Source organism: Solanum lycopersicum, chromosome 8 (genome assembly GCF_036512215.1).
Source record: "Solanum lycopersicum chromosome 8, SLM_r2.1".
NCBI classification, from domain to species: domain Eukaryota; kingdom Viridiplantae; phylum Streptophyta; class Magnoliopsida; order Solanales; family Solanaceae; genus Solanum; species Solanum lycopersicum.
The window spans coordinates 24,144,543-24,264,014 of record NC_090807.1 but is presented as its reverse complement, the minus strand read 5'-3'; the positions used below and the strand labels follow the sequence as shown (position 1 = coordinate 24,264,014).

General features: G+C 34.6%; 5 protein-coding genes and 1 long non-coding RNA gene across 10 annotated transcripts; 4 read left to right on the top strand and 2 right to left on the bottom strand.

The window, feature by feature from the left end:
- Positions 1-18,281: 18,281 nt before the first annotated feature.
- Positions 18,282-21,745, bottom strand: LOC138337686 (uncharacterized). Its single transcript, XR_011211084.1, has 3 exons — positions 21,476-21,745; positions 18,642-18,750; positions 18,282-18,546 (listed from the first exon to the last, which is right to left on the bottom strand). It is a non-coding gene; the product is annotated as an uncharacterized lncRNA (long non-coding RNA).
- Positions 21,746-46,551: 24,806 nt separating this feature from the next.
- Positions 46,552-47,918, top strand: LOC138337867 (uncharacterized). The gene is made up of 3 exons (XM_069288303.1): positions 46,552-47,126; positions 47,214-47,764; positions 47,881-47,918. The coding sequence occupies exons 1-3, from the start codon at positions 46,552-46,554 to the stop codon at positions 47,916-47,918; spliced, it is 1,164 nt and encodes a 387-aa protein (XP_069144404.1).
- Positions 47,919-47,984: 66 nt separating this feature from the next.
- LOC101244760 (uncharacterized) lies at positions 47,985-49,055 on the top strand. Its single transcript, XM_004253405.2, has 2 exons — positions 47,985-48,488; positions 48,612-49,055. The coding sequence occupies exons 1-2, from the start codon at positions 47,985-47,987 to the stop codon at positions 49,053-49,055; spliced, it is 948 nt and encodes a 315-aa protein (XP_004253453.2).
- A 730-nt stretch (positions 49,056-49,785) lies between these two features.
- On the bottom strand, positions 49,786-56,890 carry LOC104648772 (ubiquitin-like-specific protease ESD4). 5 transcript variants are annotated; one of them, XM_069287966.1, is made up of 10 exons: positions 55,576-56,890; positions 53,288-55,499; positions 52,963-53,199; positions 52,706-52,783; positions 52,467-52,514; positions 52,337-52,396; positions 52,178-52,258; positions 51,695-52,092; positions 51,447-51,588; positions 50,841-50,956 (listed from the first exon to the last, which is right to left on the bottom strand). In XM_069287966.1, the coding sequence occupies exons 2-9, from the start codon at positions 53,450-53,452 to the stop codon at positions 51,558-51,560; spliced, it is 1,098 nt and encodes a 365-aa protein (XP_069144067.1). In that variant the 5' UTR covers positions 53,453-55,499; positions 55,576-56,890; the 3' UTR covers positions 50,841-50,956; positions 51,447-51,557. The 5 variants fall into 5 exon arrangements, with proteins under 5 accessions (XP_069144070.1, XP_069144067.1, XP_069144068.1 ...); XM_069287967.1 differs by having other exon boundaries at positions 52,178-52,396; positions 52,963-53,040; positions 53,128-53,199; XM_069287965.1 differs by having other exon boundaries at positions 52,178-52,396; positions 53,288-53,756; positions 53,854-55,499.
- Positions 56,891-87,309: 30,419 nt separating this feature from the next.
- LOC138337866 (uncharacterized) lies at positions 87,310-89,056 on the top strand. The gene is made up of 2 exons (XM_069288302.1): positions 87,310-87,519; positions 88,616-89,056. Exons 1-2 carry the CDS (start codon positions 87,310-87,312, stop codon positions 89,054-89,056), a joined length of 651 nt encoding a protein of 216 aa, XP_069144403.1.
- A 27,857-nt stretch (positions 89,057-116,913) lies between these two features.
- LOC104648773 (uncharacterized) lies at positions 116,914-117,447 on the top strand. The gene has a single exon (XM_010326637.1). It carries the CDS (start codon positions 116,914-116,916, stop codon positions 117,445-117,447), a length of 534 nt encoding a protein of 177 aa, XP_010324939.1.
- Positions 117,448-119,472: the final 2,025 nt, after the last annotated feature.

The window sequence follows — 119,472 nt, the reverse complement described above, 5'->3', positions numbered from 1 at the left end:
TCGGAACGTGACACTCTCCCCTAATACTACGTGTCGGTTCGTGACACCCGATCCCCCTAATTCTACGTGTCGGTTCGTGACACCCGATCCCCCTAATACTACGTGTCGGTTCGTGACACCCGATCCCCTAACCTCATTCTTTTAGTTCATCAAGCCTTCTTTTATACCAAGGCATCATCATTAACAAGAGGTTTTCAAGATCTAGGATTCAATAGCTTCATCATACTTATTTCATCACCCTTATATCATCACATCATACAAACACACAATTCAGCATATAGAAGGGTTTACAATACAACCCAATACATATCATTCTCTATTAAGAGTTTACTATGAAATAACATAAAAATCATAACCTACCTCCACCGAAGAATTGAAGTCAAGCAATCTACTTTCCCAAAGCTGCGTTCTTTCTCTCTCTCAATCGATCGTTTCTCCCTCTCTCTCTGTTCTTTTTCTTTTTCTTATTCAAACCCTCTTTCTTTTACCCTAATTAGCATATAATTAAGTATAAAAGATGACAAAAGTAACCCACTAATTAATTTAAGGTTATCTCCTTTAACCCTCAAGAAATTGGATTATTGATATTCAACCACTAACATTATAATTATAAGTAGGAATAGTCCAAAATGCCCCTTAAAATATTAAATAGAAATCCGACCCAGTCAGGGTTACGCAGACTGTGACGGCCCGTCGTGCCTGCGACGGTCCGTCCTGCTGCTTCCATCACAAGGTTCAGAGACTCGATTTATTAAAGAGGCTGTGACGGCCCGTCATGCCTGTGACGGTCCGTCCTGCCACTTCGTCACCAAGTTCAGAGAGTCGATTTCAGTACCCAAATTTCAGAATTCTAAGTGTTTTGGAACAAGACCCCCTCGACGGTCCGTCATGCCCATGACGGTCCGTCGTGGGTTCCGTCGATCAAGACAGTTTTTCCAGAAATAAAATCTGCTGCTCAAAACGACTAAACAGGTCGTTACAGGACTAATCTCAAAGGAGTAATAATAAATGAATTATTTAATCAATTAAATAAATAATTTCAATAATTCCGGAAGGTGAAAGAAAAACAAATAGTTTTGAAACAAAATAAGAAATTAATACTCAAAACGTTTTAAACCAAAATAATTTGTTTCAAAGATAAATTTTCGTGATAATTACCTATTGGATTTCATCCTCTGCCATACGAAATCAAAAATTGAAACGTTTTAATTTTCGGCCATTGAAAGAACTATTAGAGAAGATAGAGAGTTTGATTGTGGTTAGTATACTGGTATTGTGTTTACTGTGATTATGAAATGTTGGAAAACATATATGCACAACAAAAGCATATCAAGATCTATAGTGCTTACATGAATAATACATAACTAATATCCTTTATGCTAGAATACATATAATATGCTAGAACAATTAAATGTACTGAAATTTAATTTAAGAATTATCTATTGAAGCATGGGATAATACCTTCAAACGAATCTCCAAGATATAAAAATCTTCATGCGAATCTACAAGGTAGCTATGCTTTTATACAGTGATACCAAATCACATTCGAACTCTCTTAATACTTGGATGGACATGTATCCAATAGAAAACTAATCATCTTTTTCTAAGTTAGGAGAATCCCTACTTATAGAGATTTCTTCCTAATCCAAAAAGGACTAGAAAAAACTATATTATTCTTCATTTTCCATAGAAATAGAATTTTGAGTTATAGTTAAATAACGACACTATAGGGACAACAAAATTAATTAGCGAGGCTTCCTATCATGGAAATAATTCCAATTGATTAATTCGAATTATTCTTACCATAATAAATTACAAATCTTTCCACTAGAAATTAATAATTTCAATCATCTATTTCGTAATTCCCCACTAAACACTTATGTAATTCCCCATGTTAAGATTTCAAATACTAATCAATAAATTAAATTACTGACAGATTTAACTTAATGATTAATTTTCTTTATAGCACTACTTAACTTATTGCATGTGTCGGATTTCATAAATCCACTTTCAAGATTTGACACGATGAAAACATATAAGTTTCTCAAAAAGGCATACCAATCAATCTCTATAACGAGACATGAATTCTATCCACTAACTTATTATTTTACCAATATATATTATTATCATCCAACATTCCAGACATATTGACCCATCTCAGAATCTCACTTTTTAATATATCAAAATAATAATTAATATATACAAATAATAATAGTTATATCAGGATTAGGAATATAAGTACATTTGATAGTTTAGAGAATATGTTCTTATCAGTCAGTCTAAAAGAACCATATCTACTCGGTCCTGTTCAATACATACAAAATGTACTAGCACAAGAAGTTGAAAATGTACCATTCCCATAATCAGGATAAATTATATATAATCTTGTGCTACAATCACACCCGATGACATGTCCAACTTCCATCCTAGATTGTGAACCAAAAACTTATACTTATAAGAATCAATGATTTAGTCATCTGCGTTTAAACTAAAACTCTACACACTAAATCATCTATTATATAAGTAAATAGACAACATAAATATAATATATGATCCATTGGAATTGAGCATATGTTTTTTCTCTAATAAATATTATTTCTTAACATATGGTTAATAGTATACATCTCAACAATCTCCCACTTAGACTTTTAACCATCACGATTGTTATAATGTACTTTATCTAAATGCATGGTTAATTGTATATACCCTAACAATCTCCCACTTAGATATTTAATCTTGAAAATTGTTAGAATAATATGTCTAAACACATGATTAATAGTATATACCCTAACATCTTGCACTTAGACTCTTAACTATGCATTTACAACTTTCACAGATATTCCTTTACTTCTTATCGAAAAAATTTACCAAGCTATTTTCTCATGCAATTTTGTCTAGTAGTGCTTCGTCATAACAAATTAGTTTTGTGCTATATCTTGAGAGACCTTATCATAAAACCCTCCAAGAGTGCACTTCTTTTCAGGAGCTCTATCATAGAAGTACTCTCAAGCATACAAAACAAATCAATCTTCGTTATGATTCTCCCACTACAACTAAGTACTACTATTATAATCACACTTTCATGTTCTTCAAATTTTAATTTTTCTTCAAAATCTTTTGATATTGAAATATTAACAACTTTCATAAAGTGTTCTTTTTAATTTGCTCAACATCACTCCCACTACTTGAGATAGTAATTTTCTTATGTCTAGTAACATTTCTCTCAATACTTAAATGCAATAGAATGTCAATTCTTACATAACCATTAGATGCTCTTGAGCGTATGAATTTACAATTGACGTATTTGTTATTTCTTTGTTCAATTTCCGTAAAATTAATTTACTTCTACGAACATAATTTACTAAACTTAACCTTTTCTAGAAATTAGAAAATTATGTTAACAAGTGACTTATTTTCTCTAGGACACTATAATAAACCTTCTTTCATTCTTTAGTATATCCAATTAACACACATATTCCGTTCTTAATTCCAATTTCCTATAATAGACCTTCTTACATTCCTCAGGATATTCAATTAGCACGCACATTTCATTCTTAATTTCAATTTCTAATTCTCTCACTCAACACATTTGCTGGACAATTCAATATCTGAACATGTCACATATTAGACTTACGTCAAATCGAACTAGTCTATAATTTTTCAATGTACTTATTTGAAAGAAATTATATTCAGAAATGTGATATGTATTTATTAGAACCTATTCCAAAAGAATCAAAATAATTGCAAATAAGTCAATAATTAATCTTTTCATCTTCTTAAGTGTCTACTTTTCTCTTCTACACCAATCTATTATAGAGTGTCTAGTGTAGACAATTGAAAAATAACTATTCTATAAGATAAGTGACTTATGAGCTCCGCAGAGAGGTTTACGTTATTAAATCAGATTTTAGTGACTTAATATATTTTTCATGATGATACTTTAATGTGTCTTAAATATTTTGATCAGTTTATCATGATATTGAAACTACCAAAACATCAATATATATATATATATATATATATATATATATATATATATATATATATATATCATGAGCAACCATTTGTTAAAATCTTAGAATACTCAAAGTCGCCTCTTGCCCAAATGTCCATTTACCTCACAAATCAAGATAGAATAATTCTAACTTATGACTACCACTTTTTCCTTTTTAAGAGGAAAAGTCTCTTAGTTATTTTTTCTTCTAAACAGAACTCACATGTTGGTAGTGATTTCACTTTCAATGAACTGTTATGTCCATTCCTCTCGAAGTTCTATTCAAAATAAATAACATAGACGCTAGTGTACAATAAGTTTCATTTGATTTATGTGATACTTTCTCTTATGAGACAAAATAATATAATTCACTTCATGAGAGATAGTACTAATAAAAGAATCATGCATCAATATATCACAACAAATAAAATTTTATTAAACACAATGATAGAAGAGTTACAAATAAATATATTAAATACTCATCTCTTATCTAGTTAGAAACTGAAAATATTTTATTTTAAAGGGAGAAGGGTCAAATATGCCCCTAAACTATTTGAAAAGGTTTAGATATACCCTCCATTTAAAGATTGGTTCATTTATACCCTCGCCATCCAACTTTTGGTCTACATATGCCCTTTTGAGCGTTAGTTGGCCAACTCGGAATATCCAACTCATTTTATTTTTATTCAAAAATGCCAAATGGATTTTCCACGTCATTTTTATTATTATCACTTGACATTTATATTCAAGGGAAAAGGGTCAAATATGCCCCTAAACTATTCAAAAGGTCTAGATATACCGCCGTTTAAAGTTTGGTTAATTTATACCCTCGCGTCCAAACTTTTGGTCTACATATGCCCTTATGGATGTTAGTTGGTCAATTCGAGATATCCAACTCATTTTACTTTTCTTTAAATGTCAAATGGATTTTCCACATCATTTTTATATATTATTACTTGACATTTATATTAAAAGAGAAAGGGGCCTTTTATGCCCCTAACTATCCGACCTAATTTTAAAACACATATATGACCCGTAACAATAACAATCTAACAAGTAACAATAAACTTCATGAGCTCATAATAAACAACAAATGAGAAACAAACAATGTATTTTAAACTTCTTGTCTTCTTCCATGAGATTACTTTCAATTCAAATGTCAACAATAACAAACAACAATAATGAGTTTCTTGACTTTCTTCCATGAGACCACTTTCAACTTTCAAGTGTCACGTGCCAACAAAATTATTTCTTCATTTCTTGACTCTTAGACCTTTTAAAGTTTTAAGATAAAATCAAATGTTAGAACACTACTTGTAAGATTAAAACATAATATGATTAAATAAATGATGTATTAAACTCACCGCTTGCAAGTCAATCATAGATCAACAATGGAAAAGTTTCTTCCACTATTTGCCATCTCTATAAATAAGAAAAAGAAACATGTCATACAAGATACAACACAATAATTTTTTTATTTTTTCCAAAAATAAATGAAAAATAAAAAGTCTTACCAAGTTCAATTTTTTCAAGAAACTCCAAACTTTCTTCAACACAAATAGGCTTGGTTTCTTGTCTAAGCCAATCTTGGACACAAATAAGACATTGCACACATTTGGGAGTCAATGAACTTATAAAGGGATCTAGAATACAACCACCGGTGGTAAATGCAAATTCCGATGCCACACTCGACATAGGAATAATCAATACATCTCGAGCCAACTGTGGAAGTATAGGAAATCTAGGAGAATTAAATTTCCACCAACTCAAAATATCAAAATCTCCAGATTCAGGCTCTTGGTTTTCAAGAAGATATTTATCCAACTCAGATTTAACATCTAAACTTCCAGAATCTTGCTTTTGTTTCTTCATGTGCAACTTAGTTCTCAAAGAATTTTTGGACACATTTTGAGAAGTACCACAAGCAGAAGAATCAGATGAGTCAGATGAAGATGGTTGACTTTTTGAACCTTTTCCATACTTACATATATCGCAAACAAATCCCTCAAGTAAGCCTCTACTTTCATATTCACTACATTTTCCGTTTGTTCCCCAGGTAATTCTGCAAGAGCAAAACTAACATACACAAATTTATTGCGAGGATCCAAAACAGAAGCAATAAAAATCATTTTGTTCATTTTTTCAGGAGTACCCCAATATTTTTTGAATTTTTCTTTCATTCCTAAAGCCATTTTACTCAAATCAAAGTCATGAATTGCCATACATAATTTCAAATAAGCATCAAGTTCACATATATCTTCAAAATGAACATTACAAGTAACATACCGTGAACCTGAAACTTTCAAAATGAGCTCATAAAATTTTTCAAGAAACTTTGTGACATTCCTCACATTAGCCCAATCTTCATACTATATTGAACCTGTGATATTTCCATATTCACAAACATAAGTAGCAAGAAAAGAATTTAAATTACCATCACAAAAATCAAACCTGTCAAAAGCCTTCTCTAACTTTTCTGTTGTGTCTAACATCAAATAGGTGAAATTCCACCTAGTAGGCACATCTAAAGACAACATCTTATCACATTCAATCTTTTGCATTTCAACACATTTCGAGAAGTTTCTTGTCCTAATGAAGATCATCTAACATATTTCACCATTTGTCTCACCCTTTTGATAGATCAATTTCTTTCAAACCATCTTGCACAATTAGATTAAGTATATGAGCCATACATCTCACATGGAGATTCTTACCTTTCATCATATTAGTTCCTTACATATATACTTTTTTGGACAACTCTAAAACTGCCATATCATTTGAAGAGGCATTATCAACCGTAACAGTCCGTAGGTGGGAGCGTAGTGCAGCTGTTGAAGGAAGATGGGGAAGTCTGACCAAGTGTGGGGTTATGAAAAGCGTGACGCACCGTCGTGTCCATGACGGTACGTCCTGCAGTTTCGTCATAAGTTCAGAGAAGTAGTCCAGTACCCATATTCCAAGAGTTCAAGTGTTTTGGAACGGAGACCCTCGACGAACCGTTGAGATTGTGATGATCCGTCATACCTGCCGTCGAGGGTAATGAAGAGAGAAGTAGAAGAAATTTCATCAAGTATGGGACGACGGAGTCCATGACGGTCCTTCGTGACCACCACGATCCGTCGCGATGTCCATCGGTCCAACCGCGTTTTGACAGATTTCTGGCAAATAGAGTCCTTGTTTAATTAGGTTTTTATTTTCTATAAATAGTTCGAAAAATCTCATTTTTGAGGTTAGACTCTGGATTATTTGGTTAGCCCCTTGATTATTGTTAGATTCTTGATTATTTTGAGATTCTTTGAATTGATTGTTGGTGATTTTTGCAGATTAATCAAGTGAACTTTCAGATTTTACTCTTTCTCATCGAAGTAAGTGCATGAATTCTTATATCACATATTTGAATATTGTAATTATGACTATGGGTAACTAAACTCCATAACTAGGGTTGTGGGAACCATAGGCTAATAATAAGGTAAAAGCTAACTAAAATAACAATTCTAGAATAGTGTCTTGCATGTATTGATAATTCTATCGTTTAGAAGTCTTTTTAACGGATGGACAACGTTAGAACTTGCCTTAATGCTACTTGCCGGACCAAGGAGGTAGATAATAGGAAAAGAATTATCAACATAGATTTAGCGTATACTATCTAATAGGCTAGTATTGATTGATACGAGGTAATAACTTAGTCAAATATCGAATATGATGCTTAATATGAGGTAAAGATAAGGGTTAGTATAGCAATACACTAGCCGGACCAAGGTGCGGAGTGAAATTTTCTAGATGCCAGACCAAGTATTTAGAAATAAATAACTTATCACTTTGCATGCAAGATAGTAGGAAAGAATTGTTATAGTTAGACTTATCAAGCTATGAACCTGTGGGGAACACGTAAACCCTAGTTACTTTGATTAATTGATTAAATTCTAACATTCAAAGCTGTTAGTTGTCTCCTTTTATTTCGCTAGTTATTTTCATTTGTTTAGGAATAGAAACCGCCATTTTTATCATTTATGCTTTCCAAGGAAGTAATTGACTGAACAATAGTAATAATAGATTGAAGTTAAGTCAAAACTATTTTCCTCGTGGGAACGATCCCAACCTCACTAGTTGGGTTAATTACTTAGACACGACCGCTTTACTTCTTATTTGAGAAGTAAGTTTGAGCGTATCAAATTTTGGCGCCGCTGCCGCGGAAAGTAGCTTTTAGATTAACTTAAACTTATTACTATAGTTTAATTGATATTTTGTTGATTTTACTTTGTTTTATTGTTTTTGATTCGTGCAGAACCACCCTCCTTGTATGCCAAATACACGGAGAGGAAGAGAACCCCTGTTTCCCTACGATCATGAATTAGAGCGTACACTACGCAACATGAATAGAAACTTGGGAATTAATGATGATGATCCAAACCAGAACATCCCAGCTACGGTTGATGTTCATGGTCAGTTGTTACCCGATGCTCCGGGTGAACACCAATAAAGGGGACAAAATTCCGTTCCACGGCCCCAAGCATACTACAGAGTCTATGATAACATAGCAGACTTCGATGGGCCACTTGTCTTGCCCCCTCTACCACTAGGACACACCTTTATGGTAACTAGTATCTTGATGCAAATGCTCACTGCTAGAGGTTTGTTTTCAGGGCTACCTTCTGAGGATCCACATGCCCATATAGCTAAGGTAAGGCAGTGTGTAAAAGCTGTGTAGGGAGGCCTGACTTAGAATTGGATGTAATAGGGCTTAGAGTGTTTCCTCTCTCACTGACGGGAGAGGCTGCTATATGGTTCACTAAGCTCCCGTACAACTCAATTTTCACTTGGAACCAACTAAGGGATGTTTCCTTAGCACGCTACTATCCGGTCTCCAAGAAACTAAACCACAAAGACAGAGTGAACAACTTTGTGGCAATACCAGGAGAGTCAATTAGTAGTTCTTGGGATAAATTCACTTCGTTCTTGAGAAGTGTCCCAAATCACCGTATAGATAATGAGTCACTGAAGGAATACTTCTATCAAGGACAGGATGATAATAATAAAGCAGTGTTGGACACTATAGCAGGTGGATCTTATGGGGAGTGTCCTTATGCTGAGATTGCTGAAAAATTAGAGAAAATATCCCGGAATAATAAAGCTTGGAGTACTAGGAAGTCAGATACCGAAAGAAATACCTTCGCAGTGCAGTCCACTCACAACCCAGCTACAGATGAGATTCATGAAGAAATGGATCAGATGGGAACTGAGCTTGGGTTGGTACTAAAACATATCACTGGGGTGCATAAAAGATAAATGCAGTTAACTACTTGCCTAAAGCACCACCTCCTAATGATGAATGCTATTATTCAGAGGACTCCTATGCAGTAAATAAGCAGACAGGGGGTTTCCAACCGAGCGCCCAAGGCTCAAATAAGGATAATTTGCGCCAAGGTCAAGGGAACCAAGGTCGGATCTATGGTAACTATAACCGTGAGGGTCATTATGTCCGAGATGGAAATTACAACCGCGATAACAACTTCCACAGGGGTAACTACGGTAACAGAAATGATAGGAATGGGCCCTATGTCCCTCCTCAAAATTGTGAAGTTACTCCTAGGGATGGGGAGATAGTATGACGTGAGTTGAGGATATGTTGCACAAAATGATGAGGAGGTTCGATGGTAGTGATGAGCACATTAAAGAGTTAAGGTGTGATTTAGCAGGTATTGGGCAAAAATTCGATACACATGTAATATCGATTAAGCAGATCGAGTTGCAAATGGCCCAATTATCTACGACAGTGAACACACGGCAACCGGGCACTCTTCCTAGCAACACTGTCCAAAATAAAAAAAATGATGCGCACTGTATGGCAATCACTACTCGAGGTGGTAAGCAAACCATTGACCCACCTATGCCGTCTAATGAGAAAAAGGTGAGAAAGGATGATGATAAGGTGGTAAAGGGTAGTGGTGAAGCAGAAGAGAGCACTGGAAAAGATGCAGACGTCCCTATGAAGGTAATTCCCATGCCTAGACCACGATCACCTTCCCTCAGAGATTTGTGAAAAAGACCAAGGATGGTAAATATCGGCGTTTTATAACAATGCTGAAGCAGCTTTCTATCAATGTCCCTTTGGTAGAAGCTCTAGAACAAATGCCCGGTTATGCCAAGTTTATGAAAGATCTGGTTACAAAGAAAAGATCGGTCACTTTCGAGGATGATGATAGACTGCAGCATTGTAGTGTTATTGCTACAAGATCTCTCGTACAAAAGAAAGAAGATCTGGGTGCGTTCACTATTCCTTGTACACTCGGGTCATTACATTTTGAGAAACCATTATGTGATCTGGGGGAAAGCATAAATCTCAAGCCCCTCTTGATTTACGAGAAGTTAGGTTTGGGTGACCCAAAACCCACTGCGATGCGGCTACTGATGGCTGATCAAACAGTGAAAAGGCCTATAGGGATACTCCATGATGTACTAGTAAAAGTGGAGTCATTCATATTTCCGGCAGATTTTGTTATTCTTGATTGTGAAGTCGATTTTGAAGTGCCTATTATTCTTGGGAGGCCATTCCTTGCTACATGTAGAGCCTTAGTTGATATGGAAAAGGGGCAGATGAAATTTCAGTTGAACAATGAAGAAGCTACCTTCAACATTTTTAGGACCATGAGGCAGAGTGGTGAGCTCCAATCGGTATCAGCCATATCCTATAAACAAAAGATGAAGAAGGAGAATGAAAAAAAAGTGCACAACAAGAGTTTATGGTTGGGGATTTGGTGCTTTTAGACAGTTCTGGGTTGCCTTGTCTTCCGGGAAAGCTCAAGTCCAAATGGACTGGCCCTTACTTGATTACCCAAGTATTCCCTCATGGAGCAGTTGAGTTAAAAACCAAGGAGGGAGTGCGGTTTAAGGTGATTTGAGAACAAATAAAACTCTATTTTGGGCATACTGCATCGGTGAATGAAGTGATAGAGGCATACCATCTTGATGAAGGCTGAGTAATCAAGTGTCCTCAATCGTGCTGTGACGTTAAATCAAGCGCTTGTTGGGAGGCAACCCAATACTTATAGTTTTTATTTCAAGTAATGGTAGCATTTTCTACTAATGGGTTTTAAATTTGCAGGCACATCACCAGGAAATTCTGCAGAAAATTACTCTGCAGCAATCACTGACGTATACAGCGATAGACCGTTTCAACTGTCACGGACCGTCGCATGAATCCTTCGTACGAGGTACGTCTTTCTGTTATTTTCAAACTAGGGCACACGTGATGGAACCAACGACAGATCGTCACATATGAGACGGACCGTCGTCGTGGAATCGTCGCGTCATTAATGAGGCATACTCGACCCCACTCGGCTGGGGTTTTTTAAAAAACTCAACATTTAAAACCCCCAACCCTTCATTTCACCTCCTTCACTCGTCCTCCTATTTCCTTCCCTTTTCAACTTCCAAAATCATCTCCCTCTTCAACCGATCATTTTCCCCAAATTCTCCAAAATCCTAAAAGTCCTCATCTACTAGTCGGAGCTGCTGCTGTGGGTGTCTTCTTGATCACCTCTTGTTCTTCTCAAATTCTCAGGTATGTGTCTCTAATTTCAACTCATTTATATTGCATTTTTGTTTATCAATTAGTATTAGCTGATTTCTTCTTGATATGTTCATTTTTTAAAATAAAATTCTATCTGACCTACGTTAAAAAAATCCTCGAAATTGCCGTGTTAAAACCCTAGAAATAGGTTCTTTAGCATTGCTAGTTTTTAGGTATTTGGGTTAGACCAATGTAGGTCAAAACACTACCAATTCGATTTGGGTCATAGGGGATGAATGGGGCATCTCCAGTTCTGTCAGTGAGTTACAGAACGAGACTCCGATGACGGACCGTCGTATCCACGACGGACCGTCACTGTGTCCGTTCCAACCGCCCTAACACCCCACTGTCCAATTTTTGTCCAAGTGTCCACCAACGGCCCATGTGACGGACCGTCGCGGGCACAACTGTTCTGGTTGTCAGAGACCCTATTCCTAAGGGTCTCTCACTTTTTCTGAGTGTCCTCCAACGGACACATGCGACAGACCATCATCCCTATGACGGTCCATCCTGTACAATCGTTCTTGTTGTCAGAGACCCTTTTCTTAAGGGTCTCTCTCTCTTTTTCTAAGTGTCCTCAAACGGACACATGCTATAGACCGCCATCCCTACGACGGTCTGTTCTGCACAACCGTTCTGTTTGTCAGAGACCCTTTTCCTAAGGGTCTCTCTCTATTTTTCTAAGTGTCATCAAACGGACAACTACGACGGATCATCGTACTCTCGACTGTTCGTCCTGCATGACCGTCATGACAGTCAGAAACCCCTCTCCTAGGGGTCTCCATATTTATTTTAAGTTTCCTCTAACGGACACTTACGACGGACCGTCGTACCAGTGACGGTCCATCCTGCATATACCGTCATACTTGTCAGAGACTAACCTTCAAGGTTCTCCATATAAACATAGTCTAAGTAATACACGACGGACCCCATGACGGTCCGTCGTACTCACGACGAGTCGTCACCTGGTCCGTTGTGTTTCATTGTTACTATAGCAATTTTATTTTGTTTTAATATTTTTTGTGGTTTTGCTTGTCTTGTTTGCTCCTTCTAGTACTAATATTGTTCCTTTACAGGTACTATCTATTATGGAACCAAAACAAGATCGAGTCTACCCACGCGGGCGATCGAAGTCTGTCGCCTTGTCTGCCCGCCTGGTCATTGGCTTTAATGATGAGCGTGACCCCGAGTACGTTCCCCCATGCTCTTGCACCCCATCTCTTGCTGCACGTGCTGCCAGAGCCACACCCAAAAAGGTGGCATCCGGTGTAGTCACTGCCTCCCAGTCTGATGAGGAGCGCACACTGATCGGCACACCTTCTGGGTCAGCCACTAATGAAGAAGGAGCGTCTTGCTCCTTAGGAGTTTCGTGGTCGGAGTAAGCCTACGGATCTGCTGAGGTTCCCGCACCCACCACCGTTGCAGCGTCAGCCTCGTCTGATGAGGCTGAAAGTTCGGAATCCACACCCGGTTCACCAGCTCGTGCTCTCACCCCGGTTACTGACCACCCCAACCTGTGGTGTGTCGACGGGCAGTTTCAAGTATATTCCGATGCAAAGTTCCGGAATGACAAAAAAATTATGACTCGGGCACTTACATTGGAGTGGCGAGTCCTTACGGGAAGTCTCCCGACGATGCCTGAGATCCACAATCTCTTCACCAAACATCGACTGGAGTGGACAGCACGTCCGTTGGGACGTTATAGTGAAGAGCTGGTCCGAGAGTTCTATGCATCCTATGTAGCGACGCTCCGATCGCATATTGATAGGCGAGTTACCCCCGCCAAACAAGCCCCACTGGAGTAGGTCCGAGTACGTGGAGTTCCGATTGATATCTCCCTGCCTGCTATCCGCCGGTTTCTATACGGCGAGAATGTTGATGCTAATCGGACCCCTCTCACTGCCGAGTTTGACTACCGATGGAAGATTGTGAAAGATGGCCAATTTCTTCGTGAGCCATCTCTGGGAGAGACCACCAAGAGGTGGATGGCCCTGCACTTGTCCGTTTATGGAGGGGGTGCCGACTGGTGACTGAGCTGAAGGGGGCCATCAAGAAGGACAACCTTACGTTCACGGTGAAGTTTTTGTGGTTGATTGTCCGCCATTGCCTTTCCCCCACAACCGCTGGTAATATCGTCACATGGGATCGAGCAGTACTGATGGCGGCGATGATAGCCGGGTTCGAGGTGGATTTTGCATTTCTTCTACAGGCAGTCATGCACGAGAGGGCTTTTAAGGTCACAACTACTTACCCTTTCCCATGCATGATATTTTCTCTATGCAGATCCGCACGTGTGCCTATATGGCACGTTGATCAACTAAAGACCCCTTTAGGCACTGTTGGTATCGGCCTCATTAGAGATGAGGCCAATGAGTTGGATCCACGCAGAGTGCCCCGTCCAGAGCTGCCTCCACTTGGTGACAATCTAGCTGATACGGTAGCACAGGCCCGCACAGCTACGCATGCGGCTTCCACTGACACTACCCCAGTCGAGTCTATCCCGGGTAGTAGCACCGCCCCGAGCTCCTCTCGCCTAGCCCCTTTACCAGCTCTGGTCCCGCTTGGTAGGGTTCATAAATTAGAGGCACAAATGGCTACACTTCTGCATCAAATCTAGCCTTGGATGCAGAGGTCTATTACCGAGGCAGAAGAGTGCTTGGAACGGAGAATGGTCCAGCACACAGAGCGGAAGATCGCTGAGATTCATCAGCGCCTTGGACACCTTTGAGTTGCGATTGTTAGCCCGTCCAGCCCCTCTGGTGGATGTGTTGACCCTTCAGGCTACGATCGACCGTCTTCATGCAGATATTGATATGATCTTAGAGGCTAGGGTGCCTGAGTCTGAGGCCCCTTCTGTAGATCCTGCTGAAGACACAGTGATGGCGGCCCTATTCACCACTTCAGAGATTCCACCACCTCCCCCTCGAGAGAATGTCAAGAGGCGTAGGGGTCGAGAGGAGGATGAGGCGCGAGCAAGTAATAAGGAGCGCCGAGAGATAGAGGCTGCGAGGATAGCCTCGCTTGCTGAGGAGGAGGCGCGTCAGATGAGAGCAGAAGAGTTAGCTGCTAGGGCGTCTAGCCCCAAAACTATGGAGATAGAGGGAGGCACTGCTGATAGTGTTGTTGATGTCGAGGACACCACTGAGAGTGTCTAGATTACAGAGGTAGTGGATTCCGGGGAACCGGACCCACCAGCTTGCTGATCGTCGGTGCCTTGCGCCCCAGGTTTGCTTCACCTACCACTCTAGTATTTAAATTTTTTTTATGCATTGGGGACAATTGCATGTATTTTTGTTGGGGGTGGGGTAAATGGAAAGTGAGTGCTAGGGTGAAGTCTGAGTAGCACAATTCACTATCCTCTTTTGGGGTTTTCTTGCCTGTGTTCTTTTTCCCAGAAAGACTGATTACTTTTTCCGTTGAACCGACATGTCTATATCTTGTGTACATAGTTTAAATCTGGAGCATGATGGCTAAAATGATATCATGATAAAATGGAAAATGATACATGACTAGGCATAATAATTGATAAATGTGTGGCTCTAAGCATGACATAGAGGTACACCACTGCATGACTTTAAGTCTAAAATTCGAACTAGGTGTCTGATAATCTGGTAGAGTGATGAGATGTCAAGTGAGTGTGAGGAATATTTGAATATTCCACTATTTGTACTGATATAGAACTTGCCTGGTTAGTCATGCTAAAAGTAAGCTGTAATAGACAATTAGGAAATGATCATAGGCCCTTATTAAATATATACCCATTTTAGCCTAAATAAAAGAAAACCAAATGAAATTTATCCTTCTTTGATCCAAATGATTTGAGCATAAATTAGACCTTTCTTTTTCACCCCAACTGATCTTTTCTGGGACTAATCTGTTGGCCCTGGTCCCTCCTTGGACATGTGCACCTCAGCTTATGCCAAAAGCATAAGTTGAGGGTGGATAATGCAGTAAATAACCTTTTTATGGCCCTGACCCAACTTTGGGTATTGTGTACTTTGACTCATGGCAAAGCCATGAGTTGAGGGTGGCTATTATGAGGAATGCTCTGGAAAGTGGGTTGAAAGAATAAAGAGAGAGAAAGAACAAAAGTAAAGTGACTCAAGAATTAGTTGAAAGAAAAGTAAATAAATAAATAAATAAATAAATAATTACAAGAAATACAAGCAAGAAAAGAAGAGAGCCACTTACACAAACAAAGAAAAAAAGGAAAATAGCAAGGTGAAAGAATGTGGGAAACTGCGCAAAATAAAATGATAGAAAATGGTATGTTTAGCCGATATGTCAAGGAGGGCAAAAAGTCACTAAAGTATACCTAAATATACCCTACCTGACCCTGAGCCTATGTTACAAGCTAAGAAAGTTCGATCGTGATCCTAAAGGTTGTATAACAAACTTAAAGAAGTGAAAATAAGGGCAAGATTATGGCAATAGGTATGAATGAGTGTGAATTTGTTTTGAGAGTGAGTGTTAAAAAGTAATCCTTATACTCAAACTAAAATCATTGTGTGAAAAATGAGGATTTTGTTTTGAAGTGAGGACACTAGTTGCATTACTGGAAATATTAGCACCTCGGTGATAGATCGAAGAGGATAGGTGTTAGTGCATGGTGAGTCTGTGTCATGGTCTGATTCCACATAATTCAAACCTAATAGTGATGTCATGCATAAATATGATGAGATTAATCGGGATTGATAGCCAAATGATTGCAAAGGATAAAACATGGATACTATTGTACAAAGATTGTGTATTGAGTCATAGTGCGTCGCTTGAGGACAAACAACGAATTTAAGTTGAGGGTGTCGATATACCGTGGTTTCACGGTATTATTAATACTTTTTCCTTAAGTTTAGTGTGTCCAAAAGCCTTTTTGTACTAATTTTTATATAAGTTTCTCCTTATTTGCAGGAAATCTGTCTAAAGATGAATGCGGAGGTTTTTGAGCGAAGAAATGCAGAAGAGACCACCTACGGAGCTTGTGACGGTCCATAGGTGGCAGCGTAGTGCAGCTGCTAAAGGAAGATGGGGAAGTCTGACCAAGTGTGGGCTTACGAAAAGCGTGACGGACCGTTGTGTCCATGACGGTCCGTCCTGCAGGTTCATCATGAAGTTCAGAGAAGTAGTCCCAATACCCATATTCAAGGAGTTCAAGTGTTTTGGAACGGAGACCCTCGACGGACCGTTGAGCTTGTGACGATCCTCATACCCGCCGTCGAGGGTAATGAAGAGAGCAGTAGAAGAAATTTCATCAAGTATGGTACGACGGAGTCCATGACGGTCCGTCGTGACCACGACGATCCGTCGCGATGTCCGTCAATCCAGCCGCGTTTTGACAGATTTCCAGCAAATAGAGTCCTTGTTTAATTAGGTTTTTATTTTCTATAAATAGTTCGAAAAACCTCATTTTGAGGTTAGACTGTGGATTATTTGGCTAGGCCCTTGATTATTGTTAGATTCTTGATTATTTTGAGATTCTTTGAATTGATTGTTGGTGATTTTTGCAGATTAACTTTCACTTTTTGTCATCGAAGTAAGTGCATGAATTCTTATATCACATATTTGAATATTGTAATTATTACTATGAGTAACTAAACTCTATAACTAGGCTGTGAGAACCATAGGCTAATAATGAGGTAAAACCTAACTAAAATAACAATTCTAGAATAGTGTCTTGCATGTATTGATAATTCTTTCATTCAGAAGTCTTTTTAACGGATGACAAACATTAGAACTTGCCTTAATGCTACTTGCTGGACCAAGGAGGTAGATAATAGGAAAAGAATTATCAACATAGATTTAGCGTATACTATCTAATAGGCTAGTATTGATTGGTACGAGGTAATAACTGAGTCAAATATCGAATACGATGCTTAATATGAGGTACAGATAAGGGTTAGTATAGCAACATACGTAGTCGGACCAAGGTGCGGAGTGAAATTTTCTAGATGCCGGACCAAGGATTTAGAAATAAATAATTATCACTTTGCATGCAAGATACTAGGAAAGAATTGTTATAGTTAGACTTATCAAGTTATGAACCTGTGGGGAACACGTAAACCCTAGTTACTTTGATTAATTGATTAAACTCCAACATTCGAAGCTGTTAGTTGTCCCCTTTTATTTCGCTAGTTGTTTTCATTTGTTTAGGAATAGAAACCCCCCTTTTTTTTTATCATTTATGCTTTCCAAGGAAGTAATTGACTGAACAATAGTAATAATAGATTGAAGTTAAGTCTAAACTAGTTTCCTCGTGGGAACGATCCCTAACTCACTAGTTGGGTTATTTACTTGACACGACCGCTTTACTTCTTATTTGAGAAGTAAGTTTGAGTGTATCACAGTCAAACTCATATAATTGAATCTTTGCACCGAAGTCCATGTGTCTGTTGTGAGACAAATTCTTGATTGTATTTCTCTTAAAGATTGTTTCAAATTTATTCTAAATTCAGCATAAAGTTCATAGCAATCCCTTGTTATGGTTCTAGGAGAAGGAATATGAAACAAAGGTTGGACTTTACTCATAAACTTCTTAAAGCCTTCTTTTTTAACAAAACTAAAAGGTAGTTCATCCAAAATTATCATCTCAACTAAAGCTCTCTTACATACCTCTTGCTCAAATTTCCAAGTCTATAAATTGTTACTTTGAATATTTAATAATTTTTGAATACCAGGTGCAACAATCGGAGGTTTATACACTTTACACCGATAAGTCAAATGTTGTTTTGATCCACTTGTTCCATTTCTTGTTGTATTTACAGCATAGTATTATTTACAATGTAAGCACTTTGCTATAACTAATAAACCATTTTCAAAAACCTTTTCAAAGTGTTGTCAAACAGGAGATCTAGGATCCATTTTTTTTTGTTATTTCTATGCCAATTGACGGATCATTGTTATTACTCGGTGTATTATCCGTAGAACCAGCCATACTTATTTGACTTTGATCATCTACACCCATATTTAATTGATTTTGTTCATCCACCTATATAAAAAAATCACAATAAATTCACACTAACTAGTAACAAAAATAAAAATTAGAAAGAAAAAAATGAAAGAAGTAAGAAGTCAAAAACAAACCTCACGGCTGCGGGCGGCTGCTACTGCGGGTGGCGGTTGCTGCTGCTTAAAAGGAATAGGAAGAGATGCAAGAGGAAGAGGAAGATCCGCAAGAGGAGAAGAGGAAGAGCTGCAATAGGAAATATGAATATTGAATTAGGAATAGTGACATTACAAAGGGTTTCAGATTCTTTTTTCTTTTTTTAAAAGATTATTTAACATTAATAATTATTAGTTAATATAATATAAATTTAATATAAGTTTTTGGTTTAAACCAAAATATCGAAAACTACAATAATACTTATCGAAAACCAAATTAAAATACAAAAAAATATAAAAAAATAAATTGAATACCTAACCAAAAACCGTAATATTGAAATCTAAATATAAAAAAATTTGGTTCGGTTTGGTATTTCGATTTTTCGGTGTTTATGCCCACCCTTAACTCATGCAACATAAATATATGGTGTGAGATATTCACTTCAACAAATTTAGAACAAGCCAACTCAGATGGAGAGTATACGCTAATTTAAGTCAAGTAAATATCATTATCCCTCAATCCATTAATCTAATTAAATATTACTCAGTTTAGTAGAATCAATACAGATAATCAAAACTAGAGATTAAACTTTAATGACTTGTATTAATTTCATCAGTTATGGAGGAAGGTCTAAGCCAACACATTAACTTAATACTTCATTAAAATTTAGTCATCAAGACCATAAAGAACAAACTCTATCACCACTATATCATAGTCGAGTAATTTTTCGATAAAATTAATTTTTTAAGATACAAAAATTATGTAATAACATTAGCTGGAGGATCTCAAATTTACCAAATCACTGCATAACAATGAGTATCTTAAATTTGATCGTTTTCGATGAACTTATCGAATTCCTGATCAATCGGAGTTCAAAAATAATATCTATCTCCAAAATTATGAGCAATTTCAGATTTCAAACAATTTGATAAAAAATGAAAAAATCTACATCCTTATTATATATCAATTTAGGTTAACTCATCACGTGTAATCATGTACCAAATAAAACAAAATAAAATCGATATAAAGGATGTGTTCATACGAAATAACTTTTTAATTCCAAATAAGAACTTTTAAATCATTGTAACGACCTCAAAAAAATTATAACCACATGGCAACGACTGTTTCTTGCTAGGACCTTATCATTAAACTTACCAACTTTCAGGTTTATTTCCAAATCTATGACCAAATTCAAATTCAAGTGATTTAAACATCTTTATGAATTAAAATAATATGACCTACATTCTTATCACATATACCTTCATGTCAAATAACCATGTGCAGTCATGTTCCAAATTTAACATAAACATAACTAACATAAAGAATGATTTCATCATATTCAAATCAAATTTTAATTTGAAAAACAATATGAAACCCATCTAAACAATTTTCAATGAAACTATCAAATTTCAAGTCAATGAGAGATCTTAAAAAAAATTATCTCCTAAACTATATGACCTAATTTGAAAAATAATTTTTTTTAGGTATAGTTAAAGATTAAAATAACTAAATTCAATTTTCATTAACTTTTAATAATTATCTCATGAGCACGAGACATATTATGTGTCCTTTTTTTTTTAAAGACACAATACCTCCTTGTGTCAAAATTGTCCTTTTACTACATATGAGAATTCAGGATATCAATTTTTTTTTCAAACAGAGAAGAACTTTAATGTCTATTCTCATGAATTAATTAAGTGTTACCTGTATCTAAAAGTAAATTTATTTTTGGGTAAAAACATCTTTTCTAGTATACATTTACACATGACATTTTACACATGATACGTAGAGGATATTCAAACGATTTAAATAAATAGGCAAATTTCATAAATCTTATTTATTAATCATAATTCTCAATTCATATACTGACATAAGTTCATTTATATAATACTTTAAGACTTTTAATGATTCCAAATAAATAATCCACTTTAAAATTTAATATTTACTCATCATAATTTAGTAATTATACAATTTTATATATAGTGAGTAACGAAATAATGATGCTCATATAATTAAACCATAAACAAACAATTATTTCATTAGATTTGTTGTTCTTAAAACAAATGATAATAAAGTCAATTTTGTAGCCTAAGAGAATAAATCAGTGGACTAATCGGTCCATAATAACTAGGCAACAAAATTCCCATTCAATTGTCACAAATCATAGCCAATCACCAACCCACTTGAAAACAATTGCATGTTTGATAATTAATCTCCTTTTCTTTATGCAAGTAAGACAAGTGACCTACTAAACTTCCTCTTGAAATTAAATCAAATAGATCAAGCAATTAGCGATTTTGCAGAACCTTACGGTTCGATCGATTTTTCAAATAAAAGAAAAATTCAAAAGGGGCACCTTTTTAATTAATTCAATTAAGATCAAAACCATTCAATTGACCAAAACAAAAAAAATGACCTTAAATTAATTCACACAAGTTTAATAATAAACTATTCAAGGTCATTGTGTTTAAATGCCCAATTCAAACGAATTGAAGTTATCAAAACACAAATCTAAGACCCTTCGGTGGCAAATAGAATTACCACCCCAATAGAGGACATGAATCTCTTGATACTTTATAAACGAACAAAATATGAAGTCATATCCATAATCGACCATATGTATAACTAAATTAGATTATCTATTTAGATGAAACCGTGGCTCTTGATGTTAGTTGTTGGAAACTATATATGCATAGCGGAAGCATATCAAGATCTATACTGCTTATATGAATAATAGATAATCAATTTTCTTTATGCTAAAAAACATATAATATGTTAGAACACATAACATAATGAAATTTAATTTAAAAATTACCTCTTGAAGCGTGACCGATACCTTCAAGCAAATCTCCAAGATAGAGAAACCTTCAAGCGAATCTACAAGGTAGCTATGATCTTCTACAGTGATCCCAAATCACATCCGAACCCTCTCAAAGCTTGGGTAGGCAAGTATTGGATAGAAAACTAATCATCTTTTTTCTAGGTTTGCAGAATCCCTATTTATAGAGAATTTTTCATTTTCCAAAAAGGACTAGAAAACCTTGTTTTTCTAGAAGACTAGAAAAAACTATATTATTCTTTCTTTTCCTATAGAAATAGGACTCTAAGTTGTAGTTAAATATGGACATTATAGGGACCACATAATTATTACCGAGACTTTCGGTCATGGAAATAACTCAAATTAATTAATTTGAATTATCTAACCACAGTAAATTACAAATCATTCCACTAGAAATTCGTAATTGCACTCCTCTATTTCGTAATTCCTCATTAAACACTTATGTAATTCCCCATGTTAAGATTTCAAATACTAATCAATAATTTAAATTAATGATGAATTTAGGTTAATAATTAATTTTCATTAGAGCACTACTAACTTATTTCATGTGTTGTATTTCATATATTCACTTTCAAGATTTGACACGATGAAAACTTATAAGTTTCTCAAAAAGGCATATCAATCAATCTCTATAACGAGACATGGATTCCATCAACTAACTTAATATTTCACCAATATATTATCTAACTTACCAGACATATTAATAAATCAAAACGATAATTAATATATACAGATCATAATAGTTATATCAGGATCAAGAATATAAGTACATTTAATAGTTTAGATAATATATTTTTATCAGTCAGTCTAAAACAATTATTTTTACTCAGTCCCGTTCAATACATACAAAATGTACTAGCACAAGAAGTTGGAACTATACCATTCCCATAATCAGGATAAATTAGAAATAATCTTGTGCTACAATCGTACCTGATGTCATGTTCAATTTTCATCCTAGATTGTGAACCAAAACTTTATACTTATAAGAACTGATGATATAATCCTCTGTGTATAAGCTAAAACTCAACACACTAAAGCATCTACTATTTAAGTCAATAGACACCATAAACGAATATATGATCTATTAAAATTGAGAAAAATATTTATTTTCTAGTAAATATTATTTCTTAACATATGGTTAATAGTATACATCGCAACAATCTCCCACTTAGACTTTTAACCATCACAATTGTTATAATGTACCATATGTAAACGCATAGTTAATTGTATATACCCTAACAATCTCCCACTTTGATATTTAATCTTAAGAATTATTATAATAATATGTCTAAACACATGATTAATAGTATATACCCTAACAATCTCGCATTTAGACTCTTAACTATGCATTTATAACTTTCACGTGCATTCCTTTATTTCTTATCGATAGAAAATTTACCAATCTATATTCTCTTGAAATTTTGTCTAGTACTGCTTCATCATAACAACTCAATTTTGTGCTAGATCTTGAGAGACTTTATGATCAAGCCCTCCAAGATTGTACTTCTTTTCAGGAGCTTTATCATAAAACTTCTCTCAAGCATACAAAACAAATCAATCTTCGTTATGATTCTCCCACTACGACTAAGTACTACTATTATTATAATTAGACTTTCATGTTCTTGTGTTTTAATATTTTCTTCAACATCTTTCGATATTGAAATATTAAAAACTTTCATGAAGTGTTCTTTTGATTTGCTTAACATCACTTCCACTACTTGAGATAGTAGTTTTCTTATGTCCAGTAACCTTTCTCCCACTACATAAGTGCAATGGAACGCTAATTTTAACATACGCATTAGATGTTCTTGAGTGTATGAATTTACAATTAACTTATTTGTTATTTCTTTGTTAACAAATTTACTTCTAGGAACATCGGTTACTAAAATTATCCTTTTCTATAAATCAAAAAATTATGTTAACAAGTGCCTTATTTTCTTTAAGACACTATACTAAACCATCTTTCATTCCTTAGTATATCCAATTAACACACATATTCTGTTCTTAATTCCTATTTTCTTATTCTCCCACTCAACACATTTGCTGGACAATTCTATATCTGAACATGTCACAGATTAGACTTACTGCAAATTCAACTAGTTCTATAGTTGTTCAACGTACTTATTTGAAAGAAATTGAATTCAGAATATTTTATGCATTTATTAGAATCTATCCAAAAGAAGCAAAATAACTGATAATAAGTTAATAATTAATCTTATCATCTTCATAAGTATCTACTTATTTTCTCTTCTACACCAATCTAATATAGAGTGTCTAGTGTAGACAATAGAAACACAACTGTTGTATAAGATAAGTGACTTATGAGCTCTGCAGGGAGGTTTATGTCACTACAATCAGATTGTGGTGAGTTTATATATTTTTCATGATGATACTTTCATATGTCTTAATTATTTTGATCAGTTTATTGAGATATTCAAACTACCAAAACATCAAAAAGAAATATATATATTCATATCATGAGCAACCATTTGTTAAAATCTTAGAAAACTAGAAGTCACATCTTGCTCGAATGTCTATTTACCTAACAAATCAAGATAGAATAATTTTAACTTATCACTACCACCTTTTCCTTTTTAAGAGGAAAAATCTCTTAGTTAATTTTTTTTCTAAACAGAATTCACATGTTGGTAGTGAATTCACTTTCAATGAAATGTTATTTCCATTCATTAACCAGCCTCGAAGTTCTATTCAAAATAAATAACTTAGACGCTAGTGTATAATAAGTTTCATTTAATTTGTAAGATACTTTTTCTTATGAGACAAATTAATATAATTCACTTCATGAGAAATAATACTAATAAAAGAACCATGTATCAATATTTCAAAAGAAATAAAATATTTATCAGACACAATGATAGGAGAGTTACAAATAAATATATTAAATACTCATCTCTTATCTAGTTAGAAACTGAAAATAAATTCTTTTAAATAAGGTACATGTACAATACATTCTTTGAATTAATATCTTATCTCGTCCAAAAGAAAGTCTTAAGTGGTACTACATGGGTGCATAAATTCTATTGAAAATATGAGAGATAATATATTAAATAGATAATAATATTTTGAATAATCTCGAATAATGAAATTCACGCCTCATTTATACATACGTATTCATGCATATCGAATAGCCAATCGTTGGGATTGGAGAACTACTCATGCAATACACATGTACAATGACCGAATATTCACTCCATAAACTTGTACAACCCTAACTTAGTTGGAGAATCTACGGTTAGTTTTAAGTCAAGTGAAAATCCTTTAGCTACGTTGATCCAATCTTATGTTACTCTATTTAGGAGAGTTAATATAGATTATCAAAACTAGAAGATTAAATACATAGTGACTTGTATCAATTTCATCTGTTAGTGAGAAAGGTCTAAGATGGAACATAAAACTAATTCTTCACTACAATTTAGTCAATTACGGCCAAAAAATCATTTAACGATCAAAAAATAATAATAATTTCTTACTAGGTCATTCTTATGAATCTAAAAAATTTCATATCACTCAGAGTTTTTTTTTTCAAATTTCAAAACTATGATCAATTCGGTTGAAAAAGTTGGTTGGCTAAAATAGAATTTAAAGTTTACCCGCTCAGTAAATCTTGTCATATATCATCATTTTGTGAAAACGATACACGAATCAAGAATAAAGAATAAAATTTTAAAGTTCAAAACGAAAATCGTATTTTTGTATACATTGAATATGAAAATTCAAATCACGCCTTATAGATATTAATGCATCTTGAACAACAAATTTTGATGAAAAAATGATTACTCATGCAACGTATATATATTGTGTAAGATATTCACTTCAACAAATTTAGAACAAAAGTCAACCCAGATGGCAAATATATGTTAATTTAAGTCAAGTGAATATCATTATCCCAAACCCATTGATCCAATTAAATATTACTCAATTTAGTAGAGTCAATATAGATAATCAAAACTATAGAGTAAACTTTAAAAACATGTATTAATTTCATCAGTTATGGAGGAAGGTCTAAGCCAACAAATAAATTTAATAGTCAATAAAATTTAGTCATCAAGACCATAAAGAAAAAACTCTATCACCACTATATCATAGTCGAGTAATTTTTTGATAAAATTAATTTTTCAGATACAATGAGTATCTTAACCACTTGGCAACAACTGTTTCTTACTAGGCCCTTATCAATAAACATACCAAATTTCAGGTTCATTGGAGTCTATAAAAATATTTATTTTCAAATCTATGAACAAATTTAAATTCAAGTGATTTAAACATCTTCAGGAATTAAAATAATATGATGTACATTCTTATCACATATCAATTCATGTCAAATAACCATGTGCAGTCATGTTACAAATTTAACATAAACATAACTAACATAAAGAATGATCTCATCATATTCAAATCAAAGTTAAATCCGAAAAACAATTTAAATCCAACCTAACATTTTTCAATGAAACCATCAAAAAAGTCAATGAGAGATCATAATAAAAACATATGACCTCCTAAACTATAACCTAATTTGAAAAGTAACTTTTTAGGTATAGTAAAGATTAAAATAACTAGATTCAATTTTCATTAACTTTTAATAATTATCTTATGAGCACGAGACATATTACATGTCCTTTCTTTTACTAAGACACACCTCCTTGTTTCAAAAATGTCCTTTCAATTAATACATATGATAATTCAAGATATTAAATTTTCTTTTTCAGACGGAGAAGACCTTTGATATCTATTCTCATGAATTAATTAAGTGTTACTAGTATTTAAAATTAAATTTATTTTCAGGTAAACACATCTTTTATAGTATTCTTTTATGCATGACAATTTACACATGATACATAGAGGATATTCTCATTCGAATAAATAGACCACTTTCATAAATCCTATTTATTAATCATAATTCTCAATTTATATACTGACATAATTTTATTTATATAATACTTTAAGACTTTTAATATTTTCGAATAAATAATCCACTTTAACAGTTAATATTTACTAATCATAAGTTCTTAATTATACAATATTATATAGCGTGAGAAACGAAATAATGATGCTCATATAATCAAACCATAAAGAAACAATTATTGCTATAGATTAGTTTATACACCTGTTGGGGATTCTATTATAGCGGAAAGAGTCTATCATGATTGTCTAGTTTCCATTAATCACAAGAACACCATGGATAATCTAGTGGAGTTAGACATAGTAGATTTTTATGTTATTCTAGGTATGGACTGGCTTGATGCCTGTTATGTGCTAATAGATTGTCGAACTCGAGTTATTAAGTTTGACATTCCTAACGAGCCAGTCATAGAGTGGACTAGTAGCTCAGCAATGCCTAAGGGTCATTTCATTTCATATCTAATGGAGAGAAAGTTAGTCTCAAAGGCGTGTATCTATCACTTAGTCTGAGTTAATGAATCAAGTGCCGATGTACCTTCCCTTCATCCAGTTCCAATAGTAAAAGAGTTTCCTGAATTTTCTCCTAATTATCTATCCGGAGTCCCTCCTTAAAGAGAGACAGACTTCGACATATATATCATCCCAGATACTCATTCTATATCTATTCCACCATACGGAATGACATCAGAAGAGTTGAAAGAGTTAAAAGAATAATTGAAAGATTTGTTGGATAAGGTCTTTATTCGACCAAGTGTCTTACCTTGAGGCGCTTTGTTCTTATTTGTGAGAAATAAAGATGGTTCCCTTAGAATGTGTATAGATTACCGCCAACTGAATAAGCTGACCCTCAAGAATAAGCATCCTCTTACGAGAATAGATGATATTTTCAACCATCTTCAGGGTGCTTCTTGCTTCTCAATAATCGACTCAGATCAGGATACCATCAGTTGAAAGTTTGGGAATATGATATTCCATATATAGCTTTTAAAACTAGATTTGGACATTATGAGTTTTTGTTATGTCCTTTGGTTTGACAAATGCACCTGCATCATTCATGGATCTTAAGAACAGAGTCTTCAAACCTTATTTATATCTGTTTGTCATTGTCTTTATTCAAAGAGTGAAGAAGATCATGCTAGTCACCTCAGGATAGTCCCTTAGACTTCGAGAAATTAATAGCTATGTGCCAAGTTCTCAAAGTGTGAGTATTGACTTAAGTCTATAACATTCTTGGGCCACATATTTTTCGGTGATGGGATTAGAGTTGACACTCAGAAGATACACGCAGTTCAGAGTTGGCCTAGACCTACATCTCTAACAGATATAAGGATTTTCTTGGGTTTGGGTGGCTATTATAGGATATTTGTAGAAGGATTTTTATGTATCTCATCTCCTTTGACCAAGTTAACTCAGAAGACAATCATGTTTCAAGGGTCGGAAGCTGTGATAAAAGCTTTTAGGAGTGTAAAAGATATTGACTGCCGCTCATGTGTTGACCTTACCCGAAGGTACTCAAGGTTTTCTGGTGTACAATGATGCATTGTGATTTGTTTGGGCTGCGTGTTGGTGCAGTATGGAAAAGGTTATAACTTATGCCTCTAGACAGTTGAAGATTCATGAGAAGAATTATCCAACTCATGACTTAGAATTGGCTGTTGTAGTGTTTGCTTTGTAGATATGGCACCGCTACTTGTATGGTGTTCATGTTGGCATATTCACTAACAACAATAGCCTCCAATGTGTGATCACTAAGAAAGAACTCAGTCTCATACAAAGAAGGTGGTCGGAATTACTCAAGGATTACGACATAAATATTCTTGACCACCCAGGTAATGCTAATGTAGTTGTTGATGCTTTAATCAGGTTATCCATGGTTCCTATGTTGAAGAAGAAAAGAGGGAGTTAGCTAAAGATGTGCACAGACTTGCACGTTTGGGAGTCAAACTTATGGATTCCACAGAAGGAGGTATAGTGGTTACCAATGGGGTTGAGTCATCATAGTGTCAGAGGTGAAGGAAAAGCAAGACCAAGATCCCATTTTGGTTGACTTGAAGGTAAGTAAAAAGTATTAACGTTTGAACAAGGGGGAGATGATGTGCTAAAATATCAAGGTAGGTTATGTGTACCTAGGGTGGATGAACTCTAATATAGGATCATGGAGGAAGCTCATACCTCCAAAAATTTCATTCATCCGGGTTCCACAAATATGTAACGCAATTTGAGAGAGGTGTATTGGTGGGAAGGTATGAAGAAGGGCATTGCTGAGTTTGTTGCCAAATGCCCAAATTTCCAACAAGTGAAAGTAGAGCACCAAAGACCGAGAGGTTTGGCTCAGAATATAGAAATTACGAAATGGACATGGTAGATTATTAATATGGACTTTATCACAGGCTTGCCAAGATTTCGCAGGCAACATGATTCTATTTGGGTGATTGTCGACAGAATGACAATGTCATCCCGTTTCTTGTCGGTAAAGACTACCTATTCGACCGAGGATTACACTAATTTGTACCATCAAGAAGTGGTAAGACTTCATGGAGTTCCGGTCTCCATTATTTTTGACAAAGGTGCACAATTTATGAAATCTTTCCAGAAAGGTTTGAGTTCAAAGATTAACATAAGCACTACTTTTTATCCTCAGTTAGATGGACAAACAGAGCGTACTATCCATACTTTGGAAGATATGTTGATAGCTTATGTGATCGACTTTAAAGGGGGCTAAGACGATCACATACCTCTCATTGAGTTCGCTTACAACTATAATTACCAGTCAAGCATCCAAATGACTCCATATGAAGTTCTATACGGGAGAAGATGCAAATCTCTTATTGGGTAGTTTGGGGTTGGTGAATCAGGGTTGAAAGGGCCAGATATAGTTTACCAAGCCATTGATAAGGTGAAAGTGATTCAACAGAGATTGAAAACGACACATTGTTTCCAAAAGTTCTACACAGGAGAAGGCCAATAGAGTTTGAGATGGATGATTAAGTATATTTGAAAGTTTCACCCATGAAGGGTGTTATGAGGTTTAGTAAAAAGGGAAAACTTAGTCCCCGGTATATTGGACCTTATAGAATTTCCAATAGAGTGGACAATGTGGCTTATGAGTTGGATCTACCCCACGAATTAGTGGCAGTTCATCCACTATTCCATAGTTCTATGTTGAAGAAGTGCTTGGGTGATCCTTCATTGACTGTACCAACTAAGAATGTTGAAATTCAGGATAGGTATCCTATGAAGAGATTCCAGTTTAGATTTTGGATCGTCAAATTTGCAAGATAAGGACAAAGGAAGTTGCATCATTAAGGTCCTTTGGAGGAACCAATTCGTCGAAGAAGCGACTTAAGAAGTTGAGGAGGATATGAAGAAGATATATCCGCATCTCTTTGAAACTGAAGAGAATGCAGATCAATGTATTAAATTCTCTTCTTAGTGCTTTATAACACTATGTGTAAGCATATTGTTACTTGCTTTTGTTGTTGAGTGCTAAAATGATATTACTACCCTTAGCTTAGTGTAATAGTTCTCATTCAAGGACAAATGTTTTCAAGGGGGAGATATTGTAACATCTCATCACTTGAAATAACTAAGAACAAGCTAAGAAACTAAGAATAATTATTTTTGGAAATTAATAAAGAAAATTTGGAAAATTTCCTAATTTTAAAAAATGAATTTTTTTCATTTCAAACGGCCTTAACTCAGAGTTCAGGAGTCTTTAGGATGAGTTCTTTATATTGTTGGAAAACCATTAGGAAGATCTTTCCAACGGCTCTGATTTTGTGCATTTTTATGTCGAATGAGAGAGATATGCTTTTTGGAAGTTGGCATGTTGGACTGAGGAAAGTCCACCGGATTTTAGTAGGGGTAAAATAGTCGTTTCACCCTACTGTTTTCTAATTCGTTTTAAGAGTTTATTAGGGGTAAAACCAAGTCAAAGTTCAGTTTTGGAAAAGTTGAGAACGCTTAGGGCTTAAGGAGAATAAAGAAGAGAAGAGGAAGATCATGAATTCTTCAAGAATGCTATGGTTTCGCTTGTGGAATTGGTCGGGGGTGGTCCCAATCGAGGTATGTGAGATCTTTCTGTGTTGGGTTCGTTCAGCCACACACCAACATGTTTAATTCATCAAGTTTTGTATTGATTGAATGATGAATCTTAAAGTTCTTGATGACCGATTGTTGAATCCTTGTTCATAGAGTTGTATTGTACCTTTAGGGGTCGTTTGGTAGGGAGTATTAGGAGAAATAATCCAAGTATTATGTGTGGTATTATTTAATGATATGTTTGGTAGGAATTTTTGGTAAATCCATGAATTAGTTATATACCCTACATGGTATTAAAGGGTGTACAACTAATATCTTCCATTTGGTGGTATTAACTCTAATACCATGGGACTAATCTAGGTAAATACAAAAATACCCCCTCAAATCCTCTTAATCATTTTGTTATTTTTTTGATTTTATATTTTATATTTATACTAATAACTTTATTTAACAAAATTAGCTTACAAATTTTATTATTTATATATAATTTGTTGATTCTAAAATATGAGTTATTTATTCTATTAATTATTAATATAAAATATTATAATCCGACTAATATGCTAATGTTGATATATGAATTTAAGAACAATTTATAAATAAAATATTGTCTCTTAATAAGTCCATTAAAATTACACAGGTAGTCTAAAACAAGTGTGTGTGTGTGTGTGTGTACACACACACACACACACACACATCTCGTCTCGAGTATAAAAATAGTTTAAATTTTTTTACTATGTTTATTTTTTATGTTTATGAGTCTTTTAAAATTTATTTATACAAAACAAAGTTCTATAAAATTTCTCTATAAATCATTATAGTTGTGTGACCTTTTGAGATATTAACTACAATTTATTAAGATGAGAATTATTTATTCTCAAATAATTTAAGTGAAAAAATAGTGAACATGACAATAAAATTTCTATTCTCCTAGCAAGTTAAAAATGTAATAAAAATAATATTCTTCGTTAATTATCTACCTTGACTCAATTACATTAAAATAGAAAATCTCATAATAACTCTAGGGTATAGTTGGAACGAATTTTTTTTGTAAACTTTTAAACCACACACAAAATTAGGTAAGAAACAATGAACCAAACACTTGATAAAAATAGTTCCTGCATTACTAATCCCTGCATTACCAATCCCTGCATTACTAATCCATTCATTACTAATCCCTGCATTATTGATCTTTGTACCAAATGATCCCTTAGTGGTTGTGATTCATGTTTCTGGATGTTTTACGAGTCTAAACTATTGGGTATTAAGGATATTAGTGATCCTAAGTGTTTGGAGAAAGATCCATGGATGTTTGGGAGGTTTAGAGTTGAAAATTGGAGAAGAAAAGTCGGAGATCCCGTTTGACAAACCCTGGGCGCCGCACCAGCCAGAGTGCCTGAGGAGAGTGTCTGTCCATCAGGATCTTGCGCCCCGCGCCTCTGAGAGCGTCATGGTCACAAGGAGTTTCCATTTCTCCCCCATCTTTTTCGTACTAGTTCTTAAGTGATGTTCCTATTATTTCCAGTTGATTCCAACACTCTAAAGTTCATCTAAAAACCATGAAATCATCCACAAATATAAGATCATGATCCTTGAATTCATAATCTAATTCAAGGGAAGTTAAGATCAAAGTCAAAGAAGTTGAGATTCAAGTCTAAAAGTTAAGATGCAAGTCAAAGTTAGTTCCTAAAGCATTCAAGAGTCTTAGAGAGCATTTTAACTTTGTTTAAAGGTTCAAAGCAATGAGTTGATCAAAGATTAAGGAGTTCAGTTAAATTCTCAAAATCTATAAGGGAACTAAGTATCCCTAAGAGTTAAGTTTAAAATTAAGCAAAGAGTAACCAGTTGAATTCACTTCCAAAGAGTTATAAGGGAAATAAGTGTTGAATCCATCCTATTTTTTTTGTCAACTTTAGCTATTCAATTGCTACAAGCAATTGTTAAAAAGGAATAGTAATTGGAGTTAAAAATAAAAGATTTGGTGGTTGACAAATTGATAAGATTTGCAACCATTTTTGACTTTGCTATATTTACCTATGTAATTAGTGACATAAACATGGTTTTATCCTTCCATATATAGAGCATTCTTGCTCATTTGTAGAACACACCAAAGCTAGAAGAAAAACCACTTTGAGAGCAAACTGAGGTATTTCATAGACTATACAAGAAAAATAGTTTGTGAAGATAAATAGAGTGTGAGCGATACTTCAGTAAGGTGAAAAGCAAAAGAGTGTTGTTCCTTTTGAGTATGTTAGTATGTTTGAGTATTGTATTCGTGACTACACTGTGTAGAATTCTTTACTATAGTGATATTAGTGGCTCCTCTTGGCCCGTGATTTTTTCTCTTATTGAGAAGGGTTTCTACGTAAATTTCTTGGTGTTGTTATTTTCCCAATTTATTTCCATTACTTTAATGATATATATTGTTGTGTTTATCTGCATTTTTCCCAACAAACTGTTATCAGAGCCAAGGTTTTATCAAAGTATGCTCTGTGGTTGCAGCACAGTCTGAACTTCCACATAAGAAAAAAATTATTTCGATTTGCGATAGCAATTTTTTTAGGGAAAAACAATGGAAGCAAACAAAAGTAGAATGATTACTTTGAATGGTGTTAATTATTCTATTTGGAAGGGGAAAATGGAAGATCTACTTTATGTTAAGAATTTTTACAAACCAGTATTTACCACTATAAAGGCTGATAATAAAACAGATGAAGAGTGAAATCTGTTGCACAGATAGGTTTGTGGATTCATTAGGCAATGGGTTAACGATAATATGTTGAACCATATTTCTAGGGAGACACATGCTCGAACCCTATGGGAGCATCTTGAAAGTTTATATGCTCGAAAGAATGACAACAACAAAATGTTCTTAATAAAGCAGATGTTGAGTTTAAAGTATCATGATGATTCTCCGATGACAGACCATCTGAATAATTTTCAGGGAATCATGAATGAGTTATCTGCTATGGGCATCAAATTTGATGAAGAAATGCAAGGCTTGCTTCTACTTGGTTCACTACCATAATTTTGGGAAACAGTTAGAACTTCATTGTCAAATTCTTCTTTGAATGGTATGATCTCTATGAATTACGCCAAGAGTAGTGTCTTGAACGAAGAGATGAGAAAAATAACTCAAGGTTCTTCTTCGTCGGATGTCATGATAAATTGCTCCAAGGGGAGAAACAAAAGTCATGGTTCTCCGTATAGAAAACAAAATAGGAGCAAATCCAGAGTCAGACTTAAAGATATTGAGTGCTATAATTATAGCATGAAAGGGAACACAAAGAAACTCTGTATAAAGTTGAAGAGGGAAAATAAAAACAAAGAGGAACCTAAAGAAGATGACAATGAAAATTTCCTAGCCACCGTTACCACCGAAGATCTTGTTATTGTCCTTGATGCGGATATGATAAATATTGCTTGTGACGAGTCAAGATGGGTTGTGGACAGTAGTGCCGCATCTCATGGAAACTAGTGTTAGAAATAAATTAGTTTTGAACAATGTGAAACATGCTCTTGATGTTCGTCTGCACCTAATTTTTGTTGCTGTTTTAGATGACGAAGGATATGTTAGTACTAACGGTGATGGAAAATGGAAGCTCATTAAGGGTTCCTTAGTTGTGGCTCGTGGTAACAAATGTCTTAATCTATACTGGACTACGATATCTGCTTGTGTTGATATGGTGAATGCGGTTGAGAGCGATAACTCCTCAACGTTATGGCACAAGAGACTTAGCCACATCAGCGAGAAATGACTTAATGTTCTAGCCAAGAAGAAATTTTTGTCAAATTTCAAAAGTGCTAAATTAGAAAAGTGTGAGTACTGCTTGGCTGGTAAAAAAATAGAGTTTCCTTTAAGTCCTATCCTCCTTTGAGAAAGACAGAGTTGCTTAAGTTGGTGAACTTTGATTTATGTGGTACAATGAAGACAAATACATTGGGTGGTGCACTCTACTTTGTCACTTTGATTGATGATTGCTCGAGAAAACTGTCGGTCAATGTCTTGAAGACTAAAGACCAAGTTTTAGGTGTCTTCAAGCAGTTTCAGGCTTCAGTTGAAAAAGAAACTGCAAAAAAATTGAAATGTATTCATATTGATAATGGTGGTGAATATTGTGGATAATTTGAAGAATATTGCAAACATCAAGGTATTAGACACCAAAATACTCCTCCCAAGACTCCTCAGCTTAATGGTTTGGCTGAGAGGATGAATAGGATCTTGATGGAAAGGGATTGATGTTTGCTTTGTGAAGCAAAGTTGCCGAATTTATTTTGGGGTGAGGCTTTATTGACTGTTGCACATGTTGTTAATCTATATCATGTTGTTGCTTTGCAAAGTGATGTATCAAATAGTGTTTGGTACGAAAATGATGTTTTCTATGACCATTTGAGAGTATTTGATTGCAAAGCTTTTGTACATGTGCAAAAAGATGAGAGGTCAAAGTTAGATGCCAAGACAAGGCAGTGCATCTTCATTGGATATGACCTTGATGAATTTTGTTACAAGTTATATGATCCAATTGAAAAGAAACTTGTGAGAAGCCGTGATATTATTTTTATGGAGAAATAAACTATTGAAGATATTGACAAAGCGGACAAGCTTGAATCTTTAAGTTTTGATGGTATAGTTCCTCATGATGAAAATTTCCCACACAAGTTTGCATGATGTTGTTGGTCTTGATAATCATGTATCGAGTCAGCATATTGATGTTGATAATAAAAATGATATTGTTATTGATAATCATGTTGCTTATGAAGTTGTGGATGAATTAAATATTCCACCTCGGAGGTCCACAAGACAGCGATTTCTATTCACCCAATGAGTATGTTTTGCTCACTGATGGGGGAGAACCTAAATGTTATGAGGAGGCAATGGAAGATGAACACAAGGATAAATGGATTGAAGTCATGCAAGATGAGATGAAGTCTCTGCATGAGTGCCACACTTATGAGTTGGTAAAATTGCCTAAGGGCATGAAAGATTTGAAGAACAAGTTGGTGTTCAAAGTTAAAGTTGAAGAACACAACTTGAAGCCTAGATACAAAGCTAGATTGGTTGTTAAGGGATTTGGTAAAAAAAAGGGTATTGACTTTGACAAAATATTTTCTCCTATTGTAAAAATGTCCTCGATTCGCACAGTTTTAGATTTGGCTACTAGTCTTAATTTAGAGATTGAGCAGATGGATGCGAAGACGACTTTCCTTTACGGTGACCTAGATGAAGAGATTTACATGGAACAACCTGAGGGCTTCAAAATAGAAGTTAAAGAAAATTTTGTGTGCAAACTCAAAAAGAGTCTTTATGCCTAAAACAAGCTCACAGACAGTGGTACAAGAAGTTTGAATCTGTTATGTAGGATCAAGGCTATAAGAAGACTTCTTCAGATCATTGCGTATTTGTACAAAAATTTTCGGACAATGATTTTATCACCCAATTGTTGTATGTGGATGATATGTTGATTGTGGGTACGAATACTTCTAAGATTGACGAGCTGGAGAAAGAGTTGTGTAAGTCTTTTTCTATGAAAGACTTGGATCATGTCAAGCAAATTTTGGGCATGAGAATTACTCGTCTTAGAGATAAAAGGAAGATTTATTTGTCCCAGAAGAAGTACATTGAACGCATACTGGAGTGCTTCAATATGAAGAATGCTAAGCCTATTAGTATACCTCTTGCTGGTCATATGAAGTGGAGCAAGAAGATGTGTCCTACAGCTAGGGAGGAAAAAAGAGAACATGGCTATAGTTTCATATTCCTCCGTCGTTGAAAGTCTTATGCATGCAATGATGTGCACTAGACCTGATATTGCTCACGCAGTTGGTGTTTTCAACATATTTCTTGAAAATTTGGAAAAAGAGCATTGGGAAGCTGTGAAGTGAATACTCAAGTATCTTAGAGGAAGCTTAGATGAATGTTTGTTTTTTGGAGCATAAAATCTAATCTTGAAAGACTATACAGATTCTAATATGGCAGGTGACCTTGATAAGAGAAAATCCACTACTGGATATTTGTTTATTTTTTTAAGGGGAGCTATATCATGGCAGTCAAAGTTGCAGAAGTGTGTTGCACTATCTACAACTGAAGCTGAGTATATTGCAGCTACTGAAGCCGGCAAGGAGATGATATGGCTAAAGCGATTTCTTCAAGAGCTTGGTATGAATCGGATGGAGTATATTGTCTATTGTGACAATTAGAGTACAATAGACTTAAGCAAGAACTCCATGAAGATACCTTCTTCCAGTAAATGGGACTTGAGGGGGAGATTTGTTGAATCCATCCTATTTTTTGGTCAACTTTAGTTATTTAGTTGCTACAAGCAATTGTTAAAAAGGAATAGTAATTGGAGTTGAACATAAAAGATTTGGTGGTTAGCAAATTGGTAAAATTTGCAACCATTTTTGACTTTCCTATATATACCCATGTCATTAGTAACATAAGTATGATTTTATAAAAAAAACATTCTTGCTCATTTGTAGAACACACCAACGCTAGAAGAAAAACTACTTTGAGAGCAAAGTGAGGTATTCCATAGACTATACAAGAAAAATAGTCTGTGAAGAGAAATAGAGTGTGAGCGATATTTTTGTAAGGTGGAAACCAAAAGAGTGTTGTTCCTTTTGAGTGTGTAGTAGTCACTTTGAGTATTGTATTCGTGACTACACTGTGTAGAATTCCTTACTATAGTGATATCTGTTGCTCCTGTTGGCCCGTGATTTTTTCCCTTATTGAGAAGGGTTTCCAAATAAATTTCTTGGTGTCGTTATTTTATCATTTTATTTCCATTACTTTTACGATATATATTGTTGTGTTTATCCCCATTTTCCCCAACACTAAGTAGTCCCTAAGAGTTTAAACAAAATGTTTTCTAACTTTTGAGAAAGAAAAGGAAATATATTAATCTTCGATTGGCCTCCAAACTAAAGATATAAGCATACTTATTCCAAGGGTGAAAATCATGGCATAGTAACAACCCACATACAAGAGACATATAGAAATAGACATCGACACTCACTGCCTAACATACCCAAATGAACCCAACCAATATCACTTGGATATTAACACTATAATGGGTTTTAAGAAAAACAATAGCTAACCAATTTTGGAAGGAAAAAACGAAAGAGAAAATGAGTTTCAAGCTTAGAATCCAAGAAAACAATGATGTTGTGAATGAGCATGAACTAGACATGAAAATATAACAAATTTATTTAAAATTACTGCTTATTAGAATCTGCTGGGTGCAAGATGTATTTGAACAACACATAATGAGAAACACGTAAAAGGAATTTTCTCCTAACCTGGGTGTGAATGAATTTTTAAACATGCTTTAATTTAAAGAATACAAGTCCAAAAATTCAACTTATATCCATACGAAGTTAAACATATACGCTAGTTCACAATTCCTTAGGCATCTTAGATTATAAAACATCACACTTACTCAAATGTCAAGACTAGCAAAACACAACTTATGCTATTTAAGGTATGAAGTATGACAACCACAAGTAATAACAATATAAAAGGATGTCAAGATACAAATTTCAACTTATGTAAAAATCAATTTTCAACAAATATCTATTGGATCAGTTATATGACAATGGAGAAGAAAATAAAATAAAAAAATGGATCAGTAGCTATATATCCAAATGATAGAGGGATCCTATTCAATGTAATAGTTTGGGGAGGCAGTGAATCCATTTTTAAGATACTGAACATGCTATTTAAAAATTTTCTTAACGAATTCAGCGACCAACTAAGGTGAGAAACAAATACCACCCTAATATTCGTATACGAACTCACTTCGTTAACAAATCCAAACATAAAAAGAGGCTAAGAGCAGTGTGTGCCGATCCGCATGATGTCTGTAATAATCCGTTAGGCCATTTTGAAAACTATTCCTCATTATTTTTTGGGAACATGTCATTTGCATTGTTCCGAGACATGGTTGTCACAAGTGTTATGTGAATTGAGAAGAAAAAGAAATTAAAGAGGATGTTCTATTTTGAGGGACGTATTGCGTACCACAATAAATGCTATATTTCGAGCGACGTGTCGTGCGCGGTGACATATACTATATATCAGGGGTAGTGTCTCATGCTGTGATGGATGCATGAACATATATGTTTCTCATGGATCCCGGACTGAGGAACGGGTGTGTATCACTATACTTGAAATTGCATTTTATTGCATTGCACATCTTTATCACTGGTGAACTTTGTCTTGTGTGTTGCTGATCTTGTGAGTACCTTTATGTAAAACTTATTTTTGATGAATATTCAGTCTATTATTGAGAACATGAAATCGTTAGATTATCGTTATTGAGCTCCGTGCTTCGTAAACTGCAAACTGTTACGTTGGGCTATTTTTATGCAAGGTGTAGCTGTGGAGGTCATCTGCAAACTGTTACGTTGGGCTATTTTTATGCAAGGTGTAGCTGTGAAGGTCATGTGTGGGGTGTAAGGATTACTCGTACTCTATTCCCTTAACCTTTGTTTGGAAGTTTACTGGCTGAGCACCGTGTGATTTGGTACTCACCCCTTGCTTCTAAAATTTTATAGGTTATGAGCCTTGATCTTCATGATATTTTATGTTCTTTTATTTTTGGATACTTCATGTGAAGACTTGTGAGGTAATTGTTTGTCATCTTTATGGGTTTTCTTACTCCTATTTATGATCTTGTTCTATTCTAGAGAAAACATTATTTGACACTTATGTTATCTTTCAATTCTTGTGTAATTCATTGGAGGCTTGTACAAGTGATAACAAAATTTTGGGGTATTTTTAAGTTGGTGGAACACTCCGTGACTCCACGCGATTGAAGTGTGTGAGAGATACTTAGATGTCACGTAAGCCAAAAAGGTGCACAAAATTACAAAAAAAATAGTTCGGAGAGATGGGATAATAGTATCTTAGTTTAGTTAAGGTTTGTCTCTTTGGTCATAGTCTAGAGGAATATTTGTTCATTTCCCCCCTATTTTTTGAAAAAGAAAAACACCACTAATACCAGCCAAACGAGTGAGACCTAAATGCTGAAGAAAACGGAAACAAAGAGTACTAGTTCGACCACATACTGTCAAGCTTCGAGAGGAAAGATTAACACACACAAAAAAAGAACAAACTCAACCAAAGGAATCAAAGAAACAACATCCCTACGTACACAACGACTAAAACTTAAGTCAACATTAAGACTGGATTATGGAAAACGATTAAGGACAAACATATATCATATTAAACAAATCAACTATCCAATGACATCTAACAACAAAAAACCACAAAACAAGAATTATACGACATCTATAAACATCACATCAAAATAGAAGAACAGATGAGGAGAATATTATGAATGAGGAAGAATTACCTTCTTGGGGATAGCAACTGGAACAACAACGAGCGAGAAACTGTCTTTCACCACTGACAATAAACCTCATTGAACTTTGTAGAGCAATGAAGGGAGTAAGGGAGTGAAACTGAATCCAAAATAGATCCTACTCGCTATTCTCGAGTGCAATTCTTTCCAATTTTTGTATCTATTTCTCGCTTCTTTTCTTTCATAAGATAAATTTTTAGTAGAAATTTAATACTAAAAAATGTCAACCCCTACAATGAAAAAAGAAGAAGAGGGGTATTTAACGTGGAAACCGTTCTAAATAAGAGAAAAATAACGGGCTAAGAGAAGCAACTGATATCACTATAGTAAAGAATTTTACACTGTGTACACACGAATACAATACTCGAAGTGAATACTACACACTATAAAGGAACAACACTCTTTTGGTTTCCATCTTACTAAATATCACTCACGCTCTATTTTTCTTCGTAGACTATTTTTTCTTATATAATCTATGGAATATCTCACTTTGTTCTCAAAATATTTTTTCTCTCTAACTTGGTGTGTTCTACAAATGAGCAAGAATTCTCTATTTATAGGAGTAAATCATGGCTATCTCACTAATGAAATAGGTAAATATAGCAAAGTAAAAAATGGTTGCAAATCTTACCAATTTTGCCAACCACCAAATCTTTTATTTTCAACTCCAATTAATATTCCTTATTAACAATTTCTTCTAGCAATTGAATAGCAAAAGTTGACCAAAAAATGAGATGGATTCAACAAATCTCTCCCTCCAGTCCTATTTATTGGAAGAAGGTCATCTTCTTTAGAGAGAGCTCATACCCACAAGTTCTTTGCATAACTCGAACTTGTCTGTCGGTATCGTCTTGGTCAGCATATCTGCAGGATTTTCATTTGTGTGGATCTTTTTGACATGAAATGAATCACTCTCAACTTAATAATGAATCCAATGATATCTGACGTCGATGTGTTTTGTTCTTGCATGGTACATGGAGTTCTTGCTCAAGTCTATTGCACTCTAGCTGTTACAATAGACAATATACTCCGTCTGATTCAAACCAAGTTCTTGAAGAAATTCTTTTAGCCATATCATCTCCTTGCCGGCTTCAGTAGCCGCAATATACTCAGCTTAAGTTGTAGATAGTGCAACACACTTCTGCAACTTCAACTACTATGATATAGCCCCCCATCCCCCGAAAAACAAAACATATATCCAGTAGTGGATTTTCTGTTATCAAGGTCACCTGCCATAATCAGAATCTATATAGCCTTTCAAGATTGGATTTGATGCTCCAAAATACAAGCATTCATATGAGCTTCCTCTAAGATACCTGAGTATCAACTTCATAGATTCCTAATGCTCTTTTCTCGGATTGTCGAGATATCTGCGGACAACACCAACCGTGTGAGCAATATTAGGTCTAGTGCACACCATTGCATACATTAGACTTACAACAACGGAAGAATATGAAACTTTGGCCATGTTCTCTTTTTCCTTCCTAGATGTAGGACACATCTTCTTGCTTAAATTCATATGACCAGCAAGAGGTGTACTCATAGGCTTGACATTCTTCATATTGAAGCGCTCCACTACATGTTTAGTGTACTTCTTTTGGGACAAATAAATCTTCCTTTCATCTCTGAGACGAGTGATTCTCATACCTAAAATTTTCTTGGTATGACCCAAGTCTTTCATAGAAAAAGACTTACACAAATCTTCTTCAACTCATCAATCTTAAAAGTATTCTTGTCCACAATCAATATATCGTCCACATATAACAAGAGGATGATAAAATCACTGTCAATTTTTTTTTGTACAAATACACAATGATCTGAAGAAGTCTTCTTATATCCTTGCTCCCCATAACAGATTCAAACTTTTTGTACCACTGTCTGGGAGCTTATTTTAGGCCATAAAGACTCTTTTTTGGTTTGCACACAAAATTTTCTTTACCTTCTACTTTGAAGCCTTCAGATTGTTTCACATAAATCTCTTCTTCGTAGTCACCGTGAAGGAAAGCCGTCTTCACATCCATCTGCTCAATCTCTAAATTAAGACTAAAAGCCAAACCTAGAACTATGCGAATTGAGGACATTTTCACAACAGGAGAACATATTTCGTCAAAGTCAATACCCTTCCTTTGACCGAATCCCTTAACAAGCAATCTAGCTTTGTACCTTGTCTTCAAGTTGTCTTTCAACTTTAACTCTGAACACCCATTTGTTCTTCAAAGCTCTCATGCCTTTAGGCAATTTTACCAACTCATAAGTCTGGTTCTCATGCAGAGACTTCATCTCATCTTGCACGGCTTCAATCCATTGATCCTTTTGCTTATCTTCCATTGACTCCTCATAACATTCAGGTTCTCCCCCTTCACTCAGTAACACATACTCATTGGGTGAATAACGGGACGAAGGAAACCACTGTCTTGTGGACCTCCAAAGAAGAATATTTGATTCTTCCACAACTTCATGAGTAATAGGATCATCAATAACAATATCATTGTTATAATCAACATCAAAATATTTATTCGATACATGATACTGGGCGTCACGATGATGATCAAGCCCAACAACATCATGCATTCTTGTGTGAGGAGGTTCATCATTATGAACTATACCATCAAAACTTGAAGATTCTAGCTTCTCTGCTTTATCAATATATTCAATTGTTTAATTCTCCATGAAAATAATATCACGGATTCTAACAAGTTTCTTCTCAATTGGATCATATAGCCTGTAACCGAATTCATCAAGGACATATCCAATGAAGATGCACTGCCTTGTCTTGGCATCTAACTTTGACCTCTCATGTTTTGGCACATGTACAAAGCTTTGCAACCAAATACTCTCAAATAGTCATAGGAAACATCCTTTCCATACCAAAAACTATTTGGTACATCACTTTGCAAAGAAACAACATGAGATAGATTAATAACATGTGCAACAGTCAATAAAGCCTCACCCCAAAATGAATTCGGCAACTTTGCTTCACAAAGCAAACATCAATCCCTTTCCATCAAGGTCCTATTCATCCTCTCAGCCAAACTATTAAGATGAGGAGTCTTGGGAGGAGTCTTTTGGTGTCTATACCTTGATGCTTGCAGTATTCGTCAAATGATCCACAATATTCACCACCATTATCAGTACTAATACATTTCAGTTTCTTTCTAGTTTCTCTTTCAACTGAAGCTTGAAACTGCTTGAAGAAACCTAACACTTGGTCTTTAGTCTTTAAGATATAGACCTAAAATTTTCTCGAGTAATCGTCAATGAAAGTGAAAAAGTAGAGTGCACCACCGAATGTCTTTGTCTTAATTGGACCACATAAATCAGAGTGCACCAACTCAAGCAATTCTGTCTTTCTCGAAGGAGGGTAGGACTTAAAGGAAACTCTATTTTGTTTACCTGCCAAGCAGTGCTCACACTTTTCTAATTTAACACTTTTGAAATTTGTCAAAAATTTCTTCTTGGCTAGAACATAAAGTCCTTTCTCACTGATGTGGCTATATCTCTTGTGCCATAACGTTCAAGAGCTATCAGTCTCAACTGCATTCACCATATCAACACAAGCAGAGGCTGTAGTCCAGTATAGACCACATCGTTTGTTACCACGAGCCACAACCAAGGAACCCTTAATGAGCTTCCATTTTCCATCACTTGTAGTACTAATATCTTCTTCATCATCTAAAACACCAACATAAATCAGGTGCAGACAAACATTAGGAGAATATTTCACATTGTTCAAAACTATTTTAGTTCCAACACTAGTTTCCAAACTAATTGTACCAATACCAATCAGCCTAGAAACAATCTCATTACCTATACTCAAGGTTCCAAAATCACCAGGAGTATAGGAATAGAAAAATCCTTCCTTCATGTCACATGAGATGCGACACCAGTGTTCACAACCCAACTTGACTCATCACAAGAAATATATATCACATCCGCATCAAGGACAATAACAAGTTCTTCGGCGATTATGGTGGCTAGGCAATTTGCATTGTCATCTCTTTTAGTTTCCTCTTTATTTTTGTTTTCCCTCTTCAACTACTTGCAGTACTTCTTTGTGTGCCCTTTCATGCCACAATGATAACACTCAATATCCTTAATTATGCTTCTGAATTTTCTCCTATTTTATTCCCTATACTTAAAACCACGAGTTTTGTTTCTTTCCCTTACAGCCAGTTATCAGGACATCCGACGAAGAAGAACCTTGAGATTTCCTTCTCATCTCTTCGTTCAATACACTACTCTTGGCGGAATCCATAGACATCACACCATCCAAAGTAAAATTTAACAGTGAAGTTCTAAATGTTTCCCAAGAGTCTGGTAGGGAACCAAGTAGAAGCAAACCTTGAATTTCTCCATCAAATTTGATACCCACAGCAGATAACTGATTCATGATCTCCTGAAAATTATTCAGATGGCCTGTTATCGGATAACCATCATGAGACTTTAAACTCAACATTTGCTTTATTAAGAACATTTTGTTGTTGTCATTCTTCCGAGCATACAAGCTTTCAAGATGCACCCATATGTTCGAGCATGTGTCTCTCCAGAAATATGGTTCAACACATTATCATCAACCCATTGCCTAATGAATCGACAAACCTGTCTGTGCAACAGATTCCACTCTTCATCGGTTTTATTATCAAGCTTTACAGTACTAAATACTGGTTTGTAAAAGTTCTTCACATAAAGCAGATCTTCCATTTTCCCCTTCCAAATGGAATCATTAACACCATTCAAAGTAATCATTCTTCTCGTGTTAGCTTCCATTATTTTTTCAAAAATATAGTTATTGCAAATCAAAGTAAATATTTTTTGATGTGGAAGTTTAGACTGTGCTGCAACCACAGATCATACTCAGTTAAAACCATGACTCTGATACCAGTTTGTTGGGAAAACGCGGATAATCAAAAAAATATATATGGTAAAAGTATTAGAAATAAAATGGGAAAATAATGACACCAAGAATTTAACGTGGAAACCTTTCTAAATAAGGAAAAAATCACAGGCCAAGGGGAGCAATTTATGTCACTATAGTAAGGAATTTTACACTGTGTAGTCACGAATACAGTACTCGAAGTGAATACTACGCAGTAAAAAAGAACAACACTCTTTTGATTTTCACCTTACTAGAATATCCTTCATACTCTTCTTCATAGACTATTTTTCTTATATAGTCTATGTAATATCTCACTTTGCTCTCATAGTGGTTTTCCTCTCTAACTTGATGTGTTCTAAAAATGAGCAAGATTGCACTATTTATAGAAGGAGATAATAATGTCTATTTCACTAATGACATAGGTAAATATAGCAAAGTCAAAAATGGTTGCAAATCTTATCAATTTGCCAACCACGAAATCTTTTATTTTCAACTCCAATTACTATTCCTTTTTTAACAATTACTTGTAGCAATTGAATAGTAAAAGTTGACCAAAAAATGTGATGGGCTCAACAATTTGATGCCCAATATTGACTGATTCAAACAATAGGAGGGAGAGGTGGATGCCTAGGATTCATCCAATGTCCCTGCACATTGAGATGCTTCAATCCTGTGCGGCGACGATGAAAACGCGGCTGACAGGATTGTATGAGTGTGCTATTTGTCTAGACAAAGAGAAGAAACGAAATCAACTTTCCGCTTATCTCCGTCAGGCTCGTTGTGTCCTTTTTGTGAACGTTAGAGGACAAGACTTTGACGCCGCTTCATTTGTGTGTGTAGTTGTCATTTTTCTGTTAGAAGGCATGTTAGAATTGGACGTTGTTTCTACAAGTTGTGATTGACGCACACATATTGCTGTTGTTAATGTTGGAGAATTTTTTTAAGTTTTTTTTTGTTGATAAAAGAAATGGGACGAGTATACTGATAATGTTGGGATGGAGGGGTTAGCTGGGTTGGGTGAAAAGGTGAATGGGAATTGTTGAATGTGTTGGTAGCAATGAGTCAGTATTGAGTTAATTGGTGAAGAGGAATGGGCTGGGTATGCTGGAAATTTATCAAAAGGACCCAAGTTCTTTTGAAAGACTGATCAAGACATGGTGCAAGAGAAGACCATACTTGAATTAGGAAAAGGGAAATTTTTTTAAAATGTCATTATTTTAGTATTTAATAGGGTATAGTGTCAACAATTTCAATATTTAGTGATAATGTCAAAATGTTACATTATTATGTATTTTATTTGTATTTTGATTATTTTGTTTAATTATAAAGAATACCTTAATTATATAATAAACTAGAGCTATTTAAGGGAGAGAATAATTATAAAAAGTAACAGATGCTTAAAACTCTCTACATCAGTTACAATTTTTTCAAATCTTGAGGATATATGTAGCCATTGTTCACGATGTTCATCCGGGGAAAAAAATTCGATTTTATTGTTTTGTCATATAAATTGGGTAAACGATTTTTTGAAAACAAACAAAAACGAAAATTCGAAATTCAGGTATGTTTTATTTATTTACTCGTTAAAAGTTTTGTATTTGATTGTGATTTGTTGCATATTTTTTATATAATAGAATTCTGATTTGATGTGTTTTTTTCAAATTTAGTATACAAAACAGTATATCAAACAAAATACTTATATGATGCTTCAATTTTTTAGACAAATAATAATGTTCAAATCTTTTATTTGAATTACGATTGTAACTTTGTTGTTTTGTATTCTGTATACAATATAATAATTATGTCATTATTTGAGTATTTAGTATTGACATTTTTTTTCCTATTCAGCATATATGGGAAGCATTGCTTTTATAATAAAGCATTCTGGACATTGGACCGAAGATAATTGCTATGTTGATTACACAACTGAGGCAATTATGATTAAACAGTATGCATCGTATAAAGATTTAATTGTTGAAGTTGCTAATCAGATTGGCGTAGATTTGAGGTATAACAGATTGACACTTAAGTATAAAATAGAAGGTAGCGTTGCACCTTTGGAGATACACAACGATATGGGAATGCGGGTATATGTCTCATTGAAGAAAGAAGTTCGAGAATTCGCAAAGTATCCCATTTGTGTAACTGTATTTGTGAATGATCGTGACATACATTGTAGATCTCATCATGACGAAGATATTGGCTTGTGTATGATAAACGGAAGATGTACAACTGATAACCAAGAAATAGTTATTAGTGCACCACTAATCAGTGATGAGTTATGTAATTCTATTATCTGCAATATGAATCATAAAGAAGCCATTGAGGATCAAGTTTATAAGAATAAACGTACATTAAAAGTTGTGATGATGAAATATGCCATTGATAATAGATTTCAGTGGAAGACAAAAATATCAAGTTTTGTAAGGTATTTTGTATTTAAATATATTTTAGCTTTTGTTGTTATATTAATTATTTTATATATTTTGTTTATTTTCTTTTGTAATTCGAGTAGTTATACACTTGTTTGTGTATCAGAAAATTGTGGATGGATAACGAAGGCTTCCAACATCAATAAATCGGGAATGTTTAGAATTAGAAAGTTTGTAGATGAACATACATGTTCATTAAAAGATAAGGTGTACAGTCAGAGACAAGCAACAAGCAGTCTTGTTGGAGGGATAATAACGCCCAAGCTAGTTGATCATAAAAGAAAGTTGACACCGAAAGACATACAAGTTGATGTTAGACTCGAACTTGGTGTAAACGTATCTTACTCTGTGGCATGGAATGCTAGGGAAAAGGCAATAAATACTTTAAGGGGGAAACCATCAGATTCATATAGTAAATTACCCAGTTATTTATACATATTGGACACCACTTATCCTGGATCGCATATAAGATTGAAGAAGACGGAAGAAAATGAATTTCTATATGTCTTTATAGCTTTGCTTCCTTTCATAAAAGGTTTTGAAAGTTGTAGGCCAATAGTTGTAGTAGATGGCAGCCATCTCAGAGGGACTTATAATGGCACATTTGTGTCTGCAAGCACATTGGATGGAGCAGGTAACTATTATATATTTATATTTTTTTAAAGAAGTATGCACAATATTATATTCTTTAAACATGTATTTGTCGTATTAGACGATATGTATACTAATGTTTGCACTTTATATGTTCAGGAAATATATTGCCCCTAGCATACGGTCTTATTGATTAGGAAAATGATGCATCTTGGACTTGGTTTTTTGAACAGTTTAGAGAAGCTCATGGTTTAAAGGATAAAATGTGTGTTGTATCCGACAGAAACGAGAGTATTATAAAAGCAGTTTCGAGGATATACAATATACCACATTATGCGTGCACGTTTCATCTTTGGAAGAATGTGAAGACACTTTACAAAAAGTCACATGACAGTCTTTCAGAAGCGTTTTATGCAATGGCAAAGGCATACAAACTCTCTGAATTTAATGAACTTATGAAAAAAGTAGAACATGTTGATATTAGGGTGAAGAATTATTTGGAATTGGCTGATTATGACAAATGGGCAAGAGTATATGCATCAGTTGATCGAGGCACTGTGATGACATCAAACATAGCTGAATGCATAAATGCATGCCTTGTGGAAGCAAGAGAATTACCTATATATGATTTTCTTGAGGAAATTAGACAAATGTTTGGTCGATGGAATTTCAAAAACCATACATCTGCTTCTAATACATTCACAACACTTTGTGGTAAAGCACAAGAAATGCTCGCTGAAAATGAAGAACTTTCACTGCGTATGACGGTATGTTGTATTTTGTATTTTGTATTTCAAGCCAATAAATTGTTGTATTTTGTATTTAATTCAATAAAAATTAAAGATTATATAACTGGTATGATTTAACTTCCTTTTAACTTTGTGTAATAGGTAGTTGCGACAAGTAATTATGTGCACAGTGTTCGTCATGAGGGGAAAACATTTATTGTTTGTCTTGAAAAGAAAACTTGCACATGTAGGAGATTTCAAGTGGATGAAATACCATGTTCGCACGCCTGGGCTGTTTTGAAGAAGAAATTTCTTGATCCTGAACCGTATTGTTCAGACCTTTACAAGCCAAATACATTACTTGTTACATATGCTAATTCAATAAATCCATTACCTGATCGAAAAGATTGGAATGTGCCTACATGTGTAGAGCATGAAATAGTTAAGCCTCCAAAGTTCAAAAAATTACCTGGTAGGCCTCCAAAAAAGCTTCGTGATAAAACATACAGTGAGCTATATAGAAAGAAGAACAAGAATTCTTGTAGTACTTGTGGTCAAAAGGGACATAATAGGCGATCATGCAGGAATGGACCACGAACTGAATAGTTAGATATGTTTGAATTTGTTTTGAAAAATAAATGTACATGTGTTCGTATTTATCGTTTATTATTGTAAGAAATGTTTTTATGATTTTCAATGAATAATATTTTATCAGAATATGTTCGTTTGCGCGTATTTACTTGTATACAAACAAAAGTCGTTTGTAAGCTCACTCCATATAAGTGCCTATCACACTCTATATCAACAAACTGAGTTATTCAATATGTATATGTATATGCAATAAGACTAAAAAATATGACTTGAGAAACTGTGTTTTAATGTTCATAAACAAATATATTTGACACTATATAATACAACTAATGTGACCACATTTTAAAAAAATTATATTTTAATACAAAACATACAACTACAAGTAATACAACAATTTTACAATTATGAATACAACATACAAAATATAGTAACCAGTTCTTCAATATGTATATGTATATGCAATAAGACTGAAAAAAATGACTTGAGAAACTGTTATTTAATGTTCATAAATAAATATATTTGACACTATATAATACAACTAATGTGAGCACATTTAAAAATAAATTATATTTTAATATAAACAATACAACTGCAGGTAAGTGACTTAATTAATGATGTAATAGAAAAACGATGAATACAACATAAAAAATTGCAACACATGGAATCAACTAACATAATATATATATATATATACTAAATTCAAAATCAAAAGTATGCAGAATAAACTGCTAAACATAAGATAATCAAAATGATAAGTATGCAGAATTATCTGCTACATAAAAGTTAATCAAAATGATAAGTATGCAAATTATAAAGCAACATAAAAGTTTAATAAACATAAATTCACTAGTTTTAAAACACAAAGAAGTATCTTCAACAAACGCACAACTACTGTATTTCAATTGGATCAGACACAACACGAACAGATTGAGGCATTGCATGCCTAGGGGGTGCCTCAGAATCACTAATGGCTCCGTTGTCTTGCTTTTGCTTAGCATAATTCCAAAGAAGTGTTGCATATCTTGCCCTTAAAAACATTACGTCAAATGCACCACTTGGATTTCCTTGACCATAAGACATCCACTCGGCAAAGGCAAGCATATAAATACCACAATCCCTGAATAACACATGAGAATATAAAATTAAAATTTAAATACGAAATAAATTAAAACTGACCAACAGAATTATTAAAACTTACAAGCTGCCACCGGTCTGTTGAGGTATGTTGTCTATGAAAACAATCTCAAATAACTCATTCTCCTCTTGACTAACAGATCTATCTAAGCCTCTTTTCTTGTAATAATCATACATAGTCAACCTTAGCGGAATGAGTTGAGCCAACTTGGTAACCTCGTTCCTGATTGCTGCATCATGACCTGCCGCTCTGTAAGAATCATAAACGTATACACGTCTATCATTAAGAGAGAGTACGGCCAAGACCCAATGAAATTTTTCCTTTACATTTACAGGGATAAGAACATGATCCACCAAATGCCATGGAATGCCGGCATGAACTTTGTACCATCTAATGTAATCCCCTATAAAATGCTCTTCAGCAGCGCAATAGACATCACTATCTAAATCTTCATACTTCTTCCAAATTGATGAAATTTTGGACGTAAACACACAATCCACAATTGTGTATTTATACCTGCTGTCCACATCATACTTTGCTTTCTTTCTCAAATAATAAAATATAACATTGATATGCTGAACAATAAAAAAAATATTAGATAACAATAAAACAAAGAATAATAACTAAATAACTACAGTGATTACTTACCGAATCATTCAACAATTGTCCTTTTGAGTACAAATTGTAGAACCAATTTTTATTGTCTACAATATCAACACCAAAGTCAAAAGGGACAGGAATGCGTGCTTTACCCTTCTTGTATCGATCCTGATCATGACGTCTAAAGAAATACACAAAAATAAAAGGTATACAATATGTCCACAGTAGTTATACGACGTCTAAAGAAAATACACAAAAAATAAAAAGGTACACAAATAATAAAAGGTATACATGAAAACATATAAATTATATCTTTATCTAATGAATTGTTGAAAATATGCATCAGAATTTAGATTACCAGTATAACAACAAATAAAGATTTATATTGTTATTAAAACACATAATTTTAAAAGGATTAACGAAAAATATATGAGTTGTATCAAAACAATTTATATAACAACATACATTAGAATTCAATAATTTGATTGATTCAAAATACACTAACATGTTTAATATACATTAGAAAAAACGAAACAGAATAAAACAGATTATGCAAAACAGCTTCAAAAAATAATAATCATGAATACAAAAAAAATCATATACTAAAAAAATTTAGAATACATGAAACAACATACCATTTTTTTATATTATTATTCGTATTACATACTTACTTGTTCTCATGTTTTGCAAAAAGGCCTTCGCGAATCCATGATCGGTGTGCATCCCACATAACGATATCACGATGGCCAGAAATTAGATCAAAGATGAAAGGGTGTTTCAGTTCAAAAATAACTGGTTGCACCGATGAAGTACCTGATGTACATGTTAAATTAAAAAATAAAATACCATATACAAAAATTAGAATAAAACATATATAAATCAGATTTTCAATACATTATAATTTGTTATGTCTTTATACCTGCAGATGAGCTGAACGATAATATATGGGGATGTATTGAAAGGTCCTGGACGTCTAATCCTATGCGCATGTAATGGTGTGTGAACAGGACTTTTTTGATTCTGACTATCCTTGCTAGCCTTTTTTTGAATATTTGAGCTTTCATTGCTTGTGTTTTGATTGTGCATGATAATGCTCCGTTCTGAATTAATGGTATAGTCAGTAGCACGATTACTTTTTATGTCACTGAGACTTGGCATTAGAGAATCATCCAACTCAAACTGTGATTGTGGTGACCCTTCCAAGGGAACAATAGATTGAATAGGGGTAGGAAATATGAACTGATCCTCTTCATCATTGTCATGTTGATGTGTAAAGTCATGTTGACTTTCAAAAACAAGTGGTCTTACAAATGATGGCTGAGGTATAAAAAAAAAATTATTCAAAAGCAAATTATACTAATAAGAACAAAAGTAATTAGTTTAGATAAGTAGAACAACATACACTTGGGATTATTGATTTAGACGAACTAAAACCAGCATCTACATTGATCAGATTACGCACAGGTGAATTCTCACAATCAACCTTTAAAAAAATTAAAATGTTAATTCTCAACAATATTCCCCAATGCACTATATAAATATCTAGACTTAAAAAACATACTTGATTATCAGCAATATCGGATATGTCTCCCTGATTTGAATTTTCAAAAATTGAATGATCCTTTAAAAATAGGAGAATGGATAAAATATCGTTAAACCATGTGAAAATACAAAATTTATAATGAACATACTTGAAAAACTTCCTCGCTGCCATTATTTGAGCTTTCATCGCCCTCCGACTTCTCATCATCAAAACAGACCATTCATTCCATGTAGATACAAAAGAAGTCAACATATATACAAAAAAAATTATATTGAAATACAATATTAATGACATGTAAAAATACAAATGTATCTTAAACAAAAATGTAGTAAGAAAAATAGAATACTAAAATAGTAATCTTTATTTTAAAAATAAGATTCAGAATACCTGATTTTGATTTTCTGAATCAACTGATTTTGTAAAATGTTGTCGTCCTTGAGCAGCATTGTGATTGTTTGTGTTGTCCTGAAAATATATTTGATATAAAAACAATCAACATACATTTAAAAATTATGGATAGAGAAATAAAGTACTTACAAATATAGGAAAAAATTAATAGTAGACATATATATTATAGTATATAGAATACTGAATACAGAATACAAACAAAATAAACAATTATTTTCAAAATGAGTTGTGTGTACCTGGTTTTGATTTTCAGATAAAATTGGACTTGTAAAAGGTTGTGATCCTTGACCAGCATTGTCATTGTTTTTTTGGTCCTGTAAATATTGAATTACAACATAGAATTCAAAAAAACAAAAAGAATAAAAAAAAATTAAACATACAAATTTAGCATATTGTATAACCTTCAAAATAGACATAATGATATTAAAATTATCATTTATCAACTTCCGTATGTCTTTAAACTCCTCTCTAACCTGAAACATTTACAATATGATTAAATTTTACGGATTGCAATTATTTGAATAAATATATTGAAATAACATATGTATAAACAGTATATACCTCCTTTCGTAATTCAGATAGTTCGTTCCTCATTAATTGTTCATGAGACACACTTATAGATGGTATTTGGGAATCCTTTGTTGGCACACAAGTGGGAGTGGTTTTCTTCTTAAAACACATTTTTTTTCTTCCGCACAACTTTTCTAATTCCAACTTTCTCCACATTCTGGTTCGCTACTGGATCGATCTTTTCAGTCTGTTCCATTTGATCTGTCATATTTGAATCATTTTTCCGTACCCTTTTAGCAGGTGATACTGATTGCCCCTTTTTTCGTTTACCTGTAACCTTCATTGAAGGTGGAGGTGGGTTGACAAAATCATCATCTGAATTCTGTCCAGAAAGTACTTGTTCATCAATACCACGATGTGGCTCTGTTTGAACACCTTCAGTTGGTTTGTGAAGACCTTCAGGAGGCAATTGTAGAACAGTGATTTCCATCAGAGAAGGGACAACATTCTTCCATTTAATCTGAAACCGATAGTAAACATAATAATTAACATAATAAAATATATACATCGAATTAATACAATAACAAAGATACAAATTCAATAATTACATACAATACCTCTCTATTACCATCATTGAATGTGTTTTTCATCAAGGTTTTGAATCGGGGTTGTGCTCCTACTGTTTGCCAGTTTAGAATACGGAGGATATGATCACTGATTTTCCGTGCAAATTTGGTCTGACGCTTACCCATGCACTCGTATATCCATATTTGAAGGACAACAGGCATACCACATATTCTATAATATTGACCATCAGTAGTCAAAACCTTGTTGATACTCTGTAGCAACCACTCAAATGCTTTTATGCCCCAAGGATAATGCATATACCGACCACTTTCAACCAAATCAAAATGAATTCTAGGAATTCGCAATGATCTCTTCTCGCCAGAATACACAAACATATGAATGAAATATAATATTGCAAACTTAATGGCATCATCATCATTGTCAACCCAAACTTTATCATTGAACCTATCGAACAAATCAGATCTACGTATGGTCTCATCACCACCAAAGTACTGAACAATAAGTCGGTTAGGTTCTTCTGTGTTAAACTTGAAATCCTCTACAACACCAACACAGTTTAATCCAGTAATAAGAGCAAACGTCCTAATTGTGAACTTTAAAATAACTCCATTTACTTTGATTAAAAGAGCCTGCTTACTACTAGCTTCCACTTCTCGTGACATACAACACCTGTGAATTTGACCTTGCCCAACACATTTTCTAATTTTCATATACTGACCAAAACACGTACTCTCACAAAATAAATTATACTGCTCCGGTGTAAGCTTGTCAGTCAACTTGGATTTAATGTCATGACTTACTATACAGTGAATGTGGGGTGCTTTTTTTGGTAGCTTTTTGCAAGCATAAGAAGTCCACTGGCATATTGAATTCCAAAAAATGAAATAATACTAAAATAACAGAACAAAAAAACATGATAATAAATAAAAAATCAACACATTTAGCACAACATACAAAAAAAAAATAGATATGGTAACAAATATGTGGTACATTAACCTAACACAAAAAAAAAGAATGCAAAACGAATTTTTTTGTATATATACAGTGGAATACAGAATACAATATACAACTCCCATTACATATATACAAAAAATACAATAAATTTATGAACTACAAACTTATAAAATATGTTACTTTGACAAAAAAAAACAATAAACATACTAAATACAGAAATACGTGCCAACTATAATAGTGAATACAAAAAACATTACAACTATGGAAAAAAGTAACTATAACAAGATGAAAATTCAGAACACACTTACAAATGTATACGATATTACATTGATAACTAAGACAAAAAAGATGAACAGAATACAAAATATAATACATAAATAGTCAAAAAAAATCATTTATTGCATTGACAACTAATACAAAAAATATGAATAGAATGCAAAATACAATACATAAATAGTCAAAAAAACTTTTCAATACAAAAATACATAGAGACTATAACAGACTAAACAATTCAAATACACTTTCAAATTCATTGTAAAATGTATTTTTTTCAATCTTAAAAATTACTAAACAAAATAAACTAAACATCCAATAAACAACACATGCAAAAAAAAAAAATTACCTGTTCTCCAAAAAAATTGTTCTAATTCGACTTCATGAACTGTGGGATGTTGCACCTCTTCAGCCATTTTTGCACACTCCTTAGACTTAGATGATGAACCTACATTGTTGTTTATTTATTGAGTGAAAAAAAAACTATGAAACTCGAAATAACTGTGTATTTTTTTTTACAATACCTCTAGTCACTCTTTTGAATGCATCCATTGAAGATTGAATTTGGTATTACGAAACCTTAAAAAATAATTTAAGAACAACAACAAAAGATCGAAAATTAAAAAAAAATAAGTAAGTAATCAAAAAGTAATATGAAGAACATAAAATAACCAACACAATGTGAATCTCCAAACAAACTTTCAAACGGAATTACTTGAGAATGAAGTAGAAAATTCGGGTTTGAAAAAATTGAAGCGCGAATCTGGGGATTTGATGATATATGAATATGTTGTGTCCGTAGAATAATTTTAGTTAGATAACCTGCAATTCAAACAAAAATCGTGGAAGATTAAGAGTTGAAAATTAAAAAAAGATATTCTGAAAAATTAATTTTGGAAAAGTTGTTTTAGAGAGAGAAAACTATTATTAATGCATTGGAAGTTGTTTCGGTTCAAATCTTTTATTTGAATTAGAGAGAGAGAAAAATTATTATTAATGCATTGGAAGTTGTTGAATATCTATTAAATATGGTTTTGATATATATGACATAACAAATATAGAAAATCTGGATATATATGACAATCCCAACTAAAAAGATATTCTTAATAATTAGAATAGTTTTTATAGGGAGAGAAAATATTTTATTATTAAAATAAATTTAATATATGGCATTGGAAGTTGTTGTCTATTAAAGGGGGCTGGGAAAACGTGACAACACAAATACAATCCCACCTAAAAAGTTGTTCCGAATAATTAGAAGAGTTTTTATATGTAGATAAAACATTTATTATTAAAAAATGAAAAACGTGTAAAACATAATCCCATTAAAACTCGGAAAATACATTTTTAAGGATATAACGTTAAAGTTGTATATTGAAGTGGGTTGGGAAAACGTGACAACATAAATACACGTTAAAGTTGTCAGTTAAAGTGGGTTGGGAAAACGTGACAACATAAATACAATCCCACCTAAAAAGTTGTTCTAAATAATTAGAAGAGTTTTTATATGGAGATAAAATATTTTATTATTAAAAACTGAAAAACGTGTAAAACACAATCCCATTAAAAATTTGAAAATGCATTTTAAGATATATAACATTAAAATAACAACTAAAATCTGGGAATGTGATAAATTTAATATTAATAAATATAATCAGTAAGAGAGAGAAAATTCCTTAAATATATGAATATATATAATTCATGAGAGAGAAAAAAAATTGTTTAAATACAGAGAGAAAAAATATTGATAATATAAATAATAATTATATATTTTTTAAAATAATGACATTTTTGACACTTTTAATAATATTATTAAAGTATGTACATTATCACTAAATAACTTGTTTTTTTTTACTAGTTAACTAATTATTCCTTAGGAAAATGATCGAAATAAATTGCAAACTTAGCCCACTTAATTTTACCAAATAGAGTCAATTAGTAAATTCGACTAAATATTTAAACAAGAGGAATTAATATTAATTGATAGAAAAGCTTCTTCATCTTAACGAAATTGTAAACTAATTAACTCAAAAATATAAACTATAGATTAGCTAAGTTAACCCAATATTCCAGTAAAATTAAAATCTTTCAAATATTAATAAAGTATAATAAGCATATATAAAATTATATAGAATATATCAATTAGTTTAAAAAATTATGAAGATGACAAAATTATTTAAAATGACTTGCAATTTTTTTAAATTTTATAAAGTCAATTATTTCAAATCGTTTAAAATTAAGAAGCTTAACAATTAATTACTATCGGAAATGATCAAAATTGGATGTCACATTCATATACATATGTTTTGTGGTAACATATATGTACACATAATACATTGTATGTAAGATGGATATACACATAATATATTTTGTGTTGTAACTTATCATCTATATAATATATTTGGTGGTATTTACATGACAAATAGATATACATATATTATACTACTAGCTAGTCATCTACTAGTACTATTACTACCACCACTTTGTCTCTCTCTCTTTTATCTCACTTTCTTCTTGTCAATTTATTTTACGATTTAATAACTTTGATGGTATTTAACTATCAAATATTTTCATAGAAAGTCACTCAATTTCTATTTTCAACTCAAAAATCACTCAGTTATAATTTTTTTGCACATAAATTCACTCAACTTTCATTTTCAACTCAAAAGTCATTCAACTATGACTTCTTTACACATAAAGTCACTCAACTTATTTAATTGTTATTTTCATTAAAATTTAGTGAAATAGAATTTTAATAATTAACCAAAATTTTAGTAATTGAATATATACTCATTTAATGACACGCTCCATTTAATCCCACCCGTTAAAAATATAATATTGAATATTTTATTTTACTATTAATTCCCTAAATTATTCTCCCTTGTCTCCCACATTCTTTTAGTGAATTATTGGTAAAATAAAATGTTCAATCTTCAATGGAGAATGATTTAGAGAGTTAATGGTAAAATAAAATGTTTAATATTATATTTTTAGCGGGTTGAATTAAATAGATGAATCATTAGATGGTTTAAAAGGATATATATTTGATTCTTAAAATTAATGTTAATAACTAAAATTTCACGTCACTAAATTTTAATTAAAAAACGATTAAATAAGTTGAGTGACTTTCTGTGCAAAAAAATCATTGTTGAGTGACTTTTGAGTTGAAATGAAAGTTGAGTGACTTTCTGTGCAAAAAATCATAGTTGAGTGACTTTTGAGTTGAAAATGAAAGTTGAGTAGTTGAGTGACCATCAAAGTTATTAACTCTTTGTTTTACGACACATGATTCATTTTGTAACACATTATCAGCAGAAGTTGTAGTCACATTCATCATCTTTGATTTGTATCTACTCTCTTCGTTGGAAGAAGGTAAGGTACGTTTCTTTTAAGAGTTAAACTTGACATTAATATATATATATATATATATTCAAACACTTTATTAAATCCTTGTGGCTATGCTCACTACTATAAGCGGAAAATTGGATGATTTCAACCACAAGAAACAAAAGATTTCGACTAACTGAATTTATCAAATTTAATTCTTTGTTGTATTCTCTTGTTGTTTATTCCTTTAGTGGATATTGATTTATTATAATCATTAGCTGAATAATCAATATATAATAATTATATAAAAATTTTCAAGTTGCACGATTTTTGTTCGTTAATGATCAGATATTAGATTGAAATATATAGTCAAGATTAGAGAAAAAGAAATCATTGCTACTTTTGTTTTACTCTATTGTTGATGTTTTCAAAGTTGAACTTCACTTCTTATGGATTATTTAAATATCATAATTCTAAAAAGGTTTACAAATTTAGCACAATATTAAGAATGAATAATGAGACAATGACCAGTAATTTAAGTGGAAAATTAGCAAGTTCATCAATGGTAAGCTAACAATATATTTTTGCTTTATGGTAAGCTTTCTTTCATAATAATTATTTCATTAATTCTGATTAGTATGTATCTGCAAAAATAGTATGCTAATTTTAGGGGTCCATAGATATAGATTGCCATCATATAATTACATACATGTTGTTGAAAATATTTAACCTGCAAACTTTAGGAGGCCCACTTATTAAGTGTTTATTTGATTTTTGGATCTTCAGGAATCATTTCAATTATTGTGATGATTACTGTTTACCTTAGTTTCTTTATCTTCAAGTTGCAATCTAAGATATGAATTCTCATACATAACAACAAGTGAAGTTAATATTGAGAGTTAATTTATTAGCTTTGAATAAGTGAATTATTCATAAAACCTTTAAGTTGAAAAATGATATTCAGAGCACCTATATATGAGGACCAACATTATTGCACTTTGCAAAGGTAATAATTTATATAGGGAAAATACCCAAGTACCCCCTCAACCTATGCCCTAAATCCTAGAGACACACTTATACTATACTAAGGTCCTATTACCCCCCTGAACTTATTTTATATGTAATTTTCTACCCCTTTTTAGCCTACGTGGCCCTAGTTCGAAAAAAAAAGTCAACCATCATTGGGCCCACAAGATAGTGTCTCGTAAGCTAAAAAGGGGTAAAAAATTATTAATAAAATAAGTTAAGGGGGGTAATAGGACCTTAGTATAGTATAAGTGTGTCTCTGAGATTTCGGGCATAGATTGAGGGGGTACTTGGGCATTATCCCATTTATATATGATATTTTCAAGTCTTATTATAACTAAATTTATTTGTACTATTATTAATAAAATGATAATATATGGGTGATTTTATTTTATTTTGGATTATATGTAATGTCATTGATTGAGCTTAAGAGGACGGATTAAAGTTTCATCGCATAAAAAGGATAAGACATCGATTAAAGTCTTAATGATAAGATTTTGAGTTCAAATTACATCATATTTTGACCTAACACACCTTTATATAGATAATACAATGGATTAAGATCCAAATACAGTACATTTATGATATAATGATGACTAAGCAAATTGATATGCTCTTGACCAAAAACGTGAAGTCCGTTCAATTGAATATGCTTCACCCATGGAAGTGAATGTGACAAAAATTCAACAAAATTATCAAAGATGACAAGATTATTTTATGATTGGACATATGAATATGAACATGAATGGACAAAATAATAATAGTCATCACTGTAAAGGTGCACTTGACATTTCAAAAGTGATGTCGAGGTGTGTCATATAAATATGATAAATTTCAAAGCATTACTTCTAATTAAAAATAATGGGATTAGGAACAAGTACCCCCTAGACTATCACCGAAATTTCAGAGATACACATTAACTATTCTAAGGTCTTATTACCCCCCTAAATTCATTTTTTGTGTAATATTATACACTTTATGGCTTACATGGAACACTCCGTGACTCCACTTAAGTGAGGTGCGTGAGAGATGTTTGGAGGCCACATAGGCCAAAAAGGTGTACAAAATTACAAAAAAAAAAACGTTCATGAGGGTAATATGACTTTAGTTTAGTTAAGATGTGTCTTTGAGATTTCTTTCATAGTCTAAGAGGGTACTAGTGTCTTATCTCAAAAATAATTATGAAATATACATATATGATTATAATCAATTCCTTTAAGTGAACGTGACTTGAGATAAGTGTCTGGAAAAGTCTATCATTCTTGAAAGTGAATATGTCAACAAATGATGAAAATTAAGAATAAGGACATACTAATGTATGATTTAATATATACCACAATTCACCCGTATAGAAGGTAGAGAAAAATAACTAATTTTTTTTTAGTATAAATGCTCATTGGTCAAGTACTTTTAGTACATTACAAGTATTACGATATATTTTGTTATGAACTACCAAAAGAACAAAAGAAAGAAATAATGCATGACATCACAAATTTATCATTAGTTATGCACTTCTATTTGTCAAAAATATTTTGTCATATATTCAATAAAAAAAAGGAGGAAGAAGAGATACTGATGGAAAAAGTAAATAAAAAATAAGTTTTGCTCATAATAATTTGACCATAACAATGATAATGTAGACATCTCCCTAAAAGAGTCTTTCACCACACAAACAATGTCATAGAATATGTTGTAGTATTCAATGTTAATTGTGAATTATGGTGAGCTAATGTGCTACTATCAAAAGAAATAAAATTGCTCATGTTATTGATATTGTAGAAAGTCTTGAGAGAAACTTTTTAAGTTTGAAAGAAATAGTCAAATAAAAAAAATTATATTGAGACTATAAATTATGGAAAGATTTAAGATTTTCATATTACTATAATTAAAGTGGGTTACAAATATTACATGAAAGATTACTCAAATTTTTATGTTATTAGTGGAACGGAATATTAGCATGATAATGAAATCACGTGAACATTAGAGTACAAGCTTATTGAAATAAGAGAACATACATAAATTTACCACTGAAGTTGTCCCGAATTTTCAAAAATACACCTTAACTTTGCAGCCGTTCTATTACCCCACTAAACAATTTTGAATAAATATTATTACATCATTCTTCGTCCATTTGACATAGAGAATGGTGTGCACTCTTTTAAAGAGAGTGAACAACAAAAAATAACTATTATAATTTTATTTTTTACAAGTGTTTTATTATAAAATATATTTTCTTATTCTTCTTATTATTATAAATTTTTTTCCTTTTAGTTTTCTCTTTGTAACTTATTTCTTTTCAAAAATTCATTGTGATCTACATTCATTGAAGCTTCTTACTTTCAATGTCACCATTTTTATCACAATTTCACCTTCCTTTTTTTTTTACAAAAATTTTACCAAAATATTTTTTTTCCATTTCGAACAATTTGATAAAACTAATCTGATTTCAAGATGATCAGGAAGTATCATATAGTTTTTTATTCGAGTTTAATTAAGTTCTTTCAATTTTCGAGAAATTTATTGATTCTTTTCAAATTATCATTTTTAATTTTGAATTTATATGAAAATGAGTGGTTGATGAACCTTCAAAATTTTAAATTTTCTTACAAAAATAATTTATTTTGTTATTAATAATTCAATAAAGTCTAATAATAGTATGAATTTATAAAAATTTGACCGGAGAAGAAGAAAAAAAAAGTGGGAGTTGGTTTCCATTTGACATGGGGGGTGGGAAGGGGAATGGAGGGATGAATCACTTGAAAGTGGGAGGTGAAAGATGAAATGAAATTTAAGATATATCAAAATTAAAATTCAAAAAGTAAGAGAGAGAGAGAGTGAAATAAATAAAGAATAAGATAAAGGAAAAATTTAAAATGAAAAAAATTATATTTTTAATTAAATTAACACGTGTTATGTAATGATTGGTGTGTGATTTCACTTGCTTCTTGAAATTTGGGTCTGATAGAAAATGGTATAATAATATATGTTCAAATTTTTTAGTGGGATTATAGGACAGTCTCAGCATTAAGGTGTCTTTATAAAAATCCGAGACAACTTCAATGGTGACTTTATATTTTTTCTGTTGAAATAAATATTAGTTGACATGACCGGTTGACTATCATCATAGCACACTTAATTAGTCGGGTTGCAAGTGTCGTCCTTCCTGAACCTCTAGAGTAGGAACCCTGAAAGTTACATATGCTCTTAGCTTTAATAGCCCATGTCTTAGCTTGACCATCTTGCCTCATCCCTTTAACATTCTTCACAAAATCTATTACTTCATTAAAAATCTTCCATGTAAATGTCATGTGTACATAAAATATCTGTAACTCAGAATTTTTTCCCTTAACAATTAGAAAAAAACTCTCTTCCTCAGTAGTCACCAATGGCGTAGAATATCTAGAAAAAGCATGGAACTAGCCTCATCTGCATGCAAAGACATACCATCTTGCTCCAATGTCATGAACTTATCCTTCTTTCAGTCTCTCGAAGTCTGACTCACATACTTTTTCAAGAACATAGCATGAAACTGTGTCCAAGTAAGTGGGGGTAAAGCTGAAGATCTGATTCCACATAATCTCTCCACCACTACTTTGCCTCGCCCTAAAGTTGAAAAGTCAGAAACTCTACTCCATGCTGATGGACAATTCCCAACTTATGAAGCATCTCATAACAATCTAGGATAGAATCATAGGCGTCCTAACTCTCAGAACCACGGAACATAGGTGGTTTCAATTTCAATAACTTAGTTAACATTTCATGCTCATTACCAGTCATTATGGGACCCAACAATGGACGAAGGGAGGCATCGATACCTACAATTCTACCCATATTTTGGATGGTAATAGTAATAGGAGGTTGGTGGGAGTTTGAGTTGCTTGCACTGCGGAATGAAATCCAGGACCAACCAATCCTTTCAGGAAAGACATGATTTGCTGAGCTAACACTGGGTCTAAGAGAGGAATACTTATAGTCTCAGCAGGCACCTCTTCCTCTTGTCCAACATCTTCATCATCCTCAACCTCTACATTCTTCTCTATCTTTTTAAGATATACATGAGGATTCTCATTTCTTGGAGCATTTTCAATTCGATCTCTACCCATAGCGAGTTCTACCCTTCTTCGGCCTCTACACCTAGTTCTTTCTCTACCCCTACCTCGATCGCGACCTTTTGTTGCAGGATCCTTAGTTGGTGCATTTACGGGAGCTACAAGCGTGACACCGTTGAAGTGAATGTAAACAATTTGCAGACAAAAGAGTGAAGGAAATTAGATACCAATTTGGATCACCAGATACACAGTGGAACAAAGTTATAGCATGAAAGGAGATAAAAGAATCAAAGAGATTTCCTAAAGTCCTATACCGTCTTGAAGAAAAGTACAAACATCTTTGTACCGTTCCACAACTCGCTTTGGTACATCGTGATTAATGAACCTAGTACTCTGTAACTAACTTTGTCATGACCCTCACCATCGTATTTGGCACCAACACTAACCCTCTGGTGGGAAAACCATAACTACAACCAAACTAACCATGAAACTATGCATTTAAAGATACGAAAGCATGTTGATATGAAAAATAAAGTAGAGTTTCCTTAGATTAAAAAAGTCTAAAAACGACTACTAAACATTGATGAATTACTCCCTATAAATTGAAAGTCAATGTACCAAAACTTTAACAAGAACCATATGTCTAAATAAAAAGGTTAAATCCTGAAATCTAAAACATTGGATCATCTAGAGTATTAATCTAAGTCCGAATAAGATGGACTGAGCAAAAAGAGAAGTCATGGCAGCCTGGAAGAACTGGTCCACCTTGAATTCGATTGTTTACTAATCTCTTAGATGAGGTCTGTTGATAGCCGCGTGAATATGCCATGTACTTAACAAAGAAAGAACAAGTGCAGTATCAGTACACAACCACAGTGTACTAGCAGGATCTAGAGGCTATTCCAATAAGTGATATATATGCAACTCATCACGACTTAATAGCATAGGCATATATCGAACATATACAATATCAATCATCATTTCAGGATCAATATACAATTCCATAATCTAAACAAGACACATATATCACAAGTCAATAGTCCTCTCATGGAACTCATACCCAAAATGTTAGTGTGCTGGATCGTGACACCCGGTTCAAGTAACTGTGTCAGATCATGACACCCGTTTCAATATGTATATCGGTACATGACATCTGATCCCCCTTAATGTGTTGGAACGTGACACTCATTTCATTCAACATGCCACAATCACAGTCACAAGGTACATACTTGTCATATTCCGAGAGCATACCCTAGAAGATATGGCTCTCGAAGTGCAACAGGCGTACTTGACCTCTCGGAGGTCCCATACAAGCCCCTTCGCATCATTCATCCCATATACATACATGAAAACTAATGCAGGATTAAAATTTTTCACAAGCATTCTAATAGTCTTTCAAAATATCTTTCATATAAAATCAAAGGAACTAAGTCTCATATCATCAAATCTTAGACTCACGATTATACTTGGTACACAACCCATACAATCGAAATATAATACTATATGTCTATTACAATACATCAATATAAAGAAACTCAAAATACATCTATGCCCTCCAGTCAAGTGAGGACATACTTCAACTTGCTTGAACGATCCTATAATCCAAATCTTCGCCTTCAATGGCATCTTCGCCTATGAATCACTTTAGAGATAGATAAAATATGGAATTAGTACAAACACATGCACTAAGTATGACATAATGCATAAAAATCATGAAAACAGATATTTATTGGAAATATGTTCTTTTTGTTTAAAACATCATAGTATAAGCATAAGAGCAAAATTTAACACCTTAGAAACATATAAAAAGTCACTTAAGTAATTTATCATATTTTAAGAAAAGCTACAGTGAACCTATGTCACTTACAGTGAATCAATTCACTGTTACAGTGAAGTTTCTCAACTTCACAAAGACCCCTTTCTAGCATGAAATTTTCTTACTAAAAGCAATCCTAAGACTTACTTAAGTAAGACAAAGAGAGACAAACCATACACCCTCTCTAGAAACACCTATATGATCCTTAATACCACCTATAACGAGATGCACACCCTTAGAATACACCCAACACAACGTAATATATATGATATGAAATTCACCTCATTAAGGTTATTAAAAGACTTACTGAAGTACTTCTAGGAGAGAACTCCCATACACCCTCTTCAAGATAACCTAAATAATCCTTAAGAGTTCATAAGATTAGATCATGTCCACTTTATCAACCGAACTTCCAAACTAGAGATATTCTCAAGATTTCCCTAGGTAAGAGATGAAGAGATCATCCTTTATGCCCCCTTCACACTTGAACTAGGAAATCCTTAGACTTACTCTAGATTACATGATTCCTATCATAATTCATTACTTCATTAGTTCATTAAGGGGCATTCATCACATCGAGGATATTCAAGTAATGGTCTTGGAGAAGACCTAGGGACTCTACTAATATCTTCAAAGCCTATTGTGCAATGTCTAGATAGCGTCCCATACCACCACCTAAACTTCATAAAACTTCTCACCCTAAGGTTTCCAACCCGAATATGATTGTATAATAGTTTAGTACCTCCCATATCAATTTAATCCAAAACGAACACGTAAAACTGAACGAAACATGCTAAGACACACAAGGTCGTTACAAGGCAAACCACCTTCTTGGACGTTTGACCTCCAAACTCCACGAAACTTAAAACAGTGCATGTATACAATATTTTAACTCATATAAGGACCTCATAAGCTCATGAAACACACATATAGACACATAACTACACATGCAGCACATAGGTGACTAGTCGGCAAATGTCTGAGTCGTCCCTTGACGTTTGACTTCCAATGCACCTAATAATTTAGACACCGCCTCATTGCCAAATTATAGACCATTTTAGGAACTCATAATCCCATGAAAAACATTTTAAGATCTAGATCCAACTAATTTATTTTTGAGTTATTACAATCTCCCCCACTTGGACAACATTTGTCCTCGAATGACACTTGTCACTCTCTTAACACTTTCAAGAATAGAGATTCAACCAGAAATCAAAATCATATCACTTAACACATTATCCAATACTAACATCTAGAATAAACATCAATTTCACATAATCAAGAGATTCACAAAACAACAAAAAACTAGAATAAATTCTATAACTCATCATGCTATAAAACTGACATCCTTCATTTCAAATAGAAAAAAACTCATTTTATATTCATTATCATGATCATATACATCATTTATAACTACATTGCAACAATTTCAACCAAAGAATGAATTAGTCAATTTTGCCAAAAAATCTTATAGTGAACAGACAACCTTACAGTGAATTATGCAACATTTTTATAAAATGCAACTTTTAAGCAATTGATGATGGAAACATGATAATATGCAATACACAACCATGTAAAATCATTTTACAACATAATAATAACTTCATAAATACACAATGCAAAGATTCAATGAAATTTAATCTCAACAGAATCCTAGACATAATGTAACATGCAATAATATCACAATGCAATAATGATCATATAGATCTTCTACTCACCATACTCCCTCACTTAGAAGGAAATCATATTACTAAAGATATCAATACAAGAACTTACCATCATCATCATCACCCTCATTCGGCTTTGCTCCTCTAGTCCGGAGTGCATAGAAACGCCTCTTCTTTGGAGCATCATCTTTCGGATCGTTAGGAGCAACTTGCTTACCATCAATAGTAGGACAATCATTCACTTTGTGTCCATATTTACCACATCCAAAACAACTCCCATTACCCTATTGGCATTCCCTATAGTGCCTCTTTCCACAAGTAGTACATGTAGGCTTACCATTTTGAGAACCACCTCCTTTCTCAAATTTCACCTTAGCACCTCTAGATTCTTCTTATGTTGAAACCTTCCTCTTGAACCTAGGTTGACTTTGATCACTTGTACCACTTCTCTTTAAGTTTCTAGCAATCCTACCATGTTTATACTTCTCAATTGATGGATCATACACGATGAGTCCAGAGAGGGTCATATCATCATGTAGCATGGCGGTATGAAAATCTTCTCTCACTAAGTTGGCGACCCTGGTCACAAACCTACTCATCTCATCCCTAGGATTAGACACTACGGACGGGGTATATCTAGACAATATAGAGAATTCAAAGAGTACTCCTCAACACTCATATTGACTTGCTTAAGATTGATAAACTCCTCTACCTTTACCTCCCTTCTCTTATAGGGAAAATACTTTCCTAGAGAAGCTTCTTTAAATTCTTCCCACTTAATGGGACCCGACTTAACAAGCCTATTATCCTTCCATTGAGTATACCACACTTGAGAACCCTCCCTTAATTAGTACACAGATAAATCCACCATCTCCCTAGAAGTCACCCCTATTGACACTCAACACCTTATACCCTCCATCTAAGAACTCTTGGGGATCTTCTCCCACCTTAGAACCAAGAAAGATAGGAAGATTCATCCTCATAGAATCTCTCAATATAGATGTCATAGTGCTCTTGACAATATTCACTCTAGGTGCAATACACATATTCAGGCTAATGTAAATAAAGCCTCTCTAATCTCCCCATTAGTCATTTCAGGGGAAACACCGGAACATCATTACCTCCTTTCACAACAGGGACTTGATCATCTCTAGCACCTTGATCCCTTGAGCACCTTCAAGAACTTTATCAACTTGAGGAAGAATCTCCTCATTCACATCATTCTCCTCAACTCTCCTAGCCGGTGTCCTCCTCGTATTCATCTTCCTAGAAACAAAAGGAAAACCATAAGAAAAGATCTCATAACTTCTAAATCTACGAATCAACAAAGGAGTAGAAAATAAAAGAAACTCTATCGTCCTATAGTCTCTTGCCAATAGATGTGTTGTGACTCACATCGATGGTCGAGAGTCTACTAGACGTGACTTCATGAGACCGTTTGATTCCTAAGACTACTTTCATAACCTATGCTCTGATACAAAGCTTGTCACATCCCGAGAGCATACCCTAGAAGATATGGTACTCTCGGAGTGCAATCTGCATACTTGACCTCTGGGAGGTCTCATACAAGCCCTTTCGCATCATTCATCACATATGCATATATGAAAAGTAGTGGCAGAATTAAAACTTTTTTTCAAACATTCTAACAGTCTTTTAAAATATCTTTCATATAAAATTAAAGGAATTAAGACTCACTTTAGAGATAGATAAAATATGGAATTAGTACAAACACATGTACTAAGTATGACATAATGCATAAAAATCATGAAAGCAGAAATTTATTGGAAATATGCTCTTTTGGTTCAAAACATCATAGTATAAGCATAAGAACAAAATTTAACACCTTAGAAACACATAACTAAGAAATTGATCACATTTTTAGAAAAGTTACAGTGAATCTATGTCAGTTTACAGTGAATCAATTCACTGTTACAGTGAAGTTTCTCAAGTTCTTAAAGACCCTTTTTAGCATGAAATATTCTCACAAAAAGTTGTTCTAAGACTCACTTATGTAAGATAAAGAGATACCACCCATACACCCTCTCTAGGCACACCTAAATGATCCTTAAGACCACTTACGAGAAGATGCACACCCTTACAATACACCCAACACAATGTAACATATATGATTTGACGTTCACCTCACTAAGGTTATCACAAAACTTACTTAAGTACTTCTGGGAGAAAACACCCATACACCCTCTTCAAGATAACCTAAATAAACCTAAAGTCTTCATAAGATTAGATCATGTCCACTTTATTAGCCAACGTTCCTAACTAGACACATTCTCAAGATTTCCCTAGGTAAGGAGATCATCCTTTATGCCCCCTTCACACTTTAACTAGAAAGTCCTTAGACGTACTCTAGATTAGGTATTCATTCATTTACATGCTTCCTATAATAAGTCATTACGTCATTAGTTCACTAAGAGACATTCATCACATAGAGGACATTCAAGTATTGGTTTTGGAGAAGACCTAGGGACTCACACTAACATTTTTAAAGCCTACTGTGCAATGTCTAGATAGCATCCCATACTACCACCTAAACTTCATAGAACTTCTCAAATACTAGTATGTATCCCATATGATGAGAATAGTCAATATGGACATAGAACATGGTATCAAAGAATGGAATCCGAAGTTGTAACCTAATCCAATGGAGGGTGTTCTATTTGGCAATGGTAGAACTTGGACACGTTCCATGTAGGCACATGGTTAAGGAATATTAAGGGCTTACTTTACACTCTAGCCTCATCATTTAACTAGAGATACTTCCCTTACCATACTCATTTGGTGCTAGCCTTCGTTCTCATAGAGTAATTTACACTAAGGATCACATGAAGAGGTTCCATAGCTAGTTTACAACCCAATCACATTCACCCTACCAAAAAGGTCTCCTAGGGATGACTTACAATGGCGACGAAGATAGCTTAATTACTTTCCTAAGGATGACATGATGCCGTTCTAGCCAACCAACTTTGAGTCCATCATTCATTAAAATAAGGATACCATTACGACTTTCGACTTCAAGGTTCATAACCTTACCACTAGGTTCAATGTTTCACATAAAGGACCTTCTTAGCATTATTCAAGGTGTCATGTCATTCATACATACTAGACTAAGAGACTTTATCATCCTAAGTCAAGACATCTGATATTCACATTCATACCTGCATCAAGTAAGGGACACAAGTCTACCACACAAGAAACACCAAGACTTCACTTTATCACATATAGCATATCATACTAGAAGCACATAGGAATAACCATTACCATCTTTAAGTCATACTATACACTACCATGATATCATCAATGTAACCATTATAGACTCATATAGACAAGTAGGAATAATCATACATCAACTCTAAAACTACACACATAAGGATATAGTAATAGTCTAACATGATCACCTAATATCATTAGAAGAACACATACTTTCACATTGATCACATGTAGATATATATGATCATACTTCACATAATCAACTACATAAATCATCATAATACTTCAAGTAGTTGACGACAAGACCATGATCATCATAATACATAAAGTAACGCCGATAGGGCCACATCATTCACAAAGCACCGCCACCATTAGTGGACCATACCAACCACAAACTAATTAAAGAGCTACATTTCATAAAATAAAGAGAATTAGGGCAGATTAACACCAATACATTTTCTCCACTTCAATCCTTAGCGAGATTATCCAATTCAATACCAATAGGCCCTTACCTATGACCATGATCATCAATTCAATACAAGAACAATAATACTTAATGAATCTAGGTTGATCCAATATAGATTTATGAATATAATACATCATACACATCAATTGAATACAGTTATTACATCATTCAATAGCCTATAGAAAACTACACCAGAATTCATAAGCATTAAGACAATATCAAGTCAACCACAAAGTAGTCAAAATCTAGGGTTCATGAATTACATGAGTTAATAGGTCAAATATGTTAAAATAATATAATTAAAATCAATATAATCAATATATAATGATTCAAAACCTTTTATGCAAGAACCCATGGATAGATCATAAAATTGGACAAGTTCATCTTTAGAAAACTTTGGGAATCTTTTTGAATTTTGGGCTCCTTGATGAATAGAGTTTCAAGGATCAAAAAATATACCTCAATGATGTTAATCTAATAAATTGACGAAGAATCACCACTCAAATCTCCAATCGAAGATCTTCCTTGAGTTTTGGCTTCAATGGAGTTCTAGAGAATTTCTAAGAGAATTTGGGTTTTGATTTTTTGAAGAATGAATTCATCTAGGTATTTAGGACTTATATAGATACTTAAAGTACTAAAAATACCCTTAATTAACCACCCAATCTCTTATTTGTACGTGGGGTGAATTTACCCATTCACCCCTTGACTTAACAATAAACTGGCAGGAACAAACCTCACAAACCACTGCCCATCGACGGGCCGTTGGTCCACAAACGGACCATCCTAGATGTCCATCGATGGGTTCAGAGACTAATAATTGGTCTTGAGATCCCTAGGTTATGTCTTGACCAACGTCCACCAACAACGGGGCGTTGACTGGCCGACGAGCCGTTGATTGCATCTGTCGTTTGGGGATGGTCCAAGACAGCCTTAGCTCAAGGAATGGGTCCTTCCTCGAGGACCCTTGGTTGGTCCTTGGGGACTTTCACCCAAACGTTTCCAACCCGAATATGACCGTAAACAGTTTTAGTACCTCCCATGTCAATTTCATCCAAAACAAACACGTAAAATGCAATGAAACATGCTAAGACACACAAGGTCGTTTCAAGGCAAACCTTTTGAACGTCATGGACGTTCTTGAACGTTTGACCTCCAAACTTAAAAAAACATGACACACTTCCTATATACACTATTTTAAATCATATAAGGACCTCATAATCTCATGAAACACACATATAAATACATAACATCACATGAGGCACATAGGTGACTAGTCGTCGAACGTCTTACTCGTCTCTTGACATTTGACTTCCAATGCACCTAATACTTTATACACTGCCTCATCACCACATTATAGACCTTTTTAGGACCTCAGACCCTCATGACAAATATGTTAGGCTCTATATCAACCTGAGCTATTTTTGAGGTATTACAATACTCATAATTATACAATCAAGTATTGATTCACGACATATAATTATTAATTCATACTCATTTATAATCAGTGTGATCAATAGTGTGAGAGTAATGTACATAAATTAATTATAATGAATTAATTACTAACATACATCACACACAAGAAATCACAACCATCATTACCTCGAACAAAGCTTGAACCCTCTTAAGAAACTTGATTCTTCCCTTTATGAATTATTTTCACTTGTTCTTGGTATACAAACAATTAATTAAATGCGAGAATAAACAAACGAGGAATAATTACCCAGATTACAATCAAAATTATCAACCCTAGGACAAACCCATGATCCCAATACCCCAAATTAGGGCTTTTCCCACTATAATTCCAAGATCAAAACCTTCTCCAAACAATAAATACCCAAGAAACTAGGTTATACGGATCGAAAAATGGATTAGGGCATAAAATCCTTAACTTTAGTTATAGAAGAAGTGGAAAACTGCCAATAACTTTCACTAGTTCGTCCTATAGGTATCAATAACAAACATTGCAAAATAATGATGTTTTTGGGGTTTAATTCAATCTTAAGTCGTGATTGGCCCGCTACAGTGGACCTTGTCCCACCACAACGACCCCGCCCTGGAGAAATTAATCCCTCCATAGCGGCTTACACAAAGACAATACCTCGGAATTGGAGTTCTAAACTCCCACTCACAACACACCTTCAACCGATGACACTCAGAAACTACCCGACCGCGTTAAGATCAGTTTCATGAGTTCCACTCGGTCGAATTCAATTTCATTAAGTCATCCAGTTTCTTTAACGTTAAAGTAATCTACTCATGTGATGAACTTCATAATTATATATACCATTTGTTATCAGATTTCCTAGACCTCATTGACTCCAATTTCATCCAAATCTAGACTAGGTTGAGAAATTTCATGTTACTACCAAAACATTTTCTGGACCAATATATTTCTGTCACACCTGAAGATCATACCTTAGAGGAGACCAGTGTCATCGTCCTCTCAGAGGACTCATACAAGCCCTTAGCATTCGTCATAACATGTGATCAGTAAATATTGTCGGAAAATTTAAAACATTTACATTCTATTTGAAGTATACTTAGACTTCATACTTAACATTCATAATGACATACGATATTCTAAATACTTGTCTCACATATATAAAACCATCTAAAGTGTACAAATCTAAACTTGGTAAATACATAATAAATATGCAATATAGTCCTTAGTACAAAAGAATCCAACAAACCTAATGGAAATAGAATATTCTTAAAAACTACTAAAGTCTTCATAAGCTAGAATACAATCGGTAGCACCCCCAAAAATGAGTACCTACCATGACTTGGAGAAAGAGTTCCAAGCTTCTTCAATCAACCTTATTAATATTCAATGGCCAGACTCTACATTTGTAGTAATGTAAAGTAATGAGGTTAGTACGCCACACGTACCAAGTATGGGTATATGCACATAACATATAAGGACATGCATGAAAAATGATCATTTATCATCTCTTTAAAAAAAATGCTAAGTCATATGAAAGTATTTAATTCACATACCATATAACATATACAAGTTAAGGATTCGATCAACTTAAAGCATGGTCATAATCAAAGACATATTACCATAGAGTCATGTTAACATTTCATATTCGAAATATCATATAAACATAACATATAAACACTTATCAATGATCTCATCCCCAACCTACAAGTGCAATGGTCATGTGAATACCCATAACTTCACACAACCAAGTAGATAAAATAGGAGACCATGAGTAAAACTTTGCTTCATATAACTTGTAACAGAAGTAGTCATCACTTTATATAGCAATATAACCCAAGAACATATTCATCATAATGACCAACATCATATAAGAGTAACATCATGAATCATAAGCATATACCTTTCATGTTATCATATTACATAAGAACAATCTCCTAAGACTTCCCTTAGAGTCAACTAGTGCAATATCTAGGTAGAGTCCCATAACACTATCTATACTAAGTAGACGCCTCAAGTCACCCTAGTCAACATTCATTTACTTCTATTTCATTTTATATGAGGGAAAATTCTCCTTAACCGACATAGACAATGTGATCTAAACATGAAATCAGTGTCATAAAACCCCTCACCGAAAGAAGGTGGTGTACCAACCAAAGTAGAATCAAACATGACATAGCTTTCTAGGTGGATCCGCTAGCTAGTATCTTATGGTGGAAACATAGTTCAAGAACATGGAGATGTATTAGAGACCCATTGTTCCACATTACATGGAATCCTCAATCTCATGCGAGTCATTATGACCTATCTTCCAACAAGGGAATGGACACCTCTCATATCTAGTTCATGGGTGCTTAGCTTAAGTCCCTTTCTTGAATAACCTTTAAGTTGTCTTTAATTATAACTTTTTCATAGGTCATATGAGATTAAATCCTTATGTAAACATGATCATGACCTCTTTAGGACTATATGAGAATTTTCTTGTATCATAACCCTTCGTATGTGAGATTAACATAACATAGCCATCTTGTGTAAAGCCTACAAGAGATTATCGTAACTTGCATTTTTCGTGTTCTTATAATGATCTAACAAGTAACATGTTCATAGACAAACATATACACAAAGCAACATCATACATACTTCCATAACATAGCATCATGATTTATAGTCTAACATAAACATTGTAGAGTAATCACAACTTTAGAAGACGTACATCGTGCTTCCAAGAACCTTATTCAATAACTTATGTTCAACTTACAACATTCATAGCCATAATATACTAAAATACTCAATAGCATAATCTAGAACAACTCTTCAAATCATATACAAGATCAATGAATAATGTAGGATAAGGGAAAGGGTCATTTAAGAGTCCATTCTAGTCTTAGTTCCCATCCCTACGTTTACATGCCATCAAGTAGTAGCGACAACCATTCGTAGCGATCATATAAATAAGAACTTGCATCACACAAGATTCAAACATTACTAACCCGATACTCAACAATTAGTGTGAAATCAACCATATAAAACAATTACTTTTCATCGAAAAAAATGAATCTAGAGTTAGAAAGCAAATCCATTTTGTAGAGTAAAAACCCTAGAATTGAATGTCTTGAAAACTTATCTTTGAAAGGACCTCTTAGAGAATGGAATCCCAAGAGTTAATACCCCATACCTCATAGATGAAGAATCCACAAAAATTTGGATTAAAACCTTGCAGTCTTCGTCTTCTTCCTTAAGATCTTCTTGTTCATCAATGGGGTTTGGAAAAAAGAGTGTTTCTTGAAAGAGTGAGAGAAAACTTGTTTGATCTAATTTGTAACGTGTAGAAGTGGTATACAACTAACCTAATATTCATATATTTTCGTTATATGAATTACCCAAAAGACCCTCCACTTAATTGAGTTTTTTAAAAAGTTAAATTACCAAAAATACGATTTTAACGATTCAGGGAAGTGGCTGCACATCGGGGAGACAATTCCTGTCATTTTTCGGAAATTATGGGTTGAGGAAGTGAGGTGTGTATCAACCTCGTGTGTCAAGGATGCCTCTTAATTCTTGAGGCACTAGCCTGCGTGCTGCTTGTGCGTCGCGCGCCTTGCCTCCAATTCTGCCTGTTCGTAGGCTGCCAGGCAGCCTGCCCAGCCGTGTTTGGGTCCTCCCCAAGGATCTTTCAGGTGGTCCTTGGAGTGTCGTTATTGGACCTTTAGACCCTTTGTACTACATACTACCTATCCAAGGTCTGATTACAAATTTTGGACTTCATTTGACACTTCAAAATCTTCACCAAGCATAGGATCGTCAACTAATTAAAGTTAGCTAGTTTTTGAACGTCAAGGTCTTTCTTTGTCGTTTTGGCTCTAACCTTTTCTAAATGAAAATATTACATTAATATAGGTCTGGAAACATCATTTTGAACATTTTTTTAATGGATTAAGCTCCTGAAGTCATGCCATTTCCGGAGTGTTACAATTTTTCCGCTGGTTTTTCTATAAAGATTGGAACAAGTCGTTACAGCAAAACCCAAATTGCATAACATAAAAATCAAATAGAAAAATTAAAAGCACACCCCTATCACAAAGCATGGATAAATTTACTAATAGAATATAATTAACCCTTTCAAAAAAATATTTTCATATTCTTTTAAATATATTTGATTGTTACAATATTATTATTATTATTATTATTATTATTATTATTTTTATTATTGTTATTGTTATTATTATTTTCATTATTATTATTATTATTATAATTATTATTAATATTAATATTATTATTATTATTATTATTATTATTATATGTAATTTAACGCACAATATCAACTATTTCATTTGATTCTTTCTATCAATACAAGCTTCGAACTATCACAATACTAAAAACATATGGTATTTTATATATATATATATATATATATATATATATATATTCTCACATAAAATATCTTATCCAGACCAATGATCATGTTTCACTACATCACTTAATTATTCCTATCTATACAAGAGCTTTAAGGACCCGTATAACATATCTTTTGATTCATTCTATCAATACAATCTTTGAACAATATGAACATTAAAAATATAAGTATGATATATATTTAGTTTCATACACTATTAATATCATATCAAGGATCCTGTCTCGCCAAATCACTTAATTCTTACATAAAAATATTCTAATCCAAATGATATCACATAAATTTAAATTAGATATAATAATTTTATTTCTATTAGAACAATAAAAAAAATTCAAATCAAAATAGTAAAAATACATGTACACAAGACAACACCTCTCTTGAAAAAAAGAAAGCTCAAAAAGTCTTTAAGTATCGTTAGAAAGATGACATCACACCAGCCATCGAATAGTCAAACAACATTTTCTTTCTCACCTACTTTTTCTGTCTTACTATATATATATATATATATTCATTCATTCTCACATACAACATCATATCCAGACCAAGGATCATGTCTCACTAGATAACTTAATTCTTCTTATCTATACAAGAGCTTTAAGGACCTGTCTAACATATATTTTGATTCATTCTATCAATACAATCTTTGAACAATCAGAATATTAGAAATATAAGTATGATATATATTTAGTTTCACACAAAATATCATATCAACGATCATGTCTCGCCAGATCAATTAATTCTTATATAAAAATATTCTAATCCAAATGATATCACATAAATTTAATTAGATAAAATAATTTATTTCTATTAGAACAATAAAAAGAAATTCAAATGAAAATAGTAAAAATCCATGTACACAAGACAACACCTCTCTTGAAAAAAAAGAAAGCTCAAAAAATCTTTAAGTATAGTTAAAAAGATGACATCACATCAACCATCGGATAGTCCAAAAGCATTTTCTTTCTCACCTACTTTTTCCTACTAAAATAAAAAATACCAAGGTTTCTTTGTTTTTCCGTTCAAGTTCACTATAAGCTAAAACTTTTTCCATCTTTCTTTGTTTAACAAGATTGTATCAAGTAGTCAATAAGGAAAATAATTTATGAAACCTACAAAAAGTGTAGGTGTAGATTTTGATGATAAAACTCTATGAAATCAAGTGAAATTTATTTTTATTGCTCCAAATGGTGGTGGAAATAGAACATAGTCTTGTAACTATTGCAATAAAATAGTTGGCGGGGTCATTAATAGAGTTAAAGCACACCTTCTAAGATAATCGGTTCATGGAGTTCAAATATTAAAAGAAAGTAATATTGATATATTTGAGACTTTGAAGATGAGCATGAACAAGTCGAAAGAACAAGAACAATTGTTCAAGTTGATGAACGAAAAAAAAACTGATTATACATCATTTTGGGAGAGGATTGATTTACTCCAACAAAAAAGGAGTTTAAGTAGTGGAACTATAAGGAAATCATTCAAAATCTATGATAGAAATATGACTGACAAATTAGCTATTAAATGTTCTGCACATTTGGTTTATCGTTCAACTTTGCAAGTTCACCTTATTTTAAAAAATATTTTAAGTTTCTAGCCTAAAATTAAATTTCTAGTTATATTCCCCCATAATATAATAGATTGACGACAACTCATTTAGCTCAAGAAAAGACACACATTGATAGAAAGTTGAAACCAATTAAAGTTACATGGAAAAACAAAGGTTTCTCGATTTGTTTGAATGAATGGCCCGATACTAAAAAATGACCTTTGATCACTATAATGGCATCATAGGGTGGAGGTTCAATTTTTTTAAATTATATCAATTATAGTGGAATCGTAAGATATGGTGAATATATTGCTAACTTTTTTATTCAAGGAATAGAAAATGTAGGTTCAAACAATATTGTTCATGTTATTACAAGTAATGCAAGTAGTTTGAAACTTGCCGGTACTATTGTTGTGTAAAAATATCCTCATATAGTTTGTACTCCTTATGTTGTTCATTTCTTGAATCAAGCTTTGAAAAGTATGTACCAACCTTCGGAAAGATCACTTCACTTTCCTAATTGTAAATGAATTTTAGAGTTACTTGGTGAAATGAGTAATTTAAAGAATTTTGTTGTGAACCATGACTTGGCACATTGATGCTTCAATAATGTGTATATTATATTTCATGATCAACGACACTAACATACAATTTGAATGTCTAAGGACCCAAGCTAGTAAAATAACCCAACCAAGGGACGGTGTCATTGCCCAAGGGAGTGGCATGAAAGTTATAGCTACATAGAACTTCATTCTAAATAGTGGTAGTTTAAGATATTTTAGAGTTAAACAAAATTAAATTCAATTTGTAACACAAAAGTGTCAAGTATCATGAAGGAGGATTTTGTCACAGAGTAGTAAAATTATGAAAAACAAAGAAGAAAACAAGTAATGGAGAGAGTTCTTGGGGGTGTGACTGCAATATATGTTGACACAAACTAATGGGTACACGCTTTTGATAGGAAAATTTGAAAGATTATGGTGAATAGGCTAAGCTTTAGGTGAATGTAAATTCCCTCTCAGGCAACTCCTATATCAAATGGGTTGTACTCGGACACCCACTCGTCTAAACTAACCAGCCTATGCCTTACACACACCCTTACCATTCGATAAAGGACGCTTGGATTTGGGACTAGGGCTTACACTCTCGAGCTGAACCTCATTTCAACACACTCCTTAGGTCATCTATCTAGTCGTCTTAATTTCGCGACCCCCCTCTCGGGCAAGACAAAAACACATGTGTGATGTTGTATTTGAAACTACAAATCCATTATATTTAACCACAATCACTAGGTTAAGTCACCATTAAAATGCATTTAATCTTATCAACAAGCAAGACCCAACAATAATATGAACACATATTTGCTAAATTACACCCTGGACACACATCAAGTAATAATCAAATATACTCAAAATGATAAAGGAATCAAGTGTGTATAAGAGATTATACCTTAAAAGTACCAAAGGAAGGTAAATGGAGAAGACCCACTTCCAAGATTGAAAGAAAAACTTCTTTCATCAAGTTTCCACAAAAACCCTCTCCAAACTTGAGAGAAAAATGCTAAAAACATAAGTTCTAAAACTTGAAAAATATATTAATGTTCGCTCTCTAAATTCCTATTCTAGTACTAGTATTTATAGCTTTCAAATTTAGTGCAGGTGGATCTATTCAGGGTCTTTGGCATGAATCACCGAGTGATTCATCAATACACCTTTCTTCTGGTCCATCGTTGTTTGTGCTTTGACTTTATAATCCATGCATGCTGTAACATTGGGAAAAAAACTCTGCTTCACGAAACTATTTGGCGAAGCACCGACTGCTCCTTTTCACCCCCTTTTGATCCACTTCCTTCAAGGATCACTTGCTGTAACAAAATGCGGAACTTCACAATACAATGTATCTCCAAGTGTGCTTGGCAATGCACAATCTGCATCTTTAACTATTTTCTTCCGTTTTGCTTTCTTTTTGCGCCATAATGTCCATGCTCCTACCAAATTCTCAAATTCCTAAAACTTAGAAGTTTTTATCAAATATTGAGATAAAATACACAATCGAGGAAACTATTTGCATAAACAAGGCCCCAAAAGAATCAAATTTGAGGACTCATCAACACCTTAACTTACACTTTTATTTAATTTCAAGTAAAACTTAAATTCAGCAGTTCAAACAGGATGTGTCAAATAGTGCTACATATGATTCCATAATGATTGTAAACAACAAGACTCAACTTTCTCATCATAGCTCCATTAGATACTCAAAGATTCAAGTTGTGACACGCCATTATCAAAGATTCTAGAGCTCGCAATACTTGCTATTAATACAAGTTCAAGTTCAATAAAAGTATTTACATGCCCTAACACAAAGAATGGTTCCATTTTCACATACGTAGATTAATAACCTTAGGATCAAGAGTCTAATGCAATGCTCACGCTCACAATGAGGAACACAATGCATGTTTTTACCTATAGGTTTGCCTTTATTTTCTATTTGACCTTCGATTCGGTTCACTCAAGATCTAAAAGATCTTCTAAGGCTTGTAAAGAAGTTACATCCCTACTCTTTTTAAATAGGGTGAAAGTCGTGGTGACTCAAAAATTATATCAATTAGTTCAATTTTAAAAGAGTTCTAAAAATGAACGAATTTTAAAGGAGTCGCCACTTTATTTTTGGAAAAGCTAGGAAATCATTCAAGTGATCTACGAAACCATAAGATTATAAGTAAGGGGTTCAAGTGATTTCAAAGGGAAGGTTTTAGGCACCCTTCGAAATCCACAATTGTGGGTCCCTACTGAATTTTTTTTTCAAAATTGAGGAAGAAATAAAAATAATATATACAAATATAATAATACATGCAATATATACAGATAATATGATAATATAATAATGTAAGAATCGGCCTAAGATTTTCCTAACATGAACAATATACACAATAATAAATAAAAAGTATAATTTGAATTCTATTGGAATAGCTTTAACTTGAAGTGGTACAGGAGTTCTGTAAACACACTTAGTAAAAGTGTTAGTGATAAATTAATGTGAATAAATATAAATGAATAAAATAATAACTTAAAAATAAAATCTTATCTTATTAACATAGGAAACCTTAGAAATCGACGGTAATTTCTTCATCGGCCATTATAACAAGTAAATAAAATAAACTTAACTAAATTTTCGTCTTTTACAATGTAGAGGCCTCCAAAATCGATTGAAATTTTTTTTTCATTGGCCAATTTTTTCATTTTATATATGTAAATCTCTTAAAAAATACAAACTTTCAATTAAAATAATAAAACATAAATAGACTAAATATCAAAATAATAAAACAACTATCAACCTATCATACGAACTTTCAATTAAAAGCTAAAATTGAACAAAATAATGAACAATCAATAAAACCAAAATAATATATAACTAGTTCTAAGAGAAAACAATAATATGGAATTATAGCAATAAGGATAATAAAAATAAATTTTAAAAAGATAAACAAAAGAAAACAATATTACAGTAGCTTATTAAAACCAATCAAAACATTTACTAAAAATGGTAATAAAAATAACATTTAGAACAATGAAAAAGAACAAGAACAAGAACAAACAGTTCACAATAATAATAATAATAACATGTATAAAACAAAATATTAAATACAAGGCCCGATTGGTCAAATCAAACAACATCATCGAGAATATTCATCAACAATAATATCAAAGAACTAAAAGTACATGACAAAATACCACAGGAAAAGAAATTACCAAGGGAAGCTTTTTCTTGCTAGATATACATATTTCGGTGCAACAGTAGTGTCTGCTCATTGAACTCATCAGCTACTAGTTGTGAGAGTTGTAGCATGGTTCACCGAAGTTACACATTTTTCGACTAGATAGGAGGTAGAGAAGAGTAGATCGACAATGATTTAGAGTTTCTAGTCCATTAGTATTCTGGAAGCTATGGTTTGGATATTTGAGGACACTAGGAGTTCGGTTCATTTGGGATTGTTTGGGGGTCGCCAAAAATGGCTGCTTGGTTGTTGTTGGAGAAAAGAGAAGGAAAATTAGTTGCTGGTCTTTTTGGTCGTCTTCCAATGAATTTTTTGTGGTAGCGGAACGCTATCTGGCGGTGTTTAGGTCAAAATATGGGTGAGGTAAAGAAATTGTTAATGTTGAATTTTTGGTGGTGTGGTGACTATTTTGATGGTTGTCCCAGGAGAAGTTATTACCGGAGGAGATGGGGTGGTGAGGAAGTGGTGTTTGGTGGGTTGGAAAGTGGTTTTGTGAGAGGTGGTTGCTCGAACTTCTAGATGCGAGCTCCACCGAATTTGCTGCTCGTCCAGAAGAGAAAAAGGGGGTTTTGGAATGGATGATGTTGAATGTTAGAAATAATGAGGGTTCAGATTACTTGTCGGAGAACGAGGGGGTTTTGAGTTATGGCTTTCGCCAAAAAATATAAACAGTCAAAGAAGTTTTTCTAATCCTTAAAAATCTGAAAAATTCCCCCTAAAATCTTATTCATCCTCCTATTTTTTGACCTAATAAAATCCTAAATAGAAAGTTGTTATACAATGGTCATAGGTCATGGACTCAAGATTGAGACCCAAAAATTGTTCATAGATAAAATATTTGTTTATAAAATCTTATGCATTTGAATAAACTTCTGTACTATAAAAAATATCAAAATAAACATTATCAAATATAACAAATAAAATAAATATATAAAATAATGTATTAAACATAATTAATGACATGTAGAAATTTAATTTTAAAATTAACTAATAAAAAATCCTAAATTTTGATAAACAAATATAGTTATCGATAAACTTATTTAAAATTATATAAAAAAAATCCATTTTGAACTATTAATTTAATAAAGCTTAAAAGTTACAAATTTTGAAAATGTTAGGCCAAAATTGGGTGTCAACAACTGGGACTACGTGCAAAGGTATGGTAATTTGGGCTCAGTGACTTTTTCTACAATGAATTGCTTAAGCTATCCCCTATCTCCCCTTCTTGATACTTAGTCAAGTACTTCTAAGTCATCTTTTATTTCCTTTAACGACCCTCATAATGAACTAGGTTGAACTAGAGATTCATTAGTTCTCTAAGGGATGATAATTAGTTAATTTAATTTGTAAATTAGTTATGAGTCAGTCCCATTGAGTTTGAAGTCGAACATCAATGAACGACCAAGACGTTTGACGACTAGTCCCTTATGTTCTTGCATGTTTTCTAGTGTGCCTTGTATGTTGTTGATGTTTTAAGGTATTGTTTGGAGTCTAAAATAAGTGGGGATGCCCTAGAACCTAGAGGGACATATGTAGGGTCAAAATGTCCAAGAATGACGCCCCAAGGACCAACTAAAAGGGTCCTTGAGGAGGACCCAAACATGGGCCAAGAAAGCTGCCGAGGTAGCCAAGATTTGGCACTGTTTGCGCGTCACGCCTGCAGCACTCAAAGGGAAATTTTTTCTCGGTGATAGGGTCAATGCAAACCATTGTGTCCCAAATAAAATTCCAGAACCAAGAATCTGAGGTGACCCTGCGACGCGCAGTGACTTCCCTGATTTGATCACGTTGTTTTCAAGTCAAATTTGAATTGGTTAAAAGGTACATTAAGTGTAGGGATATTTTGGGGATCAAAATTTGACCGTTATTGAGTCTTTTTAGACCTCAAAAGTCACCAATTAAGCAAAACCCTCAATTTAAAAGAAAACATTTCCATTCCTTTTCTCTGAAACCTCCATTTATGAAGCTTTGAAACTCCAAGGAAGAGGACAAATTTTCCAAGTTTTTCTCCACCAAGTTCATGGGCTTTTCTACTAATAAGGTATGAGAATTCTTTATCTAAGGCTTTCTATTATTTTAGGTCCAATTTGAAAGTGATTCCAAAGTTTATAAAAAAAAAGTCAAATTTCGATCTAAGTCATGGGTTCTTTCATGAATCATTTTCAAACAATGAGATATGATGTTATTGATGTATAATTGATGTTATTAAATGAAAATGTCCATGAACTCTTGACCTTCTCAAATCTCTAAATTTGGCCCTAATGTGGGTAAATTGATCATGACTTGATTTTAGTGAATTCATGTGTAGATTGTATTGGGCCATTGAAGTATGTATTGATCATTATAGAATTGTATATAGGTTGCCTTAATTTGATGATATTCATATTGTATATTGTTGAATCATTGGTATGGTTTGATTGTCGCTTAGAACTGTGTATATGGCTATTGATAAGATATTTTATGAAGTGAATTGATTGAAAAGGATAAGGAATGGTGATCTTGGTGATGGAAAGGTACCTGAACTTATTATTTTATATGGTGTAGAATTGATATAGAATCACTATTGATTGGTATGGTGCACTTATGATGGCGGTGCTTATATGTTTATTATGTGATGATCATGACCTTGTAAGTATTATTATGTAAATTGTAGTAGTATCATGTGACGGCTTACATGAAGGTATGTGTAATCTTGTATACTATGAAGATATGAAGTGAAGTACTCTTGTAATGCTTTTGTGATCTTATATGAGTGATTGTATTATTATTCTTCTTAAAGTGATGGTATATGATGATTTTGTACATGGAGGTGTGAGGTCAAAATATGTTGTCCTCTAAATGATTATATGTGACAATGATAGACTATGATCAATTTCTATATGTGTAGTAGGGTATCTTGTGTGGTAGACTTAATGTCCCTACTTGGTACTTGAATGATAATGAACATGTGATATGAGGAATGTCGTGTCTTGATTATGTACACCTAAGTCCCTCTTCTTGATGCATGAAAGATATGTGAATATGAGATCTCCTGACTTCGTAGGCTTAATCACCCTTGTTATGGATGTGTATGAATGATAAATATAAGACCATGAACAAGTAAAGAAGGTCAATGACTTGGAACCTTCAATATAGAAAGAAAGTTATGATATCCTTTGAGTTGATATCTGTAATTGTATCCTTCTTATGTGAATGATTGATATACCATGATTTCACGATACTTTCAATGCCTTTCCCTTAATATTGGTGTGTGTTTAGAGCCTTTTTGTAGTAGTTTTAACATAATTTATCTTTGTTTTGTTGGAAAGTTGTCCGAAACCAAAACGCAAAAGAAAGTTGAGATTTAGTGCAGAGGTGGCCCATGAAAGCCATAGACGACTGTAGATGGTTATTGTGGATTGAAAGTTCAGGAATCTAACAAAATTCAATGACCAAGTGTGGATTGAACAAGTGTGGGGCTACGAAAGCATCGAGGGACCATCCTTTTAGATCGTTGATCTGATCAAAAAAAGTTCCAGTACTTGAAGTTGAAGAAAAGCTAAGTATGGAACGACCGAAGGAATCGCGGACCGTGTTGTTGGTCCGTCGATTGGATCAGAGAAGATCCTAGTTGAAGGCTAAAAAAAATCTAGGCTAAAAAAATGCTAAGTCTTGCCTTACAGAGGCAGTCAACGATTCGTCATTTCATTGACGGACCATATATGGGGGTCAACGATTGAAGCCGCATTTTTGGACAACTTTCTTTATTTGAACTCATTTTATTTTTAGACAATGTTTTTTATAAATAGGGTGTAAAATCTCGTTTTTAGGGTTAGAGTCTATTACTAGTTTTCTTAGTTTGTTCTTGGAGATTTGTTTTTACAACTTTGGCATTAATTAAAATTTTTGGATTTGGTTTTCAAGCGATATTCATGGTTTCAAGTTGAATTTATGGATTTTCTTCAAATTTGTCAAAATAAGTTCATGATTTATTTTTTATCAACTATGAATTGTGTTCTTCTATTCATGGTTAAGTAAATCCACAACTAGGGTTGTGGGAACCATAACTAATTAACAAATTAAATCCAGCTTAATAACAATTCTCAAATAGGTTATTGCATGCATTAATAATTCTTTCGCTTAGAAGTCTTTTTAACGAGTGTACGCGTAAGAACTCGCATTATTGCTACTTGCCAGATCAAGGAGGTAGATAATAGTAAAAGAATTATCAACATAGATTTAGTGGGATATATCTACTCGGCTAGTCTCGATTGGTGCGAAGTAATAACTAAGCCTTACATTGAATACAATGTTTAATATAATGTTACGGTAAGGGTTAGTAACTTAAACACACGTAGCCGAACCAAGGTATGGAATGAAATTCTATAAATGCCGGACCAAGGATTTAGATATACCTAACTTATCACTTTGCATGCAAAACAGTAGGGAAGAATTGTTATAGCTAGGGATACTACGTTATGAACCTATGTGGAACAGTTACACCCTAGTTTCTCTCACAACTTGATAAACACAAAAGATTTACTCATGTTACTTGTTTTACTTGGAAATATTACAAGGCTTTTGTTTCACAACCCCCCCCCTTCATTGCTAGTTTTCGGAAAGGACTTGTCTAAATAGAAGTAACTGTACATTGAAGTTAAGTCTGAACCATTTTCCTCGTGTGATCAAACCCAACCTAATTATTGGTTTCTTTACTTAATACGACCGCTTATACTTCTCTAGGGAAGTGTAATTTGAGCATATCAAATTTTGACGCCGCTACCGGGGAAAGTGGATTTTATATTTACTTTAATAATATTACTGAATTTTAGTCAACAATTATCCTAATTTTACTTTTTTCTTTTGTTTTTGTTTCTCTCAAGTCTAGCTCTAGTGTATGCCAAGAACACGGAGCCAAGGAGAACCAACACTTCCATTTGATCATGAACATAACAGGACACTCTGAAGAATAGATATTCAACAAAACCCAGCTAATCTTGGTGATGGCTTTAATCGTCAGCCTCCATCACTGGTTGATGATCACAATCAAGGGGTTGTGGAAAATTCAGCTGATGATGCTTTAAGGATGCGATCTGCTATACCACGCCCTCAAGAGTTCTATAGGCGCAACATCAATATCACTAATTCTGATTGGCCTCTTGTCCTATATCCTCCATCGCAAGGTCACACATTCATTTTAACTAATAGTTTGATGCGGATGCTCACCACAAGAGATTTGTTTTTAGGGCTGCCATATGACGATTCATATGCTCACATAGACAAACTAAGGTCAGGGTGCAAAAATTGTTTAGGGAGGACAGATTTGGACATGAGCGTCATCGGGTTAAGAGTGTTCCCTCTATCACAGACAGAATAGTCCGCGATATGGTTCACTGAGTCGCCCTATAATTCTATCTATACTTGGGATCAGTTGAGGGATGTGTTCTTAGAACAATACTACCCGGTGTCCAAAAAGCTCAACCACAAAGATTGAGTGAACAACTCTGTGGCACTACCTGGGGAGTCAATGAGTAGCTCTTGGGATAGATTTACTGCGTTCGTGAGAGGTGTCCCAAACCATTGCACTGATGATGAGTCATTGAAAGAGTACTTCTATCGGGGACAAGATGATAATAATAAGGCAGTGCTTGATACTATCGCGGGTGACTCTTTTGGGGAGTGCACATACACAGAGATCACAGAGAAGTTGGCTCACATGAGAACTGAGCAGTTGAAAGTCAGAATCTGGGAGAAACACCTTTCCGTGCAAGCTACACACTATCGACACATATGAGATTCGTGAAGAGGTGGCTCACATGAGAACTGAGCTTGGGTTGATATTGAAACATGTCACTGGAGGTATAAAGAAGGTAAATGTAGTGAATTACTGTACTAAACCACCACTGCCAGCGGATGATTACTATCATGAAGAGGATATTTATGCAGTGAATAATCCGACCCCGAGGTTTACAACCAAACGCCCAACGATCTAATAAGGAGAATTGACGTCAAGGTCAAGGAAATAAAGGTCGGAACTATGGAATCACAACAGAGTGGGCCAATATGTGCGTGATGGAAAGTACAACCGCGACAACAACTTCAACCGGGGTAACTATGGTAACAGAAATGATCGAAGTAGGGCCTATGTTCCTCCTCAAAATTGGGAAGTTGTTCCTAGGGATGGTGGAGGTAGTATTTCATGAGTTGAAAATATGTTGTAGAAGATGATAAGGAGGTTTGATGCTAGTGATGAGCATGCCAAAGAATTGAGAGGTAATTTGGCTAATATCAAGCAAAAGGTGGATGAACATGCGGTATCGATAAAGCATCTTGAGTTACAAATAGCCCAATTGTCAACGACTGTGAACTCACGACAACACGACATTCTTCCTAGAAATACCATTCAAAATCTAAGAAAGATGAACATTTCATGACAGTCATTACTCGAGTAGGTAAGCAAACCATTGATCCACCTATGCGTCTGCTGTAGAGGATCAGATGAGAAAAGAGGAAGAGGTAGTGGAAACTAGTTGTAAATTGGAGGAAGAAGCGGTGAAAAAAATAGAGGTACCCAAAAAGTGATCCCCATTCCTAGACCACCCCCATCATTCCCTCAGAGATTGGTGAAGAAGACTGAGGATGGTAAATACCGGTGTTTAATCTTTATGTTGAAAAAACTTTCCATCAATGTCCCTTTCATAGAAGCTTTAGAGTAAATTACCGGTTATGCCAAGTTTATGAAGGATATGATTACAAAAAAGAGATCGGTAAGTTTAGAGGATGATAAACGAATGTATCATTGTAGTATTATTGCTACAAGGTCTCTTATGTAGAATAAAGAAGATTCAGGCGCTTTCACTATTCCATGTACCATCGGCTTATTACACTTTGCTAAAGCACTGTGTGATCTCGGTGCAATCATAAATCTTATGCCTCTCTCCTTTTATAAGAAGTTGGGTTTAGGTGACCCAAAGCCCATTGCAATGAGGTTATTGATGGCCGATCAAAAAGTGAAGAGGCCCGTTGGGGTACACCATGATGTGCTCATGAAGGTAGAGTCCTTTATATTTCCGTCCGATTTTGTGAATCTTGACTGTGAGGTGGATTTTGAGGTGACTATTATTCTTGGGAGGCCGTTTCTTGAAACTTGTCATGCCTTGGTTTATATGGAAAAAAGGAAAATGAAGTTTAGGTTGAACAATGAAGATGCAACTTTCAACATTTGTACGTCCATGAAGCGGAGTGGTGAACTCCAAACGGCGTTGAGGCACTAGCGGCAGTGATCATGAATATTGAGAGTGATGGTATTGAAGAGTATGAGTCTTTGGTTGAGGACCTTGAACAAGGTGAATATCGGTCAAAACCAAAGAAAAAGGATTTAGATATGAAGTATCGCGAGTATCCACCCACGATACCATCTATTGAGGAGGCTCCAAAACTACAGCTTAAGGCTGTACCACCTCACGTGAGGTATTTATTCTTGGGAAGAGATAATACTTTGCCGGTAATCATTGCATCAGATTTTAATGTGCAACAAGTAGACTATTGGTAGAAATGTTGAAGAGGTTCAAACGAGCCATTGGTTGGACTATTGTGGACATTATTGGGATCCCTCCCGTTATTTGTTCACACAACATCCAACTCATGCCCGATCACAAGCTAACTATTGAGAACCAAACACGGTTGAATCCACCTATGCAAGAGGATGTAAAGAAGGAGATGATTAAGTAATTGAATGTCGGAGTCATATACCCTATTCCAGATAGTAGTTATGTATGCCCTGTTTAGTGTGTGTCCAAAAAGGGGGAAATGAAAGTAGTTCCCAATAAGAGGAACAAACTTGTTCCAATGAGGTCAGTGACTGGATGGATAGTCTGTATAGATGACTGGAAACTGAATGCATGGACTGAGAAGAACCATTTCCTGATGCCCTTCATGGACAAGATGTTAGATAGACTCGCAGGAAAAGGATGGTAATTTTTTCTTGATGACTATTCGGGTTACAATAAAATCTCTATTGCCCAGAGGATCAAGAGAAACCAATCTTCACTTGCCCTTATAGGACATTCACATTCAAGAGGATGTCATTTGGGTTGTGTAATGCAATGACCACTTTTTAGAGATGTATGATGTCGATATTCTCAGATATGGTGGAAACTATTAAGGTGTTTATGGATGACTTTTCAGTTGTTGGTGACTCCTTTGATCGGTGTTTGAGTCACTTGGAAGAGGTTCTTAAAAGATGTGAAGATTTCAATCTTGTGATAAATTGAAAAAACTGTCATTTATGGTGAAAGAAGGTATAGTATTAGGCCATTACATCTCAGATAAGGGGATAGAGGTTGATCGAGCAAAAGTTGAGGTCATAGGGAGACTTCCTCCACCCATCTCTATAAAAGGTATGAGAAGTTTTCAGGGACATGCAACTTTCTACGATAGGTTTATTAAAGATTTCTATAAAATTACACTTCGTATGTGCAAATTACTTGAGAAGGAATGTAAATTCTATTTTGATGAATCTTGTATGAAGGAATTTGGAGAGTTGAAGGAGAAGTTGGTGTCTGCGTTTGTAATTATTTCCCAGATTGTAGTAAGCCATTTGAGGTGATGTATGATGCTAATGGGGTTGATCTTTGTGTGGTATTGGAACAAAGAAGGGATAAAATACTTCACCCCATCTATTATGCAAGCAAGGCCCTAAATGAAGCACAAAAGTATTACACCGTGATTGAACAAGAGCTCCTTGTGGTGGTATTTTCTTTCGAAAAACTTTGCTCCTTTTTGCTTCGCACAAGAGTCATAGCGCATACTGACCACTCCGCTTTGAGGCATTTGATGGCAAAGAAATATGCGAAACCATGTTTGATTATATGGGTGCTACTATTGCAAGAGTTTGATTTTGAGGTGAAAGATAGAAATGAGACTGAAAATCAAGTTGCCGATCACTTGTACAGATTGGAGGATGAAGCTATGCGAGAGTTGGATGAAAAGGCTGAAATTGATGATACCTTCCTTGATGATCATGTATTGGCTTCTTTTCATGACTTGATTCTATGGTTCGCCAATTTTGATAATTATCTCGCTAGTGATATAGTCCCATTGGACTTACCCTTTAATCAGAGGAAGAAGTTCATGCATGATGTGAAAAAGTTTTTTTCGGATGAGCCTTAATTATACTGGAGTTCTGCTGATGGACTTATTCGCCGATATGTTCTGAAAGTTGAGACGCTAAAGGTATTGGAGGCATGCCACTCCTTGCTTGTGGGTGGGCATAACAGTGGTATCTAGACTGCCCACAAGATTTTGCAGAGCTGGTACTATTGTCTAACCATTCACCAAGATGCTCATGAGTTTGCCAAGTCATGTGATAGGGGTCAAAGAGATGGAGGAATCTCAAAGAGGCAAGAGCTCCCTTTAAATCCCATTCTAGTGATTGAGTTGTTTAATATAAGGGGCATTGATTTTATGGGCCAGTTTGTGAGTTCTCATGGGATGAAATATATACTTGTGGCGGTGAACTACGTGTTAAAATGGGTGGAATCCATAACTCTTTCTAACAATGAAGGGAAGAGTGTCACCGCATTCTTGAAAAAGAATATCTTCTCCTGATTTGGCATACCTAGGGCCATTATTAGTGATGGGGGATCTCACTTTTGCAATAAGTTGTTCAAAGGGTTATTTGGGAAATATGAGGTTCGCCACAATGTGGCCACTCCATACAATACCCAGACTAGTGGGTAAGTTGAGGTTTCCAATAGAGAGATCAAGCAAATTCTGTCGAAGATTGTAAATACTAACGTATTGGTCAAGGAGGATTGATGATGTTCTTTTGGCCTACCAGACTGGATACAAGACCCCCATAGGTATATCTTCATACCAACTAGTATATTGGAAGGCTTTTCACCTGCCAGTTGAGTTAGAGCATAAAGGCGTGTGGGAAATGAAGAAACTTAAGATGGATTGGAAAGAAGGAGCGGAACAGACTTAATAGGTTGAACGAGCTTGACGAGTATCGCCTAAAAGCTTATGAAAGTTCAGCCATCCACAAAGAGAAGATGAAGAAGTACCACGACCAAAAGATTGATAATCGAGAATTTATGGTTGGAGATTTGGTGCTTCTATTCAACTCTAGGGTACTCTTGTTTTTGGGAAAACTTAAGTCCAAGTGAATGGGACCATTCCTTGTTACCTAAGTGTTTCCCGATGGAGCGGTTGAGATGGAGAATAAGGAGGGTTCAAAGTTCACTGTCAACGGGCAAAGGATCAATATTTACCTAGGGCATGCAGAGAGTGTCCATGAAGTTGTTGAGGCATATAACCTAGATGAAGTCTGACTAACCAAGGATCATGCATCGTGCCGCACCGTTAAATCAAGTGTTTCTTGGAAGGAAACCCCAGGTGTATACTCTAGCCAACAATATGTTTTTCTTTTCTTTGTAGGAATAATTGCATTCTCTTGTTTCTTTTTTGTTTTACTCATCTTCATGAATTATTTTTTTAGTTTGTTGGCTAAATATTAGTTTAGGGTCTATGTGTCAAATGTGTCCAGAAAAACACAAAAAAAGTAACTTAATGGGTGTTCAATGTGCAGGGACCAAAACCAAGAATTTTACAGAAAATGGTTTGGTGCACAGATCTACGGACCCCATCAATGGGCCGTAGTTCCATCGACTAACCGTTGATTGTGTCCGTCTATGTGCAATTGACGGTCCAATTGATAATCCGTCGACTAACTTACAGAACGTCGATGGGTTGTCGTCAGTCCAAAGAACCAGTGTCCTGATCCAACTCGACCGACTATATTTAAAGAAAACTATTTATTAACCTCCAATTTTTTTTTTTCAAATTCTTTCCCAACTATTTCCCTCCCCTTATTTCCTTTTTTTCCCTTTAATTTACAATATCCTTCCCTTCCATTTTCATCTGAATCCCAAAACTTCAAAATTTTCCTAAGCTCCCAAAACCTTCTCCTCCCCAAATTCTACTTTGTCTATACTGTTTTCTCCGGCCGGTGTTCGAAGGCAGGCACGTAGGTTGTTTGGATGATCACCCAATCATTCACTCCATTACTATTTTCAGGTATTTCGATTCCCACTACTCAATGAATTCTTGTTCATTTACTTTTGGAAATGAAAAATTAGTATTTGGGTCTTTACGTAGGGACAAAATTGAATATTAATGATTGTTAAATTATGGGAACTATGTCCCTTAGAATGTTAGAGAGTGAATGGGGTGGTGTGTAATTTGTTTAAAATATGATTGTTGAATTTTCGACTTAGGGTTTGATAGCATAGTAGATCTGAGATTGAAACTTGCGAAATCAAAACCCTAAGGATGAAGAATTAGTCTTGTACTTGTTGTTATGTGTTGGGTGAACTAATGAAGGTCTAAAAGTTGTCAACATGTTCCATTAAAAACAATGTCTGAAATCTGTCTTTGATTAACAACATTAGACCACTTCTACAGACCATCGGTTTAACCATAGGCCATCGGTTGATGACGAGCCATCGATGGGTTTCATCGATTGATAAAGTGTAAAATTGCTTAACTCTGAGATAGTGAAAGTGGACTACAGTCCGTTGATTGATCAACTGGTCTTTCTGCACATTTGTCATTTCTAATTTAAACACTAATTTGTGAAGAGCTTAAAAATTATTCAAGTGTCATACGACGGAAGTGGATTATGTTCGTTGATTGATCGACAGGCCGTTCTGCACTTCTGTCGTTTCCAACTGAGAGGTTTGTAAAATTAAGAATGAAAATTTTCCTTAGTGTCCAATGACGGACACTGAATTCATCGACGCACCGTTAATTCATCGACGGGCCATCAATAGTGCCCGTCAACCAATATTGCAGTTCTACACAGGATTGTGATTTGTTTGTTAATTTGTTTTTTTTGTATGCATAGTTAGATTGCTATGATACTAACAACCTATTTTCCAGGTACAAATGGCTCCTAAACAAGACATCTTCTACTCCAGGGGAAGGTCACAGTCTGCGGCACCATCCTGTCGGCTGCTTAGCACGTCTGATGACGAACGAGATCCTAAGTACGTGTCCCCATGCACCAGGACACCCACACCAGCTGCAAGATCAAATGGGGGCACTTCCAAGAAGTTGTCTTCCAGCATAGTCACTGCCTCCCAGTCTGATGAGGAGCGCACACTGACCGACACATCGTGTGGGTCTACCTTGGCTTATGAAAGAGCGTCTGGCTCTAAAGTGGCATTAGGTTCAGAGTCATCCCACTCTACGGGGTCGAATAAGGCCACTGCCTCCGGTTCTAGATCACTTGGAGCCACTCACTCACAGGTGCCTGCCCACCATGCCACGTCTGATGAGGCCCATTGTTTGGAGTCTGCTCGTGCACCCTAGGATGATATCCCTAAACAAGTTCCTGATGATCCTAACCCGTGGTACGTCGATGGTCAGTATCGGATATATAGGGACGTAAAGATGGTGAATGAAAAGATAGTGATAACTCAATTGGTGACAATCTAGCGGAGAGTTATTACAGCGAGTCTTCACACAGTACCTGATGTGCATAGCTTGTTTACCCGCCACGGGCTTGAGTGGATGTCTAGGAGCCTTGGGTCATGTAGAGAGGAGGTTGTTAGAGAGTTCTATGCCTCATATGTGGCGACTCTTAGAGGTTCTTTGGACAGGCCAGTGAAACCTGCCAAACAGGGCCCACTCATAGAGTTTTCAGTTCGATGCTGCTAGCTGGACATTTATCCTACTTCCATCTGCCTCTTTCTGTACGGTGTGCCCACTAGTGTGTTGGGAGGGATCCCATTACTCCGGAGTTTGAATATAAGTGGAACTTTTTCAAGAGTGGCCGGTTTTAGAGGAGTAGAGATCAGAGAGAGTCCACCAAGAGGTGGATTGCACAACAACTGTCCATTGACGGTGAGGGAGTATACTGGGTGTTGAACCCCAGAGGCCTTATCAAAAGAGCCAACCTCACTTTCACATCCAAGTTGTTCTGGCTATTTTTCTGTCACCACCTATCTCCCACGGTAGCAGATCACATTCTTACATGGGATAGAGCGGTACGGTCGCAACATTAGTGTCCAAGTTGGAGTCAAATTCGTGAAGTTATTGATCTCGATGATACATGAGAGGGATTTTAAGACCTGTACTACTTACCCATTCACCTGTTTGATCATCCAATTATGCAGGGATGCTCGAGTGCCCATTTTTCACTGTGATGCCCTCCGTACTCTGACCGAGACTGTGGATATAGGTCTCATAAGGGATATGGCCAGTGTGATGGCACCACGGAGAGGGCCTAGATTCGATTTGCAGCCAAGTGAGAATTTAGCGGATACGGTATTGTTAGACCAAGGGGCTGATCCTACCACTTTAGAGCCTACAAAGACAACCCCAACCGAGTTCGCCCATTGCACTAGTAGAGCACCTAGTTCCTCCCAGTCTACTCCACCGTCTGCAGCACTTGTCTCAATAGCTAGGATCCAGAAGGTAGAGGCTTAGATGGCCGTCGGACTGAGAAGAGTGTGGCCTTGCAGATGGAGCAGAAGATTTAGCCGGTTCACTAGTGCCTTTATGCATTTGAGCTGCTGGTTCTTGCACGCCAAGTCTCCACCATTGACTTCACTACTCCTCAGGATGATATGGCGAGTTTTCGGGCGGATGTTTGTAGTATCTTGGAGATGAGAGGACCTGAGCTCGAGACTGCACTCGTTGAGCTAGTAGAGGACACAATGCTTGTTTCACTATTCACTACCCCCCATTACACCGCCTGAGCCACGTGAGCATTCTAAGAGGTACAGTTCCAGCCGCACCACTTATGGAAAGTATGCTCGTGCGAGAAAGAAGGAGCGGACAGACCTTGAGGATGCGAGGAGAGCCTCGTTAATTAATAAGGAGACCCATCAAATGAGGTCTTGAGAGTTCGCAGCTGAGGCCTCTAGTTCCAGACAGAGGCTGTCGAGAGGAGCACCACTGAGGGTGCACTAATTTGTGTGGGCACCACTGAGGGTGTACCTGTCACAGAGGTTGTGGGTTCTGGGAAACTGGATACGCTTACTTGTTGATCATTGACATTATGCGCCTCAAGTTTGTTTCACCTACCACCATGTCTTTATACTGTTTATGCATTGGGGACAATTGCATGTTTTTTTTGGGGTGGGGTAAATGGAAAGTGAGTGTTAGGGTGATGTCTGAGTATCCCAACTCTCGATACTCTCTTAGGGGTTTTCTTGCATGTGTTCTTTTTCCCTAAGAGACTGATTATTTTACCGTTGAATTGGCATATGCCGTAACTTGTACAAAGTATGAAACTGAAATATGAAGCATGATGTCTAAACATGAACAATATCCGGTCCTAAGAAAATGCTTGCATAAGTAGGTATAAAGAAGATGAATGTGTTTGCTCTAATCATGGCATAGAGATGCACCCACTGCATGACCCGCAATCTAACACTCGATCTAGGTGTCCAATAGGGTAACAAGGTGTCAAGAGAGTGTAAGGAAGTTTGATTGTTCAACTATTGGTACCTATCTATAACTTGCCCGGTTAGTCGTGCAAAAGGAATCTGTGTAGACAACTAGGAAAGGATCATAGGCCCTTGTTCAAAATTAGAACACATCTAGCCTAAATTAAAGTGAACCAAATGAAATTGTTATCCATTTCTCATCCAAATATGTTGAGCGTATAATAAACCTTTGTTTTCTTCACCAACTCACCTTCGAGTATAATGTGTTGAACCTGGTCCCTCCTTAGATATGTGCACCTCAACTTAGGCCACAAGCATAAGGTGAGGGTGGATAATGAAGAAACTGACCTTGTCTTGTCCCTGCTCAACCTTGGGTAATGTGTACCTCAACTCATGGCAAATCCATAAGTTGAGGGTGGCTATTATGAGTTATGACCTGAAAAATAAGTATGAAAACAGTAATGTGGAAAAGGAAAAAAAATGATCAAGAGAAGTGACTCAGTCAACATTTTCAATTGAATGAAAGAAAAAAAATGATAATAAAAAGAAAAAAAAGTGAAAGAAAAAGAGTTGATCAAAAAGAAGTAAGAGTCACTTCCACAAAGACAAAGGAGAATGCAATGACAAGGAAAGAAAAAAGTAGGGCATAATAGGTAGTGAAAGAGGTAGGAAGCTTAGCCATAATGTCAGGGAGGGGAAAAAGTATCTAAAATGTACCCATATGTACCATACATGACCCTAAGCCTACCTAACAAGCCAAAAAGTACCATCTTTATCCTAGGAGTCTAATGTGGTGAACTTAATTAGTGAAAATAAGGGCAAGCCTATGGCGACAAGTACTAACTAGGTGTGAATTTGTTTTGAGCGTGACTGTTGAATAATGATCCTTATACTCAAAGTTAAAAGCACTGTGTGAAAAAGGAGGATATCTTTTGAAGTGTGGGCACTAGTTGCAATATTGGGAAGTTGGTACCATGGCGAGAGGCAAAAAGTAGAGGTGTCGGTGCCTTGTGATTTATGTCATGATCTGATCCGCATTAGTGAGCTTATCAAGCCTAAGATTAAAAGCATGCACTAATGTAATGAACAAGTTGGGATTGATATCCATGTGATTGCGAAAGCTTTTAAGAGGATACTTTTGTACAAATTGTTGTGTTGAGTAATAGTGCGTCAGTTGAGGACATAGAACGAATATAAGTTGAGGGTGTTGATGTACCGTGGTTTCACGGTACTTTTAATGCTTTTTCCTTAAGATTGGTTTGTGACTAGAGCCTTTTTAGTAGCTTTAACATATTTTTATCTTTGTTTTGCAGGAAAGGTATCAAAAACCAATATGTAGAAGGCAGCTGCGATTTAGTGCAAAGGTGACCCACGAAGGCCATCGATGGACCGTCCTCCCATCGATGGACCATAGATTGTGACTATCAATTGGATGTTTAGGCATCTAGAGAAACTCGGGGAAATCTAACAAAGTGTTGGGCTACGAAAGGATTGCTCGACGAACTGTCTTGTTAGATCGTCGATCTGATCAGAGAATGTCCAATACCTAAAGTTAAAAAAAGCTATGTATAGATCTATGGAAGGCATCTACATACCGTAGGTGCATCGATGGACCATGTTGTTGGTCCTTCAATAGGATCAGAGAAGATCCTAGTTGAAGGCTAAAAAAAGATGCTAAGTCTTGACTTACGGATGTAATCGACGTTCCATTGTTTTATTGATGGACCGTCTGTGAGGGTCGTCGATTGAAGTCTCATTTTTGGACAGCTATCCTTGTTTGAATTCCTTTTATTTTACGAAAATCTTTTTTATAATTAGGGTGTAAAACCTCGTTTTTGGGGTTGCATTCTATTACTACTATTCTTAATTTGTTCTTGGAAATTTGTTTTTGTAACTTTGTAATTTATTCAACTTTTCGGATTTGGTTTTCAACTGATTTTCATGGTAGTTTCTAGATTTTTTTTGAATTTGTCAAAGTAAGTTCATGATTTATTGTTTATCAACTATGAATTGTGTTCTTCTATGCATTGGTAACTAAATTCATAACTAGGGTTGTGGGAATTATGGGTGACTAAGAAAGTAAACCTAGATTAATAACAATTCTCAAATAGGTTGTTGCATGCATTAGTAATTCATTCGCTTAGAAGTCTTTTTAATGAGCGCACGCATTAGAACTCACCTTATTGCTATTTGTCGGACCAAGGAGGTAGTTAATAGGAAAATAATTATCAACATATATTTAGTGGGATACTATCTAATAGGATAGTCTCAATTAATGCTAAGTAATAACTAAGTCATACATCAAATACGATATTTAATATGAAGGTACGGTAAAGGTTAGTAACTTGGACACACGTAGCTGGACCAGGATACATGGTGAAATTCTCTGAATGCTGGACCAAGGATTTAGAGATACCTAACTTATCACTTTGAATGCAAAACACTAGGGAAGAATTGTTATAGCTAGGGAACGATGTTATGAACCTTTGAGGAACACTTACACCCTAATTTTTCTAAAAATTTGATAAACACCAAAGATTTACTCCTCTTACTTGTTTTACTTGGAAATGTTCCAAGAATTTTATTTCACAAATCCCCCCCCTCCTTTAATTACTAGTTTTTTGAAGGGACTTGACTAACTAGAAGTAACTGTACATTGAAGTTAAGTTTAAACCATTTTCCTCGTGGGATAAACCCCAACGTAATAGTTGGGTTCTTTACTTGATACGACCGCTTATACTTCTTTAGGGAAGTGTAATTTGAGCGTATCAGTGATGGACTTCGGGATAGGTTGGCTGGAACAATAGGAATCGATCTATAACAAAGTAATAAGAATGAGCTATCATAATAGACCTTAAAAGACAGCCCTAGTGCACCCCTTCTTGAGGGGGGGGGGAGAGGATATTATGAGTTGGTAAGAATAATCAAAGGTAGCTTCTCTTATACCTCTGCGTGAATGAACTTAATCTTTGAGAACCAAGGCAAAGCACCGAATGGATATGCTTTTTGTAGTAGTTCTACTTGAGTATGAAACTAGAGTACGAAAAATCCCTTTGATATTTTTGAACCATGTGCCAATATCAAATTAGTCTTAGTTCTACCTTTGGCAATTAGAACACCTTCCATGGTGTGGGATCTTAGGACACCGGATTCCATACCAAGCTAGTATTGGCTATGTCAATTAATACCTTTTCTCGTCATGTGGCATGTATTCTAATATTGGAGAAGTTCTACAAGGTTTAGGTAGTTGAATGAGACTCTATGTAGACATGGAACAATATTCTTTGAAGATGTTAGGATGTGGTTTCCTTAGGTCATTTCCAATACCATTTTATGAATTCCTCTAAATGCATGATTGTCTCTCAAAATGAATATGGTTCTCTTAATGAAATATGTTGAATAGAATGGTTTTTAGATAGGGTAGCTTTGAGGATTGGTTAGGTAGGCTTGGAAAGGGTGTATAGGCGGTCCCTTCAGGTCTTACTTAGGTGAGTCTTAGAGTAACCTTAGGTATAGAGTCTAAATTATGTAAAGGAGGATTATGTGATCTGTGATGAAATGGAATAACTTTACTTTAGGTAGTCTTAAGGATTATTTAGGTGTGCTTGAAGAGGGTGTATGGTTTGTATCTTCTTGTCTTACCTAAGTGAGTAATTTGCATAACCTTGGTTAGGGGGTCTATGTGAATATGGTCATGTGATTGATGTTATATGTACTATACTCTATATGTGATTATTGAAATGTACTATGTCTTTTAAACTCTTGTTATGAAATATCAAAATGTCATGAAAGCATGTTCAATACGAAATGTCCCTTTTTCATGGTTTCTATATGACTTCTATACTTAGTGCATTCAATGTGCTAAAACCTTCTTTTCCCTTTTTGACTGAAATGTAGGAATTGGAAGTCTTGATATGCATGGATTTTGGATAGGTTTCTAAGTGTTGAAGATGAAGTTTTAGTAAGTCCTCATAGATTTGAGGTCAAAACCCACATTTTCCTTTATGTATTTAGTCTTTGTAAGTCTGGTATGGCTTAGTCCCAATATTGTACATTAAAATTCTTCCGCTTTCATATTAATGAAAGTCTTCTCCGTGTGTGAAGAATATTCTAAATTCTCACCTATTTTAGAGTATATTGTGCAATGAATGATACGAGAGGCATCTGTGAGATTTCTCAGGGTGTCATATGCCATGTGGTGACTTAAGGATGCCATTTCTTCTAGGTTATACCCTCGGGTCATTACAAACTTTGTATCAGAGCATAAGATTTGGGAGTGCCTTAGTTTGGCTCAAAAACCACACCACATATAGTAGAGTCTTGTTCATAATGTGAAGCACAACACATTATGAAAGGAGACTATTGGGTGCTAATAAAGTTTCACTTCTTCATTCTTCTAATCGTGCCTAAGATTTTTTTATATAGTGTCTTTCCCATGTTCCTTCTATGATGGTCCTTTAGAGCGGTGCCTTTTGAAGAGTTTAGGTTGAGGGAGAGAACAAAATGATGTGTGACTTGTTAGATGGGATATGAAAGGTTGTGTTGATGACCTTAGGTAGGTAGAGTTATCTTGTTAAGGTGAGTATTGCTGATAGAAACCAGCTTGAATAGGTGGACTTTGGGATGGATTGAAAGGAAAAATGAAGAATGATGTTAGAGATGTGAAGGAGTGTTATTTGAGATGGTTTAAAGTTGTTTAGATCCAAACTTAGAAAGGAAGGAGGTGATGTTTGAAAGAGTAAGCTGGAGTTTTTCGTAATAAGGGGATGCTGTGGCTAGATGGTGAGACTTTTTAAGAGTCTTGGGAGATTGGTTCTTCAAGAAGTCTAGTGAGTTGAAGATATGGTGAGAATGGTGTTGGTAAGGTCGAAGGTTTCTCGAGGGAGATCTTTATAGTGAGTTTATGTTGACCTTAGATGAGTTTCTCCTAAGTTGGGGAGTATGGTAAATAGTTAAGGTTGTTGGGAGTGAGATGTACCTATCTTTTCCTTATGTTGTTATTCAAGACTAAAAATAAGGGTTCCTAGTATCTTGGTTAATGTTGTATTCTTTTGTGAAAAAAAGAGTTTCCAAATGTCCACCTTATGAAATGCATATTTTTGATGAATTCTTGTTACATGAGAAAATGAGTTTTCATGCATTGTATCCCCTCATGCTCATGTTCATTTAGGGTTGATTGTCTATTTTCTTCATGAGGTAAGATAGTGAGCATGCCTAAATTGTTGAATGAATTTGACTTATTGAGCATGCTAAAGGTGTTATTGAGAAGTTGTATGTTGAGTCTCTTTGAGAAAATTGCTTATATGTGCTTTACTGAAAATGTTGCATGATTATGCTTTCATGAGGACTTGCATGATGTGCTATATGATGTTTATATGAACATGATGTAACTTGGAGAAGGCAGTTCCTCCAATATTATGAGATTAAGTAAAGAATAATTCACAAGGAGTAGGTAGATGTTGGTTTACTTTCTTGAGTTGCATGAAGTTGTGATATGCCTTTTTATTTGGAGTGATGTTCCTCCTAGCTATGTGTATTGGTTTATAATATTGTATGCTTGAAGGAGGGTGGTTTTGTAAGACTTGAAAATGACTTAGGTTAACTAGAGCCTAACATATTGATCTTGGTGTTATAAGGTCCTAAATAGGTCTATTATATGGTATTGATGCAGTGTCTAACAGTTAGGTGCATTAAAATTCAAACGTCAAGGGACGACCAAGACGTTCGATGACTAAGTCACGTACGTGCCTCATATGTGGCTCTATGTGTTTATGTGTTATTCATGAGGTTTTAAGGTCTTTAAATGAGTTATTATATCATATATAGGCAGTGTGTCGAGTTTCGTGAAGTTTGGAGGTTAAACGTCCAAGAACGTCCATGACGTTTGAAAGATGTGCCTTGAAACAACCTTGTGTCTCTAAGCATGTTACGTCAAGTAATATGTGTTCGTTTTGTATGAAATTCATGTTAGAGGTGCTAATATCATATACGATCATGTTTGGGTTAGAAATGTCCGAGCAAACATTCCCAAGGACCAACCAAGGGTCTTTGAGGAAGGACCCAAAATGGGTTCCAAGAAAGCCCAAGACATCCCAAACCACGAAGGTAGTCGACGCCCAGGGGGTCAATCGACGCCCCATTGGTAGTGTTTCATCGATTGGGAAATTGTATTTGGTGAGAGGATACCCTATCTAAGTCTCTGATCCAACAAACGGAAGGATAGAATGGTCTATTTGTGGACAAATGGTCCGTCGACTTCCCAACCGTCGATGGGTCTGTCTTGCACGCAACTTCACTGTAAGTGGAGGGGTGAAGTCGTAATTTCACCGCACATCCAAATGAGAGTGTTTGAGGTGAAATAGAGGCCTTTTGGGTAGTTTAAATGTGCATAAAAGTCTTAAATACATTGAAGACTTCATTCTTCTAAATCAAAACCCCGAAATCCCTTAGAAATTTCTTATGACAACATTGAAGTCCAAAGTCAAAGAAGAGCCTGGTATGACAAATTGAGTGGATATTTTTCATCAGAGTGAAGGATTAGTGGCGTTACTTTATGAAATATGATGATTATGTCCTTGCGTCTACTACATGAAGTAATGTGGCTATTTATGTAGTTGATTATGTGATTCATGACATTATCTGTCTACATGTGAAGTCATATGTGTCTTCATCCATTCATGCTATTTAGGTGATTATGTTAGACTATGACTTTGACCTTATGTGTATAGTCTTAGGGTTGAGTCTTGGCTATTCTTACTGGACTGTATAAGTCTATATTGGTCACATTGATGATGTTATGATAGTATATTGGATGACTTAAGATATTAGGGTTGTTTCTATGTTCTTCTAAAATGACATGTATTATGAGTTAAAGTGAAGTATGTGGTGTTTTGTCTTGGTTGACTTGTGTCCCTTGCTTGATGTATATATGAACATGAATATGTGAGGTTTTGACCTAGGATGTTAAAGTCTCTTAGTCATGTATGTATGAATGACATGAGACCTCAAATGATGTTATGGAGTCTTTTGTGTGAAAACCTTGACTTAGTGGTTAAGTTAAGACTGTTGAAGTAGTAAGTTGTAATGGTATCATTCAAAGTAAAGGAATGATGGACTTAAGGTTTATTGGATGGAAATGCATCATATTAATCCTTAGGAAAGTTATCATGAAATTTTTGTCGCCATTGTGAGGTTGCCCTAGTGGATCTTTCTTTTGTAGGGTAAATGTGATTGAGTTATGAACTTGTTATGGAACCCTTTTATGTGAACATTATTTGTAAATTACTCTATGAGAAAGAAGGCTAGCACCGAGTGAGCCTGGTAAGAGAAGTAGTTCTAGTTAAAGAGTGAGACTAGACTGCAAAGCATGTCCTTCATATTCCTTAATCATGTGCCTACATGGGATGTGTCTAAGTTCTACCATTGGCAAGTAGAACACCCTCATCGGAGTAGGTTAAAACTTTGGATTCCATGTCTTTCTATCATGGTCTATGTCGGTTATTGCCTATATTCATCATATGGAATACCTAGTAGCATTAGAGAGGTTCTATAAAGTTTATGTGGTTGTATGGGACACTATCTAGACATTGCACAATACGCTTTGAAGGTGTTAATTAGAGTTCCTAGGTCTTTTCCAAGAACATTTCTTGAATGTCCTTTATGTGATGTATGAGTCTCTGAATGAACTAATGACCTACATTATGAAGTATGTAAATGAAGGAGTACCTAATCCAAAGTGACTTATGGATTCCTTAGCTTAAGTGTGAAGAGGGCATAAAGGATGATATCTTCATGTCTTATCTTTGGAAGTCTTGAGAAGTACTCAAGTTAGAGAAGTTGGTTGATCTAAGCCGTACGTAGTCTTAAGGATTACTTAGGTAATCTTCAAGAGGTCAATCATGGATGTTATCTTCTTGATTTACTTATGTAGGTCTTTTGATAGCCTTTGCAATGAGAATGTCATATTATCTATATGGTGATACACTTAGTGAGAATGATTCTATCCTAGGTAGTCTATAGGATCTCTTGAGTGTGTGTGTAAGGGATTGTATGGGCGGTCGCTTCACAACTCACTCAAGTGAGACTTAGAGTCACCTTTGGTAGAAGAATCTTACATTGATGCTTTGATGTCATGTAAATGCGTATTTCCTCATTTGACTCGAGGGCAGATATGTCTTTTATGTTTTTGCATTTGAAGTATTGTAATAGACTAAGTATTTCTATATTTTGAAGTATGAGCCGCATCCCAAGTATTCTTGTGTATTAAGATGATGGGATTGAGACTTAGTATTTCCTATGACTTTATATGAAAGAGATGTTCAAAGAATATGTTATGTTTTGTGAAAAGTTTTAAATCCGCACTAGTTTTCACTATGCTTATGCGATGAATAATATGTAAGGGCTTGTACAAGACCTCCTAGAGGTCAAGTATGACGGTTTCAATCTGAGATTGACCCTAACTTCTAGGGTGTAGTTTTGGGATGTGACCTTTTTGGTTAATTGGTCAAGATCCCTTTGAGTGTGAAGTGTTATTTGAGAACGAATGTTCTTATGTGGGGGAGAATGTAATGACCTCAAGATGAACTAGGTTGAACTAGAGTTTCATTAGTTCTTTAAGGGCTTCTAATTACATACATTAATGAGTAAATGAGTTTTGAAGTCAGTCCGGTTGAGTTAGAATTCAAACGTCACGAAACGACCAAGACTTTCGACGACTAGTCCCTTTTGTGCTTGCATGTGTTCTAGTGTGTCTTTGTATGTTGTGCATGTTTCAAAGTATTGTTTGGGAGTCTAAAATACGTGGGGATGACCCTAATACCTATAGGTATATATTTAGGGTCAAAACATCCAAGAATGACGCCTCAATGGCAAGCTAAGGGTATTTGAGGAAGACCCAAACCTGGGCAAAGTAAGCTGCCGAGGCAACCAAGATTTGGCACTGGCTGCGCGTCGGGCACTGACTTTCTGGATTTGCTTTCGTACTTTTTGAGTCAAGTTTTAATTGGTTACAAGGTATATTAAGTTCATGTGTCTTTTGGGTATTTTGTGGATCAATTGTTGATGGTTATAGAGTCATTTTAAACCCCAAAATGTCATCAATTAAGAAAAACCCTCAATTAAAAAGAAAACCTCTTCATTCCTTTTCTCTAAAACCTCTATTGATGAAACTTTGAAGCTCCAAGGAAGAGGATATATTTTCCAAGTTTTTCTCCAATAATTTCATGGGAATTTCATCTAATAATTTATGTAATTTCCTTATCTAAGGCTTTCTATTACCATAGAGCAAATATAAAAGTGATTTCAAAGTTTATAAAAAAAGTCCACTTTCTACTCTGAGTCATAGGTTCTTGCATGAAACATTTTCAAACGATGACATATTATGTTATTGATGTTTTTAAATGAAATCTCCATGAACCCTTGACCTTAACAAATCTCTAAATTTGGCTCTAATGTGGGTGAATTGATCATGACATGGTTTAAGTGAATTTATGTGTAGATTGCATTCGGCTATTGAACAATGTAATAATCATGATAGAATTATATAGGCTGCCTTAATTTGATGATGTTCATATTATATATTGTTTGATCAATTATATGGTTCGATTGATGTCTTAGAATTTTGTATATGGCTATTGGTAAGAGCCTTTTTAAACTGAATTGATTGAAAAGGCTAAGAAATGGTGATTTTGATGATTGAAAGTGGTAACTTGATCTAATTCTTCTATATTGCGTAGCGTTGATAAAGAATTTCTATTTATGGGTATGGTCCACTTATGGTTGTGGTGCTTATGTGTTTATTATGTTTTGGTCATGGCCTTTCCGGCATTATGATGTAAATTGTAGTAGTATCATGTTAGGGCTTACATGAAGGTATATGTGTAATCTTGTATAATGTGAATATATGAAGTGAAGTACTCTTATAATTATAATGTGATCTTGGATGAGTGATTGTGTTATGATTCTTCTTAAAGTTATGGTATATCATGATGTTGTACATGTAGGTGTGATTTCATTGTCCTCTAAATGATTATATGTGACTGGTAGAATATGAGGAGTTTCTATATGTGTAGTAGGGTATCTTGTTGTAACACCTCAAAACGAACTAAGGTGAACTAGAGCCTCGTGAGCATATATTGAGTTATGTTTGTTTTGAAATGAGTTACTTTAGTGTTCTTAGGCACTGTGTGAAGTTTGGTTAAGTTTGGAGGTCAAGCGTCCAAGAATGTCCCTGATGTTTGGAAGATATGCCTTAAAAAGTACTTGTGTGTCTTGATATGTTTGAGTGAGATTTACGTCTTCGTTTTAATAAAAAATGATGTGGGATGTTCCTAAGACCTAGATGACTTAGTTTAGGGGCTTAACATACGGCAAAAACTCCATCTAGGACCACGAACGGTCCTAGAAGAGGACCCAATACTTAACACCAAGCTGCCAAACCACTGCTCCATCAACGGAGGGCAGTCTACTGCCAGTAGACTCAACGAATACTCATAATATAGGGGTATTTGTCCCATAATTAGTGGGAAATACCCCTATGAATCGGCCTATGAATCCATCGATGCCCCAACAGAACAGGTCGTCGATCAAACGATGCCCAGTAGCTTGGGGTCGTCAATTCGAACCTGCAAAAGCTCCTGAAGTTTGCTGCCAGCTTGAGGTGCTTTGTGTAAATTCACCCCAAGTCTTTTAATACCATAGGATGATACTTTTAGGGTTTTAAAATTATATTAGATTAGTTTTAAGTCCTATACCTAGACAAGACCCCTCACTTCAAATATTCAAACTCCCTCTCTAAAGAAAACTTTCTGAAAGTCACCATTGGAGCAAAGACTCAAGGAGTGAAAGAAGGGATGGTTTGTACGTGTTCTTAATAAAACATTAGTGGGTTACCTTATCATTTAGGTATGGTATCCATCCTTGAACCCTCTTCCATTCAAGGTGTCATTTCTAAAAGATTTCAAAAAGGGTTTCAAACTTTATTTCCTTCTATCTTTGATTTTTAGCATGGGTCCTCTTATAAAAATGTTCTAATAATTGTAATGTGTTTATTCTAGTATGAATTGATTATTTTAATGTCAAAACCCTAATGAATTGATGTTTATGCATATTTCAAACTTTTAGCTTAAGAAATGGGTTAAATGAACGTGCTTATGTAGGGTATGAACTTTGGTTTTCTAATGTTGTTATTATGATTTATCTACTTCCCTAAGGGACTTATTATGATTAAATATTGAATAAAATGATTATAGGTGGTGATGGCTTGGTTAAATGGTGATTTTCTTATATTGTGTATGTCTTATGATAAATTGCTCTTGAGTGGTATGGTCCACCTTCTTGGTGGCGGTGTTTATTTAATGAACTTTATATTAATTAGTATGTATTGTGAGTGTGGCTTTTGAAGGCCTAATATGTGAAATGAAGTAATATTAAACTTAAGTCTTGTCTTGTGTTTTGTGAAGTTTAATTGCATGTTTTGCTTATATTATGTCTAAATGAAGAATATGATTATGTGAAGCATAAGAAGTATGTGATTTGTTGAATATAGGTCTAAAGAATGAATAGAAGTTAATATAAATGAAATGGTGCTTATGTTCAAGGTGTGCTCACATGTATACACACTCTCACACTTGAATAAATGTATTTATCTAAGTTGAGTAAATAGAGGAGATTTGGGGTGAACACTCTTCATGAGTTCAGATGAAGTGCTTAGAAGCAACCTCACTACATCCTAAGAGATTTCTATGATAGGTCGGACGATGAATACCCTTTATGAGTTGAGATATGGTGTTCACTAGTTATCCTTAACCTATAGTTTATAATTTTTAAAATCCGTAGGGGTCATGTCTAGAACCGAGTGGATATGAAGAAAAGTTGGTTACACTTCATGAGTTGAGATGTTGTATTCCAATGTACCTCTTGAGATAAGTACTCTTAGTTAGTATGGAATGAGTTAATTAGTAGCAATCTCATTATCCCATAACTATGTGCCCATATAGGTGTAGCTATTGGCAAAATTATGTAACAACTAAAAAGAATGACCTTACTCTAGGTAAGTGAGGATCCCTCATCCGATAAGGGTTAATGTCGGGATTCCATGTCTAGATCTCATGGTTTATGTCAGTTAAGCTAACCTCCCACATAAGTAATTAATGTGCTAAGTCTTCTAAGGGAGTGTTCTACTTAGGGCTAGTAGTGGAATATAACGCTAATTATCCATTGCACTAGGTAGGAATTCCGAAAGGGGAGTCTTGGTGAGTCTTATTTGAAATGAATGAACTAAGTCTCCTAAAAGAGCACACTACTTAGGGTAGGTGGTGGTATGGGACTCTATCTATCCATTGCACTAGGTAAGAACTTCCGAAAGGGGAGTCTTAGTGCCAAGTCTTCTAGAAGAGTGTACTACTTAGGGTAGGTGGTGGTATAAGATGCCATCTACTCATTGCACTATATAGGCATTCCGAAAGGTAATTCTTGGTGTGTTGTTTGGTGTTCTTCTATTGTATTGCTGTTGACTGGGTGCTTGTTCTCCCGAGGTGCGTATGCCAAAAGGGAGTGGTCTTGAGGGTTGCTTTGGTGTGTATTGAAGGAGGCATATGCGTATTTCCTTCATGTCCTAACTTAGTGAGTCTAAGGATGACTTTAGATAGGAAAACTCCGACAGAAATGATGCTTATTTCCTCATTGGCAATGCTTTGAAAGTTCACCATTTTGGAGTCTTTTAGTTTACTGTAACGTTTTAATAATTCACTGTATACATGGAAGGTTATTGTAAGAATGCTTTCTATTGCAAACATTATGTAAATTTTTTCTCTAAGAGTTAAATGATGTTTCTCATATTGTTTTACTTCTATATTCATGAACGCTTACTTATTTTGGCATGAAAACTTATTTTAGTAAAATGTCCCTTTTTGCATGTTGTTGCATATGCCATACTTAGTACATTAGTTGTACTAACCCCATAATTTTCTATACTCTATAAATATAGGTTGGAAGCAAGGTTAAAGGATTGAAGCAATAGCTCGGGAATGTTTCTCTCAAGGCAAAGTATGTCCTCATATATTCGAGGGCATAGTCCTTTTCTTAGTTTCTTAATTAAAGACTTATTGTGTATCTTATTTAATGTAATGGGCTGTGACCCTAAGATATTATGTCGTGTCTTTTGATTTGCTTGACGATGATATTCTCTAAATATTTATGAAAGACTAGTTTCTATTAATGTCGTGAAATTTTTTTATCACGCACTACTTTTCATGTGTTATGTAATGAACGATAGTTTAAAGGGCTTGTACAAGACCCCAAAGGGTCAAGTACGCCCGGTCATGATCCGAGGGTTCCCCCTAACTTCTAATGGGTACGTTCAGGTCATGATACTTGTGTTGTACACTTAATGTTACTATGTGGTACTTGAATGATAATGAATATGTGATCTGAAGAATGTTGTGTCTTGATTTGGTATACCTAAGTCCCTGCTCTAGTTTAAAGGGCTTGTACAAGAACCCAAAGGGTCAAGTACGCCCGGTCATGATCCGAGGGTTCCCCCTAACTTCTAGTGGGTACTTTCAGGTCATGACACTTGTGTTGTACACTTAATGTTACTATGTGGTACTTGAATGATAATGAATATGTGATCTGAAGAACGTTATGTCTTGATTTGGTATACCTAAGTCCCTTTTCTTTATGTATGAAAGATACGCGAACATATAATCTCTTGACTTGGTAGTCTTAAACACCCTTGACATGCATGTGTATGAATGGTTGAAATATAAACTTTAACAAGTAAAAAATGTCAATGAGCTGGAACCTTCAATATAGAAAGAAGGTTATGATATCCTTGAAGTTGAAAGCCTAATGGTATCCTTCTTATGTAAATGGTGGATAGGTTGACTGAATAAGCGTTAAAGCATCTCTAAGGAGGTCACAAGAATGATCTATCCTCACAGACAATGATTGGAAGCTCTAGTGGACCCATTCTTGGTAGGGGTATTATGAGTTGCTAGCACTAAGCAAAGGTACCTCCTAATATACCTCGATGTGAATGAACTTACTCTTTGAGAACTAAGGAAAAGCACCTATTTTACATGCTTGGGGTAGTAGCTCTATTTGAGTATGAGACTAGAGTACAGAGCAGCTCTTCATTTCCTTGAACCATGTGGTAACATGAGATGAGTCTTAGTTCTACCTTTCGTAACTAGAAAAACATCCACGGTGTGGGGTCTTATGACACCAAATTCCATACCAAGCTAGTATGGTATATGTCGGTTAATGCCTATTCTCATAATGTGGGATGCATTCTAGTATTGTAGAAGTTCTACAACGTTTAGATAGTAGAATGGGACACTATCTAGATATGGAACGAGTAGGCTTTGAAGAAGCTAGGATGTGGATTCCCTAGGTCTTTTCTAAGAACATTTTATAAAGTCTTCCAAATATATGATTTTCTCTCAAAACAGTTTTCAAAGTGAATATGGTTTTCTTAATGAATTATGTTGAATAGAAAGGTCCTTATCTAAGGTAACTTTGAGGATTGCTTAGGTAGTCTTATAGATGGTGTATGGGTTGTCTCTTTATGTCTTACTTATGTGAGTCTTAGAGTAACCTTAGCTAGTGTATCTAAATGATGTAAAGACTTATCTTATTGAATATAGATTATGTAATAGCTGATGACATGGAATAACTTTACTTTAGGTAGTCATAAAGATTACTTAGGTGTGCATGAAGAGGGTGTACGGTCAATCTCTTCTTGTCTTACCTAAGTGAGTCTTAGTATAACCTTTGGTAGGGGATCTATGTTAATATGGACATGTGAATGATGTTATATGGATTATGCTCTATATGTTATTATTGAATTGTACTATGTCTCTTAAACTCTTATTTTGAAGTTTTAACCAAAATGCCATGAAGCATGTTTTAACACCTCTAAAACAGCTAAGGTGAAACTAGAGCCTAACACGTGTGTCATGATGTTCTAAAGTCCTAAAAAGTCTATAACGACGTTAAGAGTTTGATGATATTTTATGATCAAATGTCCAAGAACATCCATGACGTTCAAAAGGTTTGCTTTGAAATGTCCTTGTGTTCCTTAGTGTGCTTCGTCAACTTTTACGTGTTCGTTTTGAGTGAAATTAATGTGAGGAGTACTTAACATATGTACGAGTATATTTGAATTCGAAAATTCCGGTAAAAACTCCCCAAGGACCAACCAAAAGGTCCATGAAAAGGACCCAACTCAAGAGCAAAAATCTTTTAAAACCTGCTCCAAACGACGGCGACTAACGATGCCCAGTAGGCTTGTCAACACTCCGTTGATAGTGGTGTAGATGGAAACTAAGGAGTGGGAGATTGTGATCCGATTTGGCAAGCCTCTGACCCAAACCATGGACCAACAGGACATTCAATTGGTTGGGCTACGGGGCATCGGTTGGTGGCCGTTGATGAGGTCTGCAATTTCCTGAAGCATCTTGGTTAACCCAAGCTAATTTGGGTATTTCACCTAGCTTTCCTAGCATTAGTTTGTCGGTATTTTAAGATTTTTAGGCATTTTAAATAGCTTTATAAGTATAAAACCCCTATTCAAGTGTTTATTCAAAAATCAAAACCCAAAGCTCTAAAGAACTCTTTATAACTCCATTGAAGCATGAAGGTAGATTGGAGCTTGAAGCTTCATTTCTCCCTCAATTGTTCTCAATTTTCATAAATTAGCATCAATTAAGGTACGAACTTCATCTTTGAATCTGTTTTCTTCATGTAGACAACCCTCAAAGTGCTTTTCTAAAGCTTTCTCAAAAGATGAACTGTTAACTTGCAATCTAGCAATGGTTCTTGCATAAAACGTTTTGAATCATTGTATTTTAACCTAAAAATGTATTAAACCATGCAAATAATAAAATACTACTTTTGAGTATATTATGGGTGATTTGATCATGTCTCAATACTATTGAATTCATGTGTAGTTTCTTTTGGGTTATTGAATTATGAAAGAATTATGTTAGAATTGACTGTAGGATTTACTAAATTGATGAAATCATATTACATAACTTTGTATTCATTGTATATTGAGATTATTGTATTAAATTGATGATCATGGCTATTGGTAAGAGCTTATGAGTATTGAGTTGGTTGAAGTGGCTGCTCATGGAAGTGGTGAGAGTGGATTAGTGGTATGCTACCCTAACTCTCTATGTTATGTGGTAAAGCTATTGAATTATAATGATGATTGGTATGGTCCACTTATGGTGAAGGTGCTTATGTGCTATAGTTGTGAAGGCATCATGGGCATTACTTTATGTATTATGTTGTTATCATGTTGTGACTTGGTTAAATGATCATTGTGAAGAATTATATGAGTTTTTTGTATCTATGAAGTGAATTATGGATTCTCTTAGTTTAATATGGATGATAATAATAGGCTATTGGGATGCCATACGTGTTAATGCTTTCTATTAAAGGGTAAACATTCTTAATTGGCTATATGAGTATTGAGATGGGTTATTTGACGTCCTATAATATTTTTTAGGGTAACTTGTGAGTATGCCTCGTTGACCCTATATGATACGATACATAAATGATTTTGTACATATATTAACATGATAATCAAGTGTTTCTTGTTTTGGTAGACTCGTGTCCCTTACTTCATACATGAAGAATGTGAATATGAAACCATGACTTAGTAGGGTAAATAACCTTTGTCATGAAAGTATATGTATGAATGAAATATGATCTTAAAGATATAAAAGAAGGTCATTATGTGAAACCTTGTAACAAGGAAGGTTAAGATATCCTTGAAGTAGAAAGTTGTAATGGTATCCTTCTGAGTGATGAACTTAGGGTTGATTGGCTGGAACAACATGAAATCATTCTTAGGAAAGTCAATGAGCTATCCTCTTCGCCATTATAGGCATCCCTATAGGGAGCCTCTTTCATAGGGTATGTTATGATTCAGTTATGAACAAGATATGAGACCTCTTCATACATTCCTTTATTGAATTACTCTATGAGAACAAAGGCTACCACCGAAGGAGTATGCATGGGTAGTAGCTCTAGCTAAGAAGGAGGCTAGAGTACAAAAAAGTCCTTGATATTCCTTAACCATGTGCCTATATGGGATGTATCCAGGTTCTACCATTGGAAAGTAGAACACCCTCCATCGGATTAGGTTCATGAATCCAAATTCCATGCCTAGATAGTATGGTCTATGTCGGTTATTGCCTATTCTCATCATATGGGACACCTATTAGTGTTGGAGAAGTTCTATGAAGTTTAGGTAGTTCATGGAACCTATCTAGACATTGCACGATTAAGCTTTGATGATGTTAATGTGTGAGTTCCCTAAGTCTTTTACAAGACCATTATATGAAGTCCCCTAAATGCCTAAATTAACTCTAATTAACTTAATGATGTTTATGGATTAAGTTAATAAAGGTTGAATGAATGTATAGTTATATAGGGAATCTTTGAGGGTTGCTAAGGTAGACTTAAAGAGGGTGTATGGGCTATCTCTTCTTGCCTACTTCACAAAGTCTTAGGATAACATTGGATGGTAGGCTTGTAAGTCATTTAGTTTGATGTGAAGTTACTATGAGGTCACTATATATTTACCATTATTTCATATAAATTGGATATAACTTGGAATGTGTTCTAAATGTGATATTTGGTGTTTAAATGTAATCATTATGCATATACTATGAAGTTATAATAAAACAGACCATGTTTCTCATGATTTTATTCATAATATCATACTTAGTACATGCATTGTACTAATTCCATACTTTTTTTTTATATCTGATGTACCGTGATTTCATGGTACTTTCTATGCTTTTTCCTTATGTTTAGTGTGTGTCAAGGACTTTTTGTATTGGTTTTAATGTAGTTTTCTCTTTGTTTGCGGGAAATATGTACAAAAGGAGACCATGGGAGAATTGTGATGAAAATGACAGAAGTGACGACCTACGTATCCATCGACGGTCCATAGGTGGCTACCGTCATACAAAGAAGAAGGTTACTAAAGGAAGTTGGAGAATTCTAAAAAAGTTTGGGGCTACGGAGGCTCTCCACGGACTGTCATAGCCACAATGGACCATCCTGTACATCCGTCAATGTTAATAGAAAGTAGCCCCAGTATCCATCTCCAAAAGATTCTAAGTATGGAAGAATGGAAGACATTGATGGACTGTCGTGCATGCAATGGATCGTCATTCATGTCTGTCGATGGTAACAACAAGTTGGTTATGAAAACAACAGAAAAAGGACTCATGTATGGAATGACGGAAGGCCTCGATGGTCCATCGTGACCTCGACAGTCCGTCGCTCCAGTCGTCGACACAGACGCATTTTTGGGCAGATTTTCATTAAATAGATTTTCCTCTTTTGTAAGGATTCTATTATTATAAATACTTGTAAAAACCTCATTTTAAGGGATAGAATCTTGAATATTTTCTTGTTTTATTTTTCTAAGTGTTAAATTTTGGGATTTTGTGAAAATTACTTTATTTTCCGGAATCATTTGTTGCAAGTTTTTGATTAATTGAACTAGTATTCTGGATTTTCTTCAATCTCATCAAAGTAAGTGCATGAATTCTTATCTAATTAATATGAATTGTGTGATTATTAACAAGGGTAACTAAACTCCATAACTAGGGTTGTGGGAACCATGGGTAAATAACAAGGTAAAACCTAGCTAGTGTAACAATTCTCTAATAGTGTCTTGCATGTATTGATTATTTTTCGTGTAGAAGTCTTTTTAGCAAGTGCATGCATTAGAACTTGCCTTGTTTCTACTTAACGAACCAAGGAGGTAGATCATAAGAAAGTATTATCAACATAGATTTAGTATACATTATCTAATAGGCTAGTGTCGGTTGGTGCGAAGTAACTACTAAGCCAAACATCGATTATGGTTCTTAATATGAGGTAAAGGTAAGGTTTAGTAAAGCAAACACACGTAATCAGACCAAGGTGCGGAGTAAAAATATTCTAGTTGCCGGACCAAGGAATTAGGGATACATAACTTACCACTTTGCATGCAAGATACTAGGAAAGGATTGTTATAGATAGAATTACCGCGTTATGAACCTGTGGGGAACACTTAAGCACTAGTTACTCTCATTATTTGATAAAAATCAAATCTCTGAACCTGTTACATACTTACATAGAAATAGCTAATTACGGTTATTCCTACCCCCCCCCCTTTTGTTACTTGTTTCTTTGGAAGGACTTGACTAAATAGAAGTAATAGGAGGTTAAAGTTAAGTCTAAATCATTTTCCTCGTGGGATTAACCCCAACCTCATAGTTGGGTTCTTTACATGATACGACCGCTTATACTTTTTTTGAGAAGTAAATTTGACCGTATCAATATCTAATGGTGTGGATAGAAAGTGAGATGTGTCTTGACAAAATCTTGGAATCTATTACTCGTTCAAGAAATGTTGGGATATGTACTTACTCTATTCGAGGACATTATTGTCTTTAGACTTCTCTTATTTAAACTATTGTAATAGACATTGTTTTCTATTTTCCATTACATGGGCCGCGTCCCAAGTATTCTTAAGTCTATGGTTGACATTTGATGAGACATAGTCTTTTCTATCATTTAACATGAAAGGCGCTTTGAACTATTATTCATGTGAAAAGTTTTAATTCCGTCTTATTTTTCATACATGTATTTAGTAAATGATGTATAAGGGCTTGTACAAGAACTTTGACAGCTCAAGTACGCCGTTCGACAATTTGAGAATGCCCTATCTTCTAGGGTGTCCACTCAGGTCGTGACAAACTTGGTATTAGAGCATAAGGTTATGAAGTAGTTTTAGGAATTGAAAAGTCTCAAAAAGCCTTGTCTAGTAGAGTCTTGTTAATTGATGTGAGTCACGACACATCCAAGAGCGGGAGACTATAGAATGATGGAGTTCCCTTCTTTTATAATTTTGTGACGTGTTGTAAGTGTAAAACGTTATTAGTGTCCTTTCTTATGGTTTTTCCTTGTGTTTATAGAAGATGACTACTAGAAGGATGGACGCTAGAAGAATTGAATAGGAGAGCGTGATTGAGGGAGTTCCTCCCTAAGTTGACCAAGTGGAGCAAGTCCTACAAGATGGAAAAGTTTCGCAAGGTGGTCCACTTCCTAATGGGGGTCAAGGAGATGAGGTACCCATGATTCCTCCGGAGATGAATAATGGGGAGATTATGGATGCTTTACTTTGCCTAGCCAAAGCTATGAATACTCATGTGACTAGATATGTTGGGACTAGGATGAATGTTTGGAGAGTACTATGACCTCTAGATTGAGGTACTTTGTTAGGATGAATCCTCCTACCTTTGTTGGCTCTAAGGTGGGAGAGGATCTCCAAGAATTTATTGATGGTGTGTATTAGGTGTTGAGTTCCATGGGAGTGACTTTTAGGGAGATATAGGAGTTAGCCTCGTACCAATAGAGGGATGTTTCTCAAGTATGGTACACTCAATGGAAATATAATAGGCCTCTTGAGTGGGTCTCAAGAGTAGGAAGATCTTGAAGAGGCTTTCTTAGAAAAGTAGTTTACTCGTGAGAGGAGGGAGGTGAAGGTTGAAGAGTTCATTAACCTCAAGCAAGGTAATATGAGTGTTGAGGAGTATTTTTTGAAGTTTAATATTTTGTGTAGGTATTCTCCATTCTTGATGTATTACCCAACGAATGAGATGAATAGGTTTGTGACCGGTGTTGCCGACCTTGTGGAAGAACAGTGTCGTACGACCATGCTCCATAGTGACATGAATATTTCTAGGCTTATGGTGTATGCTAAATCCAATGAGGAATCCAAACTTAGTAGGATCTCAATGAATTTAAAGAGGGGTGGATCCAATGATAAATTCCAACCTAGGTTTAAGAAGAGGGATCACAACCAAGATGGACCTAGTGCTCCTAAGGTCAAATTTGAGAGAGGTAGTGGTTCTCAATGTGATAAACCTACTTGTATCACTTGTGGGAAGAAATACCTCGGGAAGTTTTTAGCCGGTAACAATGGTTGCTTTAGTTGTTGTGAGGATGGACATAAGGTGAAGGATTTTCCTTCTATTGTGGTTAGAGGAAAGGATACAAAGAAAGATCCTCCAAGTGTTCAGGATGATGATGCTCCAAGAAAGAATCGATTCTATGCACTCCGGGCTAAAGGAACAAGTCCGGATGATGATGATGATGTTGGTACGTTATACTTCTCTCGTAAGTTGTTATGATTTCCTTCTAAGTGAGGAAAGTATGGTGAGTAGTAGAGTTGTGATTTTTTGTCTCTTCTATTCTATTCTAATCAATCTTGAGAGACAGAATGTCATAGTAGCATCTTGCTTGTTGCATTGTGTTTAGGAGGTCTTGTTGAAATTGAATTTCATTGTTTCCTTGCATTATGAACTACATGAAGTTATGATTATGTTTTAAATTAAGTTTATATAGTTTTATCTCTCATATTGTCATATTTTCATTATAAATTGCTTAACAATGCATTTTTGAAAAATTGGAGCATAGTTCACTTTCATGTTGGCAGCTCATTATAAATTTTTTTGGAATTTTGACTAAATTGTGTTTTTGTATAAAAGCGTTATAATGTGTATATAACTGATGTATACGAGCAAGGTAATATGCAGAGAAGGTATTCCTCTTATATGAAGTGAAGAATGCGATTTTTATTGCCTGATGAGTAATAGATTAGTTCTATTTTCTTGTTGTGTTTTGAGTCTCTTGATTATGTGAGATTGGTGTTCCTCCTAAATATTTTATTGTCTATTTTATGGTATGGTTATGTGCTTCATGATTGAATTTATCATCTATTGAAAGTTCCTAAAATGAAACAAGTGTCATTCGAGGACGAATGTTGTCCAAGTGGGGGAGAATGTAACACCTCTAAAACGACTTAGGTGAAGCTAGAGACTAACACGTGTTTCATGAGTTTCTAAAGTCCTAAAATGTTATATAATGATGGTAAAAGGTAGTTCCTAAAGTTTGGTGAAGTTTGGAGGTCAAATGTCCAAGATCGTCCATGACGTTCGAATGGTTTGCCTTGAAATGTCATACTGTGCCTTAGTGTGCTTCATCAAGTTTTACCTGTTGTGTTTGGATGACATTGATGTGAGGGGTTCTTCACATGTGCATGAGTATATTTGATTTGGAAACATCGGGGAAAAACACCCTAAGGACCATCCCAAAGGGTCCTTGAGGAGTACCCAACACAAGATACAAAAGTTGTCAAAAGCAGCCCCAAATGACGGAGGCAATCAATGCAAAGTAGGCTGGTTGACGACCCGTCGATAGTGGCGTAGATAAAAACATAGGCTTTGGAATATTCTTATCCCATTTGGACATCCTCTGACCTAACCCACAAAACAACAGGACGGTCCGTTGGTTGGGCTACGAGGCGTCAATGGGTGGCCTTTGATGATGTCTGCAATTTCCTGTAATATCTCGGCCAGCCCAAGGCTAGTTTGGGTATTTCACCTAGATTTCCTAAAATTATTTGGATGATTTCTTAGGTGTATTTCAAGTATTTTAAATATATATATAAGTCTAGAAACCCTATTCAAGTCTTAATTCAAAAATGTAAACCCAAAACACCTAAAGAACTCTCTAGAACTCCACTGAAGATTGAAGGGATATTGGAGATTGAAGATTTATTCTCCATCAATTCTTCTCAATTTTCATAGATTAGCATCAATTAAGGTATGTACTTCATCCTTGAATCGATTTTCTTCAAGGAGACAAACTTCAAAGTGATTTTCTAAAGCTTTCTCTAAACATGAACTTCTAAATTGTAATCTAGCCATAAATTATTGCATAAAACATTTTTGAATCATTGTATTATGATTGTATTGATGTTAATTTTATAGGTTTAACCTAAAAAAGCTATTAACCCAAGCAAATCATGCAATCCTATATCTATTATGAGTGATTTGATTATGTCTCTATACTAGTGAATTCATGTGTAGTTTACTTTGGGTTATTGAATTATGAAAGAATTATCTTATAATTGTATGTAGGCTTTCCTAAATTGATGAAATCATATTGTATTACTTTGTATTTATTTTATATTGAGATGATTGTATTGAATTGATGATCATGGCTATTGGTAAGAGCCTTTGAGTATTGAGTTGGTGAATTTACTATGGATTGAAGAAGTGAGACTGGATTGGTGGTATGCTGCCCTAACTCTCTCTATATTATGTAGTAAAGGTCTTGAATCACGATGACAATTATTATGGTCACCTTATGGT

Excerpts from the sequence above, each read along its gene's own strand:
- LOC104648772 (XM_069287965.1), bottom strand. The coding sequence starts at position 53,452 with ATGTGGAGAAAGTTGGAATTAGAAAAGTTGTGCGGAAGAAAAAAAATG. Across the intron at positions 52,397-52,466 it reads GCAGCGAGGAAGTTTTTCAA|GATCATTCAATTTTTGAAAA; the intron begins GTATGTTCATTA and ends CTATTTTTAAAG. Across the intron at positions 52,093-52,177 it reads CTAAATCAATAATCCCAAGT|CCATCATTTGTAAGACCACT; the intron begins GTATGTTGTTCT and ends TTTATACCTCAG.
- LOC138337867 (XM_069288303.1), top strand. The coding sequence starts at position 46,552 with ATGGGAAGCATTGCTTTTATAATAAAGCATTCTGGACATTGGACCGAA. Across the intron at positions 47,127-47,213 it reads AAAATATCAAGTTTTGTAAG|TTATACACTTGTTTGTGTAT; the intron begins GTATTTTGTATT and ends TAATTCGAGTAG. Across the intron at positions 47,765-47,880 it reads AAGCACATTGGATGGAGCAG|GAAATATATTGCCCCTAGCA; the intron begins GTAACTATTATA and ends TTATATGTTCAG.
- LOC101244760 (XM_004253405.2), top strand. The coding sequence starts at position 47,985 with ATGTGTGTTGTATCCGACAGAAACGAGAGTATTATAAAAGCAGTTTCG. Across the intron at positions 48,489-48,611 it reads AACTTTCACTGCGTATGACG|GTAGTTGCGACAAGTAATTA; the intron begins GTATGTTGTATT and ends TTTGTGTAATAG.
- LOC138337866 (XM_069288302.1), top strand. The coding sequence starts at position 87,310 with ATGAGTAGCTCTTGGGATAGATTTACTGCGTTCGTGAGAGGTGTCCCA. Across the intron at positions 87,520-88,615 it reads TGAGAACTGAGCAGTTGAAA|AATAAAGAAGATTCAGGCGC; the intron begins GTCAGAATCTGG and ends TCTCTTATGTAG.
- LOC104648773 (XM_010326637.1), top strand. The coding sequence starts at position 116,914 with ATGAATAGGTTTGTGACCGGTGTTGCCGACCTTGTGGAAGAACAGTGT.